We start from the raw sequence: 144,179 nt of genomic DNA, 5'->3' as shown, positions 1-144,179 counted from the left end.
TTTTCAATTAAATGGAGTCACATGAAACGATCGTACTGCATTACCTCTGGATATCCTTGTTGCTTACTTTGATTATATATATATTCATGATCAGAGGCATTCATAAACGAAAGTACTACTGTATTAAATGAATGTAAGAAAGACGAGATAAAGCACGATTTATTTGTGATCAGAGGTGTTTGAAAGTGTTTCCACCCAGTCATTATCAAGGTAATATTATTCCTTGATAATATTTAAAAATTATTGAAACACATCTGCAGATTGTTACAAAATAATTCCAGCAAATGTAACTTCTCAGAACCAAAAACTTTTGAGTACCTTCTTTTAATAGTGACCGTCTGGTTCATGAACTTGTACTATATATATATATATATATATATATACACACACACACACTCACATACATATTCATACATACATACACATATTAAATGTCTTAAAGAGAATGAGCTAAAATGGAGAATACTTGAAAATAGAGACACCATTATATATATGGAAACATATAAGCATCTAATCCAAAACCATTAGTCCAACAACATATATTTTGTCGGACTAATGATTATGGATTAAATGTGCATTTACTCTCAGACTTATCTGAGTTCTTTATTCTAAGTGGCTGGACATAGCTTCTTCGACTTTGTCGTCCCATGGAATAACATGTAAACACATAATGTGTATATTATACATACATGTATTATTATTATTATTATTTTATCCAGATAAAGCCTTTCCTGTCACAGCAGCAGTAAATTGGTCTGAAGCTTCTCTATTCATTAGTGACAACAAAAAATGAAAAGCAAAACATAAAGGTTACCATAGGAGAATTAATCACACACATATATATATATGTGACTCAGTGATGGAATACAAAGAACCTATGGAAGAAGTTGAAACTTCAAGATTTCACTTATGGATTTTATAGAAAATCCAAAATCAACATTAAAGAAAATAATTAAAAACATAACTGAATACTCCCAGACATTTTGTTTGGCACTCTGATAATTGTTTCTAATATAAGCACAATAATTCTTAGGGGGCGACTTCAGTACTTGACTGGCACTGGCAGCATTTGAACTAGGAATGTAAATGGCTGGAACAAATAGAGCATAGCATTTTTCCAATGATCTTATGATTCTGTCAGCTTGCCTCCTTCAACTGCCACTCTAATAATAATAATAATTTGAGCATGGCCATTGCCAGTACCACCTAACTGGCCCTCGTGCTGGTGGCATGTAAAAGCACCCACTACACTCACAGCGTGGTTGGTGTTAGGAAGGATATCTAGCTGTAGAAATCTTCCAGATCAGATTGGAGCCTGGTGCAGCCTTCTGGTTCACCAGTCCTCAGTCAAATCATCCAACCCATGCTAGCATGGAAAGCAGACATTAAATGATGATTATTATTATTATTATTAGTTTGAGATAATGCATTGTAAAGAAGGTGCACAGCTAAGTGGTTAGGGTATTTGGCTCAAGGTTGTGAGTTCAATTCCCAGCAATGCATTGTGTTCTTGAGCAAGACACTTTATTTCATGTTGCTCCAGTCCACTCATTTGGCAAAAATGAGTAGTGCCTGTATTTCAAAGGGCCAGCCCTGTCATATTCTGTGTCACTCTGAATCTGCCTGAGAAATACATTAAGGGTACACATGTCTGTGGAGTGCTCAGCCACATTATTGTTAATTCCACAGATCAACTGGAACCCGTCTTGTTGTAAGCGATGGATTGACAGCTAGCTAAGGAATAATATGTCATAGATACAACAAAAATATTAGTTTATGCAAAGCAAATTTAGTGGAGAGCACATTAACTATCGAAAAATATATTTAAAACAAGCATCATTATCATTTTATGCTTGTGTTTTAGGATAGCATAAATTGGACATGGCATTATGATCCTGGTCGGATCTTATTTGGAGTTACTACTCTCCCACCCAACCCCACCCAATTCTTGCAGAGAACCAATGTCTCATTTCATTTTGGTATGATTTTTGCTGCTTGATGGCCTTCCGAATGCCAGTTACCTTACTGTTACATGTGTGTGTGTGTGCAGATGCACGTGTGTGTATATGACTATGTGTATGTTTGTTAAGTGCCAATTAAGGTGCTCGTCAAAAGATGTTAACTATAGAGATGTGTACAACAATCCAATGCAAATGACTACAAAAGAAAAATTAGATGTGGAATTGTAATTAACAAAAGCTTAATTATTGCTGAGTGGTTGATTAATAATTAGATTAGATAGTCATATTATTATAATAATCTAAACAAACTCTCGAAAATAGACGTACATGAATGTATACTAATTTATATTAATTATATATGAATAACAGTGGGTAAAATGGTTCATAAAGAAAGTAATTTTGTTGTATGTGCAGAACATTTTCTTATTAATTAATACTCATTAAGGTAATGAGCTGAATCATTAGCATGTCAGACAGAATGCTTAGTGGCATTTTTTCCAGCACTTTATATTTCTGAGTTCAAATTCCACCCAGGTTGACTTTGCCTTTTATCCTTTCAGGGTCATTAAAATAGGTTCCATTTGAGTATTTGAACCCCTCTTGCTAAAATTGTTGGCTGTGCATAAACAATAGAAAGAATTATTACAAGAGCAGAATATTGGCACAATTGTCAACACATTGGCTAAAATTCTTCATAGTATTTCTTCCAGCTCTTTTATAGTCTGCATTCTAATTCCACCAAGGTCAACTTTGCCATTTATCCTTTCAGGGTTGATGAAATAAGTACTAGTTATGCATTAGAGTAGATATAATTAAGTTGTTCCTTCTCTTCAAATTCCTGGCTTTATGCCAAAATTAGAAAAAAAAATTTAATACTCATTTCTGTTAATTGGTTTTAAATTGTTTTATTGATTTCAGATTTTGGTATCCTTTTTAACCCTTTCGTTTCCAACCTGGCTCTGTAGTATAAATGTCTTGTTTTCATAAGTTTTGTATTCAAATCTGCCACCAAATCTCAGTCACAATTTATGTTCCTAACACTAGCTTAACGATAACGATGTTATTTTACTAAATTTTTTGTTATATTTAAAATTAATTGAAAGAAACACAGAGCATCTCAAAAGAAATATGGTAACAAAAGGGTTAAAATATATAATAGAGAAACAATTCTTAACCCTTTCGTGACCAACCTGGCTGAAACCAGCTCTGTCTCTGTAGTACAAATGTCTTGTTTCATAAGTTCTGAATTAAACTCTTCCACCAAACCTTTATCACAATTTATGTTCCTAACACTAACTTAATGATAACCAAGTTATTTTACTAAATTCTTTGTTATATTTAAAATAATTGGAAGAAACACAGAACATCTCAACAGAAATATGGTAACAAAAGGGTTAAAGTAATGTTTGTTTTTGTTTTCCCTTACAAGTGAGAAAGATCAAGAGAATTCTTAAAATTTCACCTTTTTCCATTATTTCTCATTATTCTTTCAATGGGTAACTAATAAGGGATTAGTTCTCTCAAAATAGCCCTTACCATCACCTCTGAAAAAAGGGAGCTATGTTGTGACCAGAAATACTTTGCAACTAGATAAGTTATTAACATGTATTTTAATATAAATAACAATGTCCATATATTCAAGTAATTTCAGATATTCATCATATTTGATTATATTATTGCTTTGAACAAGAATAATCTTTATCATATTAATTGAGCTCTCTGCTAAAAATGCTTTGCACAAAGAAATACTGTTATTTCAAGAATTTTTGCCTTTCATCTTTCTGAGGTTGAGGAAATAAAGTACCTGTCAAATACTAGGGTCTATTTAAATTGACTAACTTCTCCAACCCCTTAAAATGTGGCCCTATATAAAATAGTTTATATGTAAATATTTTAAATATTCATTGTATTATTCAATTATTTACAATTACGTATTGTTGAGGTGATGGAGTAAGCAGCAGAAATATTAGAGTGACAGACAGATATATTGTGTTGCACTTACATATGACCCGTAGCATTCTGGGTTCAAATCATACTAGGGTTTGCTTTGCCTTTCACCCTATTGAGTGCATGTGAGCAGAAAGGTAATAAAATAGATAAGTACCTGTTAAATACAGGGGGGCATAAAATCTATGTTCAGATCCCTTTCCTCCAAAAAAAAAAAAAAAAACCACATTAGAAATCATCGTTATTAAGGTAACGAGCTGGCAGAATTGTTAACACACCTGGCAAAATGCTTAGTGACAAAGGACAGTGGAGACACATGTAAACAATAAAAATAATGACAACTACAAATATGATTATTATTATCATCATCATTGTTATTAAGACGGCATGCTGACAGAATAGTTAGTAAGCTAGACAAAATGCTTAGGGGCATAGACAAAATGCTTAGGGGCATTGGGCATTTTGTCTATCTTTATGTTCTGAGTTCAAATGCCACTGAGGCCGACTTTGCTTTTTATCTTTTTAGGATTGATAAATTTAGTACCAGTCATGTACTGGGGTCATTGTAATCAACTAGCTCTCTTCCCAAAAATTTCAGGCCTTGTACCTTTAGTAGAAAGGATTATTATTTTCATCATTATTCTTTCTAAAATAGGCCAAATGGTTAGGTAGGAGAGAAAACAGTTGAATGTATTAACATCAGTACTTGACTGGTTCTTTATTTTACTAAACCCTGAAAGATAAATAATATAATAATAATAATAACTGTTTCAGGTTTTGGCCAGTAATTAGTACTTTCTTTTATTGACTCAAGAGGATTAAAGACAATTGGTTTTGATGGTAATTGAACTCAAAACATGAAGAACAAGAAGATATGACACTAAGCTTTTATCTGATGCTCTCGTATTTTCACCTGCTTACTATCCAACTACAGCTAATAATAATAATAATATATTTCTAATGTAGCTATAAAGCCAGAATTATGGGATGAGGAGGGTGTAGATAAATTATATCAGTTCCAGTATCTGGCTGGCATTTATTTTGTTGATCTTAGAAGGATGAAATGGCAAAGTTAAACTCAGCAAGATTCAAAATCAGAATTGAAAAAAAAAACATAACTGAATACTCCCAGATATTTTGTTTGGCACTCTGATAATTGTTTCTAATTTAGGCACAATAATTCTTAGGGGACAGCTTCAGTACTCGACTGTCACTGGCAGCATTTGAACTAGGAATGTAAATAGCTGGAACAAATAGAGCATAGCATTTTTCCAATGATCTTATAATTCTGTCAGTTTGCCTACTTCAACTGCCACTCTAATGATTATAATAATAATTTGAGCGTGGCCATTGCCAGTACCACCTAAATGGCCCTCGTGCCGGTGGCACGTAAAAGCACCCACTACTCTCACGGAGTGGTTGGTGTTAGGAAGGACAGTTGATTAGATCTACCCTAATACACAACTGGTACTTAATTTATTGACCCTGAAAGGATGAAAGGCAAAGTCAAACTTGGTGGAATTTGAACTCCGAACATAAAGACAGGTGAAATACTGGTAAGCATTTCACCTGGCATGCTAATGATTCTGCTAGCTTGCCACCTATAATAATAATAATAATGATACTTAAATGGCTACAAGGGGTTGCAAAAATATTTAGGACAATTCAAAGACAAAGAACAGTGGAGATTAATATAAATGCATGTAAACGATGACAATTAACAAAATTCCCCAATAAAAGGGAAACACCACCCAGGGGCAACCAAGGAACCCAAAATAATAATGTGTGTAATAGTATGTGTGGGCTTTTCAGTTGATTTTAGTTCATTCTAGAATGGTGGTGATGCAACTGAAGTGAAGAGCAGGGTTCTATTAGTTCTCTTTCCTTGTACTTGAGATCCTTTGTAAAACCAGACTCAACCCTTGTAAACAACTGTAAGTGAATACCAGAGACTGAACTATGTCATCTTTTGGTATCTACCTACAGCTAGTTTTGAACTTGATTGTTCATAATTAACCCTTTAGTATTCAAATTACTTAATCAAATGTAATACTTATTTATTCACATTTTATAAAACTAATCCTGTAATTATCTTGTAGCTTTTATATTTTAGAATGACATTGCAAGGTAGGTGTGAGAGGCCTGATCTGGTCAGTTTTAGCATAAAATAGGTGGAAGATTTGGGCCAGATGTGGCCAGTTTAAATGCTAAAGGGTTAAACTGTAGTGGTAACCCTAACAAAGTAATGACTCCTTCAGCAGCTGATCTGATATCCTCCTATCCATACATCTATGGTCTTCTATCTAGATAATCAATGGATGTACAAGAAGTGGCTAACCTAATCAACTCTGGTTAATATATTTTTGTTTTCTCAATGCCCTCTCTTTCACCAAAGATCTTAGTATACATCCCATTCACTGAACTATTTCGTAATTATATTTCTAAGAAACAGACAGCTTACAGGTTTCAGTTAATTTTCAATATTATCAGATTTTGGTATATTTTATGTTACTGTTGACCAACTAAAATCTCCTGATATGATTTTCAAAAGTGGCAAGCTGGCAGAATCATTAGCGTTCCAGACAGAATGCTGAGCTGGATTACATCCATCTTTTTGCTCTGAGTTCAAATCCTGCTGAGGTCAATATCTTTCATCCTTTTGGGGTCAATAAACTAAGTACCAGTGAAACACCAGAGTTGATGTAATCAACTAGTCCCCTTCAACCAAATTTCAGGCCTCGTGCTTTTAGTAGAGACATTATTATTATTATTATTATTATTATTAAAGCAATGGACTGCTAGAATTGTTAGTATGCTGGACAAAATGTTATCGGAGTTTCTTCTGCCTTTATGTTCTGAGTTCAAATGCTCCTGAGGTCAACTTTGCCTTTCATCCTTTCAGGGTTGTGAAATAAAAATCAGTTGAGCCCTGGGGCCGATGTAATCAACTGGCAGTATTTGTTCCAGCTCTTTACATTAGGAGTTCAAATCTTGCCATGGCCTACTTAGGTAGTAGACTTAACCCCCAACTTGGTTTAACACCACTGCCTGGCACTTGGCACATCCTTTGTGGACTCAACTCAGGCAAAGCCTCAGGATTGAGGACATCATCCTCCCTTCCTGAGCTTCTCTAGTCTTGGAGGCCCTATAAATGGTCATGTGCACTGCCATTTCTCTTTACTAAAAGACAAATATTATAATATGGTTGTATTTTGAGAGGGTTGTTATGCCAATAATAAACACACACTGGTTCTATTTCACTCCTTTATTTGTCAATTGGTTAAGCCTTTAACCATATAATTAATTATTCATTTGTTGTCAAAATCCTTTTGCTGACATTTGTAACCTCATCAATAACTTGCTTTCTCTGATCCAGATCTGCTTCAGATCTATCTGCCTTTCAAACTCCTCAATGCAGACCGGCTGGGTTTTTTTAAAAAGGTTAAAGGTGACTTTCCTTGTACTAAATAAGATGTGAAGTTTATTCCCATTTCCACTGCTGTTAGCCAACATTTTCATCTACAGAAATACATATTCCTGCCTGTTGTGATATTTTTTTTATACTCATGATGAAATTTGAATTCAGCATGGTAAACTCAAAACGTTCATAAATTATCCATTGGACCTGTGATTTTTAACATTCTACAGTGCCTCCACATAGTACCTATAGCTTCTTAAAACATTAAACTATACTGCCTATGATTCCCCCTATAGCATCAGGCTCTACTTCTCTATCATATTTAAGGTTACTTATAGTAATAAACTGCATTTGCCTATGAAAACTGTAGCTGCTTATAGTATTAAACTGAACATAGGACCTATTGCTGCCTATTGTAATAAATAGTGTTTTCCCATGCTTTATTGGCTGCCTTTAGGATAGCTCTGTACTTCTTCAAGGTACTTATTGTTGCTTATAGTATCAAATTACCTCACTGACTCCTAATGCTGTCTTTAGTATTACACTGTACCTCTTCATAGTACCCATTACTGCCTATAGTATTGAACTGTACTTCTGTAGGTATTATAACAATTACACATTTCATGCTACCTACTTGGAGTTAGATTTATTAGACTTGAGTATTAGGTATATTTTTCCAGGAACGTAGCTCAGTGCCATGCGTGAAATTTGAACTGCTGATGGTTCAGCTGACAGGCTGTTGTCCTAATGACTCAGTTTAATTTGTTTGTATAATACCTAGTCTCTTCTATTGAATATACCTGAGAGAGGGAGAGGAAGTAAAACAACAATATACTGCTGTGGTTGCCATAGTAACATGGGCCAATACTAACAAACAGTTAGAAACCAGAGAGCAATCACATTGATTATTTTCTTTCTGATTGGCTAAATTATATAATCGTTGCTCTTTTGTGCTTGGTCAGTCAATTTCCATTGCTGTTTCAAAGCAGCATATTGAATACTGGGCTCAACTTATCATTCTGTTCTGACTCACTATAATAATGAACATACATGCAGTGCTCAGGTGTTGACAAGAGTGATTCTACAATTCTATGCATTCATCCAGCCCACTAAAAATGACAGCTAAATTTCCCTCTCAAATTACATACACCCAACCATCTTAGATTTTTTTTTAAAATGACACTTTGAAGAGTGAAGTCATTAATATAAGAAAAGATGGGATAGGCATGGCTAGAGCACTTTTATTCATAGGTCATTTCAGTCAGAGTTGATGTGTGGCTTAACAAGAACATAGGCACTCTCTCTGTTTCTATTCAAATGTCACAGCTCATGTACTTGCACAAATCGCACATACACATGCTAACACACATGCACATATACACTGGAAAACTTGAGCCAAGCAAGGTGCTTCAATGTGGTTGCCCAGCCTGTTAGAAATAACAGCCAAGTTCCATCTAATCAAACCTTATCACCTTATTAAAAAAAGGTGTGGCTGGAGGTCACATTGAACAATGTTGCTTCTAGATATACAAAAAGACAATATGGCTATGACTTGAATGCCTTTGATCAAATCAAAGGCATGCTCTATCAGGACTGACCTAGGGCTAAACAGCAACATGAATAATAATCAAAATCAATTTTTATTTTTTTTCTATCAATTCTCAGAACTTCAAGTTCAGTTTTTTATCAGAGTTAAATTAATAATCTAATAAAAATGAAATATATACAAGCTATTATGTAGTTTTGTGGAGATGCATGGCTTAGTGGTTCGGGTGTTGGACTCTTCATCATAAAATTGTGATTTTGATTCCTGGGCGGGATGATATATTGTGTTCTTGAGCAAAACACTTCATTTCATGCTGCTCTGGTCCACTCAGCTGGCAAAAATGACTAGCATCTTGTCCAGAGAGGAAAGTATATGCTAGAGAAACCAGGAAACCAAAACTGGCCCTATGCTCCTTATGAAATAATGTGGGCTAACCAGTTATACAGTTTCATTCAAATTAACTATTCCCCACTTATATATAAGGAAATTTGGCTTTGCAGTGCTACTGATGAGACTTGAACTACTGACAACTTTGATTACTAGCCTGACGCTTAATTATTTTATTGATGTTAATTAATTACTTTACATGCATATCCATCCTATCTGAGGATAGAAAAATGTATGTTAACTGTCAGTAAGGAAAAGAAATCAGAAAAATTGAAATTAAGGTTCCTTCAGAAATATCTATGGAATTACAAGATAAGGGAGTTATCCTTAAACATTTAACTGCTTATAAGGATGTGGGAGAAATTCAACACTCCTGGATAGAATGCTAGTCTATTACAGATGAACTTCAGTGGAATAATCTACAGTAAAGATAGTTACCATTCTCTAGCTCATAACCTTTGTGTTAACTGTCTGCAATTAGTAGCTTGTATCATAGCTAATCAGATTAATTAGGCAATTTATCTCTTCATATCACTGAATAAATAAATATATACGTAAATAAATGATTTGTTAATCATAAACAGCAATGATATTAAATAGACTTAATATAATTAAACAAAAGATGGTGGCCTTCTGCAGAGATAACCGTTATCTAATTGTTATGCATGAGCCAATGAAGGAGCATCCACATGATCATACAGGCTGTTAGAAAAAGGAAACAAATATTCCTCAAACCCCCTTAAAGAAGAAAAGATGTGAGACTATGTTGGAGAATGAGGCCCAAAGTACATTTTGTAAAAATAAGACAGGATGGTCATGGTTTGATTGCCTTTGGTCAAAGTTGAATCAGGACTGACTTATTGCTAAATAACTGCTGCTATCTATAACTGTGATGAATACTAAAACATGAGGAGACATACTTGGCGAGCTTATACTTTTGATAGTAGCTTTCAATCCTGGATAGCATCTTTAAAATCCTTAATCTCCTTTGTAAAAAAAAAAAAGAAAAATCATTAAAAAAATTGGAAACATCATATCTACTGCAATTTCTGTAAACTGCTAATAATCAATAAGATTTATTAGTTATTGATAGGTATTTATTGAATACAAAGTGGTAAGCTGAAAATGTAAACTTTTCTGGTTGTTAGCATGAGATAAATAAGTCCTAATAAATAGATATCACACAACTGGTTGTCATATTAGAAAATATTAAAAAAGAATAATAATAATAATAATAATAATACCACATAAACTCCCCCCAGAAAACTCTGTACTGAAAATAAAGTGACTTGAAAAAAAATGGGACATATAAATATAAGGAACATATATATATATATATATTTACATACACACACATATTTACATATGTGTTTGTATGTGTATATATGAATATATGTATATATATATATATAATCCTTATGTGACCATACATATACACACATACAACCCTTTGTATAGACACTATATGTATTAGTATATGTGTGTATACACATATATATATATAGAATACAGGCACACATCCTTATTTATACTTCATATGTATGTATATATACACATATATATATATATGTATTGCACATACATTTTCATACACACTGTAGAATGTGCATATATAAAATACATATACATGCATACTTACATACCCAAACATAAAACCAACACTGTATAAACAACAGTAATATTTCAAATATATACACGCATACATCAATATACACATTGTAGTACTATCGACATGTTGTAAGCATCCATTGTACATGACAATATATGTGACCAATATTTGGTATCTGTGGAAATGTTAAACAACATGTTATTCAAATGGTTTATATGATCCCCAACACCAACCTTCTTATAATGTATATACTGGCTCCTGTACATATAGAATTGTCTGTATGTTTAGGGCCTTGTATCATGTTCTATCTATGTCTGTATTGTTATATTATGTTAGGGGTTGTCACATATGTAATATAGTGAGTTGATCTTGTTTAAGTCCTGCCAACTGAATAAATATGCTTAGCTGAGGAGGTTTTATAAGAGAGAAACATCTCCATTGGCTTTAATCTTTTAGCATTCATATTAATCTCTCAAATGTTATGCTTATTTATTCATATTATTTTGAATTAATCATGCATTATCTTATATCTTTAAGATTCCAAAGATGTCATTGTTTAATTTTAGAATGACATTGTAGGGTAGATGTGAGAGGCCAGATCCAGCAAGTTTGAACATAAAAGAGGCAAAATATTTTAGGCCTGATGTAGATGGTTTAAACACTAATGGGGCAACCCTTTAACGAGAACCACTCTTTCTCTCTCAATTATATTATCTTTATTTTTCAAAGTATTTCAATTCACTGATTTTATTAGAGTTATCTCCCTTCCTTTTCTTTTTATTTTAAACACTCTTACTAGTTATATTCTTTCATATGTTTCAACTTTGAGGCTGCAGCCATGCTGGGGCACTGAATAATCTTCAATTTATTAAAAACTGTTTTTCAGCTTGCTATATTACATATGTGACAAAACTGACTATTTTTGTACTTAAGGTCCAGAAATGCTCCCTTGAGAGGTCTCTCTCTCTTCCCCTACTTCAGCCATGTTGTTGATATATTATAGTTAGATATATGTTGCTGTTGATTTGTATCACATGTTTTTACTGTATGTTAATGGCATAATATCAAAATATGTATCAGTGTGAAGGTTAGAACATATATATATATATATATATACAAACATATATTTATTAATGAATGACAAAGGAACAGACATCTTGAAATCAACTTCATTAGCTTACAGTTGTTTCTGCCGTTAAAACTGTGCACTCAGAGCTGAGTGCTTTTGCAATGTTCTGCAACTTTCTTAGAGCCATTAAAATAAAGTGCCATGTTTATTTTGTAAAGCATTTAAATGCATGGAATTGGTTACATTCAGAAATATATATAATTATAAATAAATAATGTAATGCAGTTTGAGGGTGAGGAGCCACACCCAGAAATATGCAAATTTGCATAAACATTTGTATTTACATATGCACACACCTGTTCTCTTGTCATTTGTTAATTAATATCATGCTCTGTACTCTCCTAATGTTTTACACTTAAGCTGATATATATACATATATATATGTATGTATATATGTATATATATATATATATGAGTTCTAACAATTAGTTAATGACATTGTTATGCTGAAGTGAACTCATAAAATACATACATACATATATCTGCACGCACACACACATACACACACATACTGTTTCATATATAATGGTGCAGAGGTCAAAATATACACAATGTCTATATATTGGTGGGAGAGCCAAAATACACACTCAATGTATATGTATTGCTGGGAAGACTAAAATATACACTCTGTATATAATACACAATGTATATATTGCAGATGAGAATGAAAATATACACAGTGTCATGTATATCATTGTTAATGCTAGAATATACACTATGTGTGTATGTATATATACACACACACACACAATGTATATGTACATACACAATGTAAGTATGTATGTATATATATATATATATATATTGCTGAGAAACCTAAAAATATACACAATGCATCGTGTATTACTGTAAATGCTAAAATATACACACTGTATATATATATATATATATATATATATATTGCAGATAAGAATGAAAATATACACACAGTGTCATGTATAACATTGTTAATGCTAAAATATACACTATGTATGTATATATATATATATATACACACACACACAATGTATATATACACACACAATGCATATATATATATATATATATTACTAAGATAGCTAAAAGTATACACAATGCATTGTGTATTATTGTAAATGCTAAAATATACACCCAATGTATATTTATTGCTGGAAGACTATTACTATACACACTATGCTGCATGTATTATCAGGTATGTTGAGTTATATACACGCAGTGTACATGTATTGCTTGGAAGACTAAAAATATACACACTGTGTCTCGTATTATTGCTAATGCTAAAATATATACTCAATGTATTGATATTGGGGCTAAAATATACACACAAGCATGTGTATTAGCATCAAGATTGAAATCTATACACAATGCTATTTGTATCAAAGATAAAGATATACACATGATGTATATATATATATATATATATATAATATATATATATATACATACACTGTAATTATGTGAAGTCGAAACTACATACTGTGTAGATTATACATATAATGTCATATATTTTGTATTGTTAATTTATACACACGATGTATGTGTATATATATTTTGGTGGAAAGGCTATAATATTCATGTGGTGTTCAATGTACCGTATGACAGCTATTATATACTCTCTGTCTATTACTGGGAAGGTTAAAATGTACATTCAGTGTCAGATATATTTGTGCAAAAGCTTAAAAATATACATCCAACATTTTGGATATATCAGCAGAAAGATGATAATAGAAGTGCTGTATACATACATGTGTAACTGGGAAGGCTGAAATATATACACACAGTACAGTTTTGTGTGTATTGATGTGAAGGATTAAACATACACACTCATGCCATCACATATATTGATATGAGTGGCTATGTATATATATATATATATACACTCTATCATTTTTTATTGGTAGAAAGCTGAACTACATACACACTACATGTACTAGTGGTAAGACAAAGTTATATGCACAAGACTGTCATATTTATTGGTGTAAAGAATAAAATATGTGTCACAATACTCTGATGTGAAGACATTATATATACATATATATTATGTATGTATAGGTTGTTGCTTGCAACATTGAGACTAATGGTAAAAACACTATACAAATATGTCATACACACAGACAAAATGTTATTAAATATTGATAACAATACTAAAGCACTTACTTAGTATTACCATATACACTTTGTTGAACTGATAGCCCTTCATATAAGGAATTGTACCCCTCAGTGGTCTGCCCCTTTATTACCATTTCTGCTTGTTTATAATTGTTGTTAAATGCTGCTGACCCTTCCTTCTTGGAGGGCTAAAGAACAACTATCAGGATTTGACTCTTTATTGCCAATCCTTAATATGTGGTTACTTATGCCAACTTTTGACCTTTAACAGTGTGTGCCCTTGACCACTTAGAGGTCATTACTATTCATTTGTCCTTATGTCTTGTAAATTTTTGCTGGTCAATGTCATTTGATTCTGTATAGGAAATCACCATCTTTATTTCTTGGCACTATGTACCCCTTGTTGGTTTTTAAATCCTGGTATTATGGTAGCTTTGAATTCTTTAGTACCTATGACAGTCTCCCCTTTTTTTGGCACTATGGTTTACTATGTAATAAGCCTTACTCATCTCTATTTCATTGGCACCATTGAAGAATTTTACTTAATTCAACTTTGGTAAATTTTTGTGAGTCCCAACTTGGTATCATATGATAACCAGTACTGAAGCACCAAGCTGGCAGAATTGTTAGCATATCGGAGAAAACACTTGCAGCATTTTTTACAGCTCTTTACATTCCGAATTCAAATTCTGCCAAGGTTGACTTGGCCTTTCATCCTTGATAAAATAATGAGTACCAGTTGTATACTGGTGTCAGTGTAATTGACTAAACTCTCCCCTTTAAAATTCCTGGCTTTGTGCCTAAATTTCATTTCATTATCTGATAATCAGTACAACTTATAGATCTTTATTATCATGTTAATCTTTACCAATTCTAACACATTGCTACACTTTATTAAAACCGTCTGATTGATCAGATATAGGAATTCAAGTGGTAAATATCGTAATGTGAAAATGGTAAGTTCCCACTAAGCTGAGCATATCTATGTCTTATCTTTTATAGCCATTGTTCTTCATTCACTCATGCTTGGCAGAAAAGCATGAACATCACATAATCCCATTTCCCATCTCTTATAATGTAATTTTGTTGGCCAATTTAAGAGACTATCGCTAGTTGTTGGCTTTGCAATAACTGAGGAATTCATTCCTTAGTTTAAACATAATACAACAGTTACATTATAAAAGACCAAAGACTATGGAATATTGTGTAGTTATTGTCACATCCTTATTTTAAACTTTCACCATCATATGATAAATACTGACAGGATGGTTATACACTGCGCCACCAATTCATCTGAAAATATTCAAAATATTTATATCGGTTGTTCTTATAACTCTAAGATGCTATTTTTGGCATATTGTATATGACAGCTACATATTGTATGATATCTATATGATATCTCTATATTGTATATATATTCTGAATTGAGACCATGTGTTCTTGATTATACTGAAGCTGATGAAACCCAATAAGGTAGAAATGTTGATACTTCAATTATTGGGACCACATTCTCTCACTCTCTCTCTCTCTCTTGAGGTCCTTAACCCCTATATTCTTTTACAAGGAGACTATATATATATATATATATATATATATATATATATGTATGTATATATAATATATATATAAATATTATATATATATATATTATATATGTATATGTATACACACAATTGTTCATTTGATTGTTTTTACATCCATTTTTTCCCATGTTAGCATGGGTTATATGGATATATATTATTGAGGCATTGTTTTTACAGCTGGATGCCCTTCCTGTCACTAACCCTTACTGCTTTTCAAGCATGGGATCTATATATATACATATATATTCATTTTTTTTCGTCACCTGAAGGATCGCACACAGTGAGAATCTCTAAGCAGCAATGGAGTGAACCATCAGCTTTGAATGAATACATATATATATATATATATATATTCTTATACATAATTAGCTACTTTGCTTGTCTCAGCTAAAGAAAAAGAATAGAGACTAGTTATTACCTTCCCACCTTCACATCTGAACAGTTTGTTATTATAAGAAAGGACATCTATTTGTAAAATAACTTGCTCCAACAATTCATATGCAAATATTAAAATCTGATAATGAATAATAACGATAATGATAATAATAAAAATATTAAAAAATAAAAACTTGAAAAAAAAAAGCCACAAAAAATGCAAAACAAATCATCTCCTCTCCTCTATGTTAATATGGAAATGTTGATGTAAAAATGATAGAAAAATTAATACTATAAAAATTTTTAAAAATAATAATAATAATAACAATATTAATAATGATTCCGAAACATTCATTGTAAACTATCAGTTATATTTTTTTTTAATGGCATTAAAGTTTGCCAAAATGTGTTTTGTTTTCTTTTTTAATTTTTTCTTTGCTTTGGTTTTATGTTATTGTTGTATATATGAAATGTTTATTATAGGTGCAGGCGTGGATGTGTGGTAAGAAGGTTTTTCTTCACAACCAGATGGTTCTAGGTTTAGCTCTATCGTGTGGCACCTTGAACAAGTGTTTTCTATTCTAGCCTTAACCCTTTCATTACCAACTCGACTGAAACCAGCTCTGGCTCTGAGTACTAATGTCTTGTTTTCATAAGTTTTGTATTAAAATTTTCCACCAAACCTTATTCACAATTTATGTTCCCAACACTAGCTTAATGATAACCAAGTTATTTCACTAAATTCGTTGTTATATTTAAAGTAATTGAAAGATACATAGAGCATCTCAACAGAAATACAGTAACGAAAGGGTTAAGCTGACCAAAGCTTTGTGCATGCATTTGGTAGATAGAGGCTGTAAGAAGCCCATCACATGTATGTGTGCATGTGTGTGTGTCTTTGTATCTGTGTTTTTCCTCCACCACAACTGGTGTTGGTGTTTTGTTTGTTTGTTTGTTTGTTTGTTGAGTGAAGCGGTCTTAGTCCCAGAGCTCGCAAGATCGCGCCTCAGGATTGTCTTTAGAAGTTCGAAACGTGGTCCTTTGCTATTCGTAAGACCCGCAGAAGAAAAGCAGGTCAACCCCTGTCACCGAGAGCATCGACAGATAGATGAATGCACATCCAGGCTCAGCGGTTGTGTAGGAAGTTGGGGACAAGAAACAGGAAGAAAGAGTGAGAGAAAGTTGGAGTGAAAGAGTACAACAGGGGTCGCCACTACCCCCTGCCAGAGCCTCGTAGAACTTTAGGTGTTTTCGCTCAATAAACACACACAACGCTCGGTCTGGAAATCGAAACTGCGATCCTCTGACCGCGAGTCCGCTGCCCTAACCACTGGGCCATTGCACCTCCACTGGTGTTGGTGTGTTCATGCCCCAACAATTTAGTGGTTTGGCTAAAAAGACCAATAGACTAAATACCAGGCTTTAAAGAAAAAAAAATAAGTGCTGTGATTGATTCATTTGACTAAAAAACTTTCAAAGCAGCACCCCAGAGTGGCCCTGGAATGGCTAATGATGAAACTAGTAAAAGATAGAAAAAGATATCAATTGACAATCAATTGAGCATATTATAATACTGCATGTGTGTGACTCTGTATTTTTTACATTTTCAGGGACATAGAGTAACCAGATGCAAGGTTAAACATATTTCTAAAGGCAAAGAATGGATGGCAAAAATATTCATGGTTTTTTTTTCTATGCCAGAAGTAGCTTCCATCCATCCATCCATTTTTGCTGCCTGTTATGCCTATAAAGATTTTGTAGGAGTAGAGTCCTCGAACACTTCCTCCATAGGATCCCATCAGAAGCAATTCTCACTAAACTTTCCTGTTGAATTCGAAAATGTTTACTGAGACTATGAATTCAGTTCTATATTTAGATTTATAAGCCCTAAAATTCACTCCATAATTGTCCATGGGCATGTTGTGTAGTGGTTAAGAGTGTGGGCTACTAACCCCAAGGTTCCGAGTTCAATTCCAAAAATATCTTAGGAAAGAGAACCCAGGTTCAAAATTTCCCCAGGACAGCTGAAGAAGGCTGGAGGGTATATCAGCCAAAACGTTGTGTTAACGACAAACAAGATGAGGACAAATATTCGTCAAATGTAAATAATGTGACTATGAATATTATCTAACCATCTTGCTCTTGGTCTACCCCTAGGTCTCTTGCCAGTTGGCTCAACTTGAAAAATCTATCTTGCAATCCTTTTCTGCAGCAGTATAACCACAGGTCTGTAGAACTGGATGTGTGACATCTTGATGGAAAAGTCAGCTGAAAAATTCCAGTGAAATTTCCATAGAGAGTGGAAAATCTAACACGTCAAGTGGTTCTTCAGGTTGAAGCTGAAAAGAGGGGAAACAAAAGAAAGACATGCTCTAACTCCTAGACCACAGGTATGCTGTCTCTTCTCTCTGTCTTTTCTTCTACTATGCCACAATAATGACCTCTGTTCCTCAGAATGGCTAGTCACATATCTCCTCCAGCCAGATGCATAGCCAGGTTCTAAAGTTAGTGGGAACAAGCATAAAAAAAGGCCATAGTGACACATACTAAACAATTTTTAACTTATTTCTCTTATATTACACAAAATACTTCATTAGTTATAATTTACAAAATTGTATCCTACATCTTTTAATTTCACGTCTCAGTAACAATGTCATTATGTATGAAACTTACAACAACTGATATAAGTCTGATGTGAAAAAGATAAAAACTGCATGGGTTTGTCCAGTGTCGAGAGGTTAGAGGTTATAATGTTGGGGTTTGTTTCTGTTCTTCAGATGCTAGCAATCACCAACACATCACAGGAGATTGAGCAGACAGTTCAAAATCACAGGAGGTTGGTCAAATATAACGATGACTCCAGAAAGTTCTTCCAATGCCATGCGATTAACAAAAACAAAATAGATTCAACTTTTATCACACAAGTGAACTAAAGAGTTTTAAAAAAAAAAATTGTTGAAAAGGCTCCAATTTTGAAAGATATGCTTGAAGGGAGTGGTCACTCCTCTTGCTTCCCTCTTAGCTACACCACTGACTCCAGCCCACTTGTCTTACTATCTTTCATCACCCTTGTTGCATCCACCCCATAGAAGATGTAAAAGTACATTATCTTTTATTTCTCTTTCTGCCATTTTTAATCTGAAAAAGGACAATGTTCAAAATGTTGAATACACAACCCTCTGCAAATTTCTTTATACTCTTTGTGTGAGTTTTTCCGCATTTATTGCCAAGACATTTGTTCCTATCCCTCTTTCATGCTTTAATTTTTATCACCTGCCATAAAACCACCTCCCTCAATACTACTCTACCCCTCATTTGAGTGGTCTTATATATATATATATATATATACTAGCAGTAAAACCCGTCATTGATCGGTTAATTACTTTTACTGTTTATTGGGAGACACATTGAAAGTATTATTATATGTATAATTTACTCCTCCTGTATGTGTATATTTTTAGAAGAGAAAACCATGTGATAATTTAAGTAGAAAAAAGATCAATATAAACTTGTGTTAAATTATGGTATGACAATAATGAGTTGTATGTGGTATTATATTTATCTATACAGTAATGGCAAAGATATAATATTTTTATAAGAGAAAAGCATTTAATAATTGAAGCAGAAAAAAGATAATTTTTATACATGAAATTCTGTTTGTTTATTACATGATAATAATAAATGAGATGTATGTGTTATTTTATTTTTGTTCATCTCTGTGATCTGAGTAAAAATTCTGCTGAGGTCGACTTCATCTTTCATCATTTCAGGGTCAATAAGATAAGCACCAGTTGAACACTAGGGTTCATGTAGTTGACTTAACCCTCTCACCTAAGATTGCTGGCCTTGTGCCAAAATTTGAAATCAACATTATGACTAGCGTAGTTAAATGAATTTGAATTGTATTTTCATAGTTGATCAAATGTTTGGAATCTTACAAGAATTAGCTGATAAAATGTTTAAACATCTTATATGGTAACCTCACTAATGCTGGTGCCACATAAAAAGCACCCAGTGCAATCTGTAATGTGGTTGGCATTAGGAAGGACATCCAGCCATTTAAACCATACCAAAATTTGACATTGGCACTTGTCACTGCCCTGCAGTACAGCAGATCCTGTCAAACCATCCAACCCAAGCCAACAAGAAAAACATGCTATATGATGATGATGATGACGATGAGTTACATGTTTGGGATAGACATTTTTTAAAAATATTTTTTTCTTAACTTTCACTGTGCACATGTGGTCAATAATAATATCTCAGTAAGCTAGGTTTACAACCAAAATAGCTTCTATGTGACTTTTCAGTCTGTTATGAATAGCAGCTATAAAGATCGCAATGGGTAACATAATTCCAGGAATTATATATTTGAAAAAAATAAATAAGTGTTTCTGATTTGGTTTGGGATATTATCCTGCCACATGAAACCTTGAGCAAATGTCATTTATCATAGCCTTGGGTCAACCATAGCCTCGTGTGTGAAATGAAATTTGGTCAACAAAAACTGTATGAAAGTTCATTGAAAGAGCTGTGCCTGTTTTTGAATTCTACACCTAATCTGTCTCCCAATTAATACCATTCTTTGAGCCTTGGATGCCATTAATAGATAACACTCTGTTGCCAGTAATGTACTAGGTGCTCTAAGAATAACACCCTCTCTTTCTCCCACCAGACTCACTGACCATGAAAAGAGCCATGGATGTTGCTTTTCCTTCTATTAAACTATTGAAAATATTCACAATGTGGCATGGACCAAACTGAGGTAAATTATATTCAGGTTAACATATTTCAGTTTACTTCAGAGAGATTTGATCAACTCACTCTTGTTAGACAAAATATTCAAACATTTGATCAACTGATCAAACTTTTGGTCCACTAATTTGTGTATGACAGCTGGCTCAAACATTTAGTCGATTGATTGATGTATAATAAACAGTTCAAAATATTTGATCAATGGATTTGAAAGTTCAAACATCTGCTCAACTGATTTATGTAATACAGGCAGTTCAAACATTTGATCAACCAATCCAAGAATACAAACATTTCATCAAATCATTCCTGTATGGCAGACTGTTCAAATATTTGCTTAATTAGTTCAAGTATGACAAGCAGTTCCTTAAACATTTGATCAACTAACCGAAGTAAGACAAACAATTCGAAAATTTGATTAACAAATTCAAAAGTTCAGACATTCAATTGAATAATTCATGTATGATAAACAGTTGAAGCATTTGCATAAACCAATTCATGTAAGGCCAAAATGTTGAAACATTTGATCAAATATTCCTGTGAAACAAACAATTTAAGCATTTGATCAACTAATTCCTGTGAGATAAACATTGTGAACACCTGATTAATTAATTCATTTAAGACAATTTAAACTTTTGATCAACTGATTAAGATGTTTAAACATTTTATCAGCTAATTCTTGTAAGATTCCAAACATTTGATCAACTATGAAAATACAATTCAAATTCATTTAACTACGCTAGTCATAATGTTGATTTCAAATTTTGGCACAAGGCCAGCAATCTTAGTGTTCAACTGGTGCTTATCTTATTGACCCTGAAATGATGAAAGATGAAGTCGACCTCAGCAGAATTTTTACTCAGATCACAGAGATGAACAAAATGTCACTAAGCATTTTACCTAGTGTGCTAATGATTTTGCCTTACACAAGAGTTGCTATATTAGAACTATTATATTGTATACATATATTCTTTTCTACTCTAAGACAAGGCCCATAATTTTGAATGTGGGCAGGGCCAGTTGATTATATCAACCTCAGTATGCAACTGGTACTTAACTTATTGACCCTGAAAGGATGAAAGGCAAAGTTGACCTCGGTGGAATTTGAACTCAGAACGTAAAGACAGACAAAATACTGCTAAGCATTTCACCCGGCGTGCTAACGTTTCTTCTTTCTTTATTGTCCACAAGAGGCTACACACAGAGGGGACAAATAAGGACAGACAAACAGATTAAGTCAATTATATTGACCCCAAAAGGATGAATGGCAAAGTCGACCTCAGTGGAATTCAAAGTCAGAACGTAGTGGCCGATGAAATACCTATTTCTTTACTACCCACAAGGGGTTAAACACAGAGGGGACAAACAAGGACAGACAAATGGATTAAGTCGATTACATCAACCCCAGTGCGTAACGGGTACTTAATTTATCGACCCCAAAAGGATGAAAGGCAAAGTCGACCTCGGCAGAATTTGAACTCAGAACATAACGGCAGACGAAATACCGCTAAGCATTTCACCTGGCGTGTTAACGATTCTGCCAGCTTGCTACCCTATTGTATACACATATTATCTCATGGTTATTTTATTAAAATTCCAATCATGTATCATAATAAAGATGATGAGTTGGCAGATATGTTTGAGCATCCAGTAGAATGTCTTGTGGCATTCAGCCTAGCTTTGTGTTCCAAGTTCAAAACCCACTGAGGTCAGCTTTACTTTTTATCCTTTTGAGATCGATAAATTAAGTAATAGTTCAGTGCTGTGTTTGATTCTTTTCTCTCTGGAAAAATTGGCTGTGGTCGCACCTGGAGACCAATGGACTGTGTCAAGTTGAAATGTATAAGACATGGCGTGTGTCATGACACTTCTTCAATAATTCCTTCAGAAAGTGTCTGCAAAAAGGGAGAAAGAACGTCTCTTAACACTGACAATACAAATATGTTATTGAAATACTGACAAAGAAAATAAGGGACTACAAGTGGCAAGAGACTTCACTGGAGAAGACCATAACCCTAAGCTTATTCAAACAATGCTGATGATAACAATAACACAGTAGCTGAATCCCTGATAATATAATATTAAAATATTTATAATTAATGATAATACATACATATCATTTAACATGTCTGTCCTTGATGGACAAGGGAGATAATCATTTCTTCATAATATTTGGTGGGATTAGAAATTCAAATGTTAAATTAAGGAATAATAAGGAAAAAGCTGCACAGAATTTGCATTCTAAATTTTCTGTTTTTTTAGGCTCGTTTTCAGTAATCAAAATTATAAAAGTGCTGCTATGCATCTGTCACCATCATTTTTATCTCTCTTTCCGACTACTGCCTAACTCTTTTATATTGTGGATAGCCACTTATCTTCATTACAACATAACACCTGTTCCTGTCCATCTACTGTTATCAAACCTTTCAATACCTGGCATAAAGCAAACTTTCTCTCTGTGCCCACTCAATCAAAGAGGCTCTTTTGTCTTGCAAGTTACTTGGTGAACTCACAATTGCCTGAACAACAAACAAAAAAAGCATCCAGACCACTTTGTAAAGTGGTCGGTATCAGTTAGAGCTTCTAGCCATAGAAACCATACCAAAGTAGGCACTGGAACACAATACTGTTCTCTGACTTGTTGAATCCTGTTCAACTGGCCAGTCTATGTCAGCATGGAGGATGGAAGATAAATGACAATGCAGTGACTACCACTGCTGCTGTAGATGATGATGCTGATGATGTTGATGATGAAAGGAATCTGCTCAGCTTTGGACAGCTTAGATCTTCTAGTTTGTATTACAACAGCAACAATTTCATTTACTTTTAAGAGGCAGAATTACTGTTGTAAATAATTTTATCAAATATTTAATTAACATAGAAAAAATAATATAGAAGTTTGTTGTTTGAAACCTTCACCATTCTTTTGTTTGATCTTACTGTTGAGGTTCCATCTGCTGTACTCTGAAAGCTATATTCATTTGGTTGCTGGCACCTTGGACAAGCTTCTTCTACAGTAACCTTGAGCCAAACAAAGTCTTGTGAGTGGATTTAGTAGTTGAAAACTGGAAGAAGACCATCATTATATATAATATCACATTGCTCCAGGTTGAGTCCCACTGTGTGGCACCTTGGGTAAGTGTCTTCTACTATAGCCTCAGGCCAACCAAAGCCTTGCAAGTGGATTTGGTCGACAAAAACTGAAAGTAAACCATTGTATATATATATATATATATATATATATATATACAATATAGTATATAGTATATATACTATATACTATATAGTATATATACTAGCAATAAAACCCGTCATTGATCGGTTAATTACTTTTACTGTTTATTGGGAGACACATTGAAAGTATTATTATATGTATAATTTACTCCTCCTGTATGTGTATATTTTTAGAAGAGAAAACCATGTGATAATTTAAGTAGAAAAAAGATCAATATAAACTTGTGTTAATTTATGGTATGACAATAATGAGTTGTATGTGGTATTATATTTATCTATACAGTAATGGCAAAGATATAATATTTTTATAAGAGAAAAGCATTTAATAATTGAAGCAGAAAAAAGATCATTTTTATACATGAAATTCTGTTTGTTTATTACATGATAATAATAAATGAGATGTATGTGTTATTTTATTTATCAATACAGTAATGAAAATTATATAATACAGTCCATTGAAATAGGTAATTTAGTCATTCTTGAATATAATGATAGTAATGGTAAATGAAGTTACTGAAGTATTCATGTTGCATTAAGAGTGAATATTTCTTTATGAACAATGTTTTTTTTTTGTTTTATTTCGTAGTACATAAGCCTTTACTACGAACAGTGAGAATGTTTGGGTCAATGAAGTTTGCAAACAATTAATCTTGTACCATCACATAATTTTTGTTGAGGCAAATTATGCACTAATATAATAGGAGTCCTTTTTGCAGCTGATGACAATGAGGAGCTGTACCTGGTGGTTGTAGTGGGTTAAAGAATTCGATGGGATTGTTGACACTATCCTGATCATCAACAACACTGTCAATTGAGTTGTAAATGAAGACTTCTGGAAGTTTATTCAATAGCATGTTATTAATGGTATGTAGAGGAACATACCATTAATAACATACCATACTGGCGAGCAGGCAGAAACGTTAGCGCGCCAGGCGAAATGCTTTGTGGTATATCGTCTGCCGTTACGTTCTGAGTTCAAATTCTGCTGAGGTCGACTTTGCCTTTCATCCTTTTGGGGTCAATTAAATAAGTACCAGTTACGCACTGGGGTCAATATAATCGACTTAATCCATTTCTCTGTCCTTGTTTGTCCCCTCTGTATGTAGCCCCTTGTGGGGAGTAAAGAAATAGGTATTTCGTCTGCCGTTCTGAGTTCAAATTCTGCCGAGGTCAACTTTGCCTTTCATCCTTTTGAGGTCAATTAAATAAGTACCAGTTATGCACTGGGGTTGATATAATCGACTTAATCCATTTCTCTGTCCTTGTTTGTCTCCTCTGTGTGTAGCCCTTTGTGGGGAGTAAAGAAATAGGTATGTAGAGGAACATTTTTTGGAGCCAGGATAGCTCTGTCACCAATGTAATCTGTTTTGTTGTAACTATGAAGAAGATTAGGAAAGGTTTCATACATCAAATCAACGATGAAATCAGTTGAATTATATATTGCCCAGAGTCTAAGAAACTGTTCTAACAATTTCCATCTACCAAACACATTCGCAAGGCTTTGGTCAACATGAGACTTTGGTTGAAGACACTTGCCCAAGCTTGGGCCATATATGCAAATGTATGGTCAGCCTTAATTAATAGGGGCCCTACCTCTATACTGGTTAATGTGTGGGCCTGAGAACACAATATGGTTAATGAGATACATATACTCTGGGAGATCCTTAGTGCAGGTGAAACACGACTGACTACCTGAGAATAGCAGAGGCTGCTGTTGAAGCAGTAGAAATATCACATCGAAGAGACAGCTTGTCTGGAGGTCAGAGATATATATCATTACTAATGACTCAGCACAGTGATTCTGGTGCCAAGATGCTAAAATGACTCTCTGAAAATATCTAAAATTTACCAAAATACAATCTACAACCTCACCCAAATCGCTGTCATTACAGAACAAAAATATTAGATAACAGTTAAAAGAAAAATAAATATATATAAATTTAACGTTACACACAATAATTCTCATTATATTTATTATCAGATTTTTTTGCTCATTCTATCTGGTTCCAACAAAGAAATCATTACCATATTTTAAAAGATTAATTCAACAGAAAATATATTTTGGAAATTGTAATTTTTTTTCACTTATTTATTTTAATATCTTTTTAACTTTATTACTACTATTATTTTTTTTTTCATTTTTGCAAATAACAGCTAAATTCTTTATGGTATTGAAGGAAGAAAATATTTACATAAGGAACTATTACATCTATTTACTTTAACAGTTTTACTAACGCTGTATGTATGTATGTATGTATGTATGTATGTATGTATGTATGTATATATATGTGTGTGTATATATATATATGTGTGTGTGTATATATATGTACACATATATATATATGTATATATAAGTATATATGTATATGTATATATATATATATATATATGTGTGTGTGTGTGTATATGCATATATGTATATGTGTGTATGTATGTATAGTGGTTTGGATTTTTATTCATTTATATTCATTTTATTCATTTGATCTTTGTGTTGTATAATGATAAATATTCTCAGACAAAACCAGGATTCTTGTATCAGAATTGATGATGGCAGAAGCACAAAGAAAAAGAAAGAAAAAAGAAAAAAAGAAAGAACAAATAAAAAAGAAGGTGAATACTGTTGTTTAAAAATATTTCATATCTAAAAAATTTGATAGAAATTTTTTGTGTTTAATGCTTTGTTGATGCCAAATGCCATTAATATTTTCATAGAGCAAGTGTCAAAGACTAAAAGGTAAGCTTCCAGTCAGGCAAATATGTGAAAAACATGGTTTCTTTCTTTAATAACCTTAGAAAAAGGCATGAACCTCACAACTCATTCTCCAGTTCATTGAACTATTCAGGTTTAGAAGTCATATATAGAGGCAGGCATGGCTGTGTGGTAAAAAGTTTGCTTCCAAATCACATGGTTCTGAGTTCAGTTCCACTACATTACACCTTTGATGTGGTATTATTTTTATCTATACAGTAATGGCAAAGATATAATATTTTTATAAGAGAAAAGCATTTAATAATTGAAGCAGAAAAAAGATCATTTTTATACATGAAATTCTGTTTGTTTATTACATGATAATAATAAATGAGATGTATGTGTTATTTTATTTATCAATACAGTAATGAAAATTATATAATACAGTCCATTGAAGTAGATAATTTAGTCATTCTTGAATATAATGATAGTAATGTCTTCAGCTATAGCCTTGGGTTGATCAAAGCCTTGTGAGTGAATTTGGTAGACATAAACTGAAAGAAGCTCATCGTGTGTGTGTGTGCGTGCTTAAGTTTAGGGTTTGTCCTCCACCACTGCTTGATGACCGGTGCTTGTGTGTTCACGTTCTTGTAAGCTTACTGGTCAGCAAAAGAAGACTGATGGAATTGGTACCAGGTTTGAAAATAGCAAAAGTACTGGGGCTGACTCATTCCATTAAATTATTCTTCAAGATGGTGCCACAACATGGCCACAGTCAAATGACTGAAATAAGTAAAACATAAAAGATAAATGAATCATGTTATAAGATTAACAGTACTTGAAAAGACCTATGAGCATAGACATTCCAGTTATGTCCATCTGGTCTTATATTCAAGCAGTTTATTTTACACTAGAATATATTTCTCTTTATGTATAAGGATAGAGATACCCTTCGGTCTCTTTATGTATAAGGTCAAAAATCCCCCTTTTAGTCATAAATGACCATGAAATTGAACCTAGAAAGTTCCCTTCCGAGGCACAAGTCTGGGCAAGGTTGTTCATGGAAGACCAGCAGTCGCCCATGCATACCAGCTTCTCCTCTCCACATCACCAAGGGAAAGGCAAAGGCTGATACAGCTTGGCACCATTTCTACAGACAAGTGAACTGGAGTAACAAGAAATAAAGTGTCTTTCTCAAGAAAGCAACACACAGCTCGGTCCAGGAATTGAACTCACTACCTCATGATTGTGAGCCCAGCACCCTAACTACTGAACCATGTGCCTTTATGTATATGAAGGGATGGAAAGTGTTTATGTCAACCATTTTCAATTGATAAATTGTAGTATCTCTTTCTCTCTCTCCACTTTTCCTCTCCCTCTCTCTCTTTCTTTGTCTCTCACTCTCTCTCTCTCTTTCTTTGTCTCTCACTCTCTCTTTTTCTTTCTTTGTCTCTCACTCTCTCTCTTTCTTTGTCTCTCACTCTCTCTTTTTCTTTGTCTCTCTCTCTCTCTCTCTTTCTTTGTCTCTCACTCATTATGTGTGAGAATATTTTTTTTCTGTGTTTGAGGAGAGGGAAAAGTTTTATGTTAATTGCATTCAATTCATAAAGTGTAATGTCTCTCTCTTGGAGGTGCTTGGCATAGTGGTTAGGCTGTTGCAATCAGGATTGTAAGATTGTGGTTTCAGTTCTTTGACCAGGCAATGCATTAAGTTCTTGAGCAAAACACTTCATTTCATGTTATTCCAGTTCACTCAGCAGGTAAAAATGAGTAATCTTGTAATGGACTAGCATCCCATCCAGGTAGCAAACAAAAAAAAGGAATACTCCGTCAGTTACGATGACAAGGGGGTCCCAATTGATCTGATCAATGGAACAGCTTTCTCATGAAATTAATGTGCAAGTGGCCAAACACTCCATGAACATGTGTACCCTTAATGTAGTTCTCAGGGAGATTTAGCATGACACAGAGTGCGACAGGGCTGGCCCTTTGAAATACGGGTACTTCTCATTTTTGCCAGCTGAGTGAACTAGAGCAACGTGAAATAAAGTGTCTTGCTCAAGGACACAACACATCACCAGGAATTGAACTCACGACCTTACGATCATGAGCCGAATGCCCCAAACCACTAAGCCATATGCCTTCACTAGGTAGCAATATATATATATATGCCAGAGACCAGGAAACCAGCCCTATGCTTTTTATAGAGTGATGTAGACTAACTAAATGTCTCTCTTTCTCTCCTTCTGTTACACACACACTTGGCATTCATTTCAGGATGTGAGTGCACATGTGTGTCTGTGTCTGTGCGTGTTAGGCGCCAGTGTCAAAACTATTGTTACCAAAACAGGTTGAATGTCCAGTCAGCCATGCCAAATCATCAGCATCCAAACAATTACCCCCAGTATATCTCATTCCACTCCAGATGTACATGTGAAGGCTCTCGAAAAATCCTCCTGCTCAGTGGTTTTTCTCAACCAGGGTTCACATGGCCCTTGGGGATCATCCAGATAAAACTCAGTGCAGTAAAGAGTATACTTCTATAACACACAAAAGACTTTAAAATAGTTTTTTATACAATTCCTACTAATATTTAATTATAAAAACATAATAGGGCTTTTTAAGACATTGAATGGCTAAGAGGGGCCAGAATAGCATGTATGTATGTATGTATGTATGTATGTATGTATGTATGTATGTATGTATGTATGTATGTATGTGTGTGTGTGTCTGCTGCTTTTACTATGATTGCTATGCTATTCTGGCTATGAGGGGCCAGAATAGCATAGCAATCAAAGGGGACCCATTGGTAAAAAATTGGCTGAGAATCACTGTTCTAGTCTATAATACCTGTTAACTAAGATGTGAGCAGCACCAAAACTGTCTTTACTCACAGACACCAAGAACTCTTTCTCTGCCACTGGCTTAAGAATATTTCATGAGAAAGCCAGATTCCAGTTTTGGATGGAGAAGTTTTGAGAAAAAGCCATTATGAATTGCATTAACTAACATTTAATCTGATATTAATTATAAATAATTAAATGTAATTAGACCAGGAATTATGTAACTCAAAGTAGTTTGGTCATAGGTTTATATTGTAATTACCAAATTAATTATTAAAAACACAAATTTTAAAACATACATGCTCACATATATTTAGACTTGAATGTAAGTACTGATACAGTCAAACACAGATATTTACACACAGACGAACATGCATACACAAGCACACACATGCACATGCATATACAAACACACACACATACAAACAAACACACACACACACACAAACACATAATCACACACACTAACATATAAACACAAATACGCAACATATATACAAGCACAGACACACATACGTGCACACACACAAGCACATATACACACAAACACATAAACATACATAAACACATACACAAGCACATTAACATGCATGCACGCACACAGACATACACATGCAGACACACACATACAGACACATGCACATACACCCACAAGCATACTCACACAAACACATAAGGACACACACAAGCATGACACCAACAACAGTTATACACTTATATACAGGTGCAGGAGTGACTGTGTGGTAAGCAGCTTGCTTATGAACCACATGGTTCTGGGTTCAGTCCCACTGCATGGCACCTTGGGCAAGTGTCTTCTACTATAGCCTCAGGCTGACTGAAGCCTTACCAGTGGATTTGGTAAACGGAAACTGAAAGAAGCTCGTCGTATGTATGTATATATATATATATATATATGTATGTATGTGTGTATATGTTTGTGTGTCTGTGTTTGTCCCCCCCACCACCATCACTTGACAACTGATGGTGGTGTGTTTACGTCCCCATAACTTAGCAGTTTGGCAAAAGAGACTGATAGAATAAGTACTAGGCTTACAAAGAATAAGTCCTGGGGTCAATTTGCTCGACTAAAGGCGGTGCTCCTGCATGGCCACAATCAAATGATTGAAACAAGTAAAAGAGTAAAAAAGAGTTAAAAAGAGGCAGACACACAATACATACATACATACATACATACATACATATATACATTCACATATACAGAGACATATGCACACACATACAAACATACACACATATACACACAGATACACACATACACATTCACTGCTACAACTATGATTTGATATTCATTAATTGTAATCTACTTCTTCGGTGTTAATTATTGCAGAAATAAATTAATGATGTTATAAGCAAAGCTAGAAACCAAATTGAAATTGGAGTTCATGAATTTTAATTAAGTTTATGATTTTTTTCTTTGTCATTATAGTTTTCGTCAGTTAAAGGTGTAGTAGTTATGTTTGTTATTGAAATTGTGGTTTCTATAAGAAGCAGCAGAAGCAGTAGCAGTAGTAGTAGTAGTAGTAGCAGCAGTATCAGTAGTAGTAGTAGCAGCAGCAGCTAGTGATGGTATGTCAACTTAATGTGACTGTCCCATGAAAGGGAAGAATGCTACTGCTATTTGGCCCTAGGAAACACCGCTTCCTGTTGGCCATGACACATTTTCTGTGTCCTTATGTTTTCAAAGGTGAATAGGCATCGACAGCTAGTAAGCCATGCTACTCCAGACTGATGATGAGCAATGACTCAGAAACTAGTCTCTGGAAACTGGCTTTGCTTGTTGGAGGTGCTTATCTCCCCCTTTGAAAACATAAGCACACAGAAAATGTGTCAAATCCAACAGGAGGTGTTTCCTAGGGCTAATTAGCAGTAGCATTCTTCCCTTTCATGGGACTGTCACATTAAGTTGACAACCGCCAGTCCTCAGTCAAATCATCCAACCCATGCTAGCATGGAAAGCGGACGTTAAACCATGATGATATATATAATATAATATAATATAATATAATATAATACATATATACACACACAGCGTTCTTTCAGTTTCCATTTATCAAATCCACTGGTAAGGCTTTGGTCAACCCAAGACCATAATAGAAAACACTTGCCCAAGGTACCACACAGTGGGGCTGAACCCAGAACTATGTGGTTGGGAAGCAAGCTTCTTATCGCACAGCCACACCTGCACCTATATATATATATATATATATATATATATTATATATATATATATATATATATAATATTCTTTTATGCCTTAGTATTTTTTGGTTAAACTTTGGATCAATAGGTCTACTGTATTCTTTCTGTTTGAACTTTTGACATATAAGCATATTATTTTCAGATTCAGTTCTCTGATTTCTAATCTATATTTAATTCAATTCATTGCCATTATTCATTCTTTCTTTTTCTTCCCATAAATAGCACTCATTAATAGAATTTTTTCCTCGTGGCACTGGTTTTAACATTTAGGGACATCATTTGTTATGTAAGTATATTTAATCTCAAAGTATATTTCAAATATTTGTTTATTGTACAAAGTCTATTAAAATTGGATTTTTATGAAGTAAATGCTTTTAACCAGTTATTATAACAAAATAAACTTAAAATAATCTAGCTGAGATTAAACTAAATAACACAAAAAATGTACACACATACACATACATGTGCACATAGATAAATACATATATACACTAATGTATATGTGTAATAATATAATGGGAGTGATATATGCACATAGGTAAGGTGTATTGGTGTTACTTTGCACCAGATAGCTGAACATGATTAAAGATCTGCAGAGACTTACGGTCATCTTGGAGAATGCAGAAGAGTTGGTGCAGGTCTGCCAGTTATGTAAGGCACTGGTTGACCTCATTGGCTCTACACATGATGACACTTCTGTGACCACTAACTTGGGATGACCACAGCCCCATCAAGCAGGAGCAAGAGTGAGTTAATGAGTGGGTAATTAGTGTCACTCCAGTTGGATTTATGGTTAAGACTGGATTTGCATTTATTAAACAAACGGCATTAGGAAGGGCATCCTGGCGTTAGGAAGGGCATCCTGGCGTTAGGAAGGGCATCTTGGCATTCGGAAGGGCATCCAGCTGCAGAAACTCTGCCAAATCAAGATTGGAGCCTGGTGCAGCCATCTGGTTCGCCAGCCCTCAGTCAAAATCGTCCAACCCATGCTAGCATGGAAAGCAGACGTTAAACGATGATGATGATGATGATGATGATAAACAAACTGATTAACTTATCTGTCTTAGTATTGCACCATAAGAATGAGTAGATACACATTGAGTCTGTTGAATTTTTAGTATAGTATTTGTTGATAAAATGTGGATATGAATTTCTTTTCAACAGTTATTTCAATTATGGAGATGTACTTGCATAGCAAGTGACCTAATCTGAGATTGTATGCTGGAACGAAAACAATTGCAGCGTGAAAGGTGTTTTTAAGCCATTTAAGAAACACACAAAAACCGTTAGATTCACTTCAACATTTAAATTAATTTGCCAAAATATTTTCGTCGCTTTGAGACTGCGACCTGTTCACTGACAAATCTTTAGAGATGGCAAAACTTTTAGAGATGCAGCACGAAGTTTTGTCAGTGAACAGGTCGCGGTCTCAAAGCGACAAAAATATTTTGACAAATTAAATTTAAATGTTGAAGTGAATCTAACAGTTTTTGTGTGTCTCTTAAATGGCTTATAAACGCCTTCCATGCTGCAATAGTTATTTCAATGTTTGCTGAAAATTTAATCTCTACTCTGAACTGTCCTTCCTTCATAATTTCCAAGATGATCCACACCTTGCTGCTTGGAACCTTTAGCATTCAGATTACTCTGTCGAACATAATGCTTATGTTCTGAATTAATCATGTATTATCACATAGCTACAAGATTTCAATGATAAAATTCCTTATTTTTAGAGTAGCATTGTAGGGCCAGATTTAGCTGATTTGAACATAAAACAGGTCGAGTATTTGGACCAGATATGGTCAGTTTAAATTTTAGAGTTAAAGGGTATACTATACTTCTTATTTCACAGATGATCTTATGAGTTTGTAGAACACATCTTGCAAATATTTTTACAGCTGTACTCACCAGGAGGGCAGAACTAGATATCTAATCAAATTAATCTGTTTTTCCATGACTTCACTATTGAGATAAGCAATATCTTAAATCTATTATCTATTTTACAATATAGCATAGCATCCATGAACTGGTCTATTTTACTATATGGCATAGCATTTAATGGGAGCTATTTCATTATATGACAGAGCATCTATATATAGTCTTAGATATTTCATTATTTTCTTTTTAACAACTCTATTCTAAAATTTAAAGGACATTGTTTGCATCACTTTTTTTAAACAATATTTTCAAACCTATTCTTGGTTCCATTGTACACCTTAAAACTATAATTTTATCTGAAACCAGAAAAACTATATTCAGAAGATAAAGTACTAAATATTCTTCCATTATTGATCAGGCTGGTGTCATGTACACATTGACTATTATTCTTACAAGGTCTACAACTGGGATGCTCAGTTTAATAGTTTCCAATATAGTAGAAACGTCTATCCCAATTAGAAGTGTAGATTCACCATAGATATTCTGTAATGCATGTGGTGTTGGGATGTTCCATTAATATTTATGTTCTCTGTCTATATGTAACATGGTATCCACTAATGGTAATCTATTATTTGAGTGCCTGGAACTGTAGTCAATAATGATTTTTTTTCCCTATCAAGCATGGAATTTGCTTCATCGTATCATACACATAGCATGTCATGTTCTTCATACTCCTGCCCATCAGCGTGGGGTATTATTTTAACCCTTTCATTACCGTATTTATTTTGAGATGCTCTGTGTTTCCTTCAATTATTTTAAATATAATAAAGAATTTAGTAAAGTAACTTAGTTACCATTAAGCTAGTGTTAATAACATAAATTGTGACTAAGGTTTGGTGGAAGATTTTAATTTAAAACTTAAGAAAACAAGACCTTTGTACTACAGAGCCAAAGGCGGTTTTGGCTGGGTTGGTAATGAAAGGGTTAAAGACAAGTTTTTTTTTTTAAATAGTTAAAAAGCAGAGCCATTACAGTTGAAATCGCTGGAGATGTGGCCAGTGTGTTTATGGTGCGGTAAGATAAACAAATAAAATAATCCATCCACACATTCAATTTCTCCGTCCGCTATTCCTAAGAGGATCATGAGAGAAAAGTCCTCAGGCACCTCCTCCATAGAGTCCTATTAGAAGCAACTACCATTACACTTTACAGCTGGATTTCCAAGCATGACCGAAAGAGACTATGGATATTATCCAGCCATCCCATTTTTTCTCTACCCCTAGGTCTCCTGCCGTTTGGCCCAAATAATTTGTCTGGTGACCCTTTCCTATGACACTCTAATATAGATACAGTATTGAACTCTTGGTATCTTGATGCTATTAAAATGGTTCTTTGTACTGATGAGCAGGAAGTTTTGTTTGCATTGAAGTATGGTTAAAGAGAGAATTAATAATTATTAATCATTAATCCTCAGTCCTCCATCAGAAATTTATTAGTGTTTATTAGTTATTCATATAGGCACAGCTATGTGGTTAAGAAGCTTGCATTGTAACCATGTGGTTTCATGTTCAGTCCTACAGTAGGGCATCTTGGCCCTGAGTGTCTTCCACAATAGCCTCAGGTCAACAAAAGCCTTGTAATTGAATTAGGTAAATGGAAACTGTGTGGAAGCCCATCTTATATATGAATATATTTATGTGTGCATCTTTGTGTCTATTTGTCACTCCTCTACACTTCTTGATAACTGGTGTTGGTTTGTTTATGTCCCTGTAATTTAATGGTTCAGCAAAATAACCCAATACAATAAGAACCATACTTAGAAGCAAAAAAAAAAACATGGGATCGACTTGTTTGACCTTCAAGGCAGTGATCCAGTATGGCCACATTCCAATGACTGAAACAAGTAGAAGATAAAAAAAACAGAAAGCGTTTCAAAGAGATGAAAGGAATAAAGCAAAAGTTTGGAACCAGAAGACACTTACCCATTGGCAACATCATTAAGTGTTGCAAACTATAAACCAGAACCAAAATAGCTTAGAGCAATGGAGATATCTGCTTTGTTGTTTTAGTAATAAAATAGATATTTTCACCAAGATCGCCAACCTTTGTAGGAAATATTACCTAAAATGCCTAATACAGAAAAACCAACAGTTTTATTAAAATACTAAAGTGAGATGCATTCTTCTTTACTAACAATATTTTTCTCATTTTGTTATTGCATGGTTTTTGGTTCAGCTTAACTACAAAGTACCTCAAGGAAGTGTTTTCTACTATTGCCTTGTGAGTGAATTTGGTATATAGAAATTGTTTGGAAACACAGTCTCTGCGGTGAGCTGGCAGAAATGTTAGCACTCCAGGCAAAACGCGGTAGTTCATCTGCCATTACATTCTGAGTTCAATTTCTGCCAAGGTCGACTTTGCCTTTCATCCTTTCGGGGTCGATAAATTAAGTACCAGTTACACACTGGGGTCGATGTAATCAACTTAATCCCTTTGTCTGTCCTTGTTTGTCCCTTCTATGTTTAGCCCCTTGAGGGCAATAAAGAAATAAGAAACTGTGTGGAAACCTGTAATGTGATTAAAATACATATAAGGCGAGTTGGTAGAATCGTTACTATAACGGAAAATGCTTAGCAGTATTTCTCCTGGCTTTACATTCTGACTTCAAATGCTGCCACAGTTGACTTTACCTTTCATCTTTTCAGGGTCCATATCTTAAGTACCAGTTGAATACTGGGATTGATATAATCAACTAGCCCAATCCCATGAAAGTGCTGGCCTTGTGCAAACGACAATACATTATACAGGGTGTGATGGGTAAAATGTCGCCATTTTATATTTTTAATTTCACACATGCGCATTGTTCATTTTTGATTTTGTCAACTACACAGTATAGTAGGGACAGTTGGGCACCATCTGTGAGAAAAACAGCACCATGATACAATTCATTCTGCCAGAAATTTGAAAACATGCTATACTGCTTGGCATTCATGCTGGAAGCTCCAATATAAACAGATGGTGAATATACAGAACAACCGTTGGTTTGCCATGTCCCTAAAACTTGTACCGAGAATAGTAAAAATCAAACATCCAGTGAACATCATGGTGTTTGGAGTGAGTACTAGTCATGCTGATGTTATGCCTCCATTCATCTTCCCACACAGACTCACACTCAACACAGAGGCCTACATCAAGTGCCTGGAGGAGTTAGTGCTGCTCTGGGTCAAGAGGATGGCCAATGGAAGACTCTATGCCTGCTAACAGGACTCTGCACCATGCCACACAAGCAGGAGAACCCAGTCGTGGCTGTCAGACAATTTCTGCAACTGCATCACTCCTAACATCTGGCCATCTAATTCCCCACACTGCAACCTGCTTCATTATTATGTGTGGGACACAATTGAGTTAGAGACCAATAAAACTCCTTGTAACACCAAAGATGAACTGAAGGCAACATTTATGACAGCATTCACCAACAAAGAGACCGTCCAGAAGAGTTGCAGGAGATTCCAAAGTCGTCTGGAGGCCGTGGTTGAAGCCAATGGCGACTTTGTTGAGTAAATTTACTCTTTGGTATTTCAAGTTATTTTTATATAATTTTGGTACTTTACTATGGACCTATTAATGCTGTACACGAAACTATACAATATATATAATTCTTTATTGCCCACAAGGGGCTAAATATAGAGGGGACAAACAAGGACAGACAAACGGATGAAGCCGGTTACATCAACCCCAGTGCGAAACTGGTACTTTATTTATCAACCCCGAAAGGATGAAAGGCAAAGTCGACCTAGGCAGAATTTGAACTCAGAATGTAACGACAGACGAAATATTGCTAAGCCTATTCTGTGGACTAACGAAATCATCATTAATAGAATTTCTGAACAACTCATGAGATGCCTACATGCATATAAATGTATTTATGCACAATGCAGTGGGAATGAATTTTGAGTAACTGTTAACTTAACATAATTTAATTTACTTTAAGGTGTGGACGACTTAAGTTTACTTTTAACCTCACCATTCTTACAAACACCTAGGAGACAGCTAACTCACTTTGTGATCATGAGTGCAGCAAACATCACATGTGCATATGCTCCCATTTTTGCAGATGCTTGTATGAGCAGGTGTACTTGCGCCATGCAGCTTGCCCGAGGGCATTTATACATCCATATCTGATATCAGTTATTTTTAATACTTGTCTCGCTGGATTGTGTGTTCGTTTCTCTTTTTGCCATCTGTAATTTTATTTTTGATCTATATAAATGAAGATATTTCCTCCATCTGTTTGCTTTTCTCTCTACAAAACAGAAAGTTAAATTGCGGAACAGTAATCTTAATGTGATATATCTATTTATCACCCGACGAGATACATCTGCACCACCGGATGCTCCTGAACCAGTTGAGTGTCCCACCCATGAGAGATCAATGCTAGATGTGTCAAAACAATTGTCATGATTAATAATAAATTCTTGTATATTCCATCTGCTGTCTTTCATTTGCCATATACCTAACGATCAGTGTAAGTGACCACGCTTTACCAGTAAGCTACCAAGTGTAAACCATCCGTTTTATTATCTATTATATATGTGTGTGTGTATGTTTGTGTGTCTGTGTTTGTCCCCCCCCACCATCACTTGACAACCGATGCTGGTGTGTTTGGGTCCTCATCACTTAGTGGTTCGGCAAGAGAGACCGATAGAATAAGTACTAAGCTTACAAAGAATAAGTCCTGGGGTCGATTTGCTCAACTAAAGGCGGTGCTCCAGCATGGCCGCAATCAAATGGCTGAAACAAGTAAAAAAAAGTAAAAGAGAGTAAGAGTATATATATATATGATTTGTTCAAATTTTAATTGTTTTCTTACTCATTTACATATATTGCATTTAAAAAAAAAATAAGAGAAAACAGTGAAAATATCCAATATTTATAAATATAAATAAAAACTTTAGAAATTTGTTAAAAAATAATAAAGTGAAAATAAAATGAATCAAATTTTTTAGAAAAACAATATATAAAGTGTTGGCATGATTCCCCACCCACACCCACCCGTACCATCGAAAATGACAGTGTTATCAAGAGTCTTGTTTTAGTTGGTTTATTTACAGAAAGTGATTACAATAAACACAGGAACTGAATATCTTTCTCAGCCAACAAAGTATCAATAATGTCTACCTTTGTTGTCTTAAGTGGAAACGTTAGTTACATATTTACCTACAACAAGACCAAAAACTGTTTTATATACGTATATATATATATATATATATATATATATATATATATATTATATAAATAAGGATAAGATCGTTAATTTAAAAATAACCTTCAAAGGTAATAATTATTAAAATTATAAATTAGGGTATCTACAATATACCACCATGCTGAAAATAGCAGCCATGATCTGACTCTAAAACCACCATAATTGTCCATATATCAACACGGAGAGAAAACAAAGAGACAAGATGATGTGTGTGTGTGTGTGTTTCCCCATCATCCATCTTGTCCCTTTATTTTCTCTCCGTGTTGATATATGGACAATTATGGTGGTTTTAGAGTCAGATCATGGCTGCTATTTTCAGCATGGTGGTATCTCATAGATACCCTAATTTATAATTTTAATATATATATATATATATATATAATATATATATATATATATATATATATATATATATTATATAAATAAGGATAAGATCGTTAATTTAAAAATAACCTTCAAAGGTAATAATTATTAAAATTATAAATTAGGGTATCTACAATATACCACCATGCTGAAAATAGCAGCCATGATCTGACTCTAAAACCACCATAATTGTCCATATATCAACACGGAGAGAAAACAAAGAGACAAGATGATGTGTGTGTGTGTGTTTCCCCATCATCCATCTTGTCCCTTTATTTTCTCTCCGTGTTGATATATGGACAATTATGGTGGTTTTAGAGTCAGATCATGGCTGCTATTTTCAGCATGGTGGTATCTCATAGATACCCTAATTTATAATTTTAATATATATATATATATATATATATATATATATATTCATTTATTAGTAATTTTTTTTGAGTGCTAGCCATAAGCATGGTAGCAGAGAATACATCCCCAAGAATCTCAATTAAAATTTTGAAAACAATAACAGAATTTGTATGGTTTTTTTTTTCTCTTTTAAAGACAAATAGTAAACGAATACAACAAAACAAGTAGACACTTTAACAAATAAAATAAATAACAATATTTGTGATAACATTGATAGTAAAAGCAATGGCAGCACTTTTGAAGGTGTTCGATATAGACTGACAACTGAGAAATAAAAATATAAGGACACAGGTGGGTTATGAGATGAGGGACAGTGGCTGGAAGAGACATACTTGCTTAATGAATATATCAAGAAATGGGCAAGGAGTAGAGTAAAATAGGTCTGTCTAAACAAAAGGAGGAGGGCCTTTTGTATGCCCATATAGGAACAGGTGGGGGAGGGATCCATTGACCTGGGTGGGGGTGTATGAAAGCATTTACCTAGTGTTATGACAGGAAAAAGTGAAGCAACAGGTGGAATAGTTGTGCCAGGCACCTGTCAACACATAGGCTGGTGTTGCAATATATGGTTAGATAAAATACAAGGGTTGTGATCAGGAAAATTGGTGGTGGTGGTGCTGGCTTTGTTTGTTTGTTTGTTTGTCAAGCGAAGTGGTCTTCGTCCCTGTGGGAGAAGTCCGAAATGTGGTCCTTTGCTATTCATAAGACCTGCAGAAAAGAAAGCAGGTCAACTCCGACACCGAGAGCATCGACGGATGGATGAATGTGCATCCAGGCTCAGCGGTTGCGTAGGAAGTTGGGGACAAGAAACAGGAAGAAAGAGTGAGAGAAAGTTGGGGCAAAAGTGTACAACAGGGGTTGCCACCATCCCCTGCAGGAGCCTCGTGGAGCTTTAGGTGTTTTCACTCAATAAACACACACAACGCCCGGTCTGGGAATCGAAACCGTGATCCTCCGACCGTGAGTCCGCTGCCCTAACCACTGGGCCATTACGTCTCCACTGGTGGTGGTGCTGGCTTTGTGACACTGTATGGGTCAGTAGTGAGTAAAGTGGTAAAAGAAAGCAATGTAGTTGGGAGAGGTCTTGATAGACATGCAAGTCCTGATGGCATCTGATTGCCACAAAGCTATTCTGTAGTTGTACCTTAGAGTGAATGCTGGAAAAAGAAAAAAAGAGCATTTAAAGAAATGATGCAGATAAGAAAGCCAGTTATGATATATGTATGGAAGAGCCACTTGAAGGCTTTCTGCTCTTCTGCTCAAAGGAATTGGAAAAGTAGAGGAAGGAAGTAACAAGTATTAAGCAGGCTCCAGAAATTTTTCTTTCCACAGTATCACTAGTCACAGCTCCAAAGATAGTATATATATATATATATATATATATATATATATAAATTTTAAATTAAAAGACACCATATCCTCACTGTCAGGAGCTGACAGCCAGGAAACCAAGGTATCCCTTCCCAGTTGTACCATCCTAATTACCTTGAAATGATGAACAGATGTAGGCTGGGAAGGAACAGCAAACCACCAAGGAGAGCCAAAACAAGTAAAAAGTGGGGAGACATGGTAAAAGAGAGTCCAGAGCAAAGACAAGCAGGATGCAACAAGAAGAATGATTTTCTTTGATTCTAGGACAGCATGGAATTCAGTTCTTAGAATTGACCATGAAGCACTGATGGATCATCTAATTCATCTTAAGGAATAAAGGAAGAATAAGGTGCTGGCTGAGGAAGAGATGGATGAGATTTTGCAGAAGACTTAAATGACTGACAGCAGGCTATCAAGGACTACATGGGAACATCCCAATGGATGTTGTGGAATCTAAGTATAATCCTGTACCAAGAATGCTTATGGACATTTTCGGGTATTCTAGGTTCCAATACTCTCCAACAAGGTCCAGTCCTTGTTACACTATACCTTAATAACCCTGAGAGCTATACTGGCTATACTTGGAAGGCCTTCTATACTGGAGAGACTAGTAAGGACCTACTCTTCCCAGAGGTAAAAATGGGTTTGCAGAAAGCCAACACCCCTACTTAGAAAAAAGCAAGGTTACAGAAGCACTGATGACAATTAAAAATCAACAAGATCTGGGAGAGGAAGGCTTTCCCTGAGGGAAACATGTAGGATACTGAGGCAGAGCAGAAAAACACAGGGAATCGACTAGGAAGAAGCAGAAAAGACAGCCTCTATCAAGAGCAGCAGAGAAAAAGCATTGATGGCCTATGCTTTATAGGGAGGAAAGAGCTTAACCAGGTTCCAGTACTGTGGTGTTAGCAGTGTTATGGGCTGTGATGAGCTATGTGGTGTTGGTGGAGAGGACAGTAGATGAGGTAAAATGGAAGTAAAGACTGCAGGGGCCGGCGGAAGAGTGACAGGGACATGCATGGGCAGGAAGCATGTGTGGTGAGTTCGAGCAGAGATGGCAGCGAGAAAAGACATGTCTATTTCGTGAGAGTAACTGCTCATTCTGCCGAGGTCAACAGGTAAAGCCTTTTGTATTTCTTTCTCCCGTTTGCTTCTTTTTCTGCTTTTTTTAAAAAGTTTCTTCCAATTTTTATGACTGTTGTGGGCCGAAATAGCTTGTAGTGTGATGGAAGAAAAGGACAACAGAAAAAGAAGCAAACGGGAGAAAGAAATACAAAAGGCCTTACCTGTTGACCTTAGCAGAATGAGCGGTCACTCTCACGAAATAGACACGTCTTTTCTCACTGCTGTCTCTGCTTGAACTCACCATACATGCTTCCTGCCCACGCATGCCCCTGCAGTCTTTACTTCCCTTTTACCTCATCTACCATCCTCTCCACCAACACCACATAGCTCATCACAGCCCATAACATCGCTAACACCACAAGTACTAGGAGTGAAAGAAAGTTAGGGGTCATGGGGTTGATTAAATTAACTAAGGTTGTAATTTTTATGTGTGTAGGGGAAATGCATTGGCTGCTCAAATGTTTTGTTTTTTGTTTTATTTACTTGTGGTGCACCTGAGTGTTTGTAGTGCACGTGAGCATTGTACTGCACCTGAGCACGGTATATAATAATTTCATTATTTTTTTATGTATATATTTGTGTAATTTATCTACATTTATTTTTCCACTCTGTAATGTTTTAATACATTGCATGACATTTTTGACACCCACCATTGTAAGAATGGCTGGTCCCTGGGGGAAAAATAATATGAACATATCATCATCATCATCACCATTAGTAAAATCAGTAAAAACAGTATTTAGTGTCTGATTGCAGTGTGAGAGGAAACTTCAAAAAGAAAGATAGACAGGCACACAGACAGACAGACAAGTAGTCATTCTTACATTATTGCATCACTGATTGAAGTCACTAGACTGTGGTTATGCAGTGGCATTACTTTCAATGGTTTCTATTGATTGTATCAACCACAAAACTTTGCTTTCTAATTTTATCAGCCTCAGGGAAGACAAAAAGCTATGTCAACCATTACAGTTACAAAAAATGAATGTAATTTTGTTTGAAGATGCAACAGTTTTATGCAATTCAGTGCTGCTGTATCCATGTACTCTTTTACTTGTTTCAGTCACCCGACTGCAGCCATGCTGGAGCACCACCTTTAGTTGACCAAATCGACCCCAGGACTTATTCTTTGTAAGCCTGGTACTTATTCCATCGGTCTCTTTTGCTGAACCGCTAAGTTACGGGGATGTAAACACACCAGCATTGGTTGTCAAGCGATGTTGGGAGGACACACATACATATATATATATATATATACATGTATACGACGGGCTTCTTTCAGTTTCCATCTACCAAATCCACTCACAAGGCTTTGGTTGGCCCGAGGCTATAGTAGAAGACACTTGCCCAAGGTGCCACGCAGTGGGACTGAACCTAGAACCATGTGGTTGGTAAGCAAGCTACTTATCACACAGCCGCTCCTACTCATGTATAAGTTTTTCTGATACAGACAACTGTCGATAGATAGATAGATTTAAAAGAAAAAAAATAAAGCATAAATGTAGTTCGTAAATGAGTGTGACTTGGCAGCAAGCGAAATTTGGTAGATAGAAACTGTATGGAAGCCTGCCATGCATAAATGTGGTGGTGGTGGTGGTGGTGTATGGTTCCATGTGTTTTCACACATCCTTTGAGCTGGTGATATTTATGTCTCCTGTAAATACATCCTTTAGCTCAGTGGTTTCAAAATGTGAAAGCCAAGAAAAGGTTGGCAACAGGAAGGGCATCCAGTCATAGAATATTGTGTCAACAAGTCTCATGCCAGCATAGAAAATGATGACACACACACACACACACACACACATATATATATTCCAGTCATTTTTACATCAGTTTTTCCATCCATGCGAGCTGGCAGGAATATTAGCACGCCAGGTGAAATGCTTAGCGGTATTTCATCTGCTGTTACGTTCTGAGTTCAAATTCCGCAGAGGTCGACTTTGCCTTTCATCCTTTCAGGGTCGATTAAATAAGTACCAGTTACGCACTGGGGTCGATATAATCAACTTAATCCGTTTGTCTGTCCTTGTTTGTCCCCTCTGTGTGTAGCCCCTTGTGGGTAGTAAAGAAATAAGAAACTGAAAGATGCTTGTTTATGTGCGTGTGTGTGTGTGTTTGTGGCCTTGTGTCCGTTTGTCCCTGACCATCACTTGACAACTGGTGTTTGTTTGTTCATGTCCCTGTAACTTAACTGTTTGACAAAAGTAACCAACAGAACAGATACCAGGTTTTACTAAGACAAAAAAAACAAAACAAAACAAAGTACAACGGTCAATTCATTTGACTAAAACCATTCAAAGCAGTGCCCCAGCATGGCCACAGTCAAATGAATGAAACAAGATATACATGTAGATGTATTTCTGACTGCCATTTGATTGATTACTCTGTAGTTCATTAATATATTAGCCCCTTAATCTTCTTTTCAAACTACTGTTTCTCTGCTCCTTAAAGCTGGTTGAGCTTGTTTTACCTGCACTCGGACTCACATGACTCATACATCTCTCCCATCCACACCCCACACCAACTAAGTCTACCTAGTCCTGCCTACCCAGAGTTCCCTGTTCATGTTTTTTGTTATTTTGTGTGTGTGTGTGTGTGTGTGTGTTAGTTCATTAACTGCATCAAACACACCTGTATTGGTGGAGGAACCATGAATGTTACGAGCCCAATTCTTTGCTCCAGACTAAATAATTAAAATGAATGAACAAAAAGCTAGATACAAAAAAAAAAAAAAACTCAGAAAAAAAAGAAAAATTTGTGGGACTAACAAGACAAGGTGAATGATTTCTATGGAGTAGTGTCTCAAAACTAGAAACACCTTGAATAAAAGTTAATACACATGCTCTATAGTGGTATGCAGAAGTATATATTTTATTGTTCCACATTAATTTTTACTTCTCTGTTTGCTAGGGCAGGAATTGATTGTTACAATAATTGGTTGTTTTCACAACCGGATGATGCATTTGTATCTTTGCTAATCACTCAACTTCAAATTAGACAATGTAATAGTGCATTCTTTCGTTAACTTTCTTACTCACCAACCCTTTTTTTCTTTTTTGGCTCAGACCGACTAGAACAAACAATACACTGGAGGTTATCTTTACCAACTTTTGGAAAGATGAAATTTGAAAGTTAGGATCTTCTGGTATGAAATTCTAAACATTTTAACATTTAATTCAACATTTTACTATCTCTGCCAACTTACTGCCATTTCTGTTGAATTTTATATTAAAATACAAAAACAATTTATAAAATATTTACAAGTACAAATTATATTATATTATATTATATTATATCATATATATATATATATATATATATATATATATATTTAGGAACTCTGCCAAAAGAGGATTGGCAAGATAATCTTTAGAATCAATACTCTCAATAGAATAATATAAATAAATAAATAGTAAATGGTGATTCCTTATAAGCCACTGGGTTGGCTGCGACAACACCAAAGATTCAAAGCTTTACTTACATGTAGCTGTATCAGGAGCAAACTGGCCCAGTACACTTCATACCTTTCTCCAACATACAGCTACATTAGAACTTTAACAGTGAGATAGTAAAACATTTGACAATTAAGTAGTGCTCTGCTTTCTTTGGTAGTAAGCCTCACCTACACATGGTACCTGTTAACAGCTATATGAATTGAACAGGTTAAGATTTAATTATCATGGCCATCGACACAGCACAATGCTGGTTACAAAAAACACTGACCTCTTCACCCTCACTGTCTGACATCCTATCAACACATGGCCACTTTTCTAATACTCTTCTAATTCTCCTGCCTTCCATGGGATCTGCCCACTCCAAATTACAAAACAGATACATTTAAATAATACTGTTGTTATTTACAATGTTTATTTATTTATTTACACACCCTTTTAAAGCCTAGCCAGGCTCATGGGCCCGGATTCCCGGTTTCTATGCCATATGTGTTCCCCCCCAACCAGCTGGACAGGACGCCAGTCCATCGCCACGTTACTGCATAAGAGAGAAAATTGGGGCGAAAGAGTACAACAGGGGTCGCCACCCCACCTGCCAGAGCCTTGTAGAACATCAGGTGTTTTCGCTCAATAAACACACACAACGCCTAATCTGGGAGTTGAAAACGCGATCCTCCGACCGCGAGTCCGCTGCCCTAACCACTGCTCCATTACGCCTCCACATTTACAATGTTAGCAATATCAAAAATTCAACACAAAATGTTGGAATGTATTTCTCTACATTAACTGTGCAGCAGTATAACATTTTTATATGCAAATTTATAAAACTAATTCACTCATTCAGAAGCACACACAACTATGGGATCTTTTCGGTTTGAACGGCAGTTTTTAAAAATAATTTCCACGTAACTAAACACTTTTAAACTTCGTATACTGGTAGAATATGTTTATAAAACATCTTTTTCTCTTGGCTTTATTGAGAAAATTCTATTGTTTGTAAGATATTTGTTGCTTTTTTTTCTTCAATTTCTGCAATTTCAACCAATCAATGACGTCTATTGAGGTGAAAACATTCTGTACCGTATGAAAATGTCCGTTTAAGAAACAGATTGGGTTTATTTACATTTCTGAAGAAAAAAAGATACCCTTCCCCCCACCCCTAACTCAGATTGAAATGCAATAGATCGATACAAGGGTCATAATTATGGGTGACAATTTCATATGACACCGCTAGAAAAAACTGCCGTTCAAACCGAAAAGATCTCAGCTATGTAACACTGAGGTAAGAAATACAATAGTAATGGAGAAATTCCGAGCAACAATGCACAGACGTTACAGTTTCAGACAAACAAACGTTTACAGAAAATTGAATAAATTTTTCAGTTTATACATCCAGAAACACACACATGCAAGGCTGGTGTTGTCACTGGTAGCCAATATAAAAAATTCTGACAAGGAAAACGTATCTCAAATGTATGATACAAAGACTTGAAATCTTATAAAAAGACTATCGCAATCTGTGGTGTGTGTGTGTGTGTGCTTGAAGTGTTTCTAAAAACAAAAGATAGTGTGGGAGGGGGAAAACAGCCCTGTCAGAGTATTTTAAGGATTCCTTTTGGAAGTCCTTATTTATTTATTTATTTATTTGTAAACACACACACACATCATTTAATGAGAACTCTGATAGTTCTAACCTCACACAGCCGAAAACAAAGGGACGTAACCCAGGGATAACTAAACAATGACTTCAATAACAGGAATTCTCAAAATCTCTCATGGAAGCGTCATCCAACCAAAGTACAAATATATGGGAAACTACCAGCTGTATCATCTCTTGTGAAAGGTAGAAGAGTCCAGTTTGCTGGGCATTGTTGTAGAGCTGAAAACGAGGTAATTTCTACTCTTCTCCTCTGGAAGCCATCTGCTCGCGATACCAGAGGGTACACACTCTCCTACCCTGATGTAATCTCCAGGGATACAGGCATCCAGCAACAGGACCTCCGTAATGCTATGATGGACCGTGAAGTCTGGCATAACATAGTAAATTCCATTGTCTCGACCACGGTCGAACAATGATGATGATGATTTAATACAGAGCCTATTAATATTATGGCAAACAGCTAGCAAAATTATTGATACATTGAACAAAATGCTTTGTGGCATTTCTTCTGGCTCTGGTTCAATTCCCACTTCGGTCAATTTTGTCAGTCATCATTCCAGGGTTGATAAATTAAAGTACCAGTCAGGTAGAGGGCTCGAAGTAATCAACTTCTCTCCCTTCAAAATTGTTGACCTTGTATCTCACTTAGCTGGCAAATAAAGGTAATCATCATCAGATCCTTTCAGGGGTCAATAAACTATATACCAGTTGAGTACTAGGGTCGATTTAATCAACTTAAACCCTCCCCCGAAGTTGCTGGCCTTGTGCCAAAAATTGGATCAAGTTGGGTTCTGTACAACATTCCCAAGTAATCTGCTCCCCTGGTACAAACTGTGTCCTTCCATGACTTCCCCATTGGAGAGTAGAAAAAAAAAACTTTAGTGGTACCCCTGCACCCAATATGTTCTAGTTTGCTTTAACAACCACAGACAAGTCCATGCTGGAGCACTACATTAACAGGAAGTTACTAACTAGTGAAGAGGATAGGCTCGAAGTAACAACGTTGATTCATTAGAATCAGAAATGAAAATATCTATTTCTTTACTACCCACAAGGAGCTAAACACAGAGAGGACAAACAAACGGATTAAGTCGATTAGATCGACCCCAGTGCGTAACTGGTGCTTAATTTATTGACCGCGAAAGGATGAAAGGCAAAGTCAACCTCGGCGGAATTTGAATTCAGAACGTAGCGGCAGACGAAACACCGCTAAGCATTTCGCCCGGCGTGCTAACGTTTCTGCCAGCTTGAAATGAAAATATCCTTAATTGAATTTCTCCAACCAAATTTGTTTTTCAACGACTTGGAACGAAACGAAACAAACACCAAGACTCGATGTAAGGAAAGAGAAAAAGTCACTGCAGAGTTATGCCCCTTATAAACAAAAACCCGTACAGATGTATAGTTTAATATACGACTGGCACACAGAATTGTAATGGTTATGCTTAAAAACCATAACTCATCACTCAAGGGACGAAATATCTGGTAGTGTCAGTGAAGATTGTGATAGTTCCGAGTGGAAAATATTTAGCATATAAGTAAACAAATATTCAAAGCACCAATCTAACAGAAGTGAGACGAATGAGACAAAGATGTCCTCTAGTCATCTCTTTACAAGAATTTGTAGAAAAAAAAAATAAATGTTTGCAGAAAAAATATAGCCAACAGAAATGTTGAGCAAAATGTTCTTTACCAAACTTCTCAACAGCTTAGAACATCAAAATGTTCACACCTTCAAATATTAGATTTCAAGACTAAATGACCAAGTGACAGGAGTGACCAGCACAAACTGATACAAGTGTTATGTGTGATATATTATAACGGTGGTTATTCAACACCTGAAGGCTGGTACTGGATGGACCAGCAAGCAGTGTCAGAATACACAGATTACAGAAAGATTCTCATTGCTATTTGTGTTGTTGCTATTGAAAGCAAAGAAAGGAGGTCTGAAATGAAGACTGCAGAGTCATCATCATCATCATCGTTTAACGTCCGCTTTCCATGCTAGCATGGGTAGGACGAATGACAGGGCTGGCGAACCAGATGGCTGCACCAGGCTTCAATCTTGATCTGGCAGAGTTTCTACAGCTGGATGCTCTTCCTAACGCCAACCACTCCGAGAGTGTAGTGGGTGCTTTTACATGCCACAGGCATGGGGCTAGTCAGGCAGTACTGGCAACAAACTTGCTCGAATCTTTTACACATGCCACCGGCACAGGTGACAGTAAGGCGATGCTGGTAACGATCGCGCTCGAATGGTGTTTTTTACGTGCCACCGACACGGAGGCCAGATAGCTGCTCCGGCAACAATCATGCTCGGATGGTACTCTTTAAGGCGATGCTGGTAACGATCATGCTCAAATGGTGCCTTTTAAGTGGGTAACGATCACGCTCGCATGGTGGTTAATGTTGTATGAGTATGCACAGAACTTTATACACTTGGTTGTGTACACCAGATTCTATAAATTAGAATGTACATGCACTGAAGTTTGTAAAACTTTCCCTCATGGATGAGCAGAAAGAAAAAGTAGAACAATGCATTTATTTATAGGTACAGGGTGGTCATAAAGTCACACATCATTCTGCAGTATAGGAAATTGCTAACATTCTCTCTTTTTTTTTTTATCTCTTTTCACAACAGCCGATATTACTCACAAATCAATCCTCATTGGAGGGAGGCAGGTAATCAACAAGGTGGGAGCAAGGTAATGGTGTGGTGTGGGATTTGGCCCAATCAAGTAATTGGACCATTTTATTTTGAGGGCTCTGAGACAGGTGATTCGTAGGTGGACATGCTTGGCAACAAGATGATGCTTCACAAGCATTCACTTGGAAGGGGAAATCCTGTCTGATTTCAGCAGGATGGGATTCTGCCCCATTATGCATTACAGGTTCGTGATTTTCTGAATGAACATTTTCCAAGGAGATGACTTGGGTGTCACAGGCCCAACTGAGTGGGCACCATGGTCACCAGTGGACTTTTTCTTCTGGGGCTGCATTAAATCTTTTGTGTTTTCTTTAAAGATTCGTGACCAAGGACATCTTCAAAGAATTGTTGAAGCATGTGAACAAGTCAATGGCAATGAAGAGCTATTTGGGAGGGTTCATCGTAATTTCAAATTCCATATAAACACTTGTTTAGAGCTTTATGGCCAACACTAAGAAGATTTGTAATGGATTACCTACTTCATTGCTAATAAAGCATACTTGATATCTCCCATGGTGTGTGACTTTGTGGCCACCCTGTATACAGTTGTTATATTCCTGTGTGTGTGAGAGAGAAAGGAAGGTTTGTGCAAAGGCTGCAGGCAATGGTAAAAGTCAAAATTTCTCAATCCCAGTACATCAACATAATTTATCTAGGATTTATATACAACCAAGGTGCCAAGTAAAATAACCATTAGTTTGGAGGCTGGTACCAAGTAAAAAGCATCCGGTACATTCTGTAAAGTGGTTGGCATTAGGAAGAGTATTCAGTCATAAAAACCATGCCAATGCAGGCTATGGAATCATGTGTCGCCCCTGGCCTTGCCAGTTCCAGTCAAGACATCCAACCCATTCCAGCACAGAAAACAGACATTACATTATAACGACACAGAAGAAATAACAACAGACCACAAAAATGAAAGGTCGGTGGCTGGTTCATCATCATCATCATTTAACGTCCGCTTTCCATGCTAGCATGGGTTAGACGATTTGACTCAGGTCTAGCAAACCAGACTCCAATCTGATCTGGCAGAGTTTCTACAGCTGGATGCCCTTCTTACACCAAGCACTCCGAGAGTGTAGTGGGTGCTTTTACGTGCCACTGGCATGAGGGCTAGTTTGGTGGTACTGGCAACGGCCACGCTCAAATGGTGCTTTTTACGTACCACCTGCATAGGAGCCAGTCCAGCGACACTGGCGACGACCTCGCTCGAATGTTTCACGTGCCACCAGCACAAGTGCCAGGAAGGCGACGCAGTAACGATCACGCTCAAATGGTGTGCTTAACGTGCCATCGGCACGAAGGCCAGCTTGTTGCTCTCAGCAAATACACTAAAGCGTATTGCCAGAACTTATACAATATCTAGTAAAACTAGATATTGCATAGATTCCCATGACTCTGAGGAAATTACTGATGGCTTGTATCAGCAAATAGCTATGAAAAATTCAAATAGTGAAATAAATTTTATGACATGAGGAAGAAGAGAGAATACCATAGTATAAAATTTATTCCTGTTTGAACTTTGTATATTTTATCAATAACAATAAAACAGACCAGAGAGACTTGCAGTCATTTCCGAGTTACCAGCTCTGTATTTAACCATATGAGCTAGTGTTAAAAGGCAAATATAAAGACTAAGTCACTTTGTGACTAAGCTGATTTTTTTTAGAGAGAAAGAGAGAATGTGTGTGTGTGTGTGTGTGTGTGTAAACCTAAGAAAGCCAGCTGTTTTCCATTACCACTTGTCTATATCCAGGTTTATGTGACATACATGCACATACGATTTGAAAGTATATTTAATATTCGAAGCATAACTCGTTTTCTGAAGAATATTGCAAGGTCTTAAACATGAAATATATTTTAACATACAGAACTATTTAGTAAACAAGCATCATTATGTGTCAAATGCTACAGTGACTGTACACACACACGCACATCATCATCATTTAACATCCATCTTCCATGCTGGCATAGGTTGGACAGTTTGACACGAGCCGGCCAGGTAGAAGACTACTACCTGTGGTGTAGTCTTTTACCTGGCTGGATAAACACATACACACACATTTGCATTCAGTATGTAAGGTGTAGTAAGTCAACCGTAGAAGAATCAGAGTAGGAAGACTAACATACACACAGAATGACTCTCTGTAAAGATGAAGCCTAATTCTTGAAATAAAATACATTCTACACATGTACTGAGTTCAGAATACTTTTTCTTGCACAGAGAGAGAGAGCCATAACTTAGTGCTACAAGATATACATAAATGGTTAATGTAATAAACATTTATATTACACTATGAGATACGTACATAAAACAGCTAGAGAATAGCCAAACTTAGTGGGTCTCAACTGGGGTTAATATGACCTCTAGGGGTCCAGAGAGTTTATAGGCTACAGTACACCAAATATTTTAACAATGTTTTAATACAATTCCTAATACTATTCAATTATAAGGAGTGGCTATGTGGTAAGTAGCTTGCTTACCAACCACATAGCTCTGGGGTCAGTCCCACTGCGTGGCACCTTGGGCAAGTATCTTCTACTATAGCCTTAGGCTGACCAAAGCCTTGTGAATGGATTTGGTAGACAGAAACTGAAAGAAGCCCGTTGTGTATATGTGTGTGTGTGTCTGTCTGTCCACCCAACATCGCTTGACAACCGATGCTGGAGAGTTTAAGTCCCCGTAACTTAGCGGTTTGGCAAGAGAGACTGATAGAACAAGTACTAGGCTTACAAAGAATAAGTCCTGGGGTCGATTTGCTCGACTAAAGGCGGTGCTCCAGCATAGCTGCAGTCAAACGACTGAAACAAATAAAAGAATAAAACAATATTTAATGATAAATATACAGCAGGTTTTTTTTAAAGCATTGAATGGCTACGGTAGGTCAGTAGAATAAAATAGGAACGAAAGGGATCCATAAGTATAAAACAGTTGAGCCCTACAAGTCTAACAGTTTGGTGGTCATGTGACTATTAAATTATGCAATTAACATGTGATGTGTAAAGATGGAAGTACTGCTAGTTTATACTAGCAGACCAAAAGGCGGCGAGCTGGCAGAAACGTTAGTACGCTGGGCAAAATGCATAGCCGTATTTCGTCTGCCATTACGTTCTGGGTTCAAATTCTGCCGAGGTCGACTTTGCCTTTCATCCTTTCGGGGTCGATAAATTAAGTATCAGTTATGCACTGGGGTCGATGTAATCGACTTAATCTGTTTGTCTGTCCTTGTTTGTCCCCTCTGTGTTTAGCCCCTTGTGGGTAGTAAAGAAATATATACTAGCAGACCATTTGGTTTTACTTTCTGTTTGTCCACTGAGGCCTACATAACTGTGGAGTCCAAGCAAATGACACTCGGACGTTGTAAGTTGCCCTTACTGTTTCCCCTCTGGATATACAGGAATACACAGTTTTAAAAAATACTGATTATTTGTAATGAAAATCAAAGTTAAATCGCACTAGAATACACATGCACAGGTTCAGTAATACAAACAGGGGGAAAAAATAGAACTCAAAACATGAGTATATAGAAATTGTTTTATTATTTTTAATTAGTTGAAGTTACAAAGTGACTCAAGGGCCAAGAGGTTAGTGCATAGCACTGAAACTATTTCATTACACCCATACATATATATATATATGTATACACACGTACATATATATACACACACATACATATACACACACACACATACATATACACACACACACACACATACATATATACACACATACATATATATATACACACACATACATATATACACACATACATATATATATACACAAACACACATATATATATATACATACATATATATTTAGGTACACATATATCACTGTCTTGACCAGACTATCAGATGTTATACAGGTCAAAATATATATATATATATATATATATATATACACACACACACACACACACATACATATATATACACACACACATATATATATATACATACATATATATTTATGTACACATATATCACTGTCTTGACCAGACTATCAGATGTTATACAGGTCAAAATGTGCTTCCTTGCATTGATGTAGCTTTCGAATGATGCCACCCCACTGTCCAGGTAGGCCAACACCCCGCTTCCTTGGAACATTAGTCTGTTGCAGGGTTACCCATAAACAGCTGAGTGGACTGGAGCAATGTGAAACAGTGTTTTGCTCAAGAACGCAACGTACCACCAGTTCAGGAAGTGAAACTGCAATCTTGCAATCACAAGAGCAACACTAACCATTAGGCCATATGCCTTTCCCCTCTCCCCACGTTTGTGTGTGTGCATATATGTATATTTATCATCATCGTCATTTAACATGCGGTTTCCATGCTGGCATGGGGTAGACGGTTTGACTGGAACTTGTAACCCAGAGAGCTGCACCAGGAGCTAGTCTGATTTAGCATGGTTTCTATGGCTGGATGCCCTTTTCTAACGCAAATCACTCCAAGGGTGTAATGGGTGCTTTTTATGTGCCACCAGTATGGGTGCCATTTACATAACACTGGCAATGGCCATGACAACAATTTTACTTGGCTTGCCGAGTCTTCTCAAGCGCAGCATATCTCCAAAGATCTCGGTCACTTGTCATCACCTCAGTAAGGCCCAACATTCGAAGATCATGCTAGGCCACCTCGTCCCTTGCCTCCATGAGGCCCAGTCTGATTTAAATTTAATTTGCACTACAAATAACCAGTAAATACACTCCATGTATATAGTCGTATACCAAAAGGGAAACTGAGGCGGACTCACAATATATATGGACTTTTCTTTATGTTTTAGTATAAAACCATAAACACGATCAATAACACTTTTATGTAGGAAGTGTGTAGAGTGCCTATATTTATGCTAATATATCTAAGTTTAACAGGGATTACATAGATGAGCTGTGGTTTTGTTCAGACAGCCAACCAGATGGTTCAATGAAATAATGACACAAGCTAGCTTTGCTGCATTTAACTTCTTAACTGGGTCAACAGAATGTGGAATACCTGTAATAACATTCACAACCAATGATTGTCTGAGTTGAACAACAACAGAAACAATATCATTAACAACAGCAACAATAACAACAACAAATTGAGGAATTAGAAATATGGACATAAATGATTTCACAAGTCTGTTCAGAAAACATACAATATACTTAACTAACTTATATATATATATATATATATATATATATATATATATATATATATATATATATAGATCATCATCATCATCATCATCATCGTTTAACATGTATATATATATATACACACATACATAGGAAGAGAGAGCTGGGGTACACAAGTGGCTGTGGTTAAGAAGCTTGCTCTCCAACCAAGTGGTCTCAGGTTCAGTCCCATTGCATGCCACCTTGAGCAAAATTCTTCTACTACAGCCCCAGGTTGACCAAAACCATATAAGTGGATTTGGTAGATGGAAACTAAGAGGCCTGTCATGTGCATGTGTGTGTGTGTCCTTGTCTTGATGTCATGTGATGATTGCAAATAAACCACCATCTTGCAAGCAATGTCATTTGTTTCTGGTCTTTCATGTAAAACATGACACAGGGGAAGCATTACCTGGCTTTGGAAACCGGTGAGGGTTGGTGATGGCATTAACTTGTAGAAAATCTACTTCAGCATGACCTGACCTAGGCAAACATGGAAAAATGGACATTGAACTATGATGATGATGATGATATATATATGTGTAAGTATGTATAAGAACAGGGCTATTGCTGGATCATCATCATCATCATTTAATGTCCGTTTTCCATGCTAGCATGGGTTGGATGGTTCAACCGGGGTCTGGGAAGCCAGGAGGCTGCACCAGGCTCCAGTCTGATCTAGCAATGTTTCTACAGCTGGATGCCCTTCCTAACGCCAACCACTCCATGAGTGTAGTGGGTGCTTTTTACGTGCCACCGGAGGCTGGCAGCGGCCACGATCGGTTGGTGCTTTTTACATGCCACCGGCACAGAAGCCAGTCAAGAAGCAACATTCAGATGGTGCTTTTTATGTGCCACCATATAATATTTATATATAATTATATGTATGATATGGAAAGCTCAGAGCAGCTAACAGCCGTTACTAATGCATAGAAACAATTGTTGAACATTGTGTTCATTCCACATTGTTTCATAAATTTATATATAAATCATCATCATCATCATTTAACATCTACTTTCCATGCTAGCATGGGTTGGACGATTTGACTGAGGTCTGGCGAACCAGGCCCCAATCTTGATTTGGCAGGGTTTCTACAGCTGGATGCCCTTCCTAACTCCAACCACTCCGAGAGTGTAGTGGGTGTTTTTACGTGCCACTGGCACAAGGGCCAGTTTGGTGGTACTGGCAATGACCTTGCTTGAATTTATTTTTTCCCCACATGCCAACGGCACAGGTGCCAGTATGGCAATGCTGGTAACGATCCCGCTCGAATGGTGCCTCCTACATGCCACCGGTACAGAAGCCAGTTAGCCGCTCTGTCAATGATCACACTTGGATGGTGCTCTTAGCACCCTACTAGCATGGGGCACAAGTGCCAGTAAGGCGAAGAGGCTGGAACACCCCTGGGCTAATTGCATGTAAGTGTGCACATACACAGATATATACATAAACACACATACATATATAATTTGTTTATTCATTTCATTTTCCCACACAATCCTATATACACACACAGACATTTAAGTTGCTTATTACTAACATTTTCATTTCATAGAGAATAGATGTTTTAGTTTTAATTTAATTAAAATTTCTGCTGAGCTGTATATATTTTCCAATAGTAGGAGACTGTGTGTGTGTGTGGTTTGGGTGGGGTACATGAGGCAGTATTATCAAGAAATATTATGAAAAAAGAAAATTCGTTTTTAATTTTCAGGTTTGCTTAAACAATTGTGTTTTATATATTAAATGTTTATTACATTAATTTTAAGTTTTATAATAGTACAAGGCTATGCTAACCCTCTTACATAGCAGCTATAAAAGCTAGGCCTAAACTTACATAGCACTTATTATAGCAAAGTATAGACTATTAATAATGATCCATGTTAAAGGAATAGAGAATATACAATAAAAAAAAAATCTTTGAAATATCAAATATGCTGCTCATTTTATGATATATCCTTGCCAACACGATTATTTTATAGCTTTAAATATTTAAACTACAGAAGCTTCCCATTAAGAGTATTACTCTCATATCTGAGACAGTGCTGCTGCAACACTGACATACAAAAGATATCTAGAAAATGTTTCATGGTTTGACTGTCATAAAGTCCCTCAAAGACTCCATCCTTAGCTCACAGGTGCACTACACCTCACAAATAAGTAGGCTTGTACAATTTTCATTCAGACATTTCCAAGCCAGTTGTCCTTATTCACCCCCCTCATCCTTACCCTCGATATATCTAAACCCCTCACTCAGGCCTCCTATACTAATCACTACAAACAGTCCCGTCCAGAGTGTTGGTGGCCATCTGGAAGTATCACCCAGCTTATGCCTTTCACACAGATGCCAATGCTGTTCAAGGAGAGTGTTAATGGCCTCAGTCACACCTATATCAGAAAGGTTACAAAGACTGTGGGCACTGCCCCTTCCTTTAACCCTTTTGTTAGCAACCCGGCTGAAACCAGCTGTGGCTCTGTAGTACAAATATCTTGTTTTCGTAAATTTTGAATTAAAATCTTCCACCAAACCTTAGTCCCAATTTATGTTCCCATCACAAGCTTAATGACGACTAAGTTATTTTACTAAATTCTTAGTTATATTTAAAATAATTGAAAGAGACACAGAGCATCCCAAAATAAATATGGTAACGAAAGGGTTAAACCTAACAAATAAAAAACAACAGTTTTGTTACTTTGTTTTGTCTAGAACTGTGGTTCTCAACTGGGGTCAATATGACACTGGGGTGGATGGGTCCATATGGGATTTTATTATTTATGTGGAATAAATTGGTCATAATCCTGCAATGTCCAAAATATTAACAATTTTTTTCTATACAATTTGTAATCTCTCTCTATATAAATGGCAATTTGTCTGTCTGTGTGTCTGTCAGGTTGAACCCTCCCCTGACCACAGCTTTCAACCGATTCTGATGAAACTTGACACACACATAGCCCAATCTCATAATTCAAAACTAACGCAGTGAAAATTTTGAAAAGTTCTGAAAAAAATCGATAAATTCGACATGGGGTCGAGAATCTAAGCTTTTTATATGCAACACATTTTCTGTCTAGGGGACACAACTCGACCTTTTTATCGCCCACAGGGACAGCTAGGAACATCGTATACACAGAAGTATTCGAGTGAAGAGAAGACATTGCAACCAACACATGCGCCTTCGTTCCCTAGAGGGAAAGGACTAGATTGGGATTAGTCGTTGCCTACTAGGGGCTCTTACATACCCGGGCAACGTCGGGCTATGCTGCTAGTAATATTTAATTATGAAAATATTACAGGATTTTTTGAACACTGAATGGCTCTGAGAGTCCACCCAAGTAAAATGGGAATCAAAGGGGTCCGTAGCTAAAAAAATGGTGGAGAACTACTAGAACGATAAATATCTTAGCTCCATCCTCATTTTTCTCAATGATACAGTTATTGTGGTGACTGTTAATGATTCCCCAGGTACTCTTCATAAGTCCAAGTTTTTCTTTGGAACATATTTCTCAATTCTATCAATGTGTTTTAAGTAAAGTGAAAAGAAATAGATAACAGACAACATCATTTCCAGGATTCACAATAACAAAGGAAACCAATAATAACATTAACCGGAATTTTTCATTCAGAAAATAAACCACGCCTCTGCTGAAACAGCAACGGACCAAGGAAATTTACTGTCTTAAACAAAACATAAGGAACTTATAAGGAAACATGACAAACCCTTAATGGTAACATCTTGAAAGTGGGGTAGGGTTGGGGTTTTAAAGATTTAAAAAAAAAAAAAAAAGAACAAAGTAAAACTGTTTCTCCAGGGATCTGTATCTTATTCCTCTTCTGACTAATTAAATATTGTGTGCATGTATACATATTTATATATATATATATATATATATATATATATATATATATATACATTACACACACACACACGCATATACATGTGAGTGCAGGTGTGTATAGCTATATAGATTCTGTTATTTCCAGTATATATAGATGTTTTAGTTCTTTATCTTAAGATATCAAGTACTCTCATGGCATAACATTTATATAACAATAGAATGTACCATTTATATACATACATACATACATATATATTACAATATTTACACACACACACATGTAGTTTTATATCCATTTTCCCAGACAGCATGGGTAAGTTGGATTTAGAAATGTATAATATTAAGTACATTATAGAAACATTTTTTACAGCAGGATGTACTTCCCAGTCGTTGACCAATGATCACGTGTGTATGTAAATATATACATACTCACATACACATAAATATATAAACACAAATATATATACACACACGCATATTTACATATTTCATGGAAATATATATAAAAGGTTATTCCAGTCACAGCTGACATGTCACTGACTCAAACAAAACTTCACAAAGTGATGCAACATTTTAGAGCAGAGGTTCCCAAACTTTTTTGGGGCTGCTGCCCCCTTGGCACCCGGGCCACATTCCTAGCATCCACCCCACCCCCATTCCACAACTCACCAGTACAAACTCTGACCATTTTCTGCAGCAAGTTCAACAACAGTATTTCACAAATAAAACTTTAACCCATAATTTTGTAGTTTTTAGATCCATTGCCCCCTTTTGGCCACTCCATTATCACCTCACTTTTCTTCAACGTCCCTGCTGGATCACTGCAATGCCCCCACCAAGGGGGCAGTATTGCCCACTTTGGGAACCACTGATTTAGAGCATCAAACTGTTAACAACAACAAAAATATTAAACAGACATGTTGACCTGGGAACTGGTCAACCTTCCAATAGGCCTCCACTGACATATTACTGGTACAGCTCAAAGTGGTGGGTTGGCAGATAAAATGCTCTGCAGCATCTTTTCTGGCTCTTTACATTCTGAGTTCAAATTCCACTGAAGTCAACTTTGCCTTTCATCCTTTTGGAAGTTGGTAAAATACATATCAGTCCAATAATAGGACAAAGTGCCCCTCCTCTTAAAATTGCTGGCCTTGTGCTAAAATTAGAAAGAACTGAGTACAGTTCACCTGTTAGCCTATTAACACACCCAACCTGATGTCAAGTGTTCCAGTCTCACCCAACACTACCCTTCAAAAACTCTGGGCCAAGTTTATACCTTTTCAAAATAAAATAAATAAATAAATAATTTTTAAAAAAAGTCATTAACCCAAGCAAGTTATTCACTAATGATTGACAGAAGTGAGTTCTTAGCAAAACACATGACCTCAAAAATTTATAAAAGAATGGGAAATGCAATGCTGTGATGTTCATGCCATTCATAAAGGCATTTGTGGCATGAGTGAGTTGAAACTCTGCCTGCCACTCAGGAGTTTAGATGTTGCTCCAGAACACTTGCAGTATCGGTGCATAGTTACTCAGAGTATTCGTCAAAGTATTTTAGAATTGGTTCTGTGAAAGACAAGGAATAACATAAATCTGAAATTATAAATTAAGGAGACATAACAGGGGAAGGAAGGGGGATTCTCTTTGTTTTTGTTTTTTGTTTTTTTTTCTTAACGATAGCACAGAAAAGAGAGTACAACACCTCACACAGGTAGCTTTAGTTTAGGTTTAATGTATGACATGCTTTTTTTTTGCTTTTTTGTTTTTAAATCTATGGTTTGAATGTTAGTCTCAAAACATTAGGTCATGATTGTGTTAATCTCAAAGCAGTGTTAATTGTTGAGTGGCCTTCTTAATCCGAGTAAGCGTGTGGTTGTCCTGACTCTCTCAGGACGCTGATGCTGTAATATACTGCATAAAAAAGGAAGTTGTATGGTCACCACCACGTTTGTTCTAAGAGAGTGTATGACATCCTGTTGATCCTTGGGAAGTTGAGTATATATCCTGTTTAAGCCAAGTTGTCGTGTGAACAGGGAGCTCAGCAGAAGAATGGATCTCAGCCCATTGTCGCTTCAACATCTGCAGTAATTTCTCCTCTTCTTTACCTTTCTGAAACAGAAGTCTCACACTAATTTCAGGAGGGGACACACGGCCCTGCAGTTCTTCTTTGGGACTGTAATATTCGAAAGAGGCATCAACCTCTATTTCGTCATCTTCGTCTGAGAACACAAGTGTTAAACATTTAAGAGGTTCAGAATCTACAAGTATCCGCTTTAGGTATTCAATTTTTCGTACGTCCAGAATGCGATGGCGTGGCTTGTCAGGCAACCCCCGAGCAAAATCTGGAAGTGGGTAGCTAACCAAATCCTCAGCACAAAGGCAGATGTGTCGGTTAGTTAAGATGACAGTTCGAGGGATAGCTTTATCAACTGCTTCAGACACACTAGCTTCCATAGGGATCTGGAATCCCAGAATGTAAATCCATATAAGGTAAGGAGTTTTGAGATTAGGCAGGACCTGCTCCCTTGAGATATCAGAGATTATATACAAAATGTCTGAAATTGTTTCTTCACCAGGGTAACAAAAGCGAACCTTGCTGGGATGGATGTATTCACTTCCTTCTGTAGCAGAACGAGATTTTGTGACAAGGCTGTAGAAATCCATCTCAGAATCTGATGGTGTGTCAGCAGAAGTAACAACATTTGAAGAGAGAACAGAGAAAGTCACCTGTAGAAAAATTTCAGTAGTTGCACAATCACGAGTAACAACAGTACAAACTAAGTCATCTGAAGGTCCAGTAAAGCGTAAACATTGGTTAAACATACCAATGTTAACCTGGACCAGCTGAGACAGAGGAATGGTAATAAATGCTCGAGGAAGTTGAGAATGCTGGAATCCGCCTTTGTGTAGGATACCAGAACAATGGCTGTCCTCAGATTTCCCTTGTATCAGATGATCGTCAATGGCTGAGTCTGATTTGTGACGATAGTGTGTCATCCATGTGTGTTTGGATTTAGGTGGTAATTTCACTTTAGTATCAGAAATACAATAGACTGCCCTCGAGGTGAGAACTACTAATGATAGAATTTCTTGATCTGGGTTTCTGTAAGGAACAACATCTGCCCAAACAACATACATCATCTCCTCATTCTCAAAACCTATGTGAGCAATATTTGTATGAAAAAACTGTATCAGTTCGTAACCATTCATTTTCCCGATACTTTCTAAGCAAGGAGATCGAGATTTGACTAATTTGTACGTCAAGTTACACTGTGTTAGGTAAGTCAGCTGTTCTTCACATGGCATTGTGAAACTTGGTCTTCTTACATCCTGCACATTGACAGGGGTTTTTAGGGAACTAGATGAATTTGGAGAGGAAACGGTCAAGCTGGAACTGTGATTTATTGTAAGGCAATCTTTGGTTAAAACTATGTCATCGCTAGTTACAAGCAATTTCTTACATTCAACATCATTATCTTCATTAGCTCCTTCAGGTTCCTGGCGTGCAGCTAAAGACAGTCTATTGACATTCAGTGCTCGAAGACTTGTGAATTTTTCTAAATACTCATCCCGTGTTTTTGCACTAAGAAAATGTAGAGCAAGACATTCCGTTTTCCCTTGGCAATTGAATTCCATTGATAGTGGATGAAGTTCATATCTGACATTATTTAGAATCTCTGGAAAACGAAGTTGTTTGCTGCCATTTTGACACCATTTAAAGCTTACATTTCCACCTGCCATGATAGGGTAGTATTTAAGAATTGAATGTTTGTTATTCTTGTCAACAGCATCGGAATCAGGATTCTCACTGACAAAACAGTCTGTGCTAAAAAAGAAATCTTCCGTTTCCACTAGGTACAAATAATTCTCAGATACAGCCAAAGTATGCCACATGGCATCGTATATAACAATGGCAGTAAATGTTATTTCTGAAGAATACAAACCTTCTTTTGATTCCACATTCTCAATCAAATCCGAAAAATAAAGCTGTCCTGAAATATCAATAATTTTGGGAACTTCTTGATCAGCGTTGTTTTGGTAGCATTTTTTCAAAATATCGGTAAAGGTTTTAATTTGATGAGATTCAACTTGGTAGAGAAGGAAAATCCCACTGGGACCGACGAAAGATTCTTCGAGTTGAACAATATTGTGGCTGATAAGAATTCGTTGAATGTTACACAAAGGAAGAATATAATATGTAGTAGTATGAGGAACTCCTGGGAAATCCTGACTGTAACCATCAAAGTGTTGGATGAAGATGTGCTTCTGAGTAAGTACAACACATGTAGGGTTCATAATGTTTGGGCGTGTGTACTGGACAGCATAGCTCCAGAACAAGTATTCAACGTACTCGCAGATTTCTCCTTTCCGTTTTGTCTCGTTGGAACCGGTCAAATTTGAAATCAACTTAGTACAGAAATTACAGTTCAGTACAGAAGGAAGATGCTCAAATTTGAAAACATAGCTTTTGACCTCTTGAGGAAAATCTTTCGGCCGTTGTCTGCGAAAGAAAATAAAAGAGAATTAGTACAGATATGAATAAAAGCAAAGCTCTGTGTGTGTGTGTGTGTGTGCATGTGCGCGCGCGCGTGTGTGTGTGTGTGTGTGTGTACATGAGAGAGAATGCGTGTTTCTATCTTCCTCAATGTGTTTCAAAATGAAATGGTAAACAAAAGATACAACAGTCTGTGTAGGGTTAAGAGATGCAATAGTTGAACATATTTAACACTGAAAGACTTTTTTTGGTACTCTCACATGTATTCTATGGAGGAGAACTAGTTTTAACAGAATAATACATGGAAAGAAAATGCAAAGACAGAACTCTGAAGTCTTTATTTTATATTATATCTTTTAGTTAAGAAGGAAGACAGTGGCCATGACACTTAACAGAGAGCAAGAGGGAAAGAGAGAGAGAAAGAGAGAGAGGGAGAGAGAGAGGGAGGGAGAGAGAGAGAGGGAGAGAGAAAGAGAGAGAGAGGGAGAGAGAGAGAAAGAGAGAGGAGAGAAAGAGAGAGAAAAGGGGAGGGAAATAGAGAAAGAAAAAGAGAAGCATTTCTAAAATATAGGCATGAGAGAGAAAAAAACACCATGTCTATCTATCTATATATATATATATATATATATATATATATACCGGAGTAAGCATAAATGTGAAACAAGGTGGAAAAAAGAGTACTCAAATACCAATGGTAGAGTAATATGCTTTATTTAAAAGCACCAGAAATATAACAAAAGCTGTTACTCGGAGTTTCACGTTCCCATTCGTCAGACAGTTTTCGGTTCTATTTTAACAAAACTGTCCAACGAACGGGAACGTGAAACTCCGAGTAACAGCTTATGTTATATTTCTGCTGCTTTTAAATAAAGTATATATATATATATATATATATATATATATACACACACACACATATGCACACTTGATTTGTGGGTTAACAAAGCTACCATTGCTTTCTTGTAGAGAGACATGTCAACAAGTATCAAGCCTGCCACATGGGACATTGGTGCTCATTGCTATCTTGGATGATAAGACGAGGTCATGCGAGATCACATGAGATTTGGGAATAAACAAATATATACAAATATCAGAGGGATATGCTAACCCCACCACCACAAAAAAAAAATATTTGTCCACTAATGCAGTTGTTGAGCACTCATTCTCACTGTTTGATATTAACATAAATATATATGTATATAAAAATTTTATTTCGCAATTTTTATATACACACACTGACATATGACCAATGTTGAACCCCTTATTCGTATTATCACCGAATCTGGAACTTAAGTGCAGTCCATCTATAGCACTTATTCAGCATTACCTAACACCTTTGGGTCTCAATGACACCATTACCTCTCTCTCTCTCTATATATACATATATATATATATATATATATATATATATATATATAAAACAATACTGGGAGGAAGAGAAATGGAACAAAGCGACGAATCGAATCGAACCTGATGCGAATGCGCTGTCAGACAATAATGTAATAAATAAAATATATGCATACATACAAACATATATGTACGTACCTACATCTACATGTATATATAAATATATATACGTGAGTACAGGACACCACAACTAGACGTAGAACTCAACGAAAAACGAAAACGGAAAAGCCATTTTTTTACAACAAAAAAAACAGAGACGTGGAACTCAACGAGAAACGAAAACGGGAAAAACATTATTTTTTACAACAGAAAAACAAGGTACAGGACATACTACACAAGGAAAAATCCCCAATCATCAGCTGTCACTAGCAGATTCAAGTGTGTTTCGAAGAGAAGACAGGACACGACTCGTCAACTAGTCCTTCCTGCGAGAGAATTAAAACAAAATTGCCTCGCAGAGGGGTAAAAACAGACATGAAAAAATGTAACAAAAACAGGACGTAAAAACGATACAAAAAAAACTGCAAAATAAAATACAAGATAAAAATACATGTACAAGAAAAAACAAAACGAGAAATAAAAAGAAATTACAATACGAGAAATCAAAATGGACAAAAAAACAAACGAAAAGGCCTTTTTTTCTGGCATAGATGGAGGATGTTGTAGTAGCAGCGCATGGGAACACGACCCTTCAGCTTGAAAGCAGGGTGCAAAAGGAAGTGGTTTTGGCTAGGAGTGACAAAGATGAGGAGGAGTGATATATATATATATATAAAATAATTACTATTTGAGGGAATATTATTCCTAACTTCAATTTAGAAATACTAAATCAAATTTCACAAAATATAATATATATATATATAAAAATTAGAAAAAAAACACCTTTTATCAATTCAAAATGAACAATTAAATTGCACCATCTAGAAAATTACATATAATAGAAATATTGAAATATTAAAATTAGAATAACAATAATATTGTTATTTCAATTTTAATATTTCTATTATATGTAATTTTCTAGATGGTGTAATTTAATTGTTCATTTTGAATTGGTAAAAGGTGGTTTTTTCTCTAATTTTATATATATATATATATAATATATATATATATATATATGTATATATAAAAACAAGTGTATGTGTGCGCGCATGCATACATGTGTGTGTGTGTGTGTGTGTGTGTATTCATTCATTCAAAGAGTTCACTTACAGATGTTGCTTCACCTGGGGATAATTTGGTGGTGAAGGGTTCTGATTGCAGTCCAGTTCACAGCTGGAGTTACTGTTGTCTCTCTATTAATAAAGCAACAACAATAAACATATTTAGTTTACAATAAAAACAACATTTTAAAATGAAACATAATTATATTTCATGCCGTCTGCTGTAAGTAATCATCAAGACTATTTATACTGCCTATCCAAAATAACATCATATTCGAACCGTAATGTTCTGTAACAATGAGGTGCATCACACCTCTAGAGTGAGGTGTTTACGTTTACGGTGATACATCACGTCTGGCATCAGATGTTAAATGGACAGTGGTACATAGTGTACAGCAGGTTATTACAGCTACTGAGGTTGATCATATGTCTTCAGTAGGATGTTAGCACTAAGAGATATATCACTTGTCCATCAATTAATGATATTTGTGACCTCATAATACATTGTTACAGAGGCTTTTAAAATGTACATCAGCTGACACAGTGTCACCCACGTTTAACCCTCTAGAATTTAAACTGATCATATCCGGCCCAAATATTCTATCTGTTTTTCCTTCAAACTGGCTAGATCTGGCTTCTCACACCAACCCTACAGTGTCATTCTAATTGAAATTTTGAAGTTATGAGATAATTCATGATAAATTCAAAGCATTGTGAATAAATAAACATTACATTTGCCAGACCAATCTGAACACTAAAGGGTTAAATAGGTACATTATCAGATATAGTAATACAGATCCTTAGAGAGGTACGTTTACGGAATTGTATCAACTGAGACTGTGATATTAGAAGTTAAAAAAAAAAAGCACACAGTCAACCAATCTAAAGTAACACCCTAACAACAACTAGAAAACTAACTGTAAATTTACTAATAATTGCTGCAGTAATTCATCTGAAATAATGCTCTCTCTTCTCTCTATCTATTTACTTGTCTCTGCTTCTTCATCTATGTGTGTGTGTGTGTGTGTGTGTGTGTATTTGTTCATTCAATCAGGTACTAGATACAATCTCCTCTTAATCCAACATCTGTATACGATCCATAATAAGATGTGTCTTGTTGGTCTGAACTAAATCAAATTCCTATAGTTTGTACAAGACCTAAATAAACCATGCGACACTAACACTAAGAGGTTGACCAACAGCTGTATTGTTTTAGAGAACCCAGATATGAATTCATTTTATTCGTACCCACTATATTCCAAATACTAGTCAAGGTAAAACACTAATGACCCTCAGCTACCATTGTCTGCATTTCACCATCAATGAATCAAAAGTTTCCCCTTGCCATCCAAAGGCTCATTGCTATAATCATAAAGTAGAAAAAAAATTACTAAGCGCACCACTTCACCAATATTGCAGCAACGTCAATGAAACAAGTGAAGTGTGAAGTGCTGAAACTAACACTTGTGCTACAGTTATCTACCGGTCCATGAAGTTGTGCTCCAACAAACTCACCCCACCCCAGAAACACCGACACTTGAAGAGTATCTCGGTCATGATAGCACACATGCACAGCAGTAACACACAATGACAAATCCCCCTGGTGCTCATAACCAATCCTTCTTGTACATCAAATTCACTTAGTAACTACAACAATGCATTCAACAAATGAAAGGAAGCAAGAAGTAAAATAATTGAAAATTATAGATTATAGTAGATATTGATCTGGTACTCATCATCATCAACATCATCGTTTAACGTCCGCTTTCCATGCTAGCATGGGTTGGACGATTTTGACTGAGGCCTGGCGAACCAGATGGCTGCACCAGGCTCCAATCTTGATCTGGCAGAGTTTCTAAAGCTGGATGCCCTTCCTAACGCCAACCACTCTGAAAGTGTAGTGGGTGCTTTTTACATGCCACCGGCATGGGGGCCAGTCAGGCGGTACTGTCAACGACCTCGCTTGAATCTTTTTACACATGCCACCAGCACAGGTGCCAGTAATATATTAAGAAATTCCTAACTAAACTATCATTTTACCAATTAAAATCTTCAGTTATCATTTGTGAAATAATGATATTTCAATCATAATCTCAATATGAATATATCAACAACTTAAGTTAGGTAGTTTAGTGTTAGTCAGCAAAGAAACAGTTAACTAACAGAAATTATCATAATTAACAAATAGAAAAATACAAAAATGTATACTTAATTACTGTTCTACCTGTGTAGTACACCATCTCTAATCATGCCACTATTTTCAGCCTCGTAGCACTAACACTTTCTGTTCCTCTATCTCTATTCTCTCTCTCATATTCCCCTTGTACTTTGAGGGTTCGCCCTTCCTCACCATTTCTCTCTTTTTGTCATTAGCTAGGGAAGTCATGTATTCATCTCTTCATTAAGGCACCAGTTCCTGTCCCTCTATCATACATTCACATCCTTCAATATCACACCCTGAATCAGTTGAAGGGGTCTTGCAAGTACTTGGAAACCTGGCTCAGGCCGGTGTCATAAAGAAAGCACTTTGCACACACTGTAAAATGTTTGGCATTAGGGAAAGCATCCGACTGTAGAAACCATGCCAAAGCAGACACTGAAGCTTTGCACAAACCCCCGATTTGTCAATTCCTGTTGAACCGTTCAACTCATACCAACATGGAAAAACAGATGTTAAGTCAAGATGAGACAACTATAAGATAATCTGCAGCTTATAGGGATGTCTTTCTGTCCTTGCTTTGTTTAAAAACTTATGGTTCCATTGGTAGGGTACAGGAAATTTGACCATTTATATATATAGCATGACTAAAATTGAAAACTAAAACAGTGTGTGGTTAATGTGTTTCCGCTGCAACCAGATAAACCTAGGTTCAATCCCACAGCAGGGTGAGCCTTGGGAAAGTCTCTTCTATTACAAGTTTGAATTGACTAATGCTTTGAGTGAAATTTGCTAAATGAAAACGTGAGAAAAATCATCATATATACGTGCACATATACATGCATATGTGCTCAAGGGAAGGTTGGACAGGACCACCCACGCCAACCTCATCAACAGTACAGTTCTACCTGCAATGTTATATGGTAGTGAAACATGGGCTACCACAAAGAGAGAAGAGCAGAGACTGGTAATAGCTCAAAGAGCCATGGAAAGGTCAATGCTTGGTATCTCGTTGAGAGAGCACATCAGAAAGAAGTCCAGCGTGAGGGATGTCATCGCAGAGTATACATGCAGCAAGTTTAGATGGGCTGGACACGTCGCCCAGCTCACCAATAATCGGTGGACCCATGAAGTTGTCGAGTGGTACCCGCGCGAGCGGAAACAACCACCCGGAAGGCCTCCACGACAGTGGAGTTACGATTTCAGGAGGATGATTAGAATCACATGGATGAGAAAGGTGCGATCTAGAGAGGAGTGGACAGCGTACTGTGACCAGCGGTGTCAAATGGACGCCCAACGGACTGGTCGGTCAAGGTGATCAAGGTGATATACATGCATATATAAATATCATTCATCAGTGAAAGATGCATCTATCAGAGATAAAACCAGTTACTTTGAGCAAAAATATTCTTTTGCATAGATGTGACAATAGGTGCAGGTGTGGCCATAGGTATAGCTGAGTGGTTAAGAAGCTCTCTTTGTAACCACATAGGTTTGAGCTCAGTCCCAGTGTATGGCATCTGGGCAAGTGTTTTCTACAGTCGTCCCCAGGCCAACCAAAGTCTTGTGAGTGGATTTTGTAGGCAGAAACTGAAAGAAACTTCTGTGTGTGTGTGTGTGTGTGTGTGTGCGCGCACATGTCTTAACATTGTTCGACTGCTGTAAATGAGCATCGTTCCTTTCCAATATTCTGTGTAAACTTGTCAGGCTATGGAGAAATATTACCCAGCTTAGAAGCAGAGGAGGGTTGGTGACAAGAAGGGTATCCAGGCATAGAATATGTGCCTCAATAAATTCCATCCGACCCTTACAAGCATGGAAAACTGGTCATTAAAATGATGATGATGATGATTATATATCAGTTAATAATTACGGGCACTAACAAGCAGTACCAGCATGCTAAATATAGCAGTCAAAATGACCAAACCACAGTCATTTTGACGGCTATATTTAGCATGCCGGTACTGCTTGTTAGTACCCTTAATTATTAATTGATAATTTTTTACTGTTATGGGTTTTTTTAATGAATGCTAAGCCACTGGTATTATTATAAATAATAATATCCTCATATATATATTAGTTCAAACTTACAGAAAAGAAAAGGCGAAGACAGGTGAGGGAACAACAAGCAGGTGTATTAGTTTAACACTCAGGAAGCAATGGCAAAGTCTGAAGTTTCGAGCCTACACTCTTTGACAGAAAGGATTACAAGGGAAAAAACGGAGAGAGAATGGGAAAAATAAAGGGAGAGAGAAAAAAAATGTGTAGGAATTAACGGTTCAACATGATATATTGATTTGCACAGACACTCCTTTGTTACTCTTGCCATAAGAAAAACAGTGAACGAGTGATTGGCCTAAACAAAACCTAAATCCAACACTATTGTTCACAAAATGCATAATGTAAATAAGTAAATAAATGAATGAATAAATGAATAAGTTGATATTTGCTCTCAGTTGAAATGGCAGCACAGAATACTTACTTTGATTTCCATTTGCTGCTCACTGTTTGCACTGCTTTCTGAGCAGCTCTGGTGGCTGTTGCCCAATGGCAAAGAGGAGCAAATCGGGGGATTGTCTGTGACACTTGCTGGTTTGTTTTGAGAAAGATGAGCAGCTAAATGACTAGAGTGGAGAGCAATAGCTAGAAGAGTTGGTTTCGGGCCTTTTCCAGTATTATCTAATCCTGGAAAAATTTCAAACAGATTGTGGTTCAGTTAAAAAAAGTATTGTCTATAAGAGCAACAAAAGTGATTTAAAACAATACATGTGTGAGAGCCCTAGGTACCTTTATAGTATCCAGCTCTGGTGTTGGTGTGGCTTGGTATCCAGGCATGTTATTATATGTTTGAATTATGCAAAAGAAGCAGCTCTAGAGTGAAATCTTTATATAACATATTTCATGTCATTCAATTTATGATCAATTCTTATTTAAAGGTAAAAGAAATATATAGACCAGATGAAAGGTAACATGTAGTCAGGTTTTAATATCTGTGCTATGTACCCAGTTAAGGATCACCTCAGCAGGAGCCTCTAAGCAAGTCATTAAAGGTGGATGCCATCAGTCTCTCATTGCTTGGAAACTCTTTTATAAAAGTGTATTACTGCAGCATGTGTGACGACAGTCCTTCTGACTCATTATCAAATCTGCTTTTACTATTCACCCCTCTTTAGCCATACAAACACAGGTATTATCATTACACATCTTAATCATGTCATGCCAGATATAAGCTACTTTCATAAACAGAGACCTTGCGAATAATGAACAGAGGCACAACAGCCAGGCCTCCTTTCAATGCATGAATACACAATCGTGACACAGATCAAAGAAAGAGACTAGTACTGCACCCTTTCTAATCACAAACACAACTAAAACCTTCAAAGTCTTTCTAGGGCCTCACAGCACCTAATTATCTCTTGTGGTGACTTGACACACATCACATTTCTTGAACTGCATTGCAAAAACAACTTCCATATAGTAATCAGAAAAACACAAATATTTCTAAGATCCACAAAGGGAGAAATATTTGCGTTTTCTGGCACATCTAAGAGACAGTTTTGCCTCTGTACATACACACACACTGATATATAGACCACATCCAAAAAGAAAACCACTCGGCTTATTAGCAATAAATCACTCACCGAACATACTTCAGCCACTGGCTTACAGATGCTGTACCCTCCCTGTCTCCTCTGCTTCTACAATAACAGCTGTGAATCTCTTCCAACCACTTAGCTACATACTCCTGATTCCCCTCTCTCTCTCTCACTTCTACAATAACAGCCTCTACTCTCTACTCTGAACTAGCTAGCTATATACTCTTCCTGTTTCTTCTCTCTGACTCCCTCACTGCTAGCATAACAGCTTCTACTTTCTTCTGAACCAATTAGCTACATATATATTGCTACTTTATTTCTGTTGAGATGCTTTGTGTTTCTTTCAATTAATTTTAAATATAACAAAGAATTTAGTAGAATAACTTAGTTATCATTACACTAGTGTCAGGAACATAAATTGTGTCTAAAGTTTGGTGGAAGATTTTAATTCAGAACTTTTGAAAACAAGACATTTGTACTACTGAGCCAGAAGCAGTTTCAGGCATGTTGGTATCAAAAGGGTTGAAATAATAAAAGAAAAAAATCCATTGCCTTTAGCCTATCCTTACACCTGTATTCAAGGCAAGGCACTGAATTTACTCCGCACTTATTTAACCAACAAAGAAAGTAAATGCTAACTATGGTAAAATTTGGTATCATCTGATGGAACTTGTATTATTGTCCAAGTAAATGATAGGTTGATTGTTTAGGGAATGCCTTTGATCACTTAGGCTGCTTAATTAGAGCTGACCTGGAGCTAAACAACAATGACCATTTAGTGCATCTTGGTAGGGAAATATTTCTTCATTTTGACCTTCCATCTCACCCTCTATTTCCCATATTAATCTGAGTATGTCTCACAATATAACACAGACTGTTCAATTACATCCATGGAAATATTAGAGACAGTAAACCTGTTTGGTCAGGAGTTTGATAGGACTAAAAGACAAACTTTTTCACTAAACCTGTCCCAAGCCTTTTTATAAGTTTGTCTTAAATGTCCATCCTTGTTTTCCATTTTTAGTTAGCCCTTCATCATCATCGTTTAATGTCCGCTTTCCATGCTATCATGGGTTGGACGATTTGACTGAGGACTGGCGAACCAGATGGCTGCACCAGGCTCCAATCTGATCTGTCAGTTTCCACAGCTGGATGCCCTTCCTAATGCCAACCACTCTGAAAGTTAGTGGGTGCTTTTACGTGCCACTGGCATGAGGGCCAGTCAGGTGGTACTGGCAACAGCCACACTCAAATGGTGTTTTTTACGTGCCACCTGTACAGGAGCCTGTCCAGTGACACCGGCAACGACCTCGCCTGAATGTTTTTTTCATGTGCCACCAGCACAAGTGCCAATAAGGTGATGCTGGTAATGATCACACTTGAATGGTGATTTTTACATGCCACCAGCACGGAAGCCAGTCAGCTGCTCCTGGCAACGTTCATGCTCGGATGGTGCTCTTAGCACTCCACTAGCACAGATGCCAGTCATCGAATTTGATTTCAATTTCACTTGCCTCAACAGGTCTTTGCAAGCAGAGTTTAGTGTCACCTGAAGGAAAGGTACGCATAAGTGGGCTGGTTACACCCCTGGCATAGGCCACGGGTTATGGTCTCACTAGTTTCTAAGTAATATAAAGGTTTTCTTTCATAAGTTCCAAGCTACTCTGGTGGTTGAGAAAATTGGGAATATGTTTCATATATGATGCATGGACACCAGGGAAATATGTCCTGTGTATAACAGGTACTACATAGAACAGGCAAAGGATTAATTTATTTAGAGAAAAAAAACCCCTATATTTGATGGCATAAAAGACACACAAACATATTAGATGCACCACAATTTCAGCAGCACATAGTCAAGAAAAGTAGTTCAGACCCAACTTTGTATATAGAGCTTTTTCAAGACATTTTTTTGCAGGGAAGCAAAAAGTGTACTCATAAACCTTCTAAAACATTAAGTAAATATTTTAACAACCTTGCTAAAGAAACGCAGCAACAAAGCTAGAAACCATTTTTAAAATAATTAAACAAGAAAAAAAAAAGAGAAACAAAATGTAATTAATTAGTTAAAAAACCCCAATATATCAGAATGATATCAATGACTGAAATATTGTTATTGAAACAAATTATATTAGATGTTAAATGAAAAATATTAACATTGTTTGTTTGTTTGTTTGTTTTTACCACTGCATGCAATTTTAAGAGAACATGAGACAACAGGTGAACAATCAAAATACATACAGGTGTAAAGCTTCGTTAATTAAGATACATACACATGCACCAAGCAAAACAACATGAGGAATGAAATTAGAAATTATAATTTCACAAACCAAAACATTTCAATTACACATCAGATAAATCACATATATCTGCTGATTTAAGATGATGACGATAATGATGATGATGATATTATTATTATTATTATTATTATTATTATAATAAAGGCAGCGAGCTGGCAGAATCAATAGCACACCGGGCGAAAAGCTTGGTGGTATTTCGTCTGTCTTTACGTTCTGAGTTCAAATTCTGCTGAGGTTGACTTTGCCTTTCAGGATCGATACATTAAGTACCAGTTGTGTACTGGAGTTGATCTAATTGACTGGTCCCCTTCCCCAAATTTCAGGCCTTGTGCCTATAGTAGAAAGGATTATTATTATTATCATCATCATCATTATTATGAAGGTGGCAAGCTGGCAGGATCATATCAGCACTGGACAAAATATTTTGCAGCATTTCTTCCAGCTTCACCTTCTCAGTTCAAAATCTGCTGAAGTTGGCTTTGCCTTTTATTCTTTGGGGGGTCAATGAAATAAATACCAGTTGAACACTGGGGTCAATGTATCCAACTAACCACTACCCCACCCAAAATTTCAGGCCCTCAGCCTTTAGTAGAAAGGATTATTATTATTATTTCAGTGGATTAGCAGAATCTTTAGGATAGCAGTCAAGATGACCCGTGATATTTCTTTCAATTCATTACATTCTAATCCCATTGAGTTAGCTTTGCCTGACTCCCCTTTTTAATTTTTTTTTTTTTTAATCATAATTAATCCCTTAACTAATGATTGACCTCATCACAAAGTGTGTAATTTATATCAATCAAAATTTCTAGGTTAACTACATGAAATGTGCTTGCACCTACTTTAATCTTGTGTTTTCTTGCAGCAAGCGTTCCTGGGTCATCTTCCCTCGTTGTTTATTTTTAAATTGCAACACCACTCTGTATTCATTTGCAAAAATCCTGTACACTTATTTCATCATCCATGATCTGCATTAACAGTTAAATAAAGCTCTGCTGATGAGGTCTAATAAACATGTCTGGAGTTGTTACCGTACTGCTCACCAGACTCACTCCTGGCTACATTCCATAATTTATTTTAATTAATTCAAATTTCAAGGTTGTCTTCTCCTACTTTTTATATATTTATTTTTTAATAGGAATTATTAATTTATATTATGCTTCTTAATTACTACATCATGTAATGCTGATGCATCTCTGGATAGATACTGTCTCCAGTCACACACCAACCATTTATTTAGTTTGTCAAAATATAAAAGGGCAAAGAGTTAAAAGCCCCCTTCAGTCATGAATGACCATGGGATTGCACCTAGAAAGTTCCCCTCTGAGACACAAGTCCAGGCATGGTTGCAGTCTCCCATACATACCAGCCTCCCCTCTCCATACCACCGATGTTATCCTAGGGAAAGGCTGATACAGCTTGGCACCAGTGACATCGCAACTCATTTCTACAGTTGAGTGAACTGGAGCAACGTGAAATAAAGTGTCTTACCCCAAAACACAATGCACAGCCTGGTCTGGGAATTGAACTCGCCACCTCATGATTGTGAGCCCAATGCTCTAACCACTAAGCCATGTGCCTTCAAAATATCACACCAAATTAATGCGTCAGGTTTGGTTTCTGGACTAAAAGGGTAATTTGTTCCTGTCGTCAAACGATTCAATGCAAACAGGAGTCCTGGCGTGGCTGTGTATTTAAGTTAGCTAGCAACTACATAGCTTCATGCCTGGTACTACTTCTTGGCACTTTGGACAAGTCTCTTCTACAACAGCCTCATGAGTGATAAACAAATCCACTGTCCAGTACAGTACCACAACCTGGACCTTGTGTACTTTTTGTAGAGTCCAATCTGTTGCAAATTCCAGTTTGAAGATACCATGGTCATCCACCATCTCCCACCATTATTGCAGGCTCTGGAAAGGGTTTATGGGCACGAGGCTCCCTCCTGTGACTAAACCATTATGAAAAAAGGAGAGAGAGAGAGAGAGAGAAGTAAAATCAGACTTTCCATGAAGCAAGGTATACTTCACAGAAAGATATGATTCTGTATTGTAGGCAATGGGAGTCATATGACTAACATGGTACATTCCTGTACAACTAAAGCATCATCTCACTAACTCAATATCAACTGACTACATGAAGGGATGAAAGGCAAAGCCGACCTCATTGGAGTTTGAACTCAAAACATAAAGATTGATGAAATATGGCAAAGCATTCTGCTCAGCATGTTAATGATTCTGCCAGTTCAGCGCCTTAAGAATAATAATGATGATGATGATGGTTTCAAATTTTGGCACAAGGCCAGCAATTTTGTGAGTGAGAGCTAGTCAGTTACATTGACCCCTGTGCTCAACTGGTACTTATTCTATCAACCCTGAACGGATGAATGGCAAAATCAACCACGGCAGAATTTGGACTCGAACATAAAGATGGATGACATGCCACTATGACTGTCAGCACACGGCCTTAATAATAATAATAATAATAATAATAGTAATAATAATAATAATAGTAATAATAGTAATAATAGCAACAACAAAATAAATTTTAAACATTAAACAAACAAAACACAAAAATATTTGGAAAAAAACACAAATTGAAATGATTGAGATGGGGGGACAAAAGAGGGGATGATGATGATGATGACAGAATTGCTATTAAAAAGGGGTTGGATTTGGAGAGAGAGAGAGAGAGAGAGAGAGATGTAAAGCTGAAAGAAAAATAAACTGCCAGGTGAGGAACATTGAAACAGACAGGTGACTACATCTACTAAACAGAAACTATGACTCACCGAAATTCTGGTGACATATTCATTCAGACACACTAAATACTGGTTAACATGGAAACAGTTCTATGTGGTGATGATGATGATGATGATCATGATTACATGATGTTGTGTAATTGAGTAGCAATGAGCAAATAGTTATTGGAAATGTTGAAAACTGACTAAACTAAGATGAGTTAATAAAATTTGTCTTTTAAAAAGAATTGGATTTCTTTAACGAAGAGTAATGTTAATATTTATGGCTTTAATCTGTTAAGTGGGGAAGTACGATGAGAGAGAGAGAGAGAGAGAGACTGAGAGAGAATTTGTGTGTATGTGTGTGTTGTTGGGATAAACAAACATTTAAGTCAGCAACCCAACACTTAAGACTCTCTCTCACACACACACACACACACTGAAGCCCACTCCCACCCATCCCCCACAAAATATAAATAAAACTCAAGTAACAGTTGGAACGTACACACACACACACACACATATATACATACAGCTACAGAGAAACATTACTCTGAGATGAATAAGAACCAACAACAACAACAACATGCTCCTCAACCGTCTTTGAAAAACCAAAAACAGGGTAAGAGAAACTGACAACCAATTAGATCAATTTTGCCCTCATCAAATCACATTTTAAGGAAAGCTGATGAATCATAGATCAAATGACAAAGGAGTCTTAATGTCTAAAGCATTAATAAATTCAATCTTAGAAAATTCACACACACACACACATATATATGAGGCTACATAAAAGCACTGGTGCTGATGTCACATAAAATGTATATACACAAACACACACACACATATATATATATATATATATATATATATATATATACTCAAAATAAGCAACAAGGATATCCAAGGTAGAGTAGTAGAATTGTTTCATGCTACTTCATTTTATTAAACACTGTAAGTATTACATCAGTTTTAAAATGTCGAGCAATCTTCAGCCAAATATAGAATTTTCCAATTAAACGGACAATGCACATATATCTCTGTCTATATATCTACCCTCTTTATAATGTTGGCAAATGAAATAGGGATAAGAATGTGCATTGTCCGTTTAATTGGAAAATTCTATATTTGGTTGAAGATTGCTCGACATTTTAAAACTGATGTAATACTTACAGTGTTTAATAAAATGAAGTAGCATGAAACAATTGTACTACGCTACCTTGGATATTATTTTGATTATAATCACCCCATTTGATTTATATGGATAATACCATACAAAATTCTGGTGCCTTTAACTTAAGTACCATATTCATCTGAATCTAAATTTTGCTGAACTTATATATATATGAAATCATTTACCATCCATTTTCCCATGCTTTCATGGGACTGATGGAATTTGTAGAGGCAGATCAGATTTTCTATGGTTGGATGCCCTTCCTGTTGCCTACCCTCACCTGATTCTAAGTAAGGTAAGGTTTCCCCATGGCCAGACATATTTTGTACAGAACAATGGAAATGATCAACATCACTCATATGTTTACAGTTAGAGTGAATGTGTTGAGACAAAGGGTAACACATGCACTCACTCATGCATATATACACACACACACATGCATACACACTCATATATACGATGGATGGGTTTGCATCAACCAAATTTTATTCCCAAAGTATTTGTCAATCTGCAGCTGTAATACATGATTATCAACTGAAAGTGTCTACACGAGTGGTTTTGTGTATGTGAAGGACAACCCTAAACCATGTGAGTCTCAACCACACAACATATCTGTGACAAGGAAATAGGTAAATAGGGATACAAAATGGGCTAAAATGAAATATAAGCCATTCGTATATTTATTTAGGTTTCATGTAATAAATACTGAATTCTGCTGGCATAGGCACAAAGTCAGTGTCAGAGAGAGGAAAGAGTTAGTAAGAGGGAAAGGAAAGAGAGACACAAAAAGGAGAGAGAGAGAGGATCAGGTGTATTTAGTTATGTTGTTGGTACTGTTTTTATTTTATCATGCAAAACAGATAAAAAGTAAAAATCAGCCATAGCAGGATTTGAACTCAAAAACAGAGAGTTCATAAACATGACACAATGAAGCAATCTAGTCAAGAACTGCAGTAGACAGACAAATCATCTAACTACTTCACTATAGTTGATGAATTAAATATTAGTTAGTGAACAGAAGTTTTAACACAATGCTGGAGAAATCTTCAGGCATAGAACCAAGTTAAGAAAATGACACTTCACACCAAACTGAAGCTGATGGAGCCAAGACATGCTAGAAATAGATGTTAAACCTCCCAACGACAATAACAACTGATGTTGAGAATGAAGTCAAAATTTCTGACTTGAACATTTGCTGAGATCATCACAATCCAGCTAGAAAATCAGAAGGATACCTAAGGAAATGTTTAGAGAAATAAGAACTAAAAGCTTGTCAAAGATCAGCCAAAGTGAGAATGAAGTGAAAAGCTAAGACATGCTGCCTATAGAGTTATTTAATATGTTAATAAACTAAACATTAATTTGTACTTATGTAAGTGGAGGTCATCACAAATTAAAAGTAGTACTACTAGTAGTAGAGGTGGTGATAATTATTTCGAGGGAAAATTTAGACTTATCTCTAAATATTCTCAATATCTCGTTAAATTAGATTTTAATGATTAAAAAAAAAAGAAATATTTAGCAGTGAAATTATAAAAATGGAAACATCACCTAATTGGCAGCAAGCCATGACACTTGGCTGAAATGTATATAATAAATAAAACATGAGAAAAGATTGTTTTTGTTAAATATGTTTAAAAAGACGGACAAAATTGACAGAAGTAAATACGGAATTGACTGGACGAAAGACGAAGTAGTGGAAATATATTGGAGAGAAGAGAATAGATGGGTTTCGAGTCTTTTGAATTGAGCTGTACTCACTACTTTCAGAGTAGATAGGTGTGTGGTGGCTGTTAACCTGTAGAGCAGACAGCAACAGGGTTTATAGTGATGATGGCTATGATGGTGGTTATGACAGTATATGGTGGTGGAGGTAGAGCGATAGCAGGGTGCTGGCAATGTGCTGAGATATGAGTTGATGTGACAGTAGCTGTGATGCTGGTTGAAGTGATAACTGTCAAGATAGTCGTGGAGATAGGATGGTGGTTGAAGTATACCATTGATGGTTATTGCAGTGTGTGATTGTCATAGCGGTAGCATGACAATGGCTGTAGTGGTGTGATGGTAGTTGTAGCATGCATGACAGTGGTTATGATTGTGTGTGTGTGTGTGTGTGTAATAGTGTTGTCCTAAGTATAAGTACATTGGGAAAATGTCCAGATAGCCTTATACTAATTTATATATGTGGTAGATTGCTGCCAGTTAAAATCTACTAGCGCTATGACCCGGCAACACAGGGTCATAGTGCTAGTGCATGCATATACAGCTGCATGCATGCACACATACACGCGAGTACTGTCCAAATCTCTGACCAATCACATACACCTAGCTGGCATTCAACTGGCGTATCAAGTTTTGGGCATTTTGATTGGGTTTTGGATAGAAAATTCACAAAAAGGTCACTTCTATTGATTTTTTAACCCTTTCGTTACTATATTTCTGACCAAATTACACCCCTTATGTGTTTCAATTAATTTCTAACGTAATCATAAATTTAGTCTGGTTTCATTAAACGACTATAACTTTTTTATTTATCGATATATTTATCTGATTTTTGGAAGATAATTTAATGAAATATTCTCAACCAATTCTATACTATAATTTTTGTCACAAAATGACTAATTGCAGGTAGATACAGGTAAATTCCACAAAATATAAAATTATTAAAATTTTGTTCAAACATCGCTATAGAAAATGGGTTATTAGCTAATATTCAATTGGGTATACAACAAAATTTTACGATAGAATTTGTTATTCTGGGTAACTTTCTGATACCCATAATAATATTTACGGCAAAATAGGCCTTAATTTCATTTAAGGTTGTGGGAAACCACAAACTATCGTTTCTTTCGCTTTGTTTACGTTTAGCGTAACGGTTCGTTTTCGCTGTAATGATTTCAAATAGGCTCATTCGAAAAAGTAAATAGAAATAGTTTAAGGCTTTACCCTTCTGCGAAAGTCTGTGGCTTGGTCCAGTTTCTTCAGAAAAATCACCGAAAGAAACAGTTTTTAAATTTTCACTCCATTCAGGTGCCAATTCGTTTTCTTTATCGCTGTCGGAGATCTCAGATTCACTGTTTTCACTTTCGGAAAATGAGACATCAGATTCATTATCAAATACCATGTGCTTTTTTTTTTCAGTCATAGAGTTAGATTTATCAAGGTCTTCAGTAGAAAATCCTTCGAATTCTGACTCGCTGCTTGATATAATGAAATTTGTATCCATTTTTTGTCAGAATTATAAATTTTGAAAATACAATAGGAACAAATTTCGGAAAAAAATCTCCCAAAATTCACGGAATTAAAATTACACTTCGATTATTGTACAAAACTGTAGTTGAACTGTTTACGAAGTATAATACGTGTTTTCACGAATGGACTGAAGAGATTTGCTCTGATATTCTCATTTAAATATGAATAGGTAAATTCGGGCGGCTTTGGGCGGTTTGGTCTCATAAACCAAAATTTTTTTCGGGCGGCTTTGGGCGGTTTGGTAACGAAAGGGTTAAAGGCTTTGCGGGGTGACTGGAGAAATGTAAAGATGTGCACGACCACCCTTGGACGGTTTTGAATGACCATAGAAAGTGCGAGCCCTCAAACTGAAAAATTAAATTTCTTAATATTTCTGAACTTAATGTGTTTAGTTTGAAATCATTACTTAAACAACATACACGATAATGTAGCAGCAGTAATAGTAGTGCAGATGGTGATAATAATAGTGGTCATACTGTACTGATGTTGTGGTAGTTCGAGTAGTAGTAGTATAGTAAAATAAATAAACTGTGAGATGACAAGGCCAACATACAAATGAGTTGTGTCATAACAAGACCGTAAAGTAAATTTGAAGTCAGGCACAGTTAGTAAAGTGACAACAGCAATAACAGCCATGTTTCAGCAGTACAATAGTAGCTATAGAAGACCAAAGACGACATTCATAAGTGAGGGCCATGGTCATGCAACAGCAACACAATACAGAAGTTGCATGCACAGGGAACTGAAGAGCGCATTCACAAGTTAAAGGTAGTCATGCTGCAGGGTGTGTGTGTGTGTGTGCGAGTGCTTGTGTGTGTGTGTGTGTGGTGTGTGTGTGGTGTGTGTGTATATATATATATATATATATATATATATATATATATATATATATATATATATACATACAAAATTTATTTAAAATTAAATAAGGGTAGAAATTGATATTAATCAATTAAAACCAGTGGCCTAACATAATCTTCGAATTTTTTTAAATATGCTAGGCCACTGGTTTTAATTGATTAATATCAATTTCTACCCTTATTTGATTTTAAATATATATATATATAGATATATATATGTATGTATGTATGTATGTATGTATGTATGTATACATACATATATATATACACACACATCATCATAATTATTTCTAATGTCCACTTCTCCATGTCTGCATGAGTCTGACGGTATTTATTGAGGCAGATTTTCTATGGCCAGATGCCTTTCCCGTTGTCAACTCTCATCTGTTTCAAAATCGGGTAATAACTCCCCATAGATGAACACACTTTCATGGCAGACTGGAAATGAATGACACTGCTTGTATGACAGTGACACTTATCTACAAATATCACATCATATCAAGACAAAGGGAAACAAACAACACACTCATAGACAATCTGGCCCAAAAGTCACAAAAGTGTTAATAATTCATTTATGTTCTGTTTTAAATTTACAATACCTTAGCATCATATACAGTATATATGTGTGTGTATGTGTGTGTGTGTATCTATATCTATCACCATCATCATCGTTTAATGTCCGCTTTCCATGCTAGCATGGGTTGGACGATTTCGACTGAGGGCTGGCGAACCAGATGGCTGCACCAGGCTCCAATCTTGATCTGGCAGAGTTTCTACAGCTGGATGCCCTTCCTAAAGCCAACCACTCTGAGAGTGTAGTGGGTGCTTTTTACGTGCCACCGGCACGGGGGCCAGTCAGGCGGTACTGGCAATGACCTCACTTGAATCTTTTTACATGTGCCAGTGAAGCGACGTTGGCAACGATCACGCTCGAATGGTGCCTTTTTACGTGCCACGGGTACAGTATCCAGTTGGCTGCTCTGGCGACGATCACGCTCGGATGGTGCTCTTGGCACCCTACAAGCACAGGCACATCTATGTCTATATATATATATATATATATATATATATATAATTATATATATACATACATATATATATATAATTATATATATACATACATACATAGGGTGTGATGGGTAAATTGTTGCCATTTTATATTTTTAATTTTGTACATGTACATTGTTCAGTTTGATTTTGTTGATTACAAAGTACTGTAGGGTCAGTTAGGCACCATCTGTCAGAAAAAGAACACCATTATGCAATTCACTCTGCCAGGGATTTGGAAACGACATGCCGTACTGCTTGGCATTTGCACCAGAAACTCCAATTCAAACATTTCACAGTGTTTGGGTGTCAGTCTGAGGACATGTACTGAGAGTGATAAAATATCAAACATCCAGTCAACATCATGGCGTTTGGAATGCTCACTAGTGATTGCAATGTTATGCCCCCATTTATCTTCTCACATGGCCTCACACTCAACACGCAAGCCTACATCAAGTGCCTGGAGGAGGTAGTGCTGCCCTAGGTCAAGAGAGTGACTGCTGGAAGACCCTATGTCTAGCAACAGGACTCTGCACCATATCATACAAGCAAGAGAACCCAGTCATGGATATCAGACAATTTCTATAACCACATCACTCTTAACATCTGGCCACCTAACTCCCCAGACTGCAACTCCCTTCATTATTATGCATGAGGCACAGTTGAGCAAGAGACTAACAAAATTCCTTGTAACACCAAAGATGAACTGAAGGCAAGGATCATGGCAGATTCACCAGCTTAAACAAGGAGACTGCCCAGAAGAGTTGCAGGAGATTCCAAAGCCGTTTGGAGGTTGTAGTTGAAGCTAATGGTGATTTTAATGATTACACTTACTCTTTAGTATTTCAAGATATTTTCATGTAATTTTGGAAAAATATATCTGTTAAAATGAGATATCAGTGTTATTTTCATTTTTGCATAATTTAGATAACAGTTTATTCACTGCACTCTGTATGCATATAACTAGGAAATATATATATATTAGGTGAAAAAAATTACATCTTGTAAATTACAAATAAAAAAAACAATCAACAATTTATTAAAATTTCAGACCCCTTTATGACTTCTGGGTCACACTGTGTGTGTGTGTGTGTGTGCTTGCATGCACATATAAATATATATATATATATATATATATATATATATACGCACACACACACACACATATATCACATATATCTACCTCAATGAATGTCACTGAATCTAAACTCAACGAACACTGCAGGATTCCTGAGGTAGATCCAGTGACACATATCAAAACTATGGATGACATCAGATAGCCGATACAGTGAAAGTGCTTTAATCGGTATACTACTAACCATATACCCAAGGTCCAAATAATTAGTTTATATATATATGATTGTGACTTGTTCATAATTATAAACATTTTTCTTCTTCATATTTTATGATAGCATGTTTGGCCATTGATATATTCATAAATAATCTTAATTATTTATAATATATCATTCGTAATGTTTTTATATTACTCTCTACTTACATATATATATATATAAGCTTCTTTTGGTTTTCCCTCTACCAAATCACTCACAAAGTTATGGTCAGCCAGGGGCTGTAGAAGAAAACACTTGCCCAAAATGCCACAAACTGAATCCAAAACCATCTGATTGGGAAGCAAACTTGTTAACCATAGAGCCATGCCTTCACCTTGCAGCCATTTATATTTCAGAAGCAATCGGGAAGAGAAGCTACAAGATGAAGTGCTTCAGGTTGAGGATCAGAGAGTATAAAAGAGAGAGACTGGCAGTGGAGAGAGAGGTCAGAGAAGAGGACCATGGTCAGGTGCAGTGGGAAGAGAAGAGAAAGCAAGATAGTGAAAAGGAAAAAGAGTGGCAGTGGACGTGGAGAGAGAAGCAATGGAAAGGAGACAGACAAACAGACAGGCAATGGGCAGGACTGGGGATAGGCAAGCAGTTTGGCAGGCAACAGACAGAGGGAGACATTAAGTATAAGCAGTTCAAAAGTAGGGGTCAGTAGACAGCAAGGATTTATGAGAAAGACCAGGAAGGTCAGAAGAAAAAGGTGAGGCGAGATGAGAAGGGAGTTTTGATAATGGTTGGACTAGCGTTAAGCAATCGATACATACTTGATTACCTGGCAGAGGAGAATCTGAGAGATCCGACCCCGATGTGTTAAGAGTGTTAGATCCTGTTAAAGTGTCCGTAGGGAGACCAGAGTCAATGATTGTAGTTGAACTACTAATGTTAGCATCAGAAATGATGTTAGTAGCAGCACAAGTGTTGAGGATAGAAGTACAAGCTGTTGAAGAGGTACCAGCTGTTGAAGAGGTACAAGCCGTTGAAGAGGTACAAGCCGTTGAAGAGGTACAAGCCGTTGAAGAGGTACAAGCCGTTGAAGAGGTACAAGCCGTTGAAGAGGTACAAGCCGTTGGAGAGGTACAAGCCGTTGAGAGGTACAAGCCGTTGGAGAGGTACAAGCCGTTGGAGAGGTACAAGCCGTTGAAGAGGTACAAGCTGTTGAAGAGGTACCAGCTGTTGTTTCTGCTATTAATGCTGTAGTAGTAGTAGTTGTTGCAATAGAAGTAGTAGTAGTAGTAATGGTTGTAGGAGTAGAAGAGGAGGTTATACTAGTTGATATAGAATCTGATGCTACTTCTAAAATGGGTCTTCTTACTGTTGTTGTTTCTGCGTCAGCTGGTGGTGGTGGTGTTGTTTCTATTGAATTGGTGGTTGTGTCAGAATTGGCTGACACTGGTGCTTCATCTGTTGTTGCTGTTGTTGTTGTTGTTGTTGCTGCTGCTGTCACTGTCGTTACCAATCTCGGAGCGTTAGTAGATGCTGCTGTTGTCACTGCTGCAGGGGTGAAAGTGGAAGGAGCAGTTGTAGGAAGCAATTTCGAAGAGAGGGGTGGTGTTGATGACATAACAGGGAGAGTTGACCGAGGACTGGAATCTCTGCTCAGAGAATCCACATCGGAAAAGTTCTGCAGGAAGATATTGCAAAAAAACTCATTTCAAACCATGTCCAAAACAATGAAATAACAGAAACTTCAGCAAAATAATAAATACATAACTGGCAATTTGATGGTTAGGACGACGAGGGTTGCAGCCGATCAGATCTACAGAACAGCTGTTCATGGAATTAATGTGCAAGGGGCTGAGTACTCCGCAGACACACAAACTTTTAACATAGTTCTCAGGGAGATTCAGAATAACACAGAATGTGACAGGACTAGCCATTTGAATTACAGGTAAAGCACATTTTTGCCAAGTGAGAGGACTGGAGCAACATAAAATAAATTGTCTTGCTCAAAGACGATACCCCCCCTCCCCACTAGGAATCAAACTTACAACCTTATGGTTGAAAGCCAAATACTCAAGCCACTAAACCATGTCCCTTCAATGTTATATATAAATATATAACGGCGGTGCATCAGCATGGCCACAGCTCTGAGCTGGAACTTTAAAAAAAAAAATTATATATACTTGGAATATTTTTAATTGCTTTGTATGAATTCATTGCAAGCATGTATTGTGGAAGGATTTGAAACGGGTGGTTTCTGGTTCAGTCCCACCGTGAGGCATTTTGGTGGCATCTTCTGCTGTAACTATAAACTCAAGGTGACCAATGGAGACACAAACTAAATGGAGGCTTGACAGGCATGTTTGCATGTGTGTGTTTGTCTATGTCATTATATATATGTGACACTGATTAAAAAGAAACAGTGTTTAAGTCTTTTTTAACAGTGGTGTGATAAATATCATCATCATTTAACATCTGCTTTCCATGCTAGCATGGGTTGGACGATTTCACTGAGGACTGGCGAACCAGATGGCTGCACCAGGCTCCACTCTGATCTGGCAGAGTTTCTACAGTTGGATGCCCTTCTTAATGCCAACCACTCCGAGAGTATAGTGGGTGCTTTTACATACCAACAGCATGAGGGCCAGTCTGGTGGTACTGCTAACGGCCACGCTCAAGTGGTGATTTTTACATGGTACCTGCACAGGAGCCAGTCCAGCTGCACTGTCAATGATCTCGCTTGAATGTTTTTCACGTACCACTGGCACAAGTGCCAGTAAGGCGATGCTGGTAACGATCACATTTGAATGGTGCTTTTTATGTGCCACCGGCACAGAAGCCAGTCAGCTGCTCTTGCAGCAATCACGCTTGGATGGTGCTCTTAGCGCTCCACTGGCACGGATACCAGTCATCAAATTTGATTTGATTTCGATTTCATTTGCCTCAACAGGTCTTCGCAAGCAGAGTTTAGTGTCCAATGTAGGAAAGGTACACATAAGGGGGCAGATTAGACCCCTGGCCTAGGCCACAGTTTATGGTCTCACTTGGCTTGCCGGTTCTTGTACCACACATAAAAAAACTGAGGTTGACAAAACCCTTTGAGGTGGTGCTCCAACATGGCCACACTTGAACAACTAAAACATGTAGGAGGGTAAAGAATATACATATCGGTTTCAAATTTAGGCACAAGGCCAGCAATTTTGGAGGAGGGAATAAGTCGATTACATTAACCCCAGTATTCAACTGGTACTTATTTAATCGACCCACAAGAGGATGAAAGGCAAAGTCAACCTCAGCAGAATTTGAACTCAGAACACAAAGACAGATGAGATGCTGCTAAGCATTTTGCCCGGCCTGCTAATGATTCTGCTAACTCATTGTCTAATAGAAGATAGATATTGAGAACTACATCATATTGGTGACCTACATCAACAAACATCATTTAGTGAAGTCGATAGATTGGTCGAAGTAAACTATGAGGAGATAAATACACTGATGTTTTGAGCAAAGCTTCTCTCTTGTACATCATGTGTGTAAGAGCTTATGGCTTATATAGTTAGATATCTATCACTTGCAACTGAAAATGGTACTGATGATGCAGGTGTATTCAAGTAGCGACACTGAGTAATGTATCTAATTCAGGAGCCACAAAACAATGTCAGCAGACAGGTTTGAACTTATGACTTTCTGGTCAGTTAACCTTGATATAGAAAAATTTACAATAGAAAAATATACAAAAATTGTTAATTGCTGAAGAATTTCTATTGTGAAATTATATTAAACTTGGTGAAAGATTCTTTATGATAAAGAATAAAAGAAGTAGAATGGTCGTGAGCTTAAGGTACTAAACTGCTGACCACATGAACGTAAGATGAAATCTCACAGCTCTTATGGCGTTATACTCCTGAGCAAGGTACTTAACTCTGTTCTGTTCCTAATTTCCATGACTATACCAAAAAAATTCACATTTGAATAGAGGGCACATCCAACAAAACATAGAAGCAAAGATAATAAGAAATCCTCATCATTTCGATGTCCACTTTTTCACATTTGCATGGGTGAGGCAGACATTTTCTACAGCTGGATGCCCTTCTGGTCACCAACCCTCCAAACTAGGCAATCCAAACTAGGCAATATTTCTCCATAGCCAGACAGTAAAACTCAATAATTATCACACAATGTAAAGACAAGGACATGCAACAAGTTTCTTTGAATCTGTCTACCAAATCCACTCACAAGGCCTTGATAAGCTAGGGACCAAGATGACATCTAGTGGGACTGAACCTAAAAAACAGCATACAGGCTTGTTCAAGACAAAAAAAAAAAAGGAAATGATAGCCAAAGATGTCTATATAGAATAGCCAAATTCACAGGCAAGTTTCAAATGGGATCACATGTTTAAATTGTCTAAGAAAGCATAAGAGAACCATGAACTGACCACAACTGGAAATGTCACTGAAATGATTCAGTCAGTTCACTACTTCTGTATCAAAACTCTGCTCAAATGACGTTGACCAGGGTTATACAATCCTATTATCTTAAATATCAACTCATACTTGTCATTACATTTTCAAGCTCTTACTTTATTTGGCATCAACTTGCGAAGTTTCTCTTTGTTCTCCTTTGATTTCTGTATAGCTAACACAACAGCTACAGTATCTAATTCTTTTTGAGAAGCTTTCATATGGTCAAGACATATCTGAAAAGAAAAACACATATAAATAAATATATATATATAGATATAAAGACTGACAGAGAAACAAAATTCACCCAGATTGGATAAATAAAGAAGAATTAAGAGAGAGAAGAGTGAAGGGGGTGACAAGAGAATGATAGACAGGTAAGTAGATAAGTGCATAGGTAGAAAGATAGGTAAATAGTTAAGTGGCTAGATAGCTAGACAGACAGACAGACATACAGCTTAGACTGAGAGATGAGGAAAATAAAGCATCCAGTGTTTTCACTTACTTCATTAGCTCGCTCTAAAAACATGGCAAGTACTTTAGTCCTGTAGTCAAGTACAATGGTAACAGAATTGGCAACCATTGACAACTTCTCCATGCAAGGCAAGCCACTGACATGCTTCACTTCATTGATCTGACAAAATACAGAAGATATAATAAATAGAATGGTATGGTATTAATATTGCAGCACGGTATAGCAACAACAACAACATAGTATAGTGATGGTATTCTGGGCTTGACTTTAAACTGCATCTGATGTTTGGGTCCAAGTTTGGGAGTTCCAAGATTTTGAGAAGTGTAATACCACCTCTTAGCCACCATGCTCCCAGATAACCTCTGACTCAGAGTGGTAGCATCTGTCAGGGTCCTGGCTGTGGGTTAATTAGTATATTATGGAAAAAAAAAACTACAAGCACAAACCCTTAATGCCTTATCAGTGCCTTGGTAAAGGAATGGGCTAGGTGAGCCAAACTCATCATAGTCATCGTCTAACATCTGCTTTCCATGCTGGCATGGGTTGGATGGTTTGATATGGAGCTAGCTAGCAGGGAGCTGTCCAGACTCCAACTGTCTGTTGTGGTATGGTTTCTATGGCTGGATGCCCTTCCTAATGCCAACCACTTAACAGAGTGTGTTGGGTACTTTTTACAGGCCACTGACTTCAAATAAAGGAGTGGAGACACTCAAGCAATTTGGTGCTCTTTTACGCATTCTTCCAGCAACTCCAGGACATGTAGAGCTCTTCAACCCTGCAAGGCAATTCACCTAGAAGGCCATTCCAAAGTAAAACCTACAGTTGGACACTGCAGCCATCTTAGCCTGCTGGACCACTGTGGTCAGACCACCAAATCTAAAGATCAAATTGCACAGATTGACTCTCACATTAAAACTACCAAGTACAAGCAGGAACAAAAGCTCCATTTGTCCCCATTAAAACTTGTCATTCAAGGATTGGTTTATATAGTCACTTGAGCATGTGCTGCTCACCCTTCTGATCTTCAAACATGAAGAACTGCCATCATGAGTTTGGTAATGTCAATGTTGACATGGTATGACACGCTACAGCATAGATGGACAAACCACAGCATAGCACAGAATGCTGTGTCTTGGTATCATTTGCATGTCATCAAAGCATAGAAACATTAGTATGGCATGCTACATCATGAGACAGCACAGAAGAGCACACCAGGTTTCTAACATGGCACAATGCAGTGATAGATGGCTTAGTAAACTGTACCATGCTTTTGCTAATTGTTTTAGGTGCCTGTGTAGTCATGTATAGACACTGTTACCTTCTTGACACCCTCACTCATGAACCATCCAGGATGTGACAACTAGAGAGAGAAAAAAATGGCAACAGCAACTGGCTGGTACTCATTTACAAGAGCAGCATGAAATGAAGGGCCTTGCTCAAGATCACAAGGTACTAGCCACTCCAGGAACTGAACCCATGAACATGAGTCAAATACCTAAACCACTAGGCCATGTGCCTTCACCTTTCTGACATAGATAAATCACAAAACCTGTTACCTAAGTCATTATAGAAATAACCAGCTTAACTAACAAGCTAGTTTCATCTACATTTAAATGTACTGGGTAAAAAAATTATAATGAACAAATAGAAAAAAATATTAATTGTAAAATTTTTAACTCAGAAAATTGTTCTTTGGCAAAAAAAAAAAAAAAAAAAAAAGATTCAAGGTGGACGCTTGTGCAGGTACAAATAGTAGAATGAGGGACTTGGTAACACATTTGTCATCTTCACAGATGTAGGTTCAAGTTCTACAGGAAACCTTTGGCATATTTAGCTATTTTTTTTTAAACCCAACATTCTATATGCTATTAGTGACAGCATTATCTACTTCAGTTCCACTATTAAAATGATTTACTTCATACATCTTTACTAAAAGTAAAATATTCTTATAATGTAAACAATGTACAATTCTTGCTGGTATGAACAAAGCTTCTAAAACAGATAAAGAAAATTCAAAGAGTTGCTTTGGTCCAATGGTAGCACATCTGTCATGTCCACAGTAGACGGAGGTTTGAGTCCTATGGGCAGCCTTCAACTTTTTTTCTACTGAAGAGGTTTTTTAATCCAATATTTTACATGCTATTATTTGTAGCTTTATCTAAGGCATTGAGCTGGTAGAATTGTTAGCACATGAAGCAAAATTCTAAGCAGCATTTCATCCATACATTCTGAGTTCAAAATCTGCAGAGGTTGACTTTGCCTTTCATCCTTTCAGGGCACCAGTTGAGTACAGGGCTCAATGTAATTAACTTAGTCGGTTTCCTGAAATTGCTGGCCTTGTACCAAAATTTGAAACCATTAGAGTTCCACTGTTAAAATGATCTACATTATCCTGAATTTTATCAATCAAATCTTATAGAAAATACTCTTTTTAAATTGTTAATTAATGTTCAACAAAATCAACATTAATATCGTTCATCGTTCGTTTAATGTCCGCTCTCCATGCTAGCACAGGTTGGACAATTTGACTGAGGTCTGGCGAACCAGATGGCTGCACCAAACTTCTACAGTTTCAACAGCTGGATACCCTTCTTAACACCAACCACTCTGAGAGTGTAGTGGGTACTTTTACATGCCACTGACATAAGGGCCAGTCAGGTGGTACTGGCAACGGACATGCTCAAATGGTGCTTTTTATGTGCCACCTGCACAGGAGCCAGTCCAGCAGCACTGGCAACGAACTTGCTCGAATGTTTTTTTGGGAATAAATTCAATCAGTTATAAGCACTACACTCTTACCACTACAACAACAACAAAAAAAGAGGGGGGGAGAAAATAGATTGAGAAGTTAAAAAACAAAGAATAACACAACATAAAAGAATCAATGATTGTACTTACGTCTGAAATATCATTGTTACTGATATCCAAATTAACAAGTGAAAATAACTTTGATAAACCTTTAAATAAAATCAACAGAAATAAGATATGTAAGAGATTGCTTAGTGAAAATGACACAGCAATAGCTGTCAGTATTTACTCTTTTTAGTATTCAGATTACTCTGTCAAATGTAAATGCTTAATTATTCACACTATTTTGAATTAATTATACATTATCTCACAGCTTTGAAGTTTTGACGGTGTGATTGTTTATTTTTGGAGTGACAATTGTAGGATAGGTGAGGGAGGCTGGATTTGGCCAATTTGAACATTAAAACAGATAGAATATTTGGGCTGGATATGACCAGTTTAAATGCTAAAGGGTCAAACAATAAAATATAGAAAATTTTAGAGGCTGTTGTGAAACTTTATGTAACGTTGATCCAGCAAACCTATGATTCATGAATATCCAGTAATTTTTTTTCTTCTTTTAATTATAGAGTCTCATCATCATTGCCCTCTTCATTTAATGTCCACTTTTCCATGCTTGCATGGGTTGCACAGAATTTGTTGAGGCAGATTATCTTTGTCCAGATGCCCTTCCTGTCACCAACCCTCACCTGTTTCCAAGCATGGTAATTTCCCCCATGGCCACATGTTTTCCATGACAGATTGGAAGTGAACAACAACAACACTCATGTGACAATGATGCTTCGTTGCAAGCACTACATGATGTCAAGACAAGGATACACACACACAAACACGCACAAATATATAAAGAACAGACTTCTTTCAGTTTCCATCTGCCAAATCTACTCACAAAGCTTTGGTTGGCTTAAAGCTATAGGCATAGGAGTGGCTGTGTGGTAAGTAGCTCACTTACCAACCACATAGTTCCGGGTTCAGTCCCACTGCATGGAACCTTGGTCAAGTGTCTTCTACTATAGCCTCGGGCCGACCAAAGCCTTGTGAGTAGATTTGGTAGATGGAAACTGAAAGAAGCCAGTCGTATATATGCATATATATGTGTGTGTGTGTGTGTGTGTGTGTGTGTGTGTGTGTGTGTGTGTGTGTCTGTGTTTGTCCCCCCAACATCGCTTGACAACCGATACTGGTGTGCTTACGTCCCCATAACTTAGCAGTTTGGCAAAAGAGACTGATAGAATAAGTACTCGGCTTACAAAGAATAAGTCCTGGGGTCGATTTGGTCGACTAAAGGTGGTGCTCCAGTATGGCCGCAGTCAAATGACTGAAACAAGTAAAAGAGTAAAGAGAGTAGAAGACACTTGCCCAAAGTGCCATGCAGTGGGACTGAACCTGAAACCACATAGTTCAAAGGCAAGGTTCTTAACTACACAGCCATGCAAGTATATATTTATTCTTTCACTGATTTAAGTTATTAATTGGACTGTGTCATGTTAGGGGTGCAACTTCGAAGGGCTTAGTCAATGAAATCAACCCCAGCACTTATTCTAACAGTCTCTCTTTGCTAAACCAACAAGATGTGGGGACATAAAGAAACCAACACCAGTTATCAAGTGGTGAAAAACAAACAAAAATACACTTGTATACCTATGACAAAAGACAGGATGGTCGTGGGTGGAACATCAGTTGATGTCTAACCCTTTAGCATTCAAATTACTTTGTCAAATGTAATGATTATTTATTCACATTGTGTTTGTTTTTTTTTATTAATGATAATGCATTATCTCATAGCTTCAGGATTTTGATGATGTACAGGTTTATTTTTCAACTGTGGTTTGGCATTCTGTCAGTTACAACAATGGGAGTTCTAGTTGATCCAATCAATGGAACAGCCTGCCTATGAAATTAACATACAAGTGGCTAAGTACACCACAGACATACACTCCCTTAACATAGCTCTCTGAGAGATTCAGCATGACACAGAATGTAGCAAGATGAGCCCTTCGAATTACAGGTAAAACTCATTTTTGCCAGCTGCAATGAGAAATAAAGTGTCTTGCTCAAGGACATGGCATAACACCAGGAATCGAACTCATGGCTTGTGATCATGAGCCTAATACCCTAACCACTAAGCTAGGTGCTTTCACCAATGACATTGAAGGTAGGGTATGAGAGAATGGATCAGGCTGGTTTAAACATAAAGCAGGTAGATATTTGGGTCAGATATGGCTGGTTTAAATGCAAAATAGTTAAACCTGGACTGACCTGGAGAACAACAACAATAAATAATTGTCAATCAGTTATATTTACCCCAGCTGCATACCCTAGCAGCATTATCTTGAATTTGTCATTTCAGTCACTGTTCTTTGAAGTAGATATTTAACCATTAATAATTTTTTTTTGTTCCTTCTTAAACTTAAAATTTCCTCAAAAGTTTATTAGCCTAGTAGTAACATTTCCTCTTTAATTACCAGAGCGTTGTCATAAACTTGGGCAATAATTATTTTAGCCCTAGACAAGTTTAACAATTTAAATCATCACAATACTGCCAACCATTAAACATTCTCTTTAGAATAAATGCAGCATGGGCACATTCAACACAATGGAGTATGTCTTTCCCTTGGATATAACATCGGTGGCATGCAGTGGGGAGGCTGGTATGCATGGCTGACTGCTGGTCTTCTATCAACAACCTTGTCCAGACTGGTCATTCCTGATTGAATATATGATGGGCTTTTCTTGAGTTTCTGCTCACCAAATCCACTTAGAAGGCTTTGGTCAGCCCTGGGCTATCATAGAAGACAGTTGCCCAAGGTGTCACATATTGGGACTGGACTTGAAACCATGTGGTTGGGAAGCAAATTTCTTACCTACAAAGCCATGCCTGTACCTATGTATGTCTATTAAACAATTGCAAAAACTAACAAATATTTAAGACATTCGCAATTAACTGATATTTAAAATGAAACTTACATTGCAGGTGTTTAATTCTGTTTCCTGCCAGGTTGAGTGTCTTCAGATTACCAAGTTTTGTATGGAGAGAATCAAGGTGATCAATGTTGTTGTGTGATAGATTTAAACTCGTTAATTGACTTAACCACTGCAAGTTCTGGATTGTATCGATGAAGTTGTGACTTAGGTCCAAGTGTTCGACTTGTGGAAGTAATTGCTGTGGGTAAAGAACACAGAGAATAGACAAACAAGTAATAGTAGAGAGAGAGAGAGTCAGTCACAGACAGTCAGTCAGAAAGATAGTCAGATCGACAAAGAGATAGATGGACAGATAGGGTGGGAAAGATAGAGAAAAAGATATACAGACAGACACAGTCAGGCAGAGATAGGTCAACAGACAGATAGACAGAGAGGAAGATAAAGAGAAAAACAGACAGTCAAGCAGCTAACTGTACCGACTGCAAGCCAGCCAAACAGACAAGAGCTAACCAGAAAGACAGTTAGCAGGACAGATTGTTAAAGACATAACTAAATAGATTAAGGAGATTGAGACACACCAATTAATCAATCAATCAATCCATAAATGAACATAGATACATCGATCAAACATAATAAACTTTACTTACTATACTCTCATCTATACATTTTATTGAATTGTGACTAAAATCTGCTTCTATAATATGATTCCAAAATTCTACAATTAAGGTGCCATCTTCATCTCGCCAGTGGGAATATTCTTGTAATAGTAAATCCTGTGAAAAGACAACAGTCAAAGACAGAAGTGGTTAAAGAGGGTGGATGTATTATAAAATGGAAGAAATGTGTATGAAAGGAGGCAGATGGACATGAAGGTTTTCTTATTGTTGACCCTTACTGAGTGAGGACTGTGTATATTCAGCACTTTGCATGTGCACTGGAGACATGGGAACAGAGTTAACTCGTTTTTAATGGTGGGGAGAACTTTCCAGAATCTTCTACATTTCATATCTTTAATCTTTTATTTGTTTCAGTCGTTACATTGTGGCCATGCTGGGGCACCACCTTAAAGAATTTTAGTCAAACAAATCAACCCTGGTACTTATATTTATTTTTTAAAACTGGTACTTATTCTATCAGTCTTTTTTTTTTTTTGCTGAACTACTAAGTTACAGGGAAGTAAACACACAAACAACGGTTGTTAATCAGTGGTGGTGAAACAAACACAAGCATCTTTCGGCTTCCATCTATGGAATCCACTCACAATGCTTTGGTCAACCCCAGAAAACACTTGTCCAAGGTGCCACACAGTGGGACTAAACCTGGAACTATGTGATTGGAAACACACGTTTTATCTTCACTGGTCAATAGAAAACAGCTGCAAGAACTGATTTGCATAGGATTAGTATGTTACATAACAAATAATAATCTTATTAACACAGTGAGAGTTAATGTGATGTTTCAGTTTAGGATAGTCATTTGGGGAATGTGAAGGTAAAGAGCCAAGGTGGGTGTCTTAATTAACAATGAAAAAGCACAGGGAAAAGGAACAATACTGGAAAAGGATCAGAAATAAAAAAGAACTTTGCCTACCAAATCCACTCACAAGGCTTTGGTCAGCCTGAGGCTATAGTCAAAAATACTTGCCTAAGGTACCATGCAGTGGGACTGAATCCAAAACCATATGATTGGGAAGCAAGATTCTTAACCATACAGCGACACAAGCACCTACAGTAAACAGTATCAGCCACACTAACAATAGGTTGTGTTAGCGAGGGGAAGAGTGTATAGTGTGAACTAAAATGTGTGGTGTTGGCTGAAGCAAAAGTGTGGGTTAGCTTAGCTGGAGCAAAAGTGGGGGAGATCTTAGCTGGAGTAAAAATGGGGGTGATCTTAGCTGGAGTAAAAGTGGGGGTGATCTTAGCTGGAGTAAAAGTGGGGGTGATATTAGCTGGAGTAAAAGTGGGGGTGATTTTAGCTGGAGCAAGAGTGTGGATGATCTTAGCTGGAGCAAGAGTGTGGGTGATCTTAGCTGGAGCAAGAGTGTGGGTGATCTTAGCTGGAGCAAGAGTATGAGTGATCTTAGCTGGAGCAAGAGTGTGGGTGATCTTAGCTGAAGCAAGAGCATGAGTGATCTTAGCTGAAGCAAGAGCATGAGTGATCTTAGCTGAAGCAAGAGCATGAGTGAACTTAGCTGGAGCAAAAGTGTGGATGATCTTAGCTGGAGCAGAAGTGTGGGTGAGTTTAGCTGGAGCAAGAGTGAGGGTGATCTTAGCTGGAGCAAGAGTGAGGCTGAGCTTAGCTGGAGCAAAAGTGTGGCTGAGCTTAGCTGGAGCAAAAGTGTGGATGAGCTTAGCTGGAGTAAGAGTGAAGGTGATCTTAGCTGGAGCAGAAGTGTGGGTGAGTTTAGCTGGAGCAAAAGTGTGGCTGAGCTTAGCTGGAGTAAGAGTGAAGGTGATCTTAGCTGGAGCAGAAGTGTGGCTGAGCTTAGCTGGAGCAAAAGTGTGGTTGAGATTAGCTGGAGTAAGAGTGAAGGTGATCTTAGCTGGAGCAGAAGTGTGGCTGAGCTTAGCTGGAGCAAAAGTGTGGCTGAGCTTAGCTGGAGCAAAAGTGTGGCTGAGCTTAGCTGGAGTAAAAGTGAAGGTGATCTTAGCTAATAGCAACAGTAAATAATATTAGCAAAAACAACAATAAGTAGTGTAGACTTGGCAAGAGCTAGAGTAACTGTAAAAAGACTTGTACATTATAATCTAGCCATGAGGTAACAGGTTGAAGGTGAAAGATTTTTTACCTTAATTTCTTTCATGGAATGGTGGGCTTCAATTCTTTGTAAGGTCTGTTTAATTGTTTCAAATCCAGTGATGAGCAGTGAGTTGCAATTTAAAATCTGAAAAATTACAAAATAGTTACAGTCATGTAACAAATATGAAATTGAATTAGTAAGACACTATCTTTTACTTATTTTAGTCATTGGACTGCAACTATGACAGGGCTTGCTTTGAAGGGTTTTAGTCAAACAAACTGCTCCAGTACTTATATTTTTTAAAGTCTAGTACTTTATCAGTTTCTTTTGTTGAACTGTTAAGTTACAAAAATGTAAACAAACCAAAACAGACTGTCAAGCAGTGGATAGAAACAAACACACATATTTATAGGCAATGAACTTCCACACAGTTTTTGTTTACCAACTTTACTCACAAAGCATTGACCATGGTGCGGCGCAGTGGGACTGAACACGAAACCATGTGATTGCAAAGCAAGCTTCTTAACCACTCTGCTATGCTTGTGGAATATTTTTATTTCAAGTCATAACATTGGGTCAGACTTTAGAAAAGTCTGGCTTTGTAACTGGTGAAGAAATGTTGTTTAACCTCAGGTTAGTACTATACCAGCAGATTTATTACCAAAGGTGTTCCCACCATGACCAATCCTATTATTTTTACCCAGGAATTGATAGTTTAGAACTAAGTTCTTTCTCTTTAAGATAAGATTTAATTTGAGAGAGATTTGTGTAGTATTTCCACCAAGTCGAGCAACCATGTAAAGTCTATTTTCTAGACTCATCAGCAAAGAGCTGATGCAAACAGAAATACAGTTTGAAATTGAGCAAAAATGAAAACACATTAAACTCAAAATTCACAAAGTCAGACCTGGCCCAAACTGGAATATCTACAGATAATTTTCATCTATCTCTATTATTTAAAAACACTAAAATGAAACCCAGAACAGACATACATACATACAGTCTAAATAATGAACAGATTTTCTAGTAGTAAACTTACCTCCAAAGTTTGTAAAGATTTGAATAGGGTCAGATCAAAACGCAACTCATTCATATCAATATTACTGCTGCCAACTGGATCACGGCTACCACAGATCTAATGCAGCAAGATAAAAGATATGAAGAAATATACATATTTTATTACTCGTTCATATGGACTGCAAAATAAAATTTTATGAAACAAGATCTAACAATACATTAATTTGCAACTAAAACAAATTTCTAATAATTAAAGAAAAAAAATGCCTTGAAAGAAAAAGAAAGAAAAGGCATTGTTCCATGATTGAAAATACTGATCATGAAACTCTAGATAATGAACTCAATGATATTAAGGTCAATTCCAGTGTTTTTAGATAAGAAATTATCAAAGGATTTATTGAAACAGCTAATTAATCAAACAAATTCCTGATGAGATAATCAAATTACCTCAACAGATAGATTTATCATCATAATTTTATTTACAAAGGTTAACATTAATTGGAGAAGGTAGCAACACTCCTAACCTTTAGGTCTCATAGATAATTGATATTAAACTGTGACTTCAATTGATCTAAGAAGAAAATGAAGTGGTGTACTTTACAATGTGCTGTGGCGTTTTGGAGAAATAATAAGCCCACTGAAATTTAATATTTTGCCAGGACAGTCACTTGTTAAATGCTTCTCTGTCCTCACACTGGAGCAAAAATCAATATAATTCGGAAATATTGTTAAGAAAAGATTCTTCAAGCACACACATAAAAAAAAAAAAAGCCATACAATTATGAGCTGGGTGACTGAAGTTATAGAGCTGGACAACTGACCAGATGGTCATAAGTTCAAAACCTGCATTGACTATTGTACTGTGTCTAAATGTAAGGCAGCTTATTTTTAGCTGAATGCATGAAACTGAGAACTAGGTGCTGCTTCCACTCAGTAATTAGTGCAACTAGTTAGGTTTTAGAAATTGACTGAGTTCCAGGTGTAAAAATATGAAGTTCCAACAATTTATACTCAAATTGATAAAAACCTGTTCTACCCACAATAGTGTTTTGTAGTCCTGTTTTCAAACAGTGTATTGTATGAGAATGTTAATACAAAACCTAAGGGTGAATTAGAGAGAGAGAGAGATACCTTTAGATGTTTTAATCTTGTGATGAAGTCAAGTATGTGTCCGATATCTTTTTTAACATCACCACTATCTGGAATAATAATAATAATAGTATAAATTAAATCATTTTTATTAGTTACCAAGAGATTGAATAGCAACTATAGAGTGTTGCCTATTATTACATAATATCGAGGTCTCATTCATTCTTTTGTTGTCTTACCATTTCTATCAATATATATATATATATATCTTAGGCTTCTGTCAATGCACATGACCTAGAAAATATTGTTTAAAAGCCTAGTGAAGGCAATTACTTCTATAAAAATAATACTGACCACAGGTGGGCTCTGGTAACTTTAACCTCTCTGTCAATGCATATAAATGCAGGGTAGACATCTGAAATGGTTCTTTTGCTTGAAGGATTAATTCTCCTGAAAGAGAAACTGCACTTAAGCCAGTAATATAACAATGCATTATACATTCTAACAAAAACAACAAAATTACAATCAAATAGAAATTGTAGGTGTGACCACCATGCCAATGAAACGTAAAAAGCACCATTCAAATGTGGCTGATGCCAGTGCCGCCTTCCATGCCGATGGCACGTAAAAAGCACCATCCGATTGTGGCCAATGCCAGCTTCCCTGGCCCCTGTGCCAGTGACACGCAAAAAGCACCCGCTACACTCTCGGAGTGGTTGGCGTTAGGAAGGGCATCCAGCTGTAGAAACACTGCCAGATCAGATTGGGGCCTGGTGCAGCCTCCTGGCTTCCCAGACCCCAGTCAAACCGTCCAACCCATGCCAGCATGGAAAGCAGAAGTTAAACATCATCATCATTGTTTAACGTCCGCTTTCCATGTTAGCATGGGTTGGACGATTTGACTGTGGGCTGGCGAACCAGATAGCTGCACCAGGCTCCAATCTGATCTGGCAGTGTTTCTACAGCTGGATGCCCTCACCTGCACTTGTGCCACATAAAAAGCTGGGTGGTTGGTGTTAGGAAGGGCATCCATCAGTAAAAACCTTGCCAAAATTGACCTCGCCTGTGCCACATAAAAAGCACTTAGTCCACTCTGCTGAGTTGTTGATGTTAGGAAGGGCATCCAGCTGTAAAAACCCTGCCAAAACAGACACAGAAGTCTGGTGCAGGTTTCTGCCTGGCCAGCCCCTGTCAAACCATCCAACTCATGCCAGCATGGAAGGTGGACGTTAAACGATGATGAACAATGATGACTGACTGATGTATACACACTCCAGGAAAGGAAAATGTATACACACTCCAGGAAAGGAAAAAATCTGTATAAATATTTTTATTCAATGTTATCGCAAATTGATAAAACATTGAAAGAGGTATCTATATTTATAGAGGTAATTATACAAATGGAATATCTATACAGATTTTTTCCTTTCCTGAAGTGTGTGTACATTTTTCTGGCAGACTGTGTGTGTGTATGTATTTATGTATATCTATCTATCTATCTATCTATATATATATATTTCTATGACTGGCTTCCTGTGCTGGTGGTACATAAAAAGCACCATCCCAAACACAGCCAATGCCAGTGCCCCTAACTGGCTCTTGTGCAGGTGTCACATAAAAAGCACCCACTACACTCTCAGAGTGGTTGGCATTAGGAAGGGCATCCAGCTGTAGGAACCTTGCCAGATCAGATTGGAACCTGATCCAACCTACTGGCTTGCCTGTCCTCAGTCAAACTGTCTAACCCATGCCAGTATGGAAAACGGATATTAAATGATGATGATGATGATGACATATGATACATTTCAGTATGCGTGTGTATGCACCCAACTAATTTTATTTTTTCACATAAAATTCTGATCTAATCATAATCTACATCATCTGAATAGTTTTCGCAGTAGAAGTCTTCATAAAAAATTATCCATTTTACTGAAAGTTATGAGGAAACAAAGTTGGAGGTGGGTGAGGCACTTGTGACGGTATGTCAAAGGGTCATACTGAGAGTAACAACAAAATCATATACATACCTCTGTTATATAAGTCTTCTGCTAATGCCTGTGTTATACCATGAATCTCCTACAAAACAACAAATACACCCATTGTTATGGCACTCAGTTTATTTCTATTCAACCAATCAAATAATACAGTGTATATTTTTTCTGAGATGGGTTTTATTGTGATGTCTGTTTTTATAAATATTGGCAACAGTATATGTAACTGGAATCTTTACTATAATAGCTTTATAGAGACTGGTTTATAACTTTGGATGTTCAAAGGTCGAACCTTCAGTTTGGGGACTGCTTAGGGGGTACATGTCAGGTCTACATCAGTAACTGCATTTTTTTTTTAGATGATTATATACAAGCTAAAAATAAATTATGCTATTGCCTTCAAGAACAATTGGCCAGTGGTTAAAACATCAGGCCCAGAGTAGGCAACATGAAGATCTTATGTTGAATTGCAGACCAAGCTCAGAATTATCACTGGAAGGTTATTGAAAAGAATACTGATTAAAATGTCTTAACAAGACATCCTTGATGAGGAGAAAAGTTTGGAAACAGACATTGACCAGTAAAACTATTTCAGGAATTCCTTTTAGTTTAAAGATTTCTTCTTCCCAAAAGAATACCACAATTATAGTAGAATAGTTCATTTCTTGCCCAATAATATAGCAGCAGAGAACCATATGTGTGTGTGTGAGAGAGAGTGAGTGAAAGTGTGTGATGCAGGCATCAGTTGTTAGTTGTCAGAGCACTGCATCCTTCAAAACTTCTATGCTTCCTGAGATTCGCCAACACTACACCTGATTTCCTCCCCTCCATACACATGCAAGCATGTATCTGACTTATACACTATTCACTTTCCAGGCATTTGTACATTACTGTATATACTTTATACGCACTTTTGACAAGTTGTGGTGCACCTGAGCACTGTATACAATAATTTCATTATTATTATTATTATTATTATAAAATACCAGTGATTTTGTGGTAAAGGCATGTTTAAAACATTCCCTTCTCAGCTATATAGATCTGACACATTCCACCAATTTACCCTTCTATACTGCCAGTCATTACTAGCTCTCCCTTTCTTTCTCTTTCTCTTAGTGGTAAACATATAGCTGCCATCACTTACTCTCTTCCATTACTCCTGTTTCTATCATAATCTCTCCTCAATTCACAAGATTTTATTCATCACACTCTCATTCTGTTATCTTCAGTCATCACTCTGGCATTCGTTTGCAGAAGCCATGTCAAAAAAATGAAATACGAGTGAAGCATGGCCCCTGACCCATCTAGAAAAGGCAGCAAGTAAAACAGAAGCAGACCCCAACGAAATTGTTCAACCCATACACCAGTATGTATGTGTTACTTGTACATGTTTGTTTGTGTATGCATGCAAGCATGTCGGTTGCACATATTTCACTTACATATTTGTTGAAGTCAAGAAAGTATGCCAAGACCGGAGGTATTTTCTGTGCCAAGTAAAACAGAATTGTCTGCAAATAAACTTCCAAGTCATTTTGTCGTTTCTTAATGAATGTTTCAGATTGGTTACCAAACAATTTCTTTGGTGGAAGTAGACTTTTATCAATCTTGAAAGTGGATACAAGCTGAAATGGAAACAATTACATTAGAATTTCGTTTAAACAGCTGGCAACATACACACAGTTCTTTTAGACTAGTATCAATGTCCACTGTGGTTATTGTGCTCTAGTCCAACAGACCTATAATCAAAAATACTCTGACCATCAACATCCTGTTCTCTTCTCAGGCATTATGTATTTTGCAATTGTATTATAGTGTATCAAAGACAGAAGGGTGTAATTTGAAGCAACCATTGTAATTATCAAGGGAGGGTGTCATTTGAGGAACATCTGGTCGCTATTTCATGCAAGTTGAGCAACCATGTAGAGGTTTCTTCATTGTACTGTTACTAGTGGTGGTGGTAGTAGTAGTAGAAAGGAAAGAAAGAAGGAAGAGACAATAATACAGCAACATTGTTAGTGATATGAAGTATGTAGAATGATTATCTAAAATATGAATTAAGACAATTGTAACAACTAGTGAAACTCAAGGAAATTTCACATTTTGTAAATTTTCTTCTATTTTGATGTATAAATTTATAAGTTTTCATAACCCCGCTATATCATCGTTATCGTTTAACATTCGCCTTCCATGCTGGTATAGACAGGATGGTTTGACAGGAGTAAGCCAGGTAGAAGCCTGCGACTGTTTTGGCAGGATTTTTACAGCTGGATGCCCTTCCTAGTACCAACCACCCAGCAGATGTTAAAATATTTTTTATTAGATTTTTGACTTGTTCCTAAGTTAAGCTAGCTCATTTAAAGTGTAACACACAAATATGTTACAGTTATATCTTTGACTTTGTTCCATAATTACATAAGCACATGTAGATGATATTTACATGCGCTCATGTAAAATAATATTGAACATAAGCATGTATAAGGGTGCTGACTGGTGGTACATTCTTGTCTGTTACTTTATTTTACTGACTCCCCAAGAAGGAAAGGCAAAACGATGTTGGCTGAATTTGAAATCAGAATGTAAAGAGGTGTAACAAATAAACCTTCCACTATAGGCACAAAGCTTGAAATTTTGGAGGAGCAGGGCCAGTCACTGACGTTGACCCAGTACTCAACTGGTACTTTATTTTATAAATCCTAAAAGAATGAAAGGTAAAGTTGACCATTGCAGAATTTGAACTCAGAACATCAAGACAGATGAAATGGTACTAAGCATTGTTGGTCTCAACCAACAACAACTCTCTGCTTGAGAAGTCCATGGTGTCCCAAAATAATAAACTAAAAGATTTTTTCAGGTGGTGCTATTGAGTTAGTCATGGCCTGGGCCGATAATGGCCAAAACCAATCTAAGTTAATGTCCACTGTAAAGAAAACACAAGAAGGAAAAGAAAAGAAAATATACATATAAATATATATATATATACACAAATATAAAAATGAAACAAAAACGCAATAGAGGACATTAAAATGTCCGGACAGATAGATGATACAAAGGCAGACAAGAGAAACAACAATTAGAAAGACAGGCAAAAAAAAGACAGGTCATTTTTGGCTTTCTTTCTGCAGTCAAGTTCCAAAAGTCATGACCATTTCAGGCAGTTACACTTGAGATGGTTTGATCTGGTTGCCCACCCCCCCAAAGTCTAAGCTAAGAGCATTAGACTCCTTTGTAAGAAAGCTAGCGAATGTGTACGGCAACAAAGACAAAACAGCAAACAAAAAAAAACAGAGAACATGGTACACAATTATGAATACAAGCAACAAGAAATAACAATAGGTGTCTTTCGACTGAGATCGGATCAAATTGAGCTGGGGTGTATGAAGTGAAAGCCTAAAGGCAGGAACATGGGAGGTAGACACAGGAGGTGTTGACGGTCAGCAGTCAGGCCAAGAAAGAAAGATCATGGCTGGCCGGACATCGGTCACATGGAAGGAGGAGAGATGGGTAGGGGACTGAACTACAAAAGAAACATTGCACTGTAAAAGATTATTTGTTTCATTCACAAAATTGAGATTATATGGATTTTATCACATTTCTAGATAATTTGACATCAGGAAGATGTCACTGACCCACAACACCACTCTTTTGAAAATGCAAAAATTGCATTTAGGGGTCAAACTCACTCACTTTTCATGAACATGGTAATGCTTGCAAACACATCCATATGGAAAGCATGATGCACATGCAAAACATTGACTCGTTGGGTACAAAAGGCACCCAAATTTACCAGCCTGTCATTCATTTTCTGAACACAGCAAGCATGCCAAGACTGACACAAAATTAGAGGGAGCAAGCCATCAGACATCTCCATTGCTGGTCAATGTCCATGGGTCATTGCTAATGACTTGTACTGCAGTATTTGGACAAATGACTACCTGAGGGAACGATACAAAGTTACAAACAGTACAGATGATAGTCCACGCAATAGCTGACTGAGGGTTACAATGGCACGTCATGATTGCCACCCACAGTACTTGCAGGACCAATTCCAGAGGGCAATGGAATCAGCTAGGCAGACCATAGGAACTCACCACAGACCATAGGGACTTACCACAGACACATCTGTGCAGGGAGAGGTCGCCGCTGGCAGAGATCTTTCAATCTGTCCTGTCGACATCCAGCTAGGAGCCCCATCCTCACAGATCATCATCAACAGGCATGTCTGCAGTGGGCTCAAAAATGTCAGAACTGTTGATATCAGCAGTGGAGGACTGTAGTCTTCTCTGATGAAAGTCGATATTGCATTTCTGTAGCAGATGGAAGAGCCAACGTTTGGAGAAGGGGTGGACATCATGCCGCTGGCTGTATGGTGCATAGAGACTCATGGGGAGAGCATCATAGTATGGGGCATGTTTGCACTCAACCAGAAACTTGGACTGGTGGGCTTCCAAAATATCGGTCAAGGCCGGAGCAATGGAGTAGCTGCTGCTCACTACATCAGCCAAGGCCAGAGCAATGGAGTATAACTACTGCTCACTACATCGACCAAGTGTTGAGGCTTCACATTGTGCCATACTTTATCCATCATCAGAATCACATGTTCTAACAGGACAATGCCCATGCCCATACTGCCAGGTTCACAACAGGCTTTCTCCAACAGCACAACATCCGGACACTGCCATGGCCTGCCCTAAGTCCCTACTTGAACCCAACAGAGTACCTGTGGGACAAAATCCAAAGAAGGCTAAATGCCATCAGTCCAAGGCCAACAACTGCAGCACAACACACTCCAAATTTTAACAGTGTGGGCTGTTATCCTCATGGCCTTCATTAATCGTTTGGTGCATTCAATGTACAGAAGATACCTGGTGGTAACCAACACTAACGGTGGTCACACAAAATATTGAGCTCATATCTTTGGATCCAGGACTCTCCATCATCACATGACACCATACGACGTCAAACAGGTTTCAAGAAATGATGTTTTATCATTAGGAAAGAACGGTTTCTTAATTATCACTCTTCAATCAATGCTATCGCAGTCTGTTAATAAACTGGTTTTTATTTAGCATGTGTGTGACGTTTCTTTTGTGGTTTGATAAATATACTGTATTTTAACATGTATAAAAAAGACTTTTTTGTCGAAATTTAGGTGAAAAAAAATATAGGAGTTTCTTATACATGGATAGTACTACATCCCTTACAAAACCTTTTTGCCAAATTTTAAGCCCCCAAAATTAGGGGATTCCTTATACACGTTGAAATACGGTATATATTTTTGAAACCAATATTAATAGAATCACTAGGTTAACCGACAAGAAAAATGAAATGGTTAATATATCATATTATGTTGCTGAATTGTATTTACCATAACAACCAAAATTCATTAACAGTTAAAATATCTCATATGATAATAAATATCTTGATACAAGAAAGAAGATATAATGTAATAACAGTCTTCCTAATATTACATTTTATAACCACTCTGTGGTGTGGTTGGAGTTAGGAAGGGCATCCAGCTGTAAAAACCATGCTGAAACAGACACTGAAGCTTGGTGCAGTCTCCTGACCAGCCAGCTTTTGTTAAACCATCCAACCCATGCCCGCATGGAAAGCGGACGTTAGATGATGATGGAAATATTATATGATGGACTCTCTTGTTGTAAACAACAGACAAGCGTTTGGCAATTTCTTGGTGGACAACCTGCTCAGATGATTCATTTATAGTGATCAAAGGTTTGTCCTGTACATTAGCTCACCTGCCTCCATCAAATTGACATGGCCTGTACAGGTGCACAGTGTACCACATGTCAGATGTCAAAGTGAAATAAAACGTTTCATTGAAGGACCCAATGCACTGCCTGGTCTGGGAATTGAAACAACACAATCTTGCAATCGTGAGTGCAACACCCTAACCACAAGGCCACTCCCTCCCTCTCTCTCTCTCTCTCTCTCTCTCTCTCTCTCTCACACACACAAATCATTATTAACAGAAAAATTTAAACAGAGTAAAGAAATGAATTACCTTGTCATGCAGATCATGGAAATCACTATATCGATGCCTGACACACCATGTGTAGGGGCCAATTGTTACCTCGATAACATACACCTAGAAAATACAGAAATATAAGGTATAAAGAGAGAGATGGAAGAAATATATTTTCTCAATATAGCTATGGGAAATGTGTGTGTGTATGTGTGTTTGTCCATGTGTGTGTCTGTGTATATGTGTATCCATGTGTGTGTGGGTGTCGTATCTGTGTGTGTGTCCATGTCTATGTCTCTGTATCCATGTGTGTGTATGTATGCCCTTGTTGAACAAGCAGTCAGGTGAAACTTAAATCTGAGTTAATACGAACTTAACAATACTGTATTTTAAATCTCCCACCACCACCACCACCACCACCACCACCAGTAAATGTTCTGTTGTTACTCATAAAACTAGTTTTCAAATAATAACCTCAATTCAAAATATTATATTTGCCTTTCATACTTTAGCCGCTGCAGTGGTGGTCGCTGGTGATGTGGCAGCAGCAGCCGCAGCAGGGACAGCAGAAGCAGTGCTGAGTTGATAAAATAAATACTAATTGAGCACTGGAGGAGGGGAGGGAGGAGTCAGTGCCCTCGCCCACAAAAATTTCAAGCCTTGTGCCAATAGTAGAAAGGATTCTTGTCATTAACTTGAAAAACAGGTAAGGTGTTGTCACAGAAAACACAAAGCATCAAACTTAAAATCCTGGCCAATATGAACTTAACAATATTGAGTATTAAGTCTCCACCTACCACCACCAATACCACCACTAGCAAATCCTGCCTCAAAATCAATTCGCACCCAACTCATACTGACATGGAAAAACAGATGTTATACAAATGAGCAAAATACAGATATATCCTTATACAACAGAGCTTAACAGAGCTTGTATTTAGTTAACAATAAATAACATTATCGAACTTTAGGTCTCACTGAGGCAATGACTAGTGACCAAGACCTTTGGAAATATGCTGTGCGTGAGAAGACCCGGCAGGACAAGTGAGACTATAACCCGTGGCCTTTACCTTGGATGTAGCCAGTCCACTTATGCATACCTTTCCTTCTTGGGACACAAAACTGTGCTTGTGAAGACCTGTTGAGGCAAGTGAAATCAAAATCGATCAAAAATCAATGGAAATTGTAGTTGTGATACCAGTGCTGGTGGCACTTAAAAGAACCATCCGAACGTGGCCGTTGCCAGCGCCGCCTCGACTGGCCTCCGTGCTGGTGGCACGTAAAAAGCACCATTTTGAGCGTGGCCATTGCCAGTACCGTCTGACTGGCCCTCATGCCGATGGCACATAAAAGCACCCACTACACTCTCGGAGTGGTTAGCGTTAGGAAGGGCATCCATCTGTAGAAACTCTGCTAGGTCAGACTGGAGGCAGGTGCAGCCATCTGGTTCGCCAGACTTCAGTCAAATCGTCCAACCCATGCCAGCATGGAAAATGGACGTTAAACGATGATGATGATGGGGCAGCTGCACATCCACTACCTGCCAATGTTTCTCGCTCAGTCACTTTCAGGCATCATTTGCGTTTGAATAAGAATAATGTTGAAAAATACGAATCCAACATATGACCAGATTGACTTACAACCTGTCGGTCGGAATGGAACTTGGTCCTAAGTCGAGAAGAATGTGTATTTGTTATTCAGTGACTGACTTAGACAAAGAATACAAAACAAAAACATAATCATAAGCTATAGATACCTTGATTCACTAGAAAATCTAACTCAAATCACACCTAACCATCCTAAAATAGGAAGGGAGCATTAAATAATGTAGACATGGATAGATGATGTCAGGTACACAGGGACCAGACATGGCTAGAATATCTTTGATATAAAGGCTGCTAGAGCAAAATCAACTTGGAGTTAAACAAGAACTCTCTTAATCCATGTAACCCACTTATGTTAATAATAACTTATTTAGACACAAATAAAACAGAGAGTAAAATGATGTAGCAAAGACTTTTATGGATCTAAATATTAATTATTGATTAATAAAAACCAAAGCTGAAGGCTGTAAGAAGAGAAAGAGTAGCTTGAACATGAAGTGGATTGATTAATGGAAAATCTTTGAGTGTTCTCTCACCACAACCAGGGATACTAGAAACATTGGCCATGAATAAACATCAATAGCAAGCAGTTACATCAAATGTGTTATCCTCATAATTTAACGTCCACTTTTCCATGCTTGCATGGGTCAGAAGCGAATTTTGTCGAGGCAGATTTTTTTTAATGCCCTTCTTGTCACCAACCCTCACCAGTGTCCAAGTAAGGCAATATTTACCCATGACCAGACAACCTCATTCGTATGATGGTGATGTTCTTTTACAGCCATCTCATGATATCAAGAAAAGGGTACACACGCAAAATGAGCTTTGTCACACACACACACACACACAAAATGGGCTTCTTTCATTTTCAATCCACTCACAAAGCTTTGGTCGACCTGTAGCTAAAATAGAAGATGCTTCTTCAAGCACACAACCACATCTGCACCTTGAGTAAAACAAGACAATGTTACAGATTTAAAGGGGAAACTAAGAAAATGAAGCACTTTTAACCAATATTGCTAAAACAGATCCAACAACATGTTATGGGATGACACTGTCATCTTCTAAGTTTGGATGACCTCAAGCTGCATGCTAGAAATAAACAATAAACAACTGAACTTGATGTTACATATGGTGCACAGATTCATTGGTGAAATTAAGTATGACATTTAATTTAGGGAAAATGTGCCAAGGCTAACTAGAAGGGAAGAAAATGTAGTAAAAATCTGTAATATCATGTTAGATAAAACTCAGAGATAAGAAAATTCAACCAAGCTCAGACTTAAAAACACTTAAAAAAATCTGTGTACTAAACAAAGGGCAGAACACACACACACACACTATTGATCCTGGAATTGTGCCATCTACTCTATTAATAACATAATGGTTTCTACCTTTGGTACTTGATTGGTTCATATTTAATCAGCCTTGGGGAGATTTGATTTGAACTAAGATTGTAAAGGAACATAAAATATTTCATTTTGTTCATCAATTCACAAACTCTATAATTCTGTTTGACCCACTATTGCATGCCATTTGCTTACAAACATCCTCATTGCTGTCATCAACATCATCATTATAAATAAATTAATTAATGCCTACCATTCCATGGTGTTTAAATACAAGAGGACAAAATACCCCAGCCAATGTTGAGGTTAATACGATATCAACCACCATTACAAGGTTAAGCCAACACCATCACCATCACCGACTTTTATTGATAGCCATTTTCAGCTGAGGGGACTGAGGCAACATAAAAATAAAGTGTCTTGCTCAAGGACACAGCCTGTGGCCCTGTCCAAGATTGAAGCCCACAGCCTAACAATGTTTAAAATAAGAATATCTGAAATAAACTCAAATGCTCTCACAAACGAGAATACAATCCACTTCATGTTCAAACAACACTTTCTCTTCTTACAGCCTTCAGCTTTGGTTTTTATTAATCAATAATTAATATTTAGATCCATAAAAGTCTTTGCTACATCATTTTGCTCTCTGTTTTATTTGTGTTTAAATAAGTTATTATTAACAATTAGGGGTCTGACATCCAAACCACTATGACATAATTTTACATCAGCTTTTTTTTTTTTTTTGTACTTACAAACATATCTACCCAAATAAACACACACAGACACACACACCAACTTCAGTTTCACAGCTGATAAATACAATAGATAGAATATAATTTTTCAAAATAATTACAATAACCTCTGACTTTTTGAACCAGAGATAACACACTTTCACACACATTAGTTTCTACAGCCTAGATACAATAATTGTGACACAGTATACCAGCTGCTTGGAGCATTGCCATTATCACAACCATCATCATCAACAGCACCAGTACTAAACACTGGGAGCAATTTGGCATAACAGAGTAACACTCAATAAACTAGATTTACATAAATTCTAGTAGTTTATTGGTTTGATATAACGTGTGTGTGTGTGTTAACATGTACGTCCTTGCGACAATGTAAACTTTATTTAAGATACCCTTGGCCCGACGAGTAGTCTGTGGTATACACCTCGCTTGGATATTTACCACTTCCAAGGTTCTGCTTACTATGAAACATATGTAGCCCTGATCTTATCTACTCCTCAACTCTTGTATTCTTATTCACATACCCCGGCAGCCCTGGACGCCTACTGTGAAATACCAAAAATGTTTTTTAGCTTATCTTCGATACAAAAAAATCCACAATCTTCCGTCTCAATAAATCACTATTGTTCCTGAAGTTGTATATTTTTAATATTTACTACAGATTGCTTGAAGCTAACTTTCTTCCTACACTTTGATCCTTGAATCTTACATACATACATACATCATCATCGTCGTTTAGCGTCCATTTTCCATGCTAGCATGGGTTGGACGGTTCTACTGGGGTCTGTGAAGCCAGAAGGCTTCATCAGGCCCAGTCAAATCTGGCAGTGTTTCTACGGCTGGATGCCCTTCCTAACGCCAACCACTCCGTGAGTGTAGTGGGTGCTTTTTACGTGCCACCCGCACTGGTGCCAGACAGAGCTGGCAAACGGCCACGAACGGATGGTGCTTTTTATGTGCCACCGGCACGGGGGCCAGGCGAGGCTGGCAACGGACTGCCACCGGCACAGGGGCCAGGCGAGGCTTGCCACCGGCACGGGGGGTGTATATATATACTGCAATAGCTTGGGCTTCAGAGATCCACAGCTCTTCAATATCCTCCCAAAGGACCTGAGAGACCTGCATGGGGTGGATGTAGGTGTCTTCAAAATAAAACTGGACCTCTTCCTGTCAAGTGTCCCAGATGAACCAGCCTCGCAGCAGGAGGTGCAGATGAGGGCAGCTGCATCAAACTCTCTTGCGCACCAAATGTCAATTCCTAAAAGACATTCGTTAAGTAAAATTATGTAGCAACACCAAATGGCATGGCCACAGCTCAAGAGAGCTGAAACTAGATTAAATAAGAATAAGGAAGTAATATATATATATTAGTGTGTGGGTGTTTATATAATACTTTTTTGGAACTGTGGATCTCAAAACACAAGACATTATGATAGCACATTAATACAGAGATAAAAACCCTTTTGAACAGAAAAAGTCAAAGCTATTATTCATAGTTTTAAGTACTTCAACATCCACTGTTCCATAGAAAAAAAAAAGAATTATTTCACATTCTAACGAAACGTTATAAATTCTTTTATATATATATATATATATATATATTGTTGATATCATATCATCATCATCATTTTAACATCTGTTTTCCATGCTGGTATGGGTTGGATGGCTTGACAGGAACTGGCAAAGCTAGGGGCTGCACCAGGTTCCATTATTTGTTTTGGCTTGTTTTCTACAATTGAATGCCCAAACATCAACCACCCACCCACTTCACATAGAGTACTGGGTGCTTTTTACATGGCACCATCACCAGTGCTTTCTTTCATAGCACCAGCATCCACACCAATGTTTTTTTTTTATAAATGACACCTTGGTTTTAGGGTATCAATTCTGTTGTGGTGGCTGGGGCTTTTTGAGTACAGAAATGTTCCACATATCTCCGTCCTCTGTCATCTTCGTGAAGTTCAGCATCTTGAGATCAGCTTTCACTACTTTGTGCCATGTGTTGCTGGGTCTCACTTTCCCACAACTTCCCTCCACTGATAATATATATATATTTCTACACTCTCGGAGTGGTTGGCATTAGGAAGGGCATCAAGCTGTTGAAACTCTGCCAAATCAAGATTGGAGCCTGGTGCAGCCATCTGGTTCGCCAGCCCTCAGTCAAAATTGTCCAACCAATGCTAGCATGGAAAGCGGACGTTAAACGATGATATATATATATATATATATATATATACATATGTTTTATGCTTGTCTGTTTTTTCAAACTGGCATGAGCTACATGGTATTCTAGCCAGATGCCCTTCTGATCAACAACCATTTTAGCCACCTCTTCTTACAACACACAACACAGAAACCCTAATCTAAAACCAGATTCCATACAGTGGTGTGTACGCGTGTGTACAATCTCTCTTTGATATATACATTACTACTGACACAGATTCAACACCCATTATATAGTTATAATTTAGAAGCTACAGTGTGTGTGTGTGTGTGTGTGTGTGCGCGCGCATTTATGTATCATTTAATATCCGTCTTCCATGCTGAAATCTTTTTTGATCACATGAGAAATTTTGAAGCTAATAATATATAAAAAGTTGCATGACATCAATAAATTCCACAAAGGACAAAGAAAAATGTTGAAATAACCTACTTGCACAAGAGAGAGAGAGAGTGTACTATATTCACTAACCAACAAACATACCGACAAAGAACCCTCTTTGTGATCACTCAACCTGATGGTAATAGCAACCAAATTTCCCTCAAATCATGCCTGTCAAGTCTTACAATGGATAATGTGGTCCTAGGTAAATGGTGTTTGAAAAACAAAAGTAAAAAGAAAAACACAATGCTCACAGCTAGAATGCCTTTGATCACAGGTCAGCTTGATCAACAGTGGCCTGAGGCTAACAACACTCGTGCTGCTTCTAGTCAGTTTACCAAGCTAACCAATTAATGCGTCAATTAAACACACATTGTAAGACATGCCAAAATCATAAATTGTGAGATTATCAAAGTGTAAGACGTGCGAATATATCCAATGATTCACATACAGATTTATAAACATTAGCCCACTGTCAGGAGTTGGAAAAATTATATTGTTAACTTCATCACCAAATGCCACGAAAGGATTAAAAGAGATCTGATTTTGTCACATAAGGATTAAAAATATAATAATCACAAATTAATATAATAATCTCATGAAAATATACAGTCTGCATTTCAATTAATTTCGAAATTGGTCAAGTATTTAGAGGGATTCAGTAAAATAACTTTGTCCAAGTAAGCTGGAGTTTGGAACACATTTACTTGTTTCAGTACCTTACCAGGGTACTACCTTGAAAGGTACAGTTGAACAAATTGACCCCTGTCTTTTTGTTTTAAAAAAACTCTGGTACCTATTCTGTCAGTCTCTTTTGCCAAACTGCTAACGTTACAGGGACACAATCAAACCAACAATGAACTTCTTGACCACATAGCAATGAGACAGTCTGGACATGAGCACTCTCTCTACTGTCCGGTCAACTTCTGCACACTTGTGGTTTAGTTCCAGGTCAACTTCTGCACACTTGTGGTTTAGTTCCAGGTCAACATGCACTGATCACGCAGACCTACAATCACAGACATACTATCCATGAAGTACACTATCCACCACAAGGCCCAGTCCTTTTTGCATTGTGATGGCTTGTATACCCAAATGATCCTAAGAGCTATGCTAGTCAGGTGCAAGTTCAATGTGAATTTTCACTGCTTTTTTTCTTAAGATGGTAAGGTGTGATTTGAAAGTGAAGTAATTTTTTTTTTTCGTATCAGGTCAAACAAATGACTACACAGACCTTCCAATAGCTGGTGGTGGTGATGATGGCAACTATAGCAGAGGCAGAAAAGATGAAGTCAGTCAGAGCTTCATAGCTGTTGTGTCCCTCTACCCTAATCATTAGAGGTAAGTACACCAAAACAGTGTTTGAAACAGCTGTTAAAGGGGGTATTTAAAACATAACTAACTATGTATGTTAAGGATGTGGTAATTTAAAGAACAGCATATACACAGAAATAAAAAACAAATTTTAAAAAAGGATCATGTGGTTAAGAAGCTTGCTTTGCTACCACATGGCTTCAGGTTCAATACCATTGCACAGCACCCTGGGCAAGCATCTTCTCCTATACGTCAGGGCCAATCAATACCTTGTGAATGAATTTGGTAAACAGAGGCTTTATGGAAGCCCATCACATGTGTGTGTGTATGTGTATTTGGGTTTGTCCTCTACCACTGCGTAACAGGTATTGGTTTCTTTATACCCCCTGTAACTTAGCAGTTCAGCAAAAGAGATCAATAGAATAAATACTAGACTTAAAAAAATTTTAAAATACCAGGGTCAATTTGTTTGCCTCTTCAAGGCAATATCCCAGCATGGCCACAACACAATGACTAAAATAAGATAAAAGACATAAAAAAGATAAAGCAAAAATACACTACAAGCATCCAAACACGAGTTGAACACAATCATCATGACTATACAATTTAAAATAAACAAGGCCAACAAACTAACAAACAGAGAAACAAATAAACAAGTGGAAACAAATTAGCAAAGAAATGCAACTACAAACTATAATAAACCAAACACTGCTGGAAATCTAATATCATCATCATCATTATTTAATGTATGTTGTCCATGCTGGCATGGGTTGGAAGGTTTGACCAGCGCTGGTAAGCTGAGGGGCTGCACCTGACTCCAGTCTGATCTGGCATGGTTTCTATGGCTGCATGCCCTTCCTAACTCCAACCACTCAGAGTGTAATAGGTGCTTCTACATGTCACCAGCACAGGTGCCAGTTGCATGAAACTACTCGCTATCACTAATAGTAGTGGTGACCCCACTACTATTTCACTTGGCTTGATGGGTCTTTTTCTCAAGCCCGGCATATTGCCAAAGGTTTCGATCATTTGTCATTGCCTCCTTGAGGCCCAATACTCAAAAAGTGCTCTTTACGAGCCACCAGTGTGGGTGTCGGTTAAGCAACACTGGCACCGGCCACATTGCCCCTGTGAGGCCCAATGTTTGAAAGGTGCGTTTTATGTGTCATCAGCACAGGTGCCAGTTATGTGACACAGGCATCGGCCACAACTATGATTTAATTTGCCATCTCACATGTATACTCTTTATGACAAGAGATGGGTTGGGGGTACCACATCAATTCTGTAAAATAAGGACTGACAACACTGACATAACAAAAGGAGAAGCAACAAATATTTAAAAAGACAAAACATAAAAAAATATCTACAAAAACTAGTACCAAATAAATGTAAAGCGAATACAGGGCTGGATTAGGATCGATAAAGGCCTTAAGCACTTTATTGATCCTAATCCAGCCCTTTAAGGCCTTAAGCACTTAAATGATTTTGGTGACCCGATATATATGTTCCAAGCTATTGTTAAACATATACAAGAGTGTGTATGTATGTGTATATACATTTTATATATATAAAGAGAGGAGGAGATGTAGTCATCAATCCCCTGCAGTTGTTGTTCAGGGTTCTTTCAGTGCCCTCAGTACAACAGGATCCGCCTATCTCAATATCAGTCTTGTCAACTACATTCGCTCCCATGAGAAACTACATATTGGAAGCAGAGAAGAATGAAGGTCTTGGATCAACACTGTCACAAGCATTTACATATATATATATATCACCTTCATCATCATTTAACGTCCGTTTTCCATGCTGGTATGGGTTGGAAGGTTTGAGAGGAGCTTCCCAGGCTCCAGGATAGTTTTTGCATGGTTTCTACAGCTGGATGCCCTTCCTAACGCCACCCACTTTACAGAGTGTACTGGGTGCTTACATGCAGCACCAACATATGTGCACTTACATGGCACCAGCACCTACAAGCTCAGATGATTAGGAACACTCAGATGGAGAAAGATATAGGGGACATGCGTGTATGCAAGGACAACCATGCTTTTACTTAGCTTTGATCATGTCTTTTTAAGCACCACATACGAAGACAGGAGGGGATGTCATCATCATCAACCCACTGAAATTGTTGTTCAGGGTCACTTTCAGGTACTCCCACACCCACCCCGGTGCAACAGGATCTGCCTGTCTCATATCAGCCTTGTCAATCACATTATATCCCATGAGAAACGACATACTGGAGGCAGGGGAGAATGAATGCCTTGCATTGACACTGTCATCCCCTTTGACCAGCTATCATAAGCATCCACTCACACACACTCACACACATACAGTGGGCTTTCCTGTTATAGACAACAGATGAGCATTCCGCAACTTCTAGATGAACATGCACAGATGGTTTGCTTACAGTGATGAAATGCTTGTGCTGTATATTAGCTCATTGCCTATGCAGGTCGATGGTGTACCATACATGAGATATCATTGTGGTCGCAAGGCAATGAGAAAAGAAGTCTTTTGCTCAAGAACACAACACACCTCCTAGTCCGGAAATTGAAACTATGATCTTGCAATCATGAGCGAAAAATGTTAACCACTAGGCCACTTGCCAACATTATTTGTATGTGTGTAAGTGTATTATTTAAAACAGCGTGATTCAGTTCCATGTGACTTGAAATTTTGCAGGCTTCTTACAGAAACCTAGGTCATTCAGGCTCAGCTTACTGAATGGAGAGATACAGCCGCTTTCTTTCATTTGTCCACTCACTCATATATATATATGTATAATCAAAATAAGCAACAAGGATATCCAAGGTAGAGTAGTACAAGTGTTTCATGCTACTTCATTTTATTAAACATTGTAAGTATTTATTAAACACTGTAACTACTCTACCTTGGATATCCTTGTGGCTTATTTTGATTATAATCACCCCATTTGATTTATATGGATAATACCATACAAAATTCTGGTGCCTTTAACTTAAGTACCATATTCATCTGAATCTAAATTTTGCTGAACTTATATATATATATATGTAGGAGTGGGTGTGTGGTAAGTAGCTTGCTTACCAACCACATGGTTCTGGGTTCAGTCCCACTGCGTGGCACCTTGGGCAAGTGTCTTCTACAATAGCCTCAGGCCTACCAAAGCCTTGCGAGTGGATTTGGCAGACAGAGGCTGAAAGAAGCCCATTGTATATATGTATATCATCATCGTTTAATGTCCGCTTTCCATGCTAGCATGATATATGTGTATGTGTGTGCATGTTTGCGTGTCTGTGCCTGTCCCCCCAACATTGCTTGACAACTGATGCTGGTGTGTTTATGTCCCTGTAACTTAGCGGTTCGGCAAAAGAGACTGAAAGAATAAGTACTAGGCTTACAAAGAATAAGTCCTGGGGTCGATTTGCTCGACTAAAGGCAGTGCTCCAGCATGGCCAGTCAAATGACTGAAAAGAGTAAAGTGTATATATATATATATGTATATATATATATAATGACCATCATCATTTAATGTTCATCTTCTATGCTAGCATGTGTTGGACAGTTTGACAGGATCTAATGAGTGTCAAAACTGTGTCAGACATATATATATTATTTTTCCAGACATATATATTTTTTTTCTCACACACACAAATACATTTACACATGTACATGAGACTACATATTTTCTCATCTATTACAATAACAATGAGATTTATCTATCAACAGGTTGTCAGTTTTATTTTTGGCAAGGTGGAAGGCCAGTTGTGGTTTAGATATAAATACTAAATTCCACAGAGTAGGTTACATAATTGTCTTCAACAGAATATCAGATTACTTTAGCAATCAGATTACTCTGCAAATTCTAATTTATTCACAATGTTTTGAATTAGCCATGCATTATCTTGCAGCTTCAAGATTTCAATGATGCGACTGTTTATTTTTAGAATGACATTGTAGGATAAATGTGATATGCTGGATCTAGTCAGTTTGAATGTAAAACAAGCAAAATATTTTGGGCGAGACAGGGCAGGTTTAAATGCTAAAAGGTTGAGTGTTTTACAGTATCTAAATTTATTTAATACAGATACAACCAAGGAAGCAGCTGGTACAATATAGCATTATCAAGGTAGGGCCTCACAGGGGCAATGACAGATGACTGAGACCTTTGGCAATACACTGTGCTTCAGAAGACTTGTCAAAAAAAATCATAGTCATACCTGATGCTGGTTTCAAATAATTGGCACCTGTGCTGGTGGCACGTTAAAAACAACTTTTGAGCATTGGCCCTTACAGAGGCAACTGGCACCCATGCTAGTGGCACGTAAAAAGCTCCTGTCGAACGTTGAGCCTCACGGAGGCAATGTAACCAATGCCGATGTCGTGTAACTGGCACACATGCCAGTGGCATGTAAAAAGTGTTGGGCCTCATGGAAGCAATGACAAATGACTTACATTTTTAGCAATTTGCTGTACTTGAGAAGAAGACCCGTCAAGCCAAGTGAAATCGTAGCTGTGGCACATACTGTTATCACACAACTGGTACCTGTGCCGGTGACACATAAAAGCAGCCATTACACTCTTGGAGTGGTTGGCATTAGGAAGAACATCAAGCCATAAAAACCATGCCAAATCAGACTGCAGTCTGGGGCACCCCTTCAGTTTACTAGCCCTGGTCAAACCATCCAACCCATGCCAGCATGGACAACAGACTTTAAATGATGATGATGACTTTCTATGCTGGCACAAGTTAGACATAACATTTTAAGACACTATTTTCTGATCAGATATCCTTCTTGATGCCATCCCTTTTAGTCACTTCTATAACAAGCAATGGTAAAACAATATAGTACAGCTGTTTAAATGTTCAAGGAAAAACAGTATCACACACACACACAACCATATGAATATATACACATGCTTTTTATACCCCTGTAGGTTTTTAAGCATTTTGCTGTGGAACTTTAAAATGATATGAATACATTGCTGAAATCCCACAGTAAAAAGTTTAAAAACTGAAATTTAACTAGTTTAAATACACACACACACACACACACAAGGCTTCTCTTAGTTTCCATCAACCGAATTCACTACTAGGTCACCCCAGGGTTTCAGCAGAATACACTTACCCATGTGCCACGCAAAAGAACTGAATCTGAGATCCCCATGATTCTGAAGCAGACTTCTTAATCATACACACACACACATGAACAATATCATGTAAAAGGAAGTTGGCCTCAAATTTTGTCTACAATCTGATGTCAGTTCACTGAAGTAGCTACTTCACTTAACTTGAGTCTACTTATTGGTACTTTTGATGGAAAACAATGATCCTGGAATGGTTTAAAAGAGAGATTATCAGATAGAACATAAATAATCATATATACAAGCTATAAATCTAAGTACTGTTACTGCAACAACTTGTGTTCTGATGGTAAGCTTTTTTATGGAATCAACTGTCGACTCCAATGATCCAAAGAGCTTTCTTTCAGACTATACTGAAATGGTTGAGCATAGACTCAAGGGGTTTCTGATTTGTGCTTTGTATGCTCTTCCTCTTAGTCCCACATGCTTGTGTGTGATCTTGTATAATACACCAAATCTCAGTGCAGTTTTGTTACACACACATATTCCATTAATAAATATATTCTACAGATATGCTATATCATTTCAATCTGACCTGGTAGTGTTTCAACTAGGAAAAAGTTATGGACAAAACTAAATACTGATGAAATTAAACACACCAGAATTGCCTGCCAGTAAGTAACACTTTCTCTAAACTCTCGGATTGTTTTCTCTCTTATATTTGATAAGGAGAGTCTTTCCCAAAATATTAGAAATGTATCGCACAATCTAAGATGACATTTACTGACAGCACTTTACATATCTTACTTAACTTTCCACTTGCATTGTTCAAAGGTTGGTTTTTTTTTTTTTAAACATATCATTCACAAATTGTAATTACTCTTATACATTGATAAAAATTTACTCCAATATTATATTCTACTGTCTCTTTAGCACAGGGAACCGAGGACAAATACACAACCCACCATGGCATTTAGCATTGGATGTAAATCACAAATGCCCTTTCACCTAGTTAGAAGCCAATAATAATGCTGACTATTTGTTGATGGATAAATATCAGCGTCGTTGTAATAGCTGATAAAATATCTACTCTTATGTGCAGATGCTTACATAAATATATTTGTGCATGTATGCATACAAGTAAGTAAATGTATATTTATGCATTCACACACACGTCTTGCTTGGAGTCTACTGATGGAGTCAAAGGGGGCACTTTCATGACATACAGTGTCTTGGACAATTTTTAGACTTGACAGAACTGTTCCCTTCTTCAGGTTTAACCTTAGCCAATTTCTTCCAAAATGAGAGACAGAGAGAATTAATCCTAGTACACGACTGGTTCTTTATCAAACTCGAATGGATGATAAACAAAGTGTACCTCAGAGGAATTGAACCCAAAGCACGGAGAGCCAGAACAAATACCACAAGGTAATTTATCTTATGCTCTAACAACTTGGCCAATTTGCCATATATACCATCATCAACATTTAACGTCCATACTAGTATGAGTTGGACAGTTTGACGAGAGCTGGCAAACTGAGGGGCTGCACCAGACTCCAGTCTGATGTGGCACGGTTTTCTACAGCTGGATGTCCTTCCTAAAGCCAACCACTCTGGGAATGTAATGGGTGCTTTTATGTGCCACTGGCACAGGTGCCAGTTACAGGACACCAGTATCTGCCATGACTACAATTTCACTTAGCTCCATACACACATACACAAACTATATATATAAACATACACATATACAAAATATATCGATACACACACACAAAATGTGTGTGTGTGTGTGTGTGTGTGAATATATATTTTTTATGTATGTGCATACATATGTACATTTGGTAACAGAGTTGAAACATTACATTTTGGCAGAATCCTTAGTTAATAATAACCATCATCATCTTAATCGTTTAATGTCCGTTTTCGATGCTAGCATGGGTTGGACGGTTCGACTGGGGTCTGGGAAGCCAGGAGGCTACACCAGGATCCAGTCTGATCTGGCAGTGTTTCTACAGCTGGATGCATTTACTAACGCCAACCACTCCATGAGTGTAGTGGGTGCTTTTTACGTGCCACTGGCACAGGTGCCAGAGCAGGCTGGCAAACGGCCACGATCGGTTGCTACTTTTATGTGTCACCGACACAGACGCCAGTCAGGCAGCGCTGTCATCTGCCACATGCATTGTAATTAATACTAGATTTGTTAATTCAATTATTCCATTGAGAGAATCAAAGTCTGTGACCTCTTAACTGATTTTACTGTGTCTACCTCATTGTTATAAATATCACTTATTGTGCTTTCAACTCTTTCATGTCTGTGTGTACAACTACCAACAGGATATATATCAATGTTGGCACATATGTGACACTAGTGTGTGGAATATATATGTATATGAAATCGTGTGTATGCCTACCTATTGGAAGTATCAATGTATGTGTTTATGTGATAGTGACATGCATGTCTGCATACACCTACATAATCGTGTGTGTGTGCATGTGTGTGTATCACTGCCAGCTACAAGTACTTATATATGCATCTATGTTGTAGTGTATGTGTGTTTTCTGTCTGTAAATCCTGCATCATTTTCACTCAGACCATCAAAAGTAAACTGTGACTTCAGTCTGATCATTCTTATGCTACACCATCGTCATCAATGTTGGGACATCTATTTTTCTGTACAAATATTTGAACCCTATTTAAAGATTATGTAAAGGAAATGGTCTCACAATTGATAAGGAGCTTTATTATCTCTAGATTAAAAGATAAAATATACTAACAATGAACCATGACCATCATCAATTATTGTTTTAGACTGTTCTTAAAGAGGTGCAGGCATGAGTGTGGTTGCGAGACAAGAAGCTTGCTTCTCAACCAAGTGGTTCTGAGTTCAGTCCCACTGCATGACACATTGGGAAAGTATCTTTTATAGTCCCAGGTTGATTGAAGCCTTGTGAGTGGATTTGGTAGATTGAAACTGAACAGAAGCCCCAAAAATTAAGGGTTTCCTTATACACAAGAGTTCCTTCATCATCATCATCGTTTAACGTCCGTTTTCCATGCTAGCATGGATTGGACGGTTTGACCAGGGTCTGGGAAGCCAAGAGGCTGCACCAGGCTCCAGTCTGATCTGGCAGTGTTTCTACAGCTGGATGCCCTTCCTAACACCAACCACTCCATGAGTGTAGTGGGTGCCTTTTACGTGCCACCAGCACAGGTGCTAGGGGAGGCAGGCAGCATCCACGATCAGTTGGTGCTTTTTACATGCCACCAGCACAGAAGCCAGTCAAGGCGGTGCTGGCATCGGCCACGCTCAGATGGTGCTTTTTATGTGCCACCAGCACAGGTATACTAACTACAATTTCCATATTTATTTTGATATTGATGTACTTGACTCAATAGGTCTCCTTATACATGTTAAAATAGGGTATATCTCATAGTTTGGCAGTGCTGTTGGTTTTGATGTGTGAAACACTGTAGAATAAAAATACCTTACTTGCAAAACAAGTAAAGGTTAGTGTCAGAAAGAGCATCTGGTTGTAAAACATTAAAAGTCAATAAGTCTCGTCCAACCAGTATGGTAAAAGAAAATATAAAATAATGCTGATGATAGTAATGGTGGTGGTGCTGCTGCTGGTGATGATGTACTACGTGCTTCTGTCTGAACCAGTGTATCATCTAAGACAGAAGTCAGAAATGGTAACCAGAAACTGCAGAGATCACTGAATCATTATCATATTTAGAAGTTGATAAAATTAGTCGATTCAATGACCTTGACCCCTGCATACTAACTATTATTACAAGACAGGCAATCAATACTTTCTAATTAAGCAGACTTATGATTAAAGGCACTATCTGTGACCATCTTGTCCTTTTAGGGATATATAGGGTCACATTATCTAAGCTAGCCTCGCTGTTTGTAGCAGGCCAAGCAAGTGAAATGAATGGGATCCTATGCAGTAGTTTGATCAGCTGGAAATAGAAGTCAAATTTCTCTCTACCATCTTAAAAAAAGGAAAGGACATATTGGACAAAATAACCCTTGATATATAAAACAGAGGAATGATCTTGGCTGATCATTCCTCTGTTTTGTACAGATAAGCCTGCACAAATAACAAAATCAAAACAGTCTCAGTAACTACTTAGGTGTGGCTTTACTAAAATTACAAAATATTTTAGTAATTTCTGTGTGGGGGTGTATGTGTGTCACTCGACTATTTTGAATATATTTCAGTCCTGTTTCTTTTTTTTTTTCTTTTGTGGGGAGTGGGGTGGTATTATAGGTCAGTCAGAGTCTTGGTGGTGGTCTTTCACTAGTTTTGGAAGGGGTGGCCCCTCACCATTCTTGGAAGAGGTTGCCCTTATTAGTCTTAGAACTGGTCCTGCAAACAAAAATCATGGGTGCTGCCCATGATTTTAAACTTTTTTTTATATCTGCAGGGCCACCTCAAAGACAAGAGGGGAAAAGATAGGGAGCAATCACAGCACATGAATTACACACCAAAATATCAAGTTACTCTCAAACCTAAGACCTGATCTGAATGCTAACAACATACACACTATTAAAAGGTACCCCAATGTACATGTGATAGTGATAAAGCAAAGGATGAATTAATTGTTGCTGCTTACAAGGACCCAAATAGGTGTCACATCATATACGGTGGGGTGCTGCAAAGTTCCTGACTTTGGGTAAAAGAAAATACAGGAGGATCAGTTAATTATGATTTTTATTCAAAATATTCCCCTCTCAGATTTACACACTTATTGCAGTGGTCCTGCAGTTTTTCTAAAGGTTGGGTCTCCAACCAGGCCTTTTCACAGTACCCTTAAAGCCAAGAACTTTTCAGCACCCCCTCATATGAAAGTGTTTGCGATTTCCCCTGTCTATTATACTGCAACTGAAGTCATCTCCACTTTCCTAAACTTGTCAACTATACATATCAACAACGTCCATTTTTCCAAGCTTGTATGGGTTACACAGAATTTGTTGAGGTTGATTTTTCTCCAGCCAAGCACTCTTCTTGTCATCAAGCAAGGTAATATTTCCTCACAAAAGACCGGAACTGAAGAACATCATTTGTATGACGGTGATGCTTATTTAAAATTATCACAAGATTTCAAGACAAAGGTACACAGAAACACACACACATTTATAATGTGTGTGTGTGTGTGTGTGTGTGTATACATATATATATGGAAAAAAAAGTCAAGTTCAACTGTAACAATTAAATAATTAAATTTAGAAAAATTAAAAGAAAAGTTTTTTTAAAAGAATATTTGTATGGTGTTCAAATACAAGTGGCAGTTTCCTTGTTTTTGCCTGTCTCTGTCTCTCTTGTTTACTCTTGTGAATTCTTGGTAGGGAAGAAAAAGAAGGAGAAGAAAGGGAAGAAGAAGAATTTGGGAGTGCCATGGTAGTATTAAGTTGAATGGTCAGTGGATGGTAGCAGTCCCTGTGTGTATATATATATATATATATATAATATATATACATACATAAATATAAAAATAAGATAAAATCTTCATAAGAAATTATCAAGTAGTTAGCATGAAAAAACCTCCTAAGAGAAAAAATCTGTAAATCTTTTCAACTTGAAAATAATTATTTATATTATATAGAGGGCACTATTACACATAAATGCCGCACGCTAGGAGGGACTAAATTCTGTTTTTAAATGACTCGCTTCGAAGATTGCATTCGGTACAATTTGTTCATTTTGGTAGTTTTGACTTTAAAAGTCCCTCCTAGCTAGCGGCATTTATGTGTAATAGTGCCCTCTATATAATTTATATATATCTTATCTATAAAAGGCAGATTTTCTTTGTGTGTATGCATGTTTAAAATTCATACATTTACACAATTCCAAATTTAGTGGATGACAAATCAGAATTAATATTCTAAATACCATAACTTAGGTTATAGGGTCATCTTTTCGGTCAAAATAAGCTAGTATATTTATATATATATATTTTTTATATATATATACTTGAAGCCTTTGACGAAGTGGAAGGGGGTATAGCTACACATGGGGTAGAAGACAACTGGACGTTTCTGAGGGACAACCTGCTGAAAGCCGCTGACCAGATCTGTGGCTGGTGCAAAGTCCCCTTAAGACCCAAAATAACATGGTGGTGGAACAATATTGTTGATAGGGCTATTAGACAAAAGAAACAGGCTTGGAAGGCCTGGAAGAACGGTGGTAGCAGGGAAGTGTATCAGACTGCCAGAAGGGAAGCTAGGAGACAGGTCTATCTAGCCAGAGGGGAAGCAGATAAAAGAAAATTTGCCAATGTCCTGCGCCGTGAGGATGAAAGACTTGAGGTATTTCGTGTTGCAAGACAGTGTGTGAGAGAGAATCGAGATGTGGTAGGAGAGAAATGTGTTCGCATGGAGGATGGTTCACTTGCGTTAAATGAGGATGCAAAGAGAGAAGCTTGGAGACGCCACTATGAAAGGTTGCTGAATGAGGAAAATGAATGGGATAAAGAGAGTCTGCCGAATGTTGACCCAACAGAGGGACCAGCTATCCGAGTTGATAGTTCCGTGGTAGCTAAGGCAATTAGAAGCATGAAGACAGGGAAAGCCCCAGGCCCATCAGGAATTACTGCAGAGATGCTCAAAATATCTGGTAGTGTCGGCTATAGCATAGTCACCCGTATAGTTAACCAGGTGATACACGAAGGAGTCATACCCAATGACTGGTGTAGCAGCATAATAGTCAACTGCTACAAAGGTAAAGGCGATGCCCTAGATACAAATAACTACAGGGGCATCAAGCTGTTGGATCAGGTAATGAAGGTTACGGAGAGGGTTATAGCCCAGTTAATTAGAGAGAGAGTTAGCTTAGATGATATGCAGTTTGGGTTCGTGCCAGGGAAAAGTACTACTGATGCTATATTCCTGGTAAGACAGCTGCAGGAGAAATACCTAGCCAAAGGTAAGCCCTTGTACCTGGCTTTTGTTGACTTAGAGAAAGCCTTTGACAGGGTCCCCCGATCCCTTATCTGGTGGTCAATGAGGAAACTAGGGATAGATGAATGGTTAGTGAGAGCTGTGCGAGCCATGTACAGAGACGCAGCTAGTAAGGTGAGGGTTGGCAACGAGTACAGTGAAGAATTCCGGGTAGAGGTTGGGGTCCACCAAGGTTCAGTCCTCAGCCCCCTCCTATTTATCATAGTTCTCCAGGCAATAACGGAAGAATTTAAGACAGGATGCCCCTGGGAGCTCCTATATGCTGATGACCTTGCTCTAATTGCTGAGTCACTATCAGAACTGGAGGAGAAGTTTCAGGTGTGGAAACAAGGATTAGAATCGAAGGGCCTTAGAATCAACCTAGCCAAAACCAAAGTCCTAATAAGTAGGAAGGTGGACCAACCACAAACGACTTCAGGTAGATGGCCCTGCTCGATCTGTAAAAAGGTGTAGGTAGAAACTCTATAAGGTGCACCAAGTGTAAGCTATGGACACATAAGAGGTGCAGCAATGTCAAAGGAAGGCTAACTAAGAAAATAGTTTTTGTCTGTGGCAGATGCTCAGGAGAAATAAACACTGGAAATGTGCAGAGTCCAACTTCTACCACGTTCCAGGGAGACAAACTAGAAGTAGTTGATAGCTTCCGCTACCTAGGAGACCAAGTCAGTAGCGGGGGTGGGTGTGCTGAAAGTGTAACTGCTAGAGTAAGAATAGCCTGGGCAAAGTTTAGAGAGCTCTTACCCCTGCTGGTGACAAAAGGTCTCTCGCTAAGAGTAAAAGGCAGACTATATGATGCGTGTGTACGTACAGCCATGCTACATGGTAGTGAAACATGGGCCGTGACAGCTGAGGATATGCGTAAGCTTGCAAGAAATGAAGCCAGTATGCTCCGATGGATGTGTAATGTCAGTGTTCATAATCGTCAGAGTGTAAGTACTTTGAGAGAAAAGTTGAACCTAAGAAGTGTCAGTTGTGGTGTGCAAGAGAGACGGCTGCGCTGGTATGGTCATGTGACGAGAATGGCTGAAGATAGTTGTGTGCAAAAGTGCTACAACCTAGCAGTTGAGGGAACCTGTGGAAGAGGTAGACCCAGGAAAACCTGGGACGAGGTGGTGAAGCACGACCTTCGAACTTTAGGTCTCACCAAGGAAATGACTGAAGACCGAGTCCTATGGAAGTGTGCTGTGCATGAGAGGACCCGGCAGGACTAGTCAGGCCATATCCCGTGGCCCCTACCTGGGACGTAGTCGATCCACCTGTGCATACCTTCCTTCTTGTGACACTTGTGAAGACCTGCTGAGGCAAGTGAAAATCAATCAAAATAGATGAACATCAATGGAATTTGTATCTTTGTGGTACCAGTGCCTGTGGCACACAAGAAAACCATCCGAACGTGGCCGTAGCCAGTACCGCATCGACTGGCCTCCGTGCTGTGGGAACATGGTGGCACATAAAAACACCATCCGAAGACCCGGCAAGACTAGTCAGGTCATAACCCATGGGCCCTACCTGGGACGTAGTCAGTCCACCTGTACATACCTTCCGACTTGTGAAGACCTGCTGAGGCAAGTGAAAATCAAATCAAATCAAAACAAATCAAAATAGATGAACATCAATGGAATTTGTATCCTTGTGGTACCAGTGCCAGTGGCACACAAGAATCCATCCGAACGTGGCCGTAGTCAGTACCGCTTGTGGTACCAGTGCCGGTGGCACACAAGAATCCATCCGAACGTGGCCGTAGTCAGTACCGCTTGTGGTACCAGTGCCGGTGGCACACAAGAATCCATCCGAACGTGGCCGTAGTCAGTACCGCATCACTGGCCATCCGATCGTGGCCGTTCGCCAGCCTCATCTAGCACCTGTGTCGGTGGCACATAAAAACACCATCCGAAGACCCGGCAAGACTAGTCAGGCCATAACCCATGGCCCCTACCTGGGACGTAGTCAGTCCACCTGTGCATACCTTCCTTCTTGTGACACTTGTGAAGACCTGTTGAGGCAAGTGAAAATCAATCAAATCAAAACAAATCAAAATAGATGAACATCAATGGAATCTGTATCTTTGTGGTACCAGTGCCGGTGGCACACACTTTGTGGTACCAGTGCCGGTGGCACACATGAGAACCATCCGAACGTGGCCGTAGCCAGTTCCGCATCGACCGGCCTCCGTGCTGTGGGCACGTAACAAACACCATCCGATCATGGCCGTTCGCCAGCCTCATCTGGCACCTGTGTCGGTGGCACATAAAAACACCTTCCGAAGACCCGGCAAGACTAGTCAGTCCACCTGTGCATACCTTCCTTCCTTCTTGTGACACTTGTGAAGACCGGTTGAGGCAAGTGAAAATCAAATCAAATCAAATCAAAATAGACAAAATAGATGAACATCAATGGAATTTGTATCTTGTGGTACCAGTGCCTGTGGCACACAAGAATCCATCAGTGCCGTAGTCAGTGCGGTGGGCACATGACAAACACCATCCGATCGTGGCCGTTCGCCAGCCTCATCTAGCACCTGTGTCGGTGGCACATAAAAACACCATCCGAAGACCGGCAAGACTAGTCAGGCCATAACCCATGGCCCCTACCTGGGACGTAGTCAGTCCACCTGTGCATACCTTCCTTCTTGTGACACTTGTGAAGACCTGTTGAGGCAAGTGAAAATCAAATCAAATCAAAACAAATCAAAATAGATGAACATCAATGGAATTTGTATCTTTGTGGTACCAGTGCCGGTGGCACGTGGCACATAAGAAAACCATCCGAACGTGGCCGTAGCCAGTACCGCATCGACTGGCCTCCGTGCTGTGGGCACGTAACAAGCACCATCCGATCGTGGCCGTTTGCCAGCCTCATCTGGCACCTGTGTCGGTGGCACATAAAAACACCATCCGAGCGTGGCCGTCTGCCAGCCTCGTCTGGCACCTGTGTCGGTGGCACATAAAAACACCATCCGAGCGTGGCCGTCTGCCAGCCTCGTCTGGCACCTGTGTCGGTGGCACATAAAAAACACCATCCGAGCGTGGCCGTCTGCCAGCCTCGTCTGGCACCTGTGTCGGTGGCACATAAAAAAACACCATCCGAGCGTGGCCGTTTGTCAGCCTCGTCTGGCACCTGTGTCGGTGGCACATAAAATCACCCACTACACTCTCGGAGTGGTTGGCGTTAGGAAGGGCATCCAGCTGTAGAAACACTGCCAGATCTGACTGGACTGGTGCAGCTTTCGGGCTCCCCAGACCCCAGTTGAACCGTCCAACCCATGCTAGCATGGAAAGCGGACGTTAAATGATGATGATGATATATATCATTGTTTAACATCCACCTTCCATGTCGGCATGGGTTGGATGGTTTGACAGGAGCCTGTACCAGACTTCTGTGTCTGTTTTGGCAGGATTTTTATGGCTGGATACCCTTCCTAACATGACACACTTTTTCAGTTTCCGCCAACCAAATCCACTGAAAAGATCAGAAGATTTTGGTTGACCCAAAGCTATAGTAGAAAACATCCAAATGCTACACAGTGGGACTGAACCCAAGACCACATGGTTGGGAAACAAACTTCTTAACCACACAGCCATACCTACATAAATATACGCACATATATATACATACATACACGTCATTTAACCATGCATAAACAGTATCATGTTTGACAGCCAAATCCTCAACTTGCATAACTATTACAGTAAAATAGAGCACATCAATATTTAATATCTCTCGACCAAAAGAAAAATGGGTGAAAAGCTCATGGCTCAATAAAGATTGATTTAGAGTTAAGCAAAAACTAATATGGCCAATTTATCCTATTCCTAAGCCTTGGGAGGGAACAACAGTAGCAACAACAAAGTGGAGGCACAATGGCCCAGTGGTTAGAGCAGTAGACTCGCGGTCGGAAGATCATGGTTTCGATTCCCAGACTTAGCGTTGTGTGTGTTAATTGAGCGAAAACACCTAAAGCTCCACGAGGCTCCAGCAGGGGGGGGGGTGCGACCCCTGTTGTACTCTTTTGCCCCAACTTTCTCTCACTCTTTCTTCCTGTTTCTTGTCCCCGACTTCCTACATAACCGCTGAGCCTGGATGCACATTCATCCATTTGTTGATGCTCTCAGTGTCAGGGGTTGACCTGCTTTCTCTTCTGCGGGTCTTACGAATAGCAAAGGACCACGATTCGGACTTCTCCCATTGCGAGCTCTGAGACAATGACTGCTTCGCTCAACAGCAACAGCAGCAACAACAACAAATGGTCTTCTCAAACTGAAACTGACAACTAATGAAACAAAAAGGAGCAATGTTCTTTTATAAAATAAAAAGACCCATCAATCAAGATGAAATTTCACGTGAGAAAAAAACCCAACTATTATTAGAATCAATCAATAATGATGTTGATTATAATAATAATAAAGTAATATTTGCCAATTATTGAAAAACAATGATTTGTTATGTATTTGTTCCTTTAATTAACAGCGCTTTTGTTGTGATGAAGGTTCAGTTTTCTTTTTAATCAACTGAATTACCTGTTCTTGAATTAATTGTGATAGTAGTTGAGGATTTTACAGGTATATGTGCCACATGGGGGGCACCCGTGCCGGTGCCACGTATGAAGCGTTATGTAGAAAGCACTCATACCAGTGCCACAGACGAAGCACCCATTCCAGTGCCTTGTACAAAACACCCGTGCCAGCACCACATACGATACACCCGTTCTAGCATCAAGTACAAAGTACCCATGCCAGCATCACACACAAAGCACCCATGTCAGTGCCACATAGGAAAATAAACTACATATCTCAATGAACTCCTGCACAAAAGATATAAACCATATCTTTCTCATAATTTTTCAATGTAGTTCATGTGGTAAATATCATATATATATATATATATATATATATATATATCATCATTGTTTAACAACTGTTTTCCATGCTAGCATGGGTTGGACGGTTCGACTGGGGTTTGGGAAGCCAGGAGGCTGCACCAGGCTCCAGTCTGATCTAGCAGTGTTTCTACAGCTGGATGCCCTTCCTAACGCAACCACTCCGTGATTGTAGTGGGTGCTTTTTACATGCCACCGGCACAGGTGCCAGGCAAGGCTGGCAGCAGCCACGATCGGTTGGTGCTTTTTACGTGCCACCAGCACGGAAGCCAGTCAAGGCGGCACTGGCATCAGCCACATTTGGATGGTGCTTTTTACATGCCACCGGCACAGGTATCACAAGTACAATTTCCATTTGATTTTTTATTTTGATGTTGATGTACTTGACTCAATAGGTCTCCTCAAGCACAGCAGGTTGCCCTACGATCCAAGGTAAGAACAGCAGGCCATTCTGTGATCCAAGGTACTTTGGAAGGGCTGGGGCTGTTATGTGAAACTGGTGCAGAAAACAGCCATGAACTCACGTTATTTGTCAGGTCTTCACAGCTACAGCATATCTCCAGAGATCTCAGTCTTTTGCCATTGCTTCTGTGAGGCTCAATGTCCGAAGGTCATGCTTCACCACCTCATCCCATGTTTTCCTGGGTCTACCTCTACCCCGGATTCCTTCAACTGTTTGGGAGTGGCACTTCTTCACACATCTCTCCTCATCTATCCGTAGTACATGACCATACCAGCGCAAACGTCTCTCTTGCATGCCACATCCGATGCTTCTTATGTCCAGCATTTCTCTCAGGGCGCATATACTCTGTTGTGTGTGCACACTGACATTACACATCCAGCGGATCATGCTAGCTTCATATATATATATATAAATTAGCATTAGCTTATCTCACTCTTTCTCATGGTACCCCTAGGAAACTTTTTGCAGAACCCTAGGGTTCTGGGGAATCCCAGTTGAGAAACGCTGGTCTAGGGGATAACAGTGTTACTAAGTTTCGTCATAAAAGGAACTGTTTTTGATCATTGGTCTGCAGGGTGAAGGCTAACCTGGAGTTAAACAACAAAGAGAGATTTAATTTTGAAAGAAGGTGAGAGGGAGAGAGAGAGAGAATGGGAGTGTGTGAGACAGTCACAGATGAAAGTGGGAGTATGTCACATGTTGATTTTAAATAAATGTATGTCAAAAATGGAGGGTGGGTCTCAAAAATGCTAGAAAATCACATTTCAGCCAAAACGGTCAAAATGTGTTGATATTCCCTGTCATGCTGACTGTGTGGAGACCAACTGGTAACAACCTTGCTAAACAGGAACCGATGACTAAGTAAAACGATGATGATGATTTCTTACACAAGCACAAGGCCTCCTACACACAACTTCAAATTACCTCAACACACCCAAAACAAGTGCTTTCTCCCAGTTCTTATCACCAGCCTTACAGCTACATAACTGAAGTAAGCTTATTTATTGTCAGCATTTTGTCATACTAGCCCAACAAAAGTTCACCGGAGGAAAGCACTTTCCTCTTCATGTGCTACTTGAAGAAGATGACGAGGGATTAGCATCTGAGCCAAAAGGCTTTGTTTACGAACCCTTCAATCACATTCCACAGCCTCCTTTGCCACAACTAACAGTCCGAGGAAGGCTGCCTGATTTTGCTTGCCAAACGAAGGTAAACAGCTGGCATATGACAACCAGCTTCAACCCACAAATCAGTTGCACAGGTGCTGAATGAGCACATTGGTTAGGGGTCATCACTCTGTATGCATCTCACAATTCTATTGCTGGTGGTTTTAATATGGCTATGCCAGTAGAGTGTATCTTAAAAGGGCAAAGTTTGCCCTCATCCCCCACTGCAACATTCTCAGGTCACTCAAAGTGGAGTAACCGTTTCGTATTCAAATTATTCTCTATTGAATAGGATGCTTATTTATTCAGTTTTGAATTTATCATGTTGTCTTATAGCTTCGATATTTCAATGATGAGATTGTTTATTTTTAAAATGACATTACAGGAGAAGTGTGAGAGGCTGGATCTGGTCAGTTTAAGCTTAAAACTGGTAGAATATTTAGGCCTGAAATGACCGGTTTAAATACTAAAGAGTTAATGTATATATAGTATGTGTGCATGTGTATATATATTTTTTAGTCTTATTTCTTTCAGTCATTAGACTGTTGCCACGCTGGAGCACTGCTTTCAAGAATTCAAGCTGAACGAATCAACTCCAGGACTAATTTTTTGAAAGCCTGGTGCTTATTCTATTGGTCTCTTTCACTGAACTGCTACGTTACACAGAAGTAAACACATCAACACCAGAGACATAAGGGCAAACACATATACATATATAATATATATACGACAGGCTTCTTTCAGTTTCTGTCTAGCAAATACACACTTGCCCAAGGTGCCCTGCAGCGGGACTGCACCAAGAGCCATGTGATTGGGCAGCAAACTTCTTGCCACACAGCCATACCTGTATAAAGGTAAATTTGTAGCAATTAAACTAGGATTTTAAGCCTTTTGCTGTAAAACTTTAAACAGATCATCATCATCATCATCATCATTTAACATCTGTTTTCCATGCTGGATGGGTTGGACAGCATGATAGGAACTGGCAAGGTCAGAGGCTGTCTCAAAACATTTTCAAACTGCCATAGTGAAAGGCTTAGACTAGCTTAAATTTATCTTAAGTTGTGTTTTGCTCATGACAGGGTCCTTGTAAGCAGTTTGAAGCATGACAACTGTTTTGGCCGCTATTTTCCCCAACAGAATTTCATGGAAGCATGTTGTTCCTTTGTTTTGGTCATCTTAAAAATCAACGAACAGGGGAGAAGCACTGCAAAACAAAGACGCACCACATGGCAGTACGACTTCACTGGACAACGCCGGTCGGCATTCTGATGCCTGAGGGTGGCATCAAGTAGCTTCGATCAGAAAACGTTTCTGGTTAATTTTGGGTACCTCCTTGTAAGGCAGCTGGATCAGGACAGACCCAGAAACTAACCAACAACATATAAACATGTTTATGCAACTGTATTTCCAGGTTCAAATTCTGCCAGTACCAATTTAGCTAGACAACAATAAGACGATACAACCCAATCAAACAAGCACCAGTTTTATACTAGAGTCCATATCTATTTACACCTTCTAGAAACAAAAAACAAAGAGGTGGATCAACCCCTTGTGTTTAATTGGATAAGATTCATCATCGACATAATATCCAGATTTATATGCTTGCATGAGACGGATGGATAAGAAGTGATAAGTATACACAATCATTTGTATCCACTTGAAGAATAAACTCTAGTAATAGGTTTCTTATAAATAGTTACTGTTAGTAAACCATCAATACCGAGGATGTACAGAGTGGAAGAGAGAAAGAGAAAGATACTATGTATATAGTATTGGGATATTCAGTTTTGTTCATTGGCTCCGTATCAATTAAACTCACTGAAGTATAACTACACCATGTCAGAAATCAATAGTTAATGCAAGAAAGAAAGAAAAAAAAAATCAATATTTCAAGCAAGAAAATTTATTATCATTATTGTTATATATTCCAAGGCAGAGAATGGTAAAGCACTGGAGCAAATGTTTTGCAACATTTAGCTGTGTCTATATCCAAGGTTCAAAAGTCACTGAGCACAACTTTGCCTTCCATTCTTCTGGGCTCGGATTATAATAGGGTAGCACAACCCATGTAAAATGTCTATAATCATAAAAACCAATTAATAACTGGTGCTTTATGTGGATGAACAAAAGCTAAACAAAATAATTTTAAAATCTCTCTCTCTCTCTCTCTCTATATATATATATATATATATATATTGTTAAAATTGTTAAAAGAGGACAAATGTTAAAGCAAGGCAAACATCTCAAGTCAGTTGCCTTGCTTTAACGTTTGTTGTCCTCTTTAACAATTATATATCCGCTATATCAGAAATCTGCAATGGCTCCATAACTATTGTCTCAGCTATAACCTTGGAGCCCTAGTAATCCATTACAGTCCTTACCTAGCAGTGCTTTTTATTAAAGTTCTTGGAGTCTATTTCTACAACATACAACAATATTTACCCAGCTAATGGTGTTGCATGCTTGCATGTGATCAATGCTATTTAAGGGGACTAGCATTTCAATGTTCCCTTAACTGGTTCCAAGTAAGTTAATATTTTCCCCATGGTCAGACATGGTTATGCAGAGTATTGAAAATGAATGACAGTCATTTAACAACCATCACAAAATATCAAAACAAGGAAACATAAACATACAAGCATACATACATACATACATACATACACACACACATATACATCAACACACACACATAATGAGCTGCCCTCAGTTTCCATCTACAAAATCCATTCACATAGTTTTGGTGTGCCCAAGGAGAAGACATTTGCCCAAAGTGTCACACAGTAGGACTGAACCTGAAACCATACAGTTGAGAAGCAAACATTTTAACCACAGAGCTATGCTTCACGTACAAATATCACACAAAAAATGTCAAATGAAGTATCCTTGTCATGATGACCAAAATCAGGCTGCCATACAGCTTGCCCAGTTTAAGGCAACAATTAATAATAATGTGCATACAGGCACCTTGTCTTCTACTATAGCCTCGGGCCAACCAAAGTCTTGTGAGTGGATTTGGTAGACAGAAACTGAAAGAAGCCTGTCATATGTGTGTGTATTTCAGTGTTTGTCCCCCCACCATTGCTTGACAACCATTGTCGATGTGTTTACGTCCCCGTAACTTGTTGGTTCGACAAAAGAGACCAATAGAATAAGTACTAGGCTTACAAAGAATAAGTGCTGGGGTCAATTTGTTCGACTAAAGGCAATGTTCCAGCATGGCTACAGTCAAATGACAAACAAAAGAAAAAAAGAATAAAAGAATATATCTTTAAAGCTCTTACTGATCATTTTCACTCTCTCTTCTAAATGTGAGTAGCCAAAGAGCTCTTCCACAAGAACCTGCTCCCCTACCCAGCACCTAAGGTTTTGCAGTTTTGAGAGCAGCAATGGTGACCTCACTAGTGCCAGTGGCATGAAAAAAATAAAGCACCGAGTACATGCTGTAAAATGGTTGGCATTAGGAAAAGCATCCAGCCAAAACAGACTTTAGAGCAGCGTTTCTCAACCAGGGTTCCACAAAAGGTTCTTAGGGGTTCTACAAGAAACTGAGATAAGCTAATGCTAATTTCATAATTGCAATATTACTCTACATGCAAAGCATATCAATTGGTTATTGCAATATTGTAATATAGACATCATCCTATTTAACCTATTATTTTACCAAAAATATATATACAACCACTGGGGATATTTTTAGTGATATCTGTAATTTATGGATACCCTGTATTTTCTTTATTTTTACAGAGAAAATCAATTACATCGTGTGTATATATATATATATATATATATATATATATATATATCAAGAACAATTTTACTTAGAAATGGATGCGTACATTTCGTCATATAATATATTAATAAATAAAACATATGCATATATATATACATATATGTACGTACTAACCTCTACATGTATATATACATGCATATATGGGTACAGGACACCAAAAAAAACGTCGAACACAATGAGAAATGAAAACAAACACAAAACCAAGGAACTGGACATTTTTCTTAAACAACAAAAAAATAGAGTACAGGACAAATAACACAAGGAAAATTCCCCTTCTTCAGTCACCATGGTTTCATCTACTTTGCGTTTCGAAGGTGAAGGCGATACGCATCTTCGATGAGGCTGGTACATACATATATGTACATATATGCATATGTTTTATTTATTAATATATATATATATATATATATATATATATATATATATCATCATCATCATAATCATCGTTTAACGTCTGCTTTCCATGCTAGCATGGGTTGGACGAATGACTGAGGGCTGGCGAACCAGATGGCTGCACCAGGCTTCAATCTTGATCTGGCAGAGTTTCTACAGCTGGATGCCCTTCCTAACGCCAACCACTCCTTGAGTGTAGCGGGTGCTTTTATGTGCCACCGGCATGGGGCCAGTCGGTAGTACTGGCAATGACCTCACTCGAATCTTTTACACATGCCACCGGCACAGGTGCCAGTAAGGCGATGCTGGTAATGATCACGCTCGAATGGTGTCTTTTACGTGCCACTGGCATGGAGGCCAGATAGCCGCTCTGGCAATGTTCACGCTCGGATGGTGCTCTTAATACCCTACTAGCACAGGGTTTGAGTGCCAGTAAGGCGGCGCTGGTAACGATCACGCTCGAATGGTGCCTATATATACACCGCATTTGATGGCTTATAAGATGAATCTTTTTTACCCCAAAATGGCTTTAAAAAACCCCGTGTCCAGTGCACTCAATGTATGTATGTTTACAAAATGTGTGCAGCCATCTATTGGTGAACAGTCGCCAATTGTATGTTTACATCGAATGTGGATGCAATAAATTGCTTATAATTACCGGTAATAACAAAGTTATACAGGTAAGTGGAGGAATTAAAACATTATTTTAGTGGTAATTTATTTTACAAAAGTATAGCCTAGGCTATAGTCCTATGCACTCATGCATCTTATAGGCTATCAAATACGATATATACATATATATATGATATTAACCACATGAACTACGATGAAAAAATACAAGAAAGATATGGTATAAAAATTTTTTGTGCACGGGTTCCTTGAGACATGTAATTTATTTTAAGGGCGATGCAAGGGTAAAAAGGTTGATAAACACTGCTTTTGAGCAGGATACTGTCTCCCTGGACTCAACAAATCCCGTCAAATTATCCACCCCACACCAGCATGAAACCTGGGTGTTAAATGATGATTTTATACACACTATTTCTTTTACACTTTGACTACTTTATTTATATTGTTTAGATTACTTGTTACTGTTTTTAATAAAATTCTTCGACCTGATTACTAAATACACCAATTACCACATTTACCCAGTCCATGGCACCATTGTTATGCTAATGTTGTGCATGTTCAACACCACTTAAGGTGAACTACCAGTTCAATGTAAGTAATGGGTGGGTCACTTTTATGGTGTGCCACTGGCGTTTGATAATATCCTGTTATAGCAGATGTCCACTATTGAGCACTTATGTAATTACTGTAAATACAACATATAATTTCAAAAGTCGGATTACTGGTCAAAATTGCCCACTCTTCCCCCTTTCAAAATTAGTGGTCTTGTGCTAAAGCAAGAAATCAGATTATGGTTACATTTTCTTCTAAGGTTAATAAAACCAGTTAAGTAATAGGTCAATATAATCGACTGCATTCATGTTCCAAAAGCCTAAGGTTATCCTCATCATCATTATTTAATGTTTGTTTTTCCATGCTGGCATGGGTTGGATGGTTTGACAGGAGCTGGTGAGCTGGAGAGTTGTACCAGGCTCCAGTTTGTTCTAGTAGGGCTTTTACAACTAGATGCCCTTGCTAATGCCAGTGTACTGAAGGCCTCTTACATGGCACCAGCACGGGTGCTCTCCACGCAGCACTGGCATGGGTGCGTTTTACGGGGTCTTGGCACAGGTGCTTTTTGCATAATAATCAGAAGTCATTTTGTTGTAACATGTGTTAATGTCATAATTGGTTTAATTATGCTTCTTGTTGGACAATGGGCTGTGGCGAGAAACATTCTCATTCTTTCTTGTTATTACAGTTTTCACATATTCATTCATACATTGTATCAAGAACTTTACTCTCAAATTCTTCTTCACAGTTTCCAAAGCCCCAATGATAATTGGGAGTGTCTGAGTGGTTAAGAAACTTGCTTCTCTACCATGTGGTCTTAGGTACAGTCCCACTGTGTGACACCTTGGGCAAGTGTTTTTTACTACAGCTCTGGGTCAACCAAAGCCTTAATAATGGAGAATTCACGAAAAAAACAAAACAAAAGGCGAAGACAGGTGGTGTACAAAACAAACAGATGTATTAGTATAACGCTCAGGAATAGAAAAAGTCTTTTACGTTTCGAGCCTATGCTCTTCTACAGAAAGGAACACAGAAAAAACAAGGAGAGAAAAAAATGCGTGTAGTGGCTAACGATCTTGGTAGATAGAAATTGAAAGAAACCGATCGCGAGTGTGTGTGTGTGGTGTCTTGACATATTATGATTATAAAGAAGCATCACTGTCATGCAAGCAATGTTGTTTGTTTCCAGTCTTCTGTAGTAAACATATCAGGCCCTGGGGAACATTAGCTTGCTTGCAAACAGGTAAGGAAGAGCAGTCAACCATAGGAATTCGGATTCAACAAATTCCGTCTGAACAATGCCAAACTGGAAAATGGAAGAACTGACATGAAATGATGATAATGGCCTTATTAACTTCTTTATTCCCAGACTTCAGAATTTCACCTGAATGGCTCCTATGCCAGTGTCACATAAAAAACACCATCCGTAGGTGGCTGATGCCAGTTCCTCCTGTGCCGGTGGCACGTAAAAAGCACCATCTGAACATGGCCGATGCCAGTGCCGCCTGGCTGGCTCCCGTGCCTGCGGCACGTAAAAAGCACCATTCGAACGTGGCGATGCCAGTGCCCCCCCCACCTGGCTCCTGTGCCGGTGGCACGTAAAAAGCATCCACCACACTCTCAGAGTGGTTGGCATTAGGAAGGGCATCCAGCTGTAGAAACATTGCCAGATCAGATTGGAACCTGGTGCAGCCGCTAGCTTTTCAGATCCAGTCAAACCGTCCAATCCATGTCAGCATGGAAAACGGATGTTAAACGATGATGATGATGGTTCTTTCCCCTGGAAGCTACAATCAAACGAGCATGTCCTGTTGGTAACAGGAAGCACTTTCTTCTTATCAATGACTATATTATCCGGTTTATTGTATTCCTGTCTCCCATCTGTTAGTATGGGAAGTATCATAACAACCTAACGTCAACATTTTCAAGAACTTTCAATTGTTCTCACAAAAGCGCCTCGGTTTTTCTGTGCGTGCGAAACTGAATCTCTTACAAAAATGCCAGGGAATTATCGCAGCAATTTTATAACGTTTATTATACTTTTTGTGCTTGTTTTGAGCTAACTGTGGGCATTCACAGTACAAAACTAGTTCACAAAAATTTGTACATTGTTGTTTAGTCCCAAGTCAAACAGATCTACTTTCTTTAAAAGCATTTCAGTCGTAACCATCATATTTGGTTTTCACGGCTGCTATCTCTAGCAAGTGGTGTGGCCAAGATCATATACAGGTTCTTTTAATGTCGTAAAATACCAGTCGAATATCGGAAGTCGATACAGTGTCAATTCTATTACCCACTTGCCTGGATAGTGTGGCCTTGAACAACGAAAAAAACAAAAATTTATTCACTCTAAAAACATTACGTAGTAAATTGACTAAATTCACACAGAGATGTGTTTAGATTTACAGACAGTGATAGTAACGAGAATGTATGAGGTTCATTCCTTTCTCCAACATATTTATTTATTAAATGCCTTGGTGCTTCCAAGTGTAAAAAAATGGCTACAATAAGAGGAGGGGTGTATCGAACTCCAAATCGACACCAATGATAACCATTGATTGATATTTGAAACCAAAGCACAAGGTCTCCGATTCGGAAGAGAGAAAGGCGGGGGGAATTGAGTCATGTTCCAATAATAATACAGTTTTATCTGCCACAGGGTCAACACTAACAATAGTACAATGCAACACACACATATAGAACCAAACGTGAAATTGGAAAAGTGGGTGTTACGCAAATATACATACGTATTCGTACACAATAATAATCGCGTACACTTAATGGTGGTGGTTTCATTGTTTGTTAAACTAGGGAGAAAGCCAATTATATATACAGAGGAAACGAAGTACAAATAGCTACGCAGTAATAGTCCTGAGTTAATCACTGTTACTCTATAACATGTAGCATTGATGAAAGGAAATGAATGAACGAAGGCCCGAGTGCAACAGTGGAGCCTTCGAAAATAGAATTAGAACAGAGAAATGCTGCTGAGAAGCAAGCATCCAGTTCATTGATTAAAAAGCGAGCAAGGTATTTCTGGTACGATTGATGCTAGTCATTGATACTCTTTCTCCTATGTGTACAACCAAACGCGTGTGTCTGTAAGTGTGAGTGAGTGTACATACATATGTGTATGCATGTATGTATATATATATATATGTATATATATATATATATATATATATATATATATGTGTGTGTGTGTGAGCTATGGAACTATATATGTGACTGAAGGGAAAGTGTGAAGCTTGAAGGGTTGTTTGTATTTTCTTTTCCTTTTTTAGTTGGGTAAATATATGAATGAAATAGTGCTCGAAATGTGGAGGTTACAACATTCATGCATTTCAATTCTTCTCAATACACACACACATATATATATATGCGGTATAATTATATATACACACACATACACTACAGAAAAGAGGAGATTGAAGATATTATCATCGACGTTGATTAGTGAAGTGTGTGTATGTATACACACACACATATATATATATATATATATATCAATAGAAAGCGAAGTGGTGTTGGTATGTTGTTCGTCGGGTATTACACCCACATACATGCATAGACATTATATATGTGTATCCACACGTTATACATATATACAAGACACATAGATTCATTATATATATATATATATTATACATACATATAGATGCATTATGCGTAGATACAAACACATATACTTCTATGTATTTTTATATATAAACACTGTGTAACACTGACAAGGTATATAGAAGTGATTATCTCTTACCGTATAGTTTTCCACACATTCCGAGCCGATAATGCGGACAGTTCTGCAGGCGCTGAAGTTGTCCAAATCTCTTCCGAACTGGGACATTGTAGAGGCAATGGTGAATTAATAATATTAATATTCAAGTGTGTGTTTGTATATATAATATATATATATATATATAGATATATGGGTTTTTAAAGGAAGAACTGCTGTGTTGTCGAGGACAACAGTACTGTATTAACAACAATAATAAAAACGACCAGCGTCAGATGAATGAATATTACAGACTGGGCGAGATTAGACGACATCCGATCTTGGTACGTGTGAGAAGATGCAGCTTGATAAAGAGGAGACCATCTAGCAACGCGGCCACGGCCGACATCACTAACGTCACCATCGTTTGTAGGTCACGTGGCTGCTGCTGCTACTGCTGCTGCTGAACGATTGTCACGCCCTCTACCAGAGTTAACCCAATATACTATTTGAGCAGTTTTAGTGTTTAGCAATGACTTAAAGTGCATTTGGTAATGTTTGCTGCACATACTAATTGCAAAGCAATAGAACAATACCTTTATTAGTATTTAGAGTATTAGAACAATGCTAGCATTAGGTGATGTATAGCTTTGTATTTGAATATGTCATATGTTTATTAAGGTGTTGTTTAACACTAGGCCAGTAGTATTTACGGCACATTCAAACGCAAGGCAATCGAACGATGCTTATATTAATATTTATTTCTTTATTGCCCACAGGGGGTTAAACATAGAGGGGACAAACAAGGACAGACAAGGGATTAAGTCGATTACATCGACTCCAGTGCGTAACTGGTACTTAATTTATCGACCCCGAAAGGATGAAAAGGCTAAGTCGACCTCGGCGGAATTTGAACTCAGAACGTAACGGCAGACGAAATACCGCTAAGCATTTCGCCCGGC

General features: G+C 37.5%; 2 protein-coding genes and 1 long non-coding RNA gene across 7 annotated transcripts in view; 1 reads left to right on the top strand and 2 right to left on the bottom strand.

Annotated features, from left to right (window-relative positions):
- LOC115209368 (phospholipid phosphatase-related protein type 1-like) overlaps positions 1–15,679 on the top strand; it is a 221,064-nt gene extending 205,385 nt beyond the window's left edge. Inside the window, exon 10 of the transcript XR_004998227.1 lies at positions 15,662–15,679. The gene's annotated coding sequence lies outside the window, so the exon portion shown is untranslated. The remainder of the gene's footprint in view (positions 1–15,661) is intronic.
- Positions 15,680–56,882: 41,203 nt separating this feature from the next.
- Positions 56,883–58,109, bottom strand: LOC118762474. Its single transcript, XR_004998228.1, has 2 exons — positions 57,837–58,109; positions 56,883–57,611 (listed from the first exon to the last, which is right to left on the bottom strand). It is a non-coding gene; the product is annotated as an uncharacterized LOC118762474 (long non-coding RNA).
- A 634-nt stretch (positions 58,110–58,743) lies between these two features.
- On the bottom strand, positions 58,744–143,670 carry LOC115209213 (nischarin). Of its 5 annotated transcripts, XM_036501055.1 has the most exons (19): positions 143,263–143,670; positions 108,013–108,096; positions 103,430–103,612; positions 102,027–102,075; positions 100,354–100,449; positions 100,042–100,109; positions 98,933–99,028; positions 97,942–98,037; positions 95,801–95,926; positions 95,196–95,391; positions 92,319–92,377; positions 89,451–89,579; positions 89,065–89,181; positions 85,696–86,163; positions 85,307–85,624; positions 79,595–79,622; positions 70,716–70,918; positions 66,125–66,207; positions 58,744–63,514 (listed from the first exon to the last, which is right to left on the bottom strand). In XM_036501055.1, the coding sequence occupies exons 1-19, from the start codon at positions 143,347–143,349 to the stop codon at positions 60,967–60,969; spliced, it is 5,034 nt and encodes a 1,677-aa protein (XP_036356948.1). In that variant the 5' UTR covers positions 143,350–143,670; the 3' UTR covers positions 58,744–60,966. The 5 variants fall into 5 exon arrangements, with proteins under 5 accessions (XP_036356948.1, XP_036356949.1, XP_029633332.1 ...); XM_036501056.1 differs by lacking the exon at positions 79,595–79,622 and having other exon boundaries at positions 85,315–85,624; XM_029777472.2 differs by lacking the exon at positions 85,307–85,624 and having other exon boundaries at positions 85,855–86,163.
- Positions 143,671–144,179: the final 509 nt, after the last annotated feature.

Source organism: Octopus sinensis, linkage group LG3 (genome assembly GCF_006345805.1).
Source record: "Octopus sinensis linkage group LG3, ASM634580v1, whole genome shotgun sequence".
Lineage (NCBI taxonomy): Eukaryota > Metazoa > Mollusca > Cephalopoda > Octopoda > Octopodidae > Octopus > Octopus sinensis.
Note: the sequence above shows the minus strand (reverse complement) of the source record. Positions and strands in the feature narration are given on the sequence as shown.

Excerpts from the sequence above, each read along its gene's own strand:
- LOC115209213 (XM_036501055.1), bottom strand. The coding sequence starts at position 143,349 with ATGTCCCAGTTCGGAAGAGATTTGGACAACTTCAGCGCCTGCAGAACT. Across the intron at positions 98,038-98,932 it reads AATCTTTACAAACTTTGGAG|ATTTTAAATTGCAACTCACT; the intron begins GTAAGTTTACTA and ends GTAATTTTTCAG. Across the intron at positions 70,919-79,594 it reads CATGGCTTGCTGCCAATTAG|GATTAGATAATACTGGAAAA; the intron begins GTGATGTTTCCA and ends AAATTTTTCCAG.